At 44.7% G+C, this 144,179-nt stretch overlaps 1 protein-coding gene, 1 long non-coding RNA gene and 1 other non-coding gene across 5 annotated transcripts; 2 read left to right on the forward strand and 1 right to left on the reverse strand.

Moving 5' to 3' along the window:
• Positions 1-8,317: 8,317 nt before the first annotated feature.
• Positions 8,318-74,963, reverse strand: NTF3 (neurotrophin 3). 3 transcript variants are annotated; one of them, XM_074326160.1, is made up of 3 exons: positions 72,954-73,438; positions 27,444-27,556; positions 8,318-9,423 (listed from the first exon to the last, which is right to left on the reverse strand). In XM_074326160.1, exon 3 carries the CDS (start codon positions 9,400-9,402, stop codon positions 8,629-8,631), a length of 774 nt encoding a protein of 257 aa, XP_074182261.1. In that variant the 5' UTR covers positions 9,403-9,423; positions 27,444-27,556; positions 72,954-73,438; the 3' UTR covers positions 8,318-8,628. The 3 variants fall into 3 exon arrangements, with proteins under 3 accessions (XP_074182261.1, XP_074182260.1, XP_019609900.1); XM_074326159.1 differs by lacking the exons at positions 27,444-27,556; positions 72,954-73,438 and adding an exon at positions 74,776-74,963; XM_019754341.2 differs by lacking the exon at positions 27,444-27,556 and having other exon boundaries at positions 72,954-73,425.
• On the forward strand, positions 25,352-41,290 carry LOC141570151 (uncharacterized). The gene is made up of 3 exons (XR_012494063.1): positions 25,352-25,661; positions 28,274-28,402; positions 40,495-41,290. It is a non-coding gene; the product is annotated as an uncharacterized LOC141570151 (long non-coding RNA).
• Positions 74,964-109,314: 34,351 nt separating the features above from the next.
• Positions 109,315-109,417, forward strand: LOC141570342 (U6 spliceosomal RNA). Its single transcript, XR_012494336.1, has one exon. It is a non-coding gene; the product is annotated as a U6 spliceosomal RNA (small nuclear RNA).
• Positions 109,418-144,179: the final 34,762 nt, after the last annotated feature.

Below are 144,179 nucleotides of genomic sequence, written 5' to 3' on the forward strand. Positions count from 1 at the left end.
TAAAATACCAAACGACCGCGGTACCAGTTAGTACGGCCTTTCCCTGGGGTGCACGGGAATTCCTTATTCTCCAACACTCAAAGAAGGCCCAGGGGAGACCCAGGACCCTGCTCCACCCTACTGGTTCACTGTGTCACACTGCCTGTTCCAGCTACAGACATTGCACTATCACCCAAGAGGTAGGTCCTACTCTCATATCCATTTTATAGAAAACTTGAGACAGTGAAATCAGGAACTTGCCCAAGGTCACATGATTATGAATGGCGGGATCGGGGTTCAGCCTAGGTCACTGCACCACCACACCAACCAGAGGGGCAGCCTCTGGAGGGCCTTGTAACTGCAAATTTAAGATCCGATGTGGAAAAATCCAGGTCTCTGAGAAGTCCCTGGGAACAGCAAAGCACTTGCTGGCAGGGAAAATGCTGGAGTGACATCAGCGGCACCATTACAAAAGCCCTCCTGCTGGCCCAGTGAAGTGTCTAAAGCACTCATGTCACCCACTCCTACAGTTTGGTTGAGAAGGTGCTGTTAGGGCAGTGGGATAATGGAGGGTGTTCTGGACTGGATGGCAGAAGACCTAGCTCTCATCCCGTTTCTGCCCTACATATTAGCTGTGTGACCTTGCTGGGTTGCTTAGCCTCTCTGGAGTCTAGCTGGCTTAGGAGGTTGGCTATGGAAGCCATCCTAGTGGTCTTTCTGGGGCTTCTCAGAGACCATCCAGCTTATCTCTCCTGTACCCTCTCAAAGCTCCCACCCCTGCCACTCATTCTTAAGGTAGGCTGGGTTAGCTCTCAGGGTACTTTGTAATCAAATTTGAAATGTTTTTATACCCGCTTTTCAGGAAGGAAATCTGAAGATTGTGGAGTACAAATGACTCAACTGCAGTCCCAAGTAAAGTCACTGTGACGAGGCCCCAGGTGTCGTCTTAGATTATAAGAAACATGCCTTAGATTATAAGTAAATTCCCTTGGGTGTCAGAGCCAGAGATCTAGCTCCCTACCCTCCACCGCCTGCCCTGGTTGGGGAACGACCAGTAGGAGCCAGAGGCACGGGAATTCAGAGGGAGTGGCCCTTCCCACTGGCTGCCCCCCAGCCCAGGCCTTTCTGCAGCTGGAGGGGTCCCCAGGACCCACCCTGACATCAACAGGGAGTGACTGAGTCTTGCTGCTTTGGAATGGAACAGATCTGACAGGATAAAAAGTCCCTTAGAGTGAGGACAGCCTGAAGGAGAGCTTCTGGGGAAAAGCAGCGCTGTGCGTAACGCTGGCCTCTGTCAAAGGGAGAAAGGGGCGCCTACGGTCTCTGATAAAAAGCTTCACTCAGAGCTGAAGAAGGATGAGGTGACTCATGAACTGGGTCCTGTTTACACTTCCATTGCCAAAGCCTGGCTTTTGATTTTTGGTTAAAGATCTTCTGCTTTAATTAGGGCTATTAAATGCTCAGAGTATATGAAAATGGGTTTGACTTCCCTTAGGCACACTGACATTTCATGTCTTGAATTTCATAGCAACAAGGATTTTAATCATGGAAATATATGGTAAATAACACCACCCTCACCCTGCCCTGACAGCTCCCTGTTCATTCTCTATTCTTTATGTTTCAGCTTCCCAACATCTGACTATTCCCTTAACATCTAACTTGAATTGTTTCTGACGGTATCTTCAAGCTGACCACTAAGGCACACCTCCATGGAGTGACGCTGGTCTGAAGGTGCCCTGGGCCTCAGCATATACATTTCCTTCTCCTCGGTCATCTCCAAGCACTTGTCCAGCTTCCAAAGGGGTGAAGCAGTGGGTGGAATTGGCCGTCTGCCATGGAAACCTGACCACAGGCCTCTATAGGGGAGCCCAGATTCCACACCCTGATTTGCTGACAAGCTCCCACCCATTTTTGTTTCCACTGAACTTCAACTAGACTTATTTGTAAACAAAAAAGCTTATTGATGCTGGGTTATTTGTAAATAAAGAGCTGTTCTTTCATAATTTCAAGCATGCATCTATCTTGATCAACCATCTATTGGCTATTTCTACCTTGATGTCCCATGGGCACCTCAAATGCATTATCTATTATTCCCGCCTTCAAACCCACTCGTCTTGCTGTCCTCTCGATTACGATTTAGAATCATGATTCCTCGAGATTGTTGTGCTCCTCTTCCTTAGTGCTTCCCTCTCTCTCATTCCACATCCAATGTGCAAATCTTATTGAGTACATCTCCAAAGTGCTTCTCTAATCTGACGTTCTCCCTACTTTCATGGCCTTCTCCTTAGCCTCAGTCCTCCCCTGTATTAGTGACTGCTGTCTTCCAGCTAGCACGCCATCAATCTGTGTCTAGTCTATCCATCCAATACATTGCCACAAAAATTATCTTCCAAAAAAAAAAAAGAAAAAGCTGGAAAAAAACCGTTGTTGCCTCCTCCTTGCTTAATAAACCAGCAATCCTCAAATTGTGCGTCACCTGGGAACTTTTAGAAATGCAGATCCTCAGGCCCCACTCCAGACCTAAGGAGTCAGAAACTCAGGTGATGGGGCCCAGCAATCAGTTTTAATAAGTCCTCCAGTTGACCCTGATGATGGGGTCCCCAAATAATCGAATACAAACTTCATAGCCTTTCACATATGACCTTGAATTATTTGGTCCCAACTTCTCTCTCCAGTTTCCTAGTCATGAAATTCTTGTTACCCCAAATCTTTTACTTTTCTCTATGTATGTCAGACCCTCTAATCATTACGCATTCTTTTGTAGGCTATTCCTCTGTCTGGCATAGACTTTGCCTCACTCCTCCCTGTCAAATTCCTACTCATCCCTAAGAGCCATCTCAGAGGTCACCACCTCAGGAAGCCTCCCCTGACTGTCCCAAGCAGCATTTAGTTGCTCTTTATCTGGAATTCTTTTTGTTGACACTCTAGTTATGGCTGTTTTATCTGGAGATTTGGTTTCGACATAGGGAATGAATTTCTATCCGATAGTTAGAGTTGTTTTAAAATAGAGCGAGCTCCTTGTGAGGAGGTGCTTATAGAGAGGATGTGGAAATTGTCAAGGCTGCTCTAAGCTGCTCTAAGGTCCTATCCTTTCTATTCACTGCTCTTCCCAGAGAGTTGGCATCTCTTGTGCTGAGTCCATACAGGTGAGCAGAGTGTCTGATGTCTAGTAGGCATTCAGCAAATTAAAAAACAAAATGTGTTGAATGAATAAAAGACAGATATCTGCCTTACAAGGAAGGATAAAGGTTCTGTCCAAATTTGAAACTTTTCTCTTAGAAGAGCCCCAAAGGGCTGAGCAATGCTGATGTTTACTCTTAGCGAGAAACTACAATCACCTTCCCCCAGGATAGTGATTGTAAAATTGAACTGGGAGGTCCACTGCTGTGAGCTGCTCTCCTGATGAGTCTGGCATCCCCTTCACGTGGGACAATTGTTGGGAATCTCAGCTGTATTGACCCTGTAACCTCTCCTGTGTGCCAAGGGCATGTCACCCCGCTCACCCCATTGATATTCGACGTTCAAGGTCCCTGAAGCATTCAGCATGTTCTCCATTACTGTCTTACTCACCTTCCACACTGCACAGACTTCCTGGGCTCCTCTCTGGGCACTGCCCCTTACCAGCTGAACAACCTGGGCAAGTTCCGGAACTTTTCTTTGCCAGATGTCCTCAACTGCACAACAGAGTTAAAACTACCGGATGTACATAGTGCTGTGTACAGAGGAAGCAGCCAGTAAATGATAACGATTACTACTATTATTCATTCTTTGGTCTGACCTTACCTTCCACCCCCTAACCCCACACCAGCTTCTAGTGCTTTCCTACCAAATCAGAAGGTCCACAACTCCACCTCCTTCTGCTTTGGCTGGTGGAGTCAGTCTGATGCCTTTTCTTTCAGCAAATCCTCAACCCTGACCAGCCTGTTCTCTAGCCCCAAGAATGTTCATTTTCCATATGCTCCCCAGCTGGCCACCAGCTCAGTCTCCTAAAGGTTAAACTTGTGTTCCGGAGCATTCTTTTCAAGCATTACCTTCCCTTTAAAAAATGCAACACATTAAGAGTTAGAATATCAAAGCAACCACACACAAACACACACACACATGCCCACGCATGAATACACACATACACGCACATGTACAAACACATACATGCCCACCCACCTCCCTACATCTCCCTGTGAAAAGCCATCTAACTCATTAGGCTGTGCTTCACAATTTCCCAATAAATTTCTATGTTTTCTCGCCACAGAGCCTTCTGTAACTGAACAGTCTAAACCATTACCGAACTCCGCAACAGTTCAACTCAGCCAAACTCACCAGCGGTAGCCAGCTTCTAGGAAAGACTTTTGATATCTTTGGGCCATTGCCTTTTCCACTTCTTTACTCCTCTGTATCCCTGTTCCCCACCGCAGACACATCTGCGCTTTTTCATGGGCCTTCCATACACTGTAACCAAATACAGGCGAGGACTGAAGGCAACAAATCCACACTCATTCAGATCGCTTCAACCTGCTCTGTCATTGTGCTCTCCCAAGCTGGGCCAACCTCCATCTGGAACCAACCAAAAACCCAGGGGTTCCAGTCAACACAGAGGCACTTGCATTTCAGCTCATTGTGAAACACATGTGCCTTTTGAGAAGTCCACTCACCCACTGTAACTTGAGAAGGCATATGTAAGGAGTTTGGGTCTCCTTAGATTTGGGGGTGGGGCCTTTGAGGAAGAGGGTCACAACGAAGAAGGTTGCAATGAGAGAAGCAATCTTCAGTGGCTGCAGCAATTCCTGGGTTTCTGGAATTGACAGGGTCAAGGCCATTTGGCCAGGGTTGTGAGGGGTGTGTGTGGGGGGGGACGGGAAGGGGGTGTTGTAGACGACTGACTGTTCTCCAGGCTCCAGAGTACCCTCCCTGAGGCTGAGCAGAGTTGGAGGTCTGCGAGGTAGAGCCAGGCCTAGCCGAGGACCTGGCACTGGCTTTGCATGTCCTGGGCTATCAGAGCTTGAAGCCTGGGGGATGGGTCTTCCAGGTGAAGCCAGACAAATCTCCAGGTAGCTATAAACTGAATACACAGATTTCATTCTCAAACACATGTTCAAAAGTGATAAAATAAATGCAGATGGTTTCTCCAAGCCTCGGTGGAGGGTTTTTACATGGAGTAAATGAACTAAAAAGCACACATAAACACAGACACGGGAAAGCGACCAACAAAGAAATCCTCAAAAACTCTAAACCCTAAAACACCAACCTGGAGAAAGCATTGTTGGACAGGAGTGAGAGAGCAGGAGGGAGGGAGGGAGGGAGGGAGGGAGGCTGAGGGGAGGAGGGCGAGAATGAGAACAAGAACCAAGCTGTCTCATAAATTCGCAAGAAATAACACACACACATACACACACACACTTGAGAAATCACATTGGTTGCTAGTAGTTTTGCTGGGAAGGGTTAGAAATCTTTCCCTGGAGTGTCACTGAGAAGAATTCAAGGCCTGTCAATAAGACTGGGCCAGTGAAACTGTCCCTGGGAATAGTCCCTGGGGACCGCCTTCCATGCGGTATGATTGATACATGTCCACTGTGACGTTTAGAAATTCCTCCCAGAATTCCCGATGAGGCCTCCTGCAAATCACCTAAAAGCTAGCTGCCGTCGTGGTCATCGTCATCATCATCATCATCATCATCATGTTACAGGGGGTTTCTTATGCGCCAGGAACTAGATGTGTTCATTACACTGTAAAACAGTCTTATGAAATAAGCACTACGCTCATTGTATCAACAAAGAAACAAAGGCTCAGAAAGGTTAAGCAACTTGCTCAAGTTCACACAGCCCATACATCGGGGAACCTTAGAGATGGATGAGAGGGTAGAGAGAAGCTCCTGCCAAGGGCCAGCAGAGCTTCTCAGTGTAGCATTCACAACGGAAGTGATGACTGTCCATTCTGGACAGGCCCCGACCTCTGCAGTAGAATCTCATGATGCTGAAAGCCCCCATTAGGACAGGAGTTATCCAAGGATATCCAAACAATAAGGGGAGGTGAAAGAGACTGGAGTTTTGCAGGAGCCAGACACCAGCCCTCCTTCTATCTCAGAGATGAGTTTAAATTTTAACCGGTCGCAGAAGCAGATATGCACACTACGTAGAAATAGGCCTGCTACGAACCTCGAAAACAGCTCTGTCCAGGACCAATTAGCCTAACATGTTGACTTTGGCAGCACGTGAATACCCTCTTCTGCTAATAAAGTTACTGAAATGGAACTGGCTAATGCTTCATTACTCTGCCACCCAGCATGGGAGAGGCAGAGCGGTCACATGGCCCGAAGCCCAGAGTTCCTTTCAGGAATGTTTTCACTCATCCCCAGGTTCACTTTCCCCTCAAAGCTACATTTACCCTCGAAGCGTGCTGCTCCAGAATCACTCTTGACATGCAGGCAAACTCCTTCCTTTCAAGGCAGGGCCCAGGACGCAGCCCTGCTGTTTAGGGTCTTTGGTTTCCCAGGCTGGGGTGTGGGGCCTCTGTCACCCAAGCCCATCTCCTCAGGCAGCCAGACCCTCTAGACAAGCCCTCTACCCATTTAGAGTAGAAGTTCCAGAAGAGAAACCCAAGTTCCTGCCTGGGAACTAGGCTTGGGTGGATCATAAGGCTTCCATTAGCTTATCAGCGGGTTCACTGTGTTTTTGATGCAGGCTCACGAAGCAAGAGGTACAAAAGGTTGCCACGATGAGAACTACACTTTTTATTTCTCTAGGATCTTAATGTTTATTCTGCAATGCAATGTGACATGCAGATGGGGGAAAGGGAGAACCAGTAAGGAGAAAAGGAAACTGTGTCATCATTCAAACAGAGGTTTCAATCTACACTCTGCCACTTACCTGCTCAGTGATCAGGGGCAAGTCAACTCCTCAAGCCTCAATTTCCTCACCTGTCAACTGGAGATGATCGTAACTACCTCAAAGGATTTGTGACAACTGAAGGTGGCTGTGTTTGAAGGTGCCCCGCACATAACGGGCGTGGGGCAAATTCCTCATTTCCAGCCCTCATATTTTAGGCATCTAGAATTGAGTGCAGACTTAACCAAAGTCAGTGCTACTTGGTGAGCCTGTTTCAAGGGTTCATAATACATAAAGGACACATCTTCTATCAGGCATGTGCTAGAGAAATCTCGGGGTACGAGCTGCTCTAGATAGAGAGAGCACATGTAGGCCTTGAAGGCAAGGTAATCCAGTGGAGGCATGGGACACATTTCAGGCAGTAATGGCAGCCTCCATGGTAGCACAGTGAGCACTTCATGTAGCCCATGAGATGGGAGATAAGAGTCCTTAGGTTCCAATCCCAGGAGGACAAACTGCTTCCCAGTGGGAAAAAGGCTTGAGGGACGCCACTAGTGTCCTCCCCAGGCCTGCTGCGGCAGGACAGTGGCAGCCATCCCCACAATTACCCCTCCACTGCTGTGACTCCTTCTGGGACCTAGTAAGCACTGGGAAGGTTCCTTCCAGTTGAGCTTTTACATTTCCAAGTGATGACTCAACCAAACCAAAAATGATGTAGAGGAACACAATAGCTGAGAAAGGAGAAGAGGGGACGGGACCGGGGACGACCACTCTCGAATGTCTACCCTACGCTACGAAGTCGACAGGGATTATTTGGCCGAATCCGCAGGACAGCCCTGTAAGGTAGGCAGAATCCCTATCTGACGTTCTGACCCTAGGAAACATGGGCTCAGGAGTCTTCAAAACCTTGCCCCAAGTCACAGGGGACGAGCTGGAATTTGAACCCAGGTCTGACTCCAAAGCTTGAGCATTTTCTAATCCCTCATGCAGTCTATGAGGGGCTGCCAGAAGGGGGGAAGGCCGTGCGCCAAAGACTCTCCAATGAGCAAATTCTCTTCTGTGGATAGATTATTCATGATCCATTTCAGTTTGCTTCTGGGTAACCATACAATTATTCTGTTACAAATAGTTAAAAAAATTTTTCCTGTGTGCCTAAAAGGATGAAAACCACTTACAAAAAGCAAAACAGAAACCAAAGCCAAAAAAATCCAACCCTTAAACAACCCCAAACAACAAATGTGCTGAAAAGAAACTTGCAAAACTGAAATTGCCAGGTTCATCGTTATTGTTCCAGGACTATCCCACTGGAGCAGATCGTAATTCCAATGGGCAAAACTGACAGCAGAGAAAGGAGAGCAAGTTCCCGACAGTGAGCTTGCTGGTCAGAATTTAGTGTGGGGCTCCAAGCTACTGGGTGTCGTTTTCAATGGCGGTGATAACAGTGCTTTTAATTAATGAATCAAATATAAAGTATACCAAGAGGGGGTCATTACTGTCTAGACACAACTCTGACATCATCTGATTTTAACAAGTTTACTAAAATGACAGTCATGGCCTTGACAATACTGAATGCAAAATACTGGTGTACACAGATTTTACAGAGCGGCTCCTGAGAGCTGGGTCACAAAATAAGGTTTAACAGATGGGAGAGGCCTGAGGGAAGGCAAGCACACTGATTTTATTGAGAAAAAAGCTTATATACTGTAGGGTTGCTGAAGTTTAATAAATAAAGGTCAACTTATAATATATAAAAACAATATAAACATTTATATGCTACATGCATATCATATAATTTAAAGTAATAATTTATATATGGGGAAAGATGTCAATTTATGTTCTTCCGATTTTTCTCGACAAGGCACACACACAGGAGGTGTCTATCCGTATCCATCGCCAGCCTACAAGTTTATTGTTTTCTGACGTCAGTGCTCGGACATAGGTTTGGGACGTTTTGCACTGTGAGTTCCAGTGTTTATCGTCAATCCCCCTACAACCATTTTTGACAGGCCTGGCTTCTTTACATCTCGTCTCATAAAAATATTGTTTGACAGGAGAGTTGCCGGTTTTGATCTCCCCCAGCACCGTGACCTGGTGTCCCCGAATGTCGATGGCCGACGACTTGTCGGTCACCCACAGGCTCTCGCTGTCACACACGGAGTACTCCCCTCGGTGACTCTTGTGCTCCGCATACCTCTTCCTCCGCGACGTTCTGTTCGCCACCACAGGGTTGCCCACGTAATCCTCCATGAGATACAAGGGTGGGGGCTCCAAGGGGGCGCTGTCACTCAGCAGGACCCTGGGCGAGTTGTAGCGTCTCTGTTGCCGCAGCAGTTCCGGGTCCATTGCAATCATCGGCTGAAATTCCGACTTGGCGGGCTCGCCCTGCTCCCGCTCTTGGGGGGCCTCTGCCTTGGGCAGAGTGCTCTGGTAGTTTTCCTTAACGTCCACCATCTGCTTGGAAAGCTTGTTTTTCAATATATCTGCCTGGATCAGCTTAATAATCAGGGAATTGAGTGAGTCTTCTGGCAAACTCCTTTGATCCATGTTGTTACCTTGGATGCCACGGAGATAAGCGAGAAATATCACATAAAACAAGATGGACATCACCTTGTTCACCTGTAAGATCTGTAAAGGAAACACAGGTGTTAATAGCAGGCTGTGGGAGCTGAGTCCATGTCATTCTGGGGCCAGCTACCTGAGGCCGAGTGTCCCTGTGCAGGTAAGAGAGAGCAGGTGTCACCACCCTAGGTGAGCAAACAAAATTCCTCCCCGATGTCCAGACACAGAGCCCATCTAGCTCTTTCCCCACCCCTGGGAATTGCTGCCCTCATCCAAGTCCCCCGAATCTCTAAAATGCCTTGCTCTCCTAGACTCCAAGGGCTTTACCTCAACAGTCTTTCTTCTAGCATTGTGACTGTGTGTTGGAGAAAGAGATGCACGTGTGTGTCTGTGTGTGGGTGTACGCACGCATGTTGTGTAAACAAGAGAGGGAGGGCCAAATAATTTTTTAAATGAAATAAACCAAAAACACTAGTGGAGTGTCCTACAGTAGAAGCGAGTTAGGTCTCTTCCTAGGACCCCCGTCACAAAGGCAAAGACAGAGTGAGGAATGCATTCCGGGCCTCAGCCTCTGCTCTTTCCTACACAGACAGCACCCATTGCGTTGGCATTGGAGGTCTACTATATCTGCAGCTTTCTGCTGTGTGTGGACGATATCCTGCCACTTCTTTAAACATCACTGGAGCCTGAGAAGACCATAGTCCACTCCACCTTGGCAAACTATGAAGAAACTGAACCTGAAAATGACAACGGGTATTTATAGTCTTGTACGAGCAGCAGCAACCTGGCAAATATCTCAAGAAACAGAGCTCTACTGCCCCTTAACTGCAAACCCTGGGATCTCTCAAAGGAATGCCCTGAGGCTGGGGGTTGGCGTGGCTGCTTCTGTATTGTGGCATCAGAGATGGGCTCACCTCCGGTGGGGCCACGACTGCTGGAGTCATTCTTCTACCTTGAAAATGAACACATGGGGCCGCTACCCACTCTGTGACAAGGCTTGAGTTTTATGGTGCTCTGCCAAACTCTCCAAAGAACATGGTTCCTCTGGACACCCAGCTGCTCCCAGACACCCTCTTTACAAGACAGCAGCAGAAAATGGAGAGAGGCAGCACCATCCAGCTCAAATTAATGAGCTGGACTTGCCCTGAATAGCAAGATTCCTTGCTGATTGATTTTTCTCATTTGGCTTTTTAAAGATACCATTACGAAATGTTTCTTTTAATAGTTAGATTTCTAATTCTGTTATCTCCCTGTTTAAATGACATTTTAACCCATCAACGCTCTCATTCTGTTGCCATTGTAGAACCTCAACACGGGGTTTCCGGTGAGTCTTTGTGGAATTAGTGGGCTGATCTCAAGATACCGTCCTTGCTGGTCTCTCTCAGCAGATCCATGCTCGGATTTTCTGAAGCTTGGAACTGGAAGGAGACTCTCCAGGTGGGGAGGGGTGGCTGCATGAGTGATCCAATTCTGTGCTCTGTGATTCACATCACCTGCCTAGAGGTATCCATTCTTTAATTACCACTGCTACCACCTCCCTGGCCCCCAGGGGTACATTGTTTTCTCTTTACGGTTCTGTGCAACCGTGGAAAATAAAAATCCTTGGGAGGATTTTTTTTCCCTTTCAGGAAGGCTTTATGAAATCCAGGGGGGAACCGGAAGGGAAATAAAACAAAGGTGGCACGAGAAATAGAAAAGCTGTCCTACTTACCATGTACCCATGTCTGAGCCTGCCCATGCTAACTAACTTGCTCCCAGGACTCACAGATGCAGCCACTTTCCCCATCTTGTCTAAAGAACTGCTCTCTTGTCCCCAAAGGCCAGCAATGTTGCAGGCACTTTGCTCCAATTTCCTCCTCCTGGCTCCTGGCCTGTCTCTCTGATAAGGGGACCATCTTTCTTCCATGGGAACGACTTTCTGGACAACTGACTCCTTCAAGGTCAAAGCTGAGTGAAGGATGCTAGCTTTGCTGCCCAACCCTAAAAATTGCCCTAGGATTCATATTATCCTAGGAAAATGGTTCCCACAGGATAACTAATCTCCTTCCCGCTCTGCATGTAAGTGACATTTCCTTTAATCTTGCAGGATCAACAAAATGAAACTTGAAAAACATAAAAAGTATGGCATACATGTCATTAGAATTACACCTCCTGCTCCCAACCCTTACACCCAAATAGAACATAACCGCAGTAAAATAATTTGGGATTGAGAATCTATCAAACTCAATTTATTAAATCCCCCAAAATCTCAGCCACTGCAATCTCAGAGTACACAAGATATCTACTCATAGGGAAGGCGATCAGGTATGGTTTGGGGTTTGGGGGGAGGTCCCAGGTAGAATAAGAGTCGACGTATAGATTAGCAAGGTCCTTACAAGGGTGAGTTGATAAGAAGAATGATGGATGGTACCGATGGACTGCGGAAGCGTCTTTATGGCTGGTGGCCTGCATACAGAACCAAAGGGTACAAGAAAGAGAAGAGCTTGTAGTCCAACTCCTTCATTTTACAGATGAGGAAAACCTAAATTGCAGTTTAAAGAAGGGAGACACACAAGAAAGAGAGAGGGGTCCTTTGCACTCAGGGCCCAGCCTCCCTTTTCTTTATTACGATTGGTCTCACACAGCCTGCGCTCCACTATTCGAAAGCTACTTGAAGAAGCTTTATGACCCATGTGTGTGTGTTGTCCCCTTCACCTTGCACATTTTCATCACTTCTCCTGCTGAAATTTTACCCATTCTTCAGTGCCTGGTTTAAGAAACTGGCTTTTCTGTGACGCTCCCTGGCGGCAGCAGCGGCCACTTCCTCTGCATTCCTGCAGCTTGTGGTCTGAATGGTGATGGTGGCAGGTACAGCGTTGTACATGGTTTACTCACAAGACTCTCTTCTCCAAGGCCAGGAGCCCCTTCCTTCCTGCTTATGTCTGTGCCTCTCCACGGTGTCCACACCCCAGTGCATATAAGGTGGAGGTGGGGGTCTAGGTGCAGTGAGTCAGAGATGGAAGTGAGGGCGGCTGAAAGCAGAACCAGCTACATAATGTGCAGGGCCTCGTGCAAAAGTTATTTTGAGGCAGGGTGGCTGCAGGAGGTGTAGCAGCATTTGAGCCAACATGGCATGTCCCCAGGCGCATGCTCCATTGTCCCATTGCACTTCACATACAAAACACATATTCAGAAATAAAATTCTAAGAATTGCAAGATGGCAACCACAGAGCATTGAACCTTGAGTTCAATGGGGTCCCCTTGCTGAGTGCGGGGCCACAGCACAGGTTGCAGGTTCATGAAGCCAACCCTGGCTGCAGGAACTCAGATGTTCCATCGCGGTGAAATCGTTTGAAGGTAAGAGTAGAAATCCATTTTTGGTCAGGAGGGATGGCCACAGCCCACTGAGTGCTGCGTGGCAGGGTGTCATGTTCAGAGCTGTGGACAGGAGCTATGACTTCAGCTGCGTCTGGCAGAGAGCCTGGGGTTGTGGAAAATGCAAAAGCCCTTGAGACTGCCTGCTTTCTTCCTCCAGGCAGCAGTGGCCAAGGATGGAGGGAACAAAACGGGGCAGTGGGAGAGATCAGGATCATCCAGGAGGAATATTTTTATCACTGACATTGCTATGAATTGCCAAAGCACGGTGAGCATAAAAAGCAGGCTGACTTTTAGTTGATTTAATGACTGTTTTTAAATTCTCTACAGACAATACTGCTGCTTGTACCCTGGTGGACCTTCCTACCATCCCAGCTCAGTGTGCACTGCCTCTGGGAATCCCAAGGCATGTGGTGGGTTAGCATGGAGGTCTCCTGACTCTTTTAGACAGCCCTGCCCCCTTTTTGAGTCCCAACACACAAACGCAGCACAAAGAAATCAGGCAACCGCTGGTGGGGGTAGAGGGGGACAAATGAAAAAACTTAATAATATAAAAAGCTCCCCAAAGTCCCTGCGACTAGGTCCTGCCTTTTCCGGATCTGTACGGTTCCTTACCATCAAATCCCAAACCTTGCCATGATTCTTTCTCATCATCTGCAGCCTGGTAAGTGTTTCTAAACTATCTGCAAGGCCACATGGAATCCAGCAGGCTTCCTGGGCCACCATCTGATAATCTGCTTTCAGCTTTTTCCACAGGGAGCAAGGTCATGAATGTTGGCAAATGTTGGTCGTCGAACTCCCCAAACACAATGTTGGAAGCTGGAAATGTCCCTAGATAACCTCCTTATTTTTACGAATCATGAAAGAAACTGAAGCCAGGAGTGGTGGTGATTGAGTCACCCACGCTCAGACCACTAAGGAAGAGTAGAGAATGATGGGTGATACTTGGTTCTTCAGCTCAACAAAAATCATGCGGCTCGTGCATACTCAAGGTTATCGTGAAGAGTAAATAATGATCTCTCCGTGGAAGCACCTAGCACAGTGTTTGGAACAGAATGACACACTGCACACAAAGCTGAGTTATCCGTGGCAGCGGAGATGCTGCATGCCTGCCGTGCGGGCACACATACACGTTGCCAGAGGACCAGTTCCCTGGAGTGGGGCTATGAAAAAGGGAAGGACCACTAGAGTTCATAAACAATTAACCTATTGTGTCATCACTGTCGTATGTCTCCTCGTTGATGATGAGTCCACGTCGTTTTCATCCACACACGCCTGACGCCCAGCACAGGGCAGGTCTATGGCAGAGCCTCAGTGCCTGTTACAGAATAAGCGCCTACTACGGTCGAGACCTACCCAAGACCCTGCTACTGGCCTGCGATCTGGATGGACCTCTGCCAAGTCTGGTTTGGAAGCCAATCAACTCTGCCTTCTTTTCCCAAAGCAAATACAGGCCCTGGCTCTGAAATAGGCTACAGTCCCTAGGCTCTTCTTGGCTATAATTGGAAAAAGACCTGTTAAAGACCTCAGTAAAACCCTCTTCCTACACTCTCCCCAGTGCCCATTTCCCCTGCTCGGAGTTTTCCAAGATCCTGACCAACTTGCATATGCTATTTTCCTCACTTAGAAATGCTTTCCCACATATGGTGTTTTCTCAGTCCCTGGGGCAACATTCCTACAAGGTTTCACCATCCCTCAAAATACTCAAAAGAGAGCAATTTCTGGTTCCTCCTTTTTGGCTCAGTTTACAATACACACAGAGGGGTGGGGGGTATTCAAGAAGCAGCTGAAGTGGAGAAGGAAGCTGGGATGGCGAGTGGTGCAGGATCTGGGCCCACAGCAAGCACAAGGATCGGTCCTGTCACACGTACAGGGGGCTGTACCCGCTGAGTTCTGATTGACCTCTCCCGACACTAGCTTCCCGACATGGGAGCACCTCTTCCTGAAAGGACCAAAGACCTTGCCTGTTGCGTATGTGTGGAGTAAATATTTAGCCTGGTCAGAGTGCGAGCACCGAGAACAAAAATGCTATGTGCCAGGTACATTAAGTCTTTAATATTGATAACAATTCCTCTGAGGTAGGTACTTACATTTCCCATTTCAGATGGGGAAACTGAGGCCACAAGATGGTTTAATAACTAGCTAATAAGCAGATAATAAGTACAGCCGTGGTCTGATCATAGTCTGGCCCTTGAGTTGATGCTCTTAATGATTATACTGTCTGTCCCTGCTCTCGAACATTCCCAAAAGTTTATTTCCAGAGGAAGCTCAAGTTCCACGCCTGGAGCCAGGACAGCTGCCACCAGCAGGCTGAGCATCTCCGCAATAAGCCTCAGCCCTAAGCAGAGTTTCCAGGGATTGGAGGCCACAGCTCTGGCCTCCTCGCCCCATACTCCCCATGGAAATATTCCCCGTGAGATCAGTGAACAACATTCAGCTTATTCGTCCTGTCCCTCCTGGGCCCGATGCTCTCCGAGGTCAGTCCCTCTGCAGATCACCCATCCCTGCAGAGGCCATGTGGTTGTGGGCAGAGCACTGGCTGTACCTTCGGAAGCCCGGGGCTTGGCATCAGTTCTGCAAATCAGGGTGACTTACAGAGAAGGCATAAAGATGCTAGCTTTCCTCAGGGAGGAGACTTGAGATCAAATGTGGAAGCACTTTTAAATTTGCCAAGTTTTTAATACGCAAATTCAAGCGATCTCATGATTTCTGGTCCAGCCACATCCCCGGGAGGCAAATGCGTCCTCTGGCTGGGGTTAACAGGGACACTGTCCAGCTGTAACCAGAAGGGCCTGATCTTTGGAGAATTTCTGCAGCTACGACATGGTCTCTGACTAATGCTAAGGACTCCAACGACCACATCCTGCCAGATAACCCTAACATCTTGTTCAGGGTGTGGAAAGGGAGAGAGGTGGGAAAGCCATAGATTTCAAGTAGAATGACAAAAAGGAAAGGAATGTGGTGGAAATATTACACTAAGGCCATATAAAAGACCAGCTGAGCTTGTTCCCCATATCTTAATTGCAAAGTTAATTCAAATAGGCTTTGTTCTGAACACAGGTCCTGAGGCCTAAAAATTAACAGTGGAGCCTCACGAAGACGTTCTGACCCAATGACAGAGATCCTGGCGGAGCCTCCGCTGGGGCTTGGTCTGGTTTTGGTTAATCTCTTTATTAATGATCCGGAAGCAGGAGAGAGGGGAAAGTGGCAGATTAATTAAAATGCACAGATGACGCTCAAAGGGAAGGTGCTACAAACACCGGTGAGGACAGACCAATTATTCCCCGGTACCCGTGGGGGTTGGCAACCTGGAAATAGTATGATGAGATTCAAACTGGAAACACGTAGGTTAATTCACTGGAGGCCAGATGAATCCAAAACCAACAAGGGAGAGAAAGGCTTGTAAAAGGATGAAGGGAAAGAGAGACTTGGAATTCACTGCATATGGAGTAAATGAGAAACGAACTCACATGAAGGGGGCCGTGTGCGTTTCCCCCACAGCTCTACGTTCTTTTCCAAGACCCACCTCATTCACTCTCAGCACACTCTCAGCACACCTGTGGCGCGGTGGCAGTTCTCCCCTGACTGTGGAAGCACAAATACATAAATTGAGCTTCTGAGAGGGCACAAAATTGGAGCCAAGATCAGAGAGCAGGTCAATGACTGCCACCGAGAGATGGTTCTAAATTCCCCGAACCAAAAGTGATCAGTGATCTAGAGGAGAAAGGGACACCCTCTCTGTGACGTATTTGGTGAGACCTTGTTTGGGAGCCCCTGACCCCTGGGCAGGTCTGCATCTGCGCAGAGTCAACACAGGACAGAGGAGAGGCAAGGAGATGGATTCCTCTTCGGTTTGTAAAAATCCCTCATGCTGCATAGTTCCTCTGTTACACCTTGGTTTACTCAGGGTTCTGAAACTGACTGACATAGACAACTCTCGGCTCAAGGTCTGTGGAATAGGAGGACGAGGTCCTCCGTTTTCAGGAGATGCTGGCTTCCCAGTAGAAACACGGCACACAGTCCGGCAGGGAAGGCATATTCCAGAATGAAACAAAACAAAACAGAGCACCTCGGAAGGTTGACTCGCCTCCCTCAGAAAGGAATTTCTAAAATGGTCCCTCTTAGAGGCCAGAAAATGCGGACTGAAGACCTCTGGATGGACAAGGAGCCTACATGCAACAAACAAGCTCAGTGCCCCGAGATGGATGCTGAAAGCTGTGAGTTTGCTTTGCACAGCTGTTGGGGAGGAATTTTACATTGTTCAAAGCATACCCTCCTCTGGCCCCGAGGCAGTGAAAGATGGAAGGTATGGCACATGTGAAAACAATGTGCGCCAGCAGCTCTGACAGGAAGGGAGTGCAGTCGCTGCCCGGGCCAAGGAACCCTCTGGCGTGCTCCCATCCTGGCAAAGAGATCTGAAAGGAGCTTGGTATGCCGACACAAGCCCCAGGAAACCCCGATTTACTCTAGCCTTTCCATACTACAAACTCATTTCATCAGCAGAGGGCAGACAAGGAAGGACCTGCAGGGGCAACCGTATCGATCCAGCCACTGGCCAGAAGGGCATTGGTCTAGTAAACTTAGTCTCTGTTCTGGGCACTAATACTCATCCGCCACTGCACATAAAGGTGCATATGCATGGGCTTGTCTACACACACACACACACACACTTTAGCTCCCCAAGATGAGGATGGGTTACAGTCAGGTTATTTCCAAATTATCGTATAATTTAATATTCTGAGGCATTTGGGTTTCAGTTTCATTTTCTGCATCTGGTTAGCTCCACTTTTCAAGCGTGTAAAACACACAAGGGAAGGCTGCTTCAGTTACATAGACAGTTGAGGGTACACCTGGAGTTGAACTCTTCGTATCAGAGAATAACTGCTCCAGGTGAACCTTTTCATTTTAGATTTATGCCCCATGTTTGAGTTGGGTTTATGTGTTAAGCATATGTACAACCCACAAAGTTCCCATATAGCTGTAAGTTAATATTACTACAAGGGATGGGTTGCTGAGTAATTAATCTTTAATAATTAGAATAAATAATGATGATGGTGAAGATGAAGCATCAATCTTGTTTACCTCGCCAAGAAAGTCATCAAATGGCAGAATAAAGAAGTTGGCTTTCTCTTGAGAGCTGGAAGCTAAGGGAAATCCCAAAGCACAACTTCCATTCACACTTTGGGTGCCTCTTCCAAACCAAGACCACAGCTGGCTTGGCAATGCCCAAACCTTTGTGCATCACCCAGAGCAGCAATAGCAAGGCCGGGATCAACCCAACCCATAATGGCTTGGCCCCACGAGGACTTGGCCGCAGTAAGTGTGGTCAGATGAAAGCTTTTCTCCTCCAGGCGTGGCGATCAGACCTGTATCAAATATAGCCTATGTTTCCCCCTCACAGCCAACTTCCTTTCATGAGGATAAGGAATCGGTAAATGGTCCGTGGCTGTCTTTGGTCTGGATTTCCTCTCTAGGAAAATGCCATGTCTGAAGACTCTGAGGACAAGGCTTCGTTCTACTCTGCTAGCATCTCTCCCCTCTGCTCATTCTGGCCACCACCCTTCACATGAACACCTTGATAGACCAGGGAACTGAGGCAAGACAGCTGGCTATGCGGTGACTTCTGAGCCTCTTGTCGCCCACTTGGGAAGTGACGCTGGGATGTGTACCCAGGAAGAAAATCAATCTCCCCCCCAACTGGAGTGTGTGGTAGGCACTTCATAAATGAGCTGACTCCGATCCCACACAGTCTACCGACTCTTTCTGGACAGCTGGGCGAGACTAAAACCAACCCAGAGCTTGTCCTCTGAAAGCAAGTTTGGCACCAACACCCTGAAGCCAAAGCCATCTTTTAGCAGACACAGCCATAATAATCGCTAATAATAACAGCTAGCATTTACTGAGCTGCGCCACATGCTAGGAACTTCGCAGGACACTTCACACGGATTAGCTCAAGTAATCCTCACAGATCTGATTATTATCCCCACTGTTCAGCGGAGGAAACTGAGGCTCAGAGGGATTAAGTCATTTTGTTCGAGATCACACATCAATTGGGAGGCAAAGCCAGGACGCAAACCCGTCTGTGCAGCCCCACAGGACTTTGGACAGATACCGCGTTTAACACCCCCCCCCCCCCCCCCCCGCCCAATTCATTCCAGAAAGTCTAAAGCACCTGCCACAGGCTTGCAGTGAACTAGGCAGTGAACACCACGTTGGTATATTAATGCTTCCATCCTTTTTTAGAGAAAGGGACATCCAAGACAGGACGTCTGAAACACACACGACATTTCACCATCTGAGGCTGGCATCACCAGTGCACAGAGGCTGAAACACATCTCTGCAACATGGAGCTAATAGGCTCATTTATTGATGCTTCAGTTTCCCCAAAGGGAAAACATTCCTCTTTCCTTATTTGATGGTAAAGAAGACCAGTAACTCAGGGATTCTTTCTGAAAATTGCTGGATTTTTGAAGGTGAGAAAGATCTCTGATTCTTTGGTTTTCATCGACCTTAATATATTTGCAGTTGACAAGGAAAAATAAAATAACATGGATTCTTGGCACATCTCCTGCTCTGACTTATGAATGAAAACCAACTCTGCTATTAACCAGCTTTGTGGCTGCAGGAGAACCGTGGCTGATCTTCGGGTCTCAATTCCTAATGGAACTTCTCCACAGGGGTGCTGCTGGTATTTTGGAAAGTTCTTCAATGCTCAGTTTTGTCCCCGACACACGAAGCCCTGGCCCTCTACTAAATATCAATCACTTTTCCAAACAGCATCTGGGAAGGCCTTACCCCTCCTGGCTAAGAATCGTATAACATAATGCTGGTGGCCTAAAGCAGTTGTTCCCTGCTGTTTTTGGATTGTTGACCTTTTTAGAATGTGATAAAAGTTAAAACAAACAAAAAACACTTTCCCCTAAAAAAAATACATGTGCACATAAAGGAAAAATTTTGCAAAGTAATTTCAAGTGAGTTCACAGGCTCCCTAAAGTTTAACCCACAGACCCACAGATCCTAGGTGAAGAATCCTTGAACTACAGAGTTTCGAAGGTTCTCCCTGGCCGCAGTACTCTATGCGTCTCTTACCCTCTGCCAGCCCTGAGTCATTTCTTCACCAGACCACATGATACTCATTACCAGTCTCATTTTCTGGTCCTCCCTGTTTTCTGTGTTCCTTTGAAGCTACAGAGCCAGGTAATGGCATCTTGAACTACTAGGGTTCTCAGATAATAGGAAATTTACAATGGGAGAGTAACTGGCCCAAAATGAAACAATAAATTAGTGGAAGAGCCAGAACTGAGACCCAGCTCTCCAGAAAACCAGCCCTGGGTTGCTCATCTGGAACCAACACAGAATGGTATATTTAAGAACACAAAGAGGGAAATCCATCCACAAGGCTCAACTGCCAGCGGGGCTTTCTCAGGGAGGCATAAGGGTCCCACATGAGCCTGACCAATGCGACATGTTTAACACTACACTCATGTGAGAGGGCTGGGGCCCTGACAGCCTCCCCTCCTCCAGCCTGAGAGGTAGCCCATGGAGGCAGCATCTTTCCCTCCTTCCTCTTACAAATATTTGTGTAGTGTTGGCACCGTAACACCTAGGGACATCCACATTCTGTGAGGGCTTTGGGATTCTGTGCATTTTCCTTTCCATCTCTCATCTACCAACACTGGATGACTTCACTTCCAACCTGATGGCTTTTTCATCCCTTTGGTCTCCCTGTTCTGCAATGTCCTCAAGACCAGTGCTCTCCATTACCTTGGAAACTTGACTGTTTCTGAAGAGCCAACTGCTATTATGATTATAGGAGCACGTTCTCTCAGGAGGAGGAGCTGGAGGTGGGGAGACTGCAGGGCAGTCACAGGACACTGGCCTAGGGAGACACCCCTGAAAGCTCGAGAGAGGAAGCTTCAGTGTAAACAGAGGCTCCTTTGATATATCAGATAGCAAAAGTACGTAAATTCATCACGCTACAAGAGGATCTAGCCAGAAAACACATTGGGGCCAGATACAGTGCATAAGCATGTTGCTGATTTAAAACACAGCCGCCAATTTTTGATGCTCCTCCCATCTAGAGGTGGTGTCCATGTGGCCTCCCCTTGTGTGTGGTGGCTTATGGCCGTTTTGACCAGTATAGTATAGCAGAAGTAACGCTATATGACTTCCCAAGGCTTGGCTGTAAGAGGCCATGCAGCTTCTTCCTGTTCTTGGAGCCCTGAACTGACATGTGAATCATCTGACAGTCCCGAGGACACCATGCTAGCGAGGCTCCTCTCGACAGTGTTCTCGCCAGCCCGCCGAGGCTCTAGTCTTGCACGTGAAGCTGGCCTGGACGGTCTGGACCCGCCCATCAGCCAGCAGAACACCACCAAGTGACAACCTCTGTCCATGCCACATGGCACAGAAGAATCACCGAACCCAGTTCTACCCAATAGAAATCATGAGGAATGATAAAATGGTGGTTGTTTTACACCACTAAGTGTTGGGATGGTTTGTTACACAGCAAAAGATAAGCAAACACTCAGAGCTGGGAAAACTACAGAGGATCAGAGGTGTCACCTTTTAGTGTCAATAATGGCATGTCATTAGATTTGCTTAGAAGGATCTGAGTCAATTCCTGGAGGATGGATCTGAGATGGATCGCTAGGATAATTACTTGTACTACTTGCTACTTGAGGCTGGAACCATGTAGAATAGGAATGACCTTTGGAGCTGCCAATCACCTGAGATGTGCTCCGGCTAAGGTACTGCCATCCAGTGGATCTGATTGCAAATTGGCAACTTGGCAATGCAGAGGTGTGAAGCCACTCTCTACTCTCTGAGACATCTGTGTGTGTCAGGGGGGAGGGGGGCAGGCAGATAAGGCTTTTTTGAACAGGAGGTTTTGGCTGAGTCAAAGGCCCCTGGACACGTGGCTTTTTTTACCGGGCTAGGGAAAAATGGGGGTCATGAGAGAGAATGCCCCCTCCGAGGCCACTACTACAGTAGCTCCAGAGGGTGTCTGCACTTAGAGTCCTGTTAGAAACTGTTCCACCCTGCCACTATTCCCCCGAGCTAGCTAAATCCTTGCACTGGCATACATTTGCTTCCCTCCCACCAGGGAAATGAACAAGCTGGTGCTGCAGACATGGCAGGTAGCCACAGACCAGGTGCCATGAGAAAGCATGAAGACATGAGGACTCAGTTTCAAAAAGAGCTCCCTGGCAGTGATGCAGAGGCCCACGAAACAGGCCATGGTCATGCAGGACATTTGTTGCTTGTCCCAAGAGTGGCTGGGGCAATGCCCAGCAACACTGCCATCACAGGTGGTGGAGAGGGATTCCAACCAATATACGTGCTGCTGGGAAAGAGGCCGGGCAGTGTGTGTGTGAGTGTGTGTACGTCTGTGTGTGTCTAGTATATCTCAGTTGATGTGTCCTTGAGTGTGTGTGTGAGTGTATGTGTGTGTATGTCTGTGTTGTAAGTTGGGAGAGAGATGCTGAGAAGGGAAGAAAATCTAAGGGTTAAGAGGGATCCCAAGACTGGATGCTCCCCACAGCTTTCCCATTAAGTCACTGCAAGACCTTGGACAAGCCTTTTTCTTCCCTCCTCCCAGGCATCAGTTTGCTCTTCTCCAAAGGGAGGGAGTCCGAATAAATCAGCCTAAGATCATTCCAGTGCTAGCTGTGTGTCTGCCCACAGGAGGCCTAAATCAGGCTCCGGGCTTGATGCTGTCCCTCTGGTGCCCTTGGATACAAAGGAGGGAAAGATGGCTCTGGGGGGTCCTACTTACCCCCCTACACACTGTCAGCTCTGCTCATTTGCATAGTAAGGCACATGGCCCAGTGGCCTTCTTGGGTCCCTGTCAATTAGAAACACGTAAGGATAGGCAGGAGAGAAACCCGGGAGATAGAAAGAGAAACTCTAGGTCAAGTTTGCATTTCTCATTATTTCTCCAACCCTTCTCAAATTCCTTTTGTTTGGAAACCTCCTTGAGTTTCTGAAAGCTGCCCCCTCCCCCATCCCACCCCTGAAACACTCTAGGAGCAACTCCAGCCTGTAACCCTTCTGGATAACACGTTCCATATGTCGGTCACTCTGCATGAAACGTTTGCACTCACTTTTCTGGTCACCTCCTCCGTGGTCTCCCCACACTGCCTCTCCAGAGAACAGCCTACCAAGTCCCTCTCGAGCCCTCTCTGTTCGAGAAGGATGAGTTTAGTTCAGGTGGGAGCACACTGTGCTTTCCCCCCAAGGTCAATTCCCATTAAGCATTCCTGCCGGTTTGCCTCCTGAGTGCCCAGAGCGCTTGCTTGCCTTTGCTCCAGCCCACCCGCCGACACGACAGCTGTGAGAGACCCTCCTTTAAGCACTGGGGCTAATTGAGCAGCGCTCTGAAGGAGCTGGCCACATGATTTGCTTAGAGCGTGCTTTTCTAGCAGGGCAACACAGCGTTCTATTGTCTTCCTTCCCCACCCCGGCTCCCCCTCCTCCCCCTCCTCCCGTGGCTACCCACCATGGTGAGTAAATAAAGGCTGAAGAGATTTTTCCAACCTAACTTCCAATGCTCCTTTTGGGGATGCGAACAGACTTTCCATCCCTCCTTGCCTGACCCCTACATCATGCACCTCCCCTATCCCCCTCTGATACATCTTTTGGCCACTGAGCTTGACTCTTGAAAAATACAATGCACAGCTTCACACTAGTTTTTGTGAGTTTCCACAGGTCTGGAGGGGTTGAGATGGGTGGGCTGAAGGTGACCTCAAATTGTCAAAGGAGCCTGAGAACTCCATGCAGCTCCTCTTCCTCAGAAGCATCATTGTATTTAAAGGCTTCAGGCCCCTGTGGGTTCTCTGGAGAGTGAGCAGAAGCCATCTTGAAGCAGGAAGTGAGGCAACCCTTTAACCTAACAAGTGCAGGCAGGAGCAAGCAGGGAAAACATGAGATCCCATGGGCCAGATCATGGGCTCAAGGTTTTCCAAAACAGACACACACGTCTTAGGCAGAGAAACATCCGGGGGCATGGCAGAACCTTCTTAAAGGAAGGAAGGGTGATACGTTGAGCACCAACTATATATGCCAAGGCCTGCATTTTAAGACTTAATCCCACTGTCTCTAGCTTTTTGGGTGCAGATGAAGTTAAGAAAATTATACAGAGAGGGCATTGCTATTTTAAGCTGAGAAATTTAGGGCATAAAGTAGGTGAGTGATAGACTCAAAAGCTGTCACAGCTTGCGGTAAAGCTAAAACCAGAGCCCTGCTTCCCAACTCTTGATCCTACGCGCTTCCTAAAAAATAATCCTCTCTATTATCAACGTCCTGAAGAGTCCGAAAGACAGACCACATGCCTGTGACCACCCAGGAAGTGGAGAGCTGTCACCTATCTGTGAACACGGGGAGACACCCTGCAGTACAAAGAGCAGACTACACTTTTCTCTAGGCTCACCATATCTTTGCTGCAACAGTTTATACAAAGCCAGTCATTTCCAAAGCGAGGCCACCTGTGGCTGCAAGAGCATCCTCCTGTCCAGGGAGATGGATGTGGCTTGTCACTGGCCCAAGCTCTGCACCTATTTCTTTCTAAGCCTCTGCTACTCCCATCCTCCCCCCTCCCCCCAGCCTTCGTTCTAGTTAGTCTGAAGATTTATTGTATTCTGGAGATCAAACAACAGGCTAAGCCAAAGTATGTGTTAAAAACAATCTTTCTCAACAATACCTGTATTAAGAAAATGACAATAATGAAGGAAAACATGTTTGATGATGTGTTTGGATGATGCATGGCAGCTAATGAGACAACTGAACTAATGTAATTGGGGGAATCTGACTTCAGAAGCTCCAATTATGCTGGATAGGCTTGGCAAGGAGCCCTGAAATTTGGTGCTAATGAATGGATTAATATGGAGGATAAGTGGGAACCCAAGAATGTGTATGAATGTGTCCTGACATTGTGCTGGGCACGGAGTAGGGAGGTGAACAAGGACCTGATGAATTGCAGTGGAAAAAGGGGGGTGGACGGGTGGCTCAGTTGGTCAGAGCGCGAGCTTTGGGCAACAGGGCTGCCGGTTCAATTCCCACATGGGCCAGCGAGCTGCACCCTCTGCAACTAGAATGAAGTCAATGAGCTGCGGCTGAGCTCCTGGTTGGCCAGATGGCTCAGTTGGTTGGAGTGCGGGCTCTCAACCACAAGGTTGCTGGTTCGACTCATGCAAGGGATGGTGGGCTGCGCCCCCTGCAATTAAGATTGAACACGGCACCTTGAGCTGAGCGGCCGCTGAGCTCCCCGATGGCTCAGTTGGTTGGAGCGTGGGCTCTCAAACACAAGGTTGCCAGTTCGACTCCCGCAAGGGATGGTGGGCTGTGCCCCCTCCAACTAGCAACGGCAACTGGACCTGGAGCTGAGCTGTGCCCTCCACAACTAAGACTGAAAGGACAACAACTTGAAGCTGAATGGCACCTTCCGCAACTAAGGTTGAAGGGACAACAACTGGACTTGGAAAAGTCCTGGAAGTACACACTGTTCCCCAATAAAGTCCTGTTCCCCTTCCCCAATAAAATCTTAAAAAAAAAAAAAAAAAAAATGGCAAAGGGAACTTAAGTGTGCATAATATATGCTAAAAAAAAAAAAAAAAGAAGTGGAAAAAGGTCGGAGACTTCATAATAGGCAGTCACTTTTGGCCAGCAAACTAGCTCTTCTGCCACTGGACCAACTCATAAAGCATTAACAGCCATCTATTTCAGGGAGTTCTATTTTGGCTTACTAGAAAGAATGCTGTACTGAGATTCCAGGCAAGCAGTCTAGGTGATCAGGTTAATTGGATGTCATAGAGGGGATTGCAAAAATGTCCCTTCCAGACCTGAGGCTCTGTGATTCTATGCTGATGTTGTGAAGGCAAAACCCTTCACCACAGAGAGACCCATGGAGCCACAGAGATCAGTAGTGCTGAGAGACTTCTACCCCAATGTGGGTGAGTGACGTGGTTGAGGGGAGGGGAAAGCTGCTAACTGTGCTCTAAATGAAGGGTCTGGAAATATACTGGTATTGATTCAGAACGTGGAATTTTTGCTCCTATAACATAATACATTTTCATTGCCTTGGTGATGTTAATAATGTAGTTGCCCAATGCCACTTTCACGGAATTTATGAAGCACCGACTCATCCAAGAAAAGGAAGAAGTAATGATCTCAGTTTGTACTCTATGCATGCTTCAGAAAAGGCTGAATTATATTTTAAAATACTACTAGGGTTTGCAATAAACAATCTTAACTGTAGATTCCTATAGAAAGCAGTAAATAATCACTCTTCAATTTTAAAACATTATATATTGGACTACTTTTAGGTTAAAGCAAAGTACATCTTTAAATGTAGACCAACTATGCTGCAAATATATTACAATTCCACAATAAACACAAATGCTTTAAGATTAAAGTCTTCATCAAGGAAATAAGATTTATTCTTTGATTAGCTCTTCAGCTATCTGGGTGCCCTGTTAACAGGCATTATTCTCTATGACTTATTCTTCAAGAAGCTAGAAATCTGGAAGAAAAAAAGAAGCAGGAGATTTCCCTGCTGGAAGTTCCCATTTTTCCACTCCTATGTCCTAAACAATGTCAACCTAAGTTCCCATAATAAATGACACTTCAGTCTTCTAAAAAATCCCAATAAAGAAAGGACTGGAAGGAAGAGAGGGCAAGAAGACGTCACGCGCTCTATACTTAGTGAGGGCTCAAGAATAATTATAATTTTAGTAATGATGATAGCTAACATGACTGAGCATCTACTCCATGCCAGGAACTGTGCTTAGAACTGTACAATCATACTCTGATTTAATGCCATCATAACCCTATGAGGCAAGTCCTACAGTGCACAACCCTCATCGGAAACCCCGTATGACCTAATATCCTCAATGGGTCTGGAGCAGCATCTCATGACTAAATAAGTTCATATTCTGCTGCAAAATTATATTCACTAAGTGAGATAAAGATCATGTCAATTCAGGTCATATTTTGCAGTAAAATGAATCTGCTGTCGTCTTAAGAAATAACTTTGGGTTTTCTGAGCTTTTTAGAATTGGGAACTGTAAGGAAGAGACTGGAGACGTGTATTATTCTATTTCATAAATAAAGAAACCAAGCCCAGGAGAAAATAGCTTGCCTGAGATCACACTGTGGCCATACTGTAGCAAAGATTAGTAGCAGAGCTGAGATTCAAACCCGGATGTGTACGACACCAGAACCATGGTCACGTTCCCCACCCTGAGGACTGAGAGCATAAAAACTCAGTATTGTAGTTTTCTGAGGAGGCCGAATTAAATTGTGAATGCATAGACCCCTTTTTAGGTTTAAAATTTTTTCCTTAAATATTATTTCTAGGGAAATTATTTTCCTTATTATAAAAGGAATAAGTGCATATTGAAGAACATTCTAAAAATACAAAAAAATATATAAAGAAATCTATCAGCTCCCCCAAGTATCACTATGGGATATTGGTGTCCAGCTTTTTGAACACACATGCAAAGTTTTTCTATGCATTACATAGTTGAGATTGTTTAATATATATCATTCTCTGACTTTCTTACTTCATCTTATAACCTAAGCATTCTTCCATCATATTAAAATTCTTCATATGAGGTGTGATCCAAAAATACGGTGAATGTTTAAATTAAAAGAAAAAATTATTACAGTAAAAGACACATTGCCATTAATCTCCCGCAAAATACTCCCCCTCGCTTTGAACACACTTATCCCACCGTTCTTGCCACTTTCTGAAGCAGTTCTGGAAGTCTTCTTTCGTGAGTGTCTTTACTTCATCCTCCATCATGACAACGTTCCGTGTCACACATCGCTTGTGGTACGGCAATTTCTGTCAAATAAAAACATTATAGTGTGTCCTCATCCACCTTATTCACCGGATCTGGCACCGTGCAACTTCTGGCTCTTTCCCAAAGTCAAAATGACCATGAAAGGTAAACGTTTTGAATTCATTCAGGACATCAAGGCAGCCATGACAGTGCAACTAAAGACACTCATGAAAGAGGACTCCAGAACTGCTTCAGAAAGTGGCAAGAACAACGGGATGTGTGTTCGAAGCGAGGGGGAGTATTTTGACGGGATTAATGGCAATGTGTCTTTTACTGTAATACATTTTTCTTTATTTAACTATTCACCGTATTGTTTGATCTCACCTCGTAAACAAAATGTTGATAGCTACATAATATTCCATCATAGAAATGTGCAGTAAGTTACTGAATTACATCCCCTTTGCAGGAAATGCAGTATTTCCAATTCTCCACTCTCATAAGTAATGCTGCAACTAATGTCTTCATATTCAAAGCCAACTATTGGTATGTTATTCCCATGGTCCATTGTTTCAGCCACTCTCTACACTGTGGTCACATCTGCCCTGTACATTCCCGACCTCAGGTCAATTCAAACATTCATTTCTCCCAGCTGACATCCAGGCTGTTGAGAAGGGCAAACCATGCATATGCACTCTGTGGTGCCAAGTAAATTTATGTTCTCGAGATTAGCTCAGCCCTTGCTGTAGCTCAACGATTTGTTGCTTTTATTCTCATGCCAGGTCTTTCTTCCATTCCTCACAACAGCTCTTTGAAAACTGCATTTGTCTCCTGAAGGCTCTGAGAACACAGAAAATCTTGCCTCCAACTTCACAGAAAAAAAGAAGAAAGAAAAGAAAAAAATCCCTCAGGTAGGGACTCTAACCCTACCGCCACCCACAATTCGACTTAAATGTATAAAGTAGACCAGATACTGTATTGAAGTGACCAGATACTTTATCACTCTAATTAGTACACATTTGAAAGTGAAAGGGGGCTTTATTAATTGTTTGGTTGGGATAACAGCTGCACAGCAGGCCTACCCTGGGTCAACCAGGATGTGTGGCCACCCTGAGTAAGCTATAATTTCCTGAGTGGTGGAGTGGTCCTTCCCACACAACCCTGTCTAACAGGACCTATACTGACAGGCTGGTCCCTCCCGCTGTTTCCTCAGAAGCTTCATTTCTCCACGGCTCCCTCCCAGCCATATCTTCAACCTGCCCCTCTCTACAGGTTCTCTAATCAGTGTATAATATTCCTGTGTTGTCAATCTTAAAAATAGAAAAGGAATTAGTTGTCCTCCTTTAAGGACAACTCCCTAATCCCAGCCCAGCTTCTTAGAAGAGCCCCTGTGTCCATTACCTCCACTTCCTCAACCCCCTTGTGACAGGCAGAATTCTCTCTTTCCGTCATCACCACCGGCACCACCACGTCCCTCATGACGCACACCTCCTAGAACACCGAGCTCCTCATTGTAAAATCAGACAGACGCATTGCAGTCCTTCCTTCCTTAACCTCTCACAGCTCCTTCTCTGGTGGCAGAACTGTCTTATGGTTTTTGTCCAAGTGCCACCAGCACTTACCTTTTCACTCTTTCAGTGTTGTTTCCCCAAATCCTGTCTTTCTCCTCTCATCTGCACTGATGATTGCACAGTCTCATGCACCCGGTGTATGCGTGCATGACTTCCACATCCCCACCTCCAGCACAGACCTCAACCCTGAACTCCAAGCCTGCAGGGCTAACTGCGCACTGGACATCTCCACTGGAATGTCTCAGAGGCATCTCAAGGGCAATACATCCAATACGGGGGTCTCCATATTTCCCCAAACCCTGCTCCTTTTCCAGCCTCCTGTGCTTGTTCAGGAAAGGGCACCTATATTCACCACATATCATGCTTGAGTCGTCTCTCTTCCCTGCCCCCAATATCAAATTGATCTTTCATTCTAGTTGACTCTGCCCATATTTCTCAAAATCCACCCCCCTTTTCTCTATAGCCCATGTTCTCTCTCTTGCCTGAATTACTTCAGTGGATTCTTAGGTGGTTTCTGAGACCCCACTTTTGCCCTCTCCCAGCATCCCATCATTTCTTTTCTACACAGCAATGGAAGATCTTTCTAAAATTAAGCCTAATTGAGTCACTCTCCAGCTGGAGAAATTTCTGTTCTTTTCTAAAACCTTCAAGGTAAAGACACAGTTCCTTAGCCTGGCATGAAACCCTTCATGGTCTTGTTCTTGGGTGCCCCTCTCACCAGTTCTCTTCTCACACTGTGTGTGCCAGCCACACGGAGGGACTTCAGTTGTGCAGACACAGTGTGTGCTCTCTCACCTAGGAGAGGACTCCCTTGACTACCTCCTCTGCCAGGAATGTTCCCCACCACTCCCCTTACCTGGCTAACTCCTATCTGTCTGGTCATGCTCGTACATCACCTCCCTGAAGAAGACGCCCCCTTAGCACTTACCACCTTCTTCTATATTCATGCTTTTACTTGCCTATCTCCCCACAGACTGTAAGCTCTCATTCTGTGTTTGACCCCCCTAGTGCCTACCATGGTGCCTGGCTCATAGTAGGTACTCAATAAAAGCTCCTAGAAACAATGACACTGGGTCAAAGGGATGAACCTCTTAAGAAGCGTGACCATTTATGATTTTGTCCTGGTACAATTAGTATTAGTTCTCCCTTTCATGCTCTCTCTTCTCCAAAGGCCCCAGATATGGACTACCTACAACCTTTAAAGAGACTTATTCATTGTCTGTGTCTATGAGTTTTTGTTTCTTCATTTGTTTTTTCATTTGTTGTTGTCAGTTTTGTATACCACGTATCGGTGAAATCATATGGTTCTTGACTTTTTCTGTCTGACTTATTTTGCTTAGCAATAGACACAGACAATAGTTTAGTGGTTACCAGAGGATAAGGGGGGAGGTGGGTGGTACATGAGGGTAAAAGGCATCAAATACATGGTGATGGAAAGAGAACTGACTCTGGGTGGTCAGAACACACAATGTGATCAATAGATGATGTATTACAGAATTGTACACCTGAAACCTATGTAACTTTACTAACCATTGTCACCCCAATAAACTTGAATTAAAGAGAAAAGAGACTTCTTCAGAGTTAAGAGCAATAAAGTAGCCAGGGTGAGTCAGCTGAGGATGCGTATGTGAGTGGTCTCCAGATGTGCTGAGCAATGACGGACGACATGGGTGATCTCTCAGACAAAACTGTGTGTCAGTAACTGCAAAGGAAGAATTCAGATGCCATTGAGGAAAATAAAAATTTCAATTCCAGCAGCCCCAGCCCACTGCCCAGAAGCAGCATGGTAGCCTCTCTTTAGGAAAGAGGGACCAGGAGGAAGGCAGCTCTCTGGCACAGACAAGGGCACCTGCACTAACATGGGAAGGAAGTGGCCCCTCTGCACCTGCGTCTCGTCTCTGTACAGTCCATCACCTGGTAGGCCATGATGCTTCTAACAAGACTTCCTGATCCTACAGCTCTGGTCTAAGGTCAGGATTTGATTGGGAATTCCTAGGGACAGAAGTGAATGCACAAGACCAGAGAACCTGCAAATAAAAGCAAGTGGGAACCAGCACCCAACAGGACTTGTGAAGGAGAGACTAGGGCTGGGCCAAAATGCCCTTTAGCCAATGCTGCGAAGGCCAAGTCCTGGCTGCAACAAGGCTCTGGAAGACCCTCCTATCAGCTCAGGGGGCTCCTGAAGCCCCAGGGAACTACTGGGTTTCATTGCTCCTGAGAGCGGGGCCCACAGAGCATTCTTTGCTGCAGTCCAGTGCCTACCATGGTGCCTGGCACATGAGTTGTATAACTACGTGTCTCGATTGAAAAGAATTTACTACCAGGAGATGTACACTATCTGGGAAGATCTGGGTAGGCAAACGGTAAAGAGAAAGAAAACTTGTCCCCCATGGTGACAAAAAGAAGGTTCAGGGTTACGCTTTTAGCAAGAAGATCACTTAGGAGAGAAGAGGCTGTTTTTGAACTAAAATAAGACAGGAACTCTGCTGGAACCTCCCAAGAATATATATATATATATATATATACACACACTGGGAAATGTATACTCATGACTTGTATTCATCTTTTGTTATCAGCATATATTGAGTATTACAGCTTTAATACAGTTTTTTCCTTTCTTAAAATGTCTATACATTTTTTGGCACCCTTTGTATATCTACCTTGCGAGGGAGCCTCAGACAGGGCACTTTCCTGACCCAAAGAAATAGAAGGCTTGAGAATTTTATCTTTGCACTTAATAATTTCACTGAATAACAACTCTGGGAATAAATCAATACTGGCATCAACTTAGAAATCTGAGGTCACTGATTATCTAGAACAGAAAGTAGAAGGCTAGCTAGCTTCTAACTCCTGGCAGTAGTGGTCCCTCATCCTGCCACTTCCCACTGCCATGACTTTATCCCTTAGCATCGCCCTGCCAGGGGCCCGTGGAAAAGACAGGGGCAAATGGGAGAGCAACCAGTGAGAGCAGTCAAGCCAGCCTTGAGAAGCTGCCCTGTCCCCAGCATCACTGGAAATCAGCAGCCCCCCTCCCTCACCCCAGACAGGTTCAAATTATAGGGACAAAAAAACTGACCAGAAAGAGGAACAGAGTGTAAGTAACCACGGAAGCGGAAAAGCAAGGTTAGTGGTAGTAGTGGGTCCCAAAGGTCATTAATTCTCAACATATCCTCTGTCTGTCAGTTTTCGGATTGATCATTACAATCATGAAAGACCTGAAGGCCAATATTGTCTTCATTTTAAATCTAAGAAAACGGAATCTTAGGAAGGTTAAATGATTTGTCCAATGGCAAACATCCAGCTGGGAGCAGATTCCCCATCCTCTGACTCATTCTTTTTCCTAACGACTCGTGTGCACTACAGGCCTGATCACGCTTGCCTCTCCCACCACACCGTTCCTGAACCCTCTTTTCATCAACATAGTCCTGGTATTCCTAGCAATTCCATGGAGGTCAAGTCTGTGTGTGGAAATTTCAAATTATTCCAATACATACATACATACATACATACATACATACATACATAAATCCGAACCCTCCTTTAGAGCCTAATTATGTACAGAGCACAACCTTGCCATTAGCTAAATAACATTCCTCTAGCCAGGTGATGCTTTCTCGACAGGATCTCAGACATCACATTTAACAAAATGAAACCGGGTGAAAATTGACTGTATGCAGACCAGGTCTCAGGACCCCGGGCTGCTTTCCTGCCTTGTACATCACGCATTCCTGCATCAGACTTGCTGGGGTTATGCAGTGCACTGGGGGGTTTGTATCTCCATCTCTCCCAGTTTTCCTACCACCAACCAAGACAGAAAAACCTCCAGGATGTCTGAAGTCCACTTTCTACCTTCCGCTAGGAAGCAGAGGCTTCCCACCAAGAGATCTGTTCCTCAATTCCATAGAGACCCAGAAATCTATCCCCAGCAAACAAGTTCAAATCTCAGTGCAGAGGCCCTCCCTCTCCGCACTCTCTGGGTGAGCTGCCTCCCACCCAGAACCGCTTCCTGGTCTCCAAGAAGAGCTCCCTAAGAGTATGGCCACAGAGGGGCCGTACATAATAAACAGCCGATACTGCAGCTGACCCTTCTGAAAGGCCTCTGGGAAGGGCCGTGGGTCCCCTCAGCCATCCATGTCCCTGTGCATTGCTGTTTCTCCCACTGTCGACCCCAAATCCTCTCATTGCAACATCAGTCCCTTTCCTTTTTGTATGTTCCTGCTGGGAACAGAGTATGAACATGATTGCGGGTCTGTATTTTAGTGTTACTTTATAATTCTAACATATACTATTGCGTTAGAGGTTCCCAAACGCACACAGTGCTTCTGTGTGACAGATTAGGAAATTGAGCCCCAAAGAGGAAAGTGACATATTCACAGTCATTCCCTGGTTGATGACACAAGAAGTGTGAATCCAGGTGTTCCGACCCTTTCTGAATTGCTGCTTCCAGACGCAGTCTGCTCCATGTTAATAGCCCACGAAACAGTCTATAAAAACCGGAAGTATTTTTAGTGCTAAAAACTACCTTAAAGTCAGTGAGTCCATGTTTTGCAACAGAAACTATAGTGTGAATGAAGAAACTATTTAAAATGTCTATTGCAAGATCTAGCAATAGGAGAGAAGAGAGGAGACCAATAACAGAGGAAAGGAATTGCAACTTCTGTCACCAGAAGGAAGGGTGGGGAAGGCAGGAGCTCAAAGCAGGTGTTGACAACAGACCCAGCTTCCGTGAATACCAGCAACTAAGAGACACACATTTTGTAATTTCAAAATAATGGTCTTTACCAGAAGTCATCAGGGTTGCATACTCATCCTACAATCAGTATTTGATGGCAGAGAGGCCTCAAGCCTCAGTGGCACGGGCAGAGTATGCATTTGGACTTCGTAGGTGAAGGAAACACTAGGTCTTCTGGCCTCATAGCACTGCTGGGCCGGTGTGGATAGGCAGAGACAGGGAAGGCAGGGCAGTGTCGAAAGCCATTTATGCCCCCCTACCCTGCCTTCCCAGGTCCCCCTTCTCCAGCTGTTGCACCTGGGACCCAGGAGAAGGCAGGGGCATGCTCATCCAGAACAAGAAGTAAAGAGGAAGGCAGACAGAGCCCCCTGCCCTACAGTCAGGGGAAGATGGGTGGCGGGGAGATTTATCAACAGGAACTGCACAAATGGTTCACTCAGGTTACAGCAGGCCTCCCAGTGGAATGTCCCAGAGACACGGATGTCCCTGCTTCCACTTTGGCATCCAGGCCATGACACAGGATTCAGGAATTAAACTCAGGGTGAGGGGGTGTTTTCCTGCCGAAAAACTTGGATGTACTAGATACTGCCTCCTGGAGCTTGTAGCAGTTAGTCCAGCTTTCTGTTCTCAGCAGAGATGAGAAAGAGAAGGGTAAGAATCCCGATCGCATGATTTCCCCATGAGAACCTCTACGCCAGCAGTCTCTCTTCAAATGAACTAAGGAACAAGTCACAGTGCAAAAGGGACATGTGGTTCACCTCGTTCTGGTTTTGTTTTTTTAACACAGGGTATCTCACTAAATCAAAGAGATGGGTAATTTAGAAATTTAGACCCAATGGATACCATGGGTCTAAAACTATTTCAAAATTAAAAAAAATAAAAATGCATGGTTCAAAACTATTTTTATATTATTCTGGAATGTGAAAGAGAGATATTCTATAAGATTTGTGACTTTCAAGAAAGGTTTGGCCAGTGTTTTGACATTTTGCCTTACTGGTGAGGGTCAGTTCTAGATTAATTAGAAAATCCCATCTAATTCTAATTCCACAGCCTGTAGTTAAATGACGATGTGTGTTTCCCCATTGTCCTGTGTGCTACATGATGACTGATCTGCTGCTCCGTGGGAAACATCACTGACCCCACCATGGTGACACCTCTCAATATAGTTCCCTCCTTCTCTAGGACGCTACACACTCCAGCCGCTCCCCGTCTCCCTCCATGGAGCCTGTCTGAGCTCTGTGGCTTCTCCTTTAAGCCCTCCCCTCCTGGCCTGTTGTTTGGGAAAGTGGCTCTGATGTCACTATGCTCTGACTCTAGACTGGCTCTGATGTTGTAAAGTTAAATTTGCAGAATTCACAAAAAACTTTTCTCTCTTAAGTGCTTGGCTCTGGACATTAAAGCCATGACTTGCCAAAACTGTCTGTTACAGGATTACAAAATCCATTCAGCAGTTCAGCTGATTTCTCTATTCTAGGTGGTATCCACCCTCCCTGATGAGGTGATGAGTGTTATTGACCCAACAGGTGGGGGGTGGGGAGCTGGTGGGGGGAGCTTCATTATCGCTCAGAATAGTGCTTGCTTCCCTGTATCCTAGCACAGCCAGGGCAGCACAATTATTGGGCTCGCAGAATTCAGTAGGAAGCGGGTAGACTGAGATTCTACCACTGGGTTGCCATTTCCAAGTTCGTGTCTATAATGTCTTCTATGGCCTCCATGTGTCAGAGCTTCCCCAGGGCCACCTCATATCTTTTCGTCCTGTTAAAAGAATGAACTTATAACAGGATGAGGCTGAAGACGGAGGAGAAAACACTATATTGCATTGGTGAGATGTGGAGAAGCAAACTGCCCACCTCACTGCTTCACTAGTCCGTTCTATGGATGAGATTTATGACGGGTGATAAAAGAAGTCTGCCCTCAGCATATAACTAGTTTTTGACCCAGATTTAAATAGCTCTTCCTAAAAAGTAAGAAAAGCCCGTAGGGTTCTCAAATGAATCCAGTTTAAGTTATGTACATTAAGATACTGATTTAGAGAAAGATGAAAAGAAATTACAGGCATGATGAAATACGTATCTCTATTTCAATATATAATATACATACATTACATGTAATATATACACATATATATATGCATTTAAGTGTGTATATATGAAACAGCCCGAGAGGTGGAAGACACAGCGTGAATTACAAGAACAAATCAAGAGAGAGTTGATATCACTGAACAGACTGTGATTATGTTGATTGAAACCAGATTTAAAGAACCAGGGGAATTTGTTTGGGAACAGAGAACAGGACCATAATATTCCCTCAGAGAGGAAATCTCATCAGAGGAAAAGCATGGTGGGGAAGAAGCCATGGGAAGGTGGGGGGTAGAGTTGAAGTTGCTTTACAGGCTGAGTTTGGGAAAATGAAATGAAAAAGATTCACCTCTCCACTTGCAAGTGTGTAAGAGGTAGACAGTGCGATAAATCCAGGGGAGAGGTTGGGACAAAGGGAAATCTAGGCTGGGAGGGAGAAGGAGGACAGAAAAGGCAGTGCGTAAGGACTGGCCTGTTTATCCGTCTGCTGCAGCGAACTGGGAAATAAATCCACTCCGATTTGATAACTGAACAGTGAAACATAGCTCATCTCTAACTGTTGGAATTCAAGGATGGACATACATCATGTAAAGTTTTCAGAAAAGCAAGATTAATGGACAGGTCTAGAGGATGCATCAAAAGAATCTTTTAGACACAACCATTTGAGGAAGGGTGAGAGGTGGGAGACGGAAGAATCTGGCAATTGGCCAAGCCCTTGGAGAAAAAAATGCCAAATTCAGAATTCCACCCTGCTAGCAAGCAAAGCCACTTGCAGCTGCAGTGATCGCCGCCTGACTGAATAACAAAACCTCTCAAATCCAACACAAGGTCACACTCACCTGGGGGAATCCCCCCAAATACATGCTTCAAAATGATGGTAGCATTTTAAAAGCAGTAATCACAGAAGAGCAAGATTTCAGTACTCAGAGGCACTTGGAGATCACCTACCCCTCGACCTTCATTTTACAACGGAAGGAACCAAGGCCCAAGGTGCTCAGGTGAGCTGCCCAAGGTCACACACCCAGGTAATGGTTGAGTGCCAACTGGGTTTTGTGTACCCAATTAGATATAAGTGTCTACCTGTTTTATTTTTATTTTTAAAAATGTTGTGCGTTTATGACAACTTTGTAACCCTCTATAAATTAATTAAATCACAGAAGACACTCAAAGGAACATGGCCTAAGAATAGGTAATTTAAATGTGGAGGAAGAACAAGCACCATGCTGAAGACATCTTCCTCCCAGGCACTAGATGTCCCCCTTTGGAAGAACAAAACTCTTCTCTTTGACTGCAATGAGGGTATGCGAGGGAGAGAAGAAAAAGTCTGATGTAGATCACAGAACTCAAATCACAGGATCAGCTCTTCCTAGTTTCCTTCCCAAACCTCCAGAAAAGGAGCCTGCAAAGTCCCCACTCCTCAAGGGCTTGAAGGAAAACTTCAAGGGGTGGTGCCTCCCTGCTGCTCTCTCTCTCCCTCTCTCTTCCCCCATCCTTTCCATGAACAAAACTAACAAGTACAGAGAGTTCAGATTCCCTGCCAGTCCTGGGAAATCCCAACCTGCAGCATTTCTTGCCTGTTCGTTTTGAGTGGAGGAATTTTCATGTTCAAGTTTGAACAGGAGGCGCTACCCGGGAAGAAAAAAAAAAGCAAATAACATTTCAGTGAGTAGGCAGCAGTTTCTGAATATATTTCTCTACCACAGTGGAACAGATGTAGAGTTCCCATGTCTCTTCTTTCCCCTTTTCTGGATCCCCCTCAAGCATGTATGTGTGCACACACGTCACTTCTGGAATGAATCAGTGCCTAGGAAAGTCTGGATCAAAAGGAGAACTTGTCAGAAGAATTACGAGGGAACAAGCAGTTGTCGTAAAAGACACCCCTGGGGCTGGCAGCACATTCTTCTGGTATTATCTTTGCAGGCTGGTTTTTGACCTCAACTGCACAAAACAGGGCAGGCCCCAGTTCGGTTTAGGCACTGGGGACAGCACTGAAGCAGAATACTGAGAGCTACTCTCACTAAGATGCATTTCACCAGAGGCCACAGCAGAACACAGCTGGGTCAGCCATTCAGGAAGGACATGCAAAGTGTGAACACTAAGAGATAATGGAGCTTGCCTCAGAGATGTGCAGAGCTCTACTATGGACCTGTCCTGGGACAGGCTAAAGGCAGCTCAGCCTCGAGGCCGGAGCATGGGCCCCATGGCACCCATAGGTCTTGTCCAGGCTCTGCTTTTGGTGGCCCTGAGCCTGGTGATGCCTCAGAACACTCAGCACTCTTCAGAGAGGCTGAGCCACGTCGGATAGAAGAATGGGAGTCAGGGGACCTGCCTTTTAGCCTTGGCTCTGCCACTTGCGAGTTGGACGGTCTTGAGCAACTCCCATCATCTCTCTGAGCCTTGATAGGGAGCTAAGAAATTTCTTGTAGAAATGTTCCTTGGGTCGCCACTCCTGGTCCACGGTTCTTATTAGATAAGCATGGAGGCTGCCGGGAGAAAAACGCCAAGCTTCTGCTGGACCTGCTACTGCTGTGGTTCCCTTGATGGAGCAGTGCAGTAGCGCCCCTGGCCTGGGACTCAGGAGACCCAGTTCCATTAGGAAGGCTGGGCAGTAGGGGGCACTGATGTGGGGGGGCCGGGAAGTCAAACAGCCCCACACTCAAAGGCTTGCTCGCCAAACTCCTAGCAGTCTGACTATGGGCAAATCACACAATTTCCGTAAGCCTCAGTTTTCCCAAGTGTAAAATCAGGCTAACGACGCCAACCTCGCAGAGCCGCTCTGGGGATAAAATGAGCACGCCATGCTCAACGTCAGTAGGCACAGCGCGTGGCACACAGTAGGCATCTAATAAACAGTAGTTCCATTCATGTAGGAAAATTCCTACCTTCCACCTCAATTTCCCCACTGATAAATGTCTGTGTACCAAATCCGGCCTTCTTTCTGCCTCATGTGAATCCTGTGCAGATAAAATGACATAAACACAGGTTGTCATGGCGTTACTACCTTAGAACACAGATATAAAAAGAGCTGTCATTCTCAGCAGCACGATTCATTCCAGATCAAAGCTGTGTCAGCTGCCCTGCTCTTGGCAACAGGCTCCAGTCTCAGTTCTCTGCCACCTTGATTCTGGCTCTCCACGCACTGTCCCCAACACCCCCTGCCCACACTGGCCTTTCCCAGTCCACAATCCACCACTCTTGGGTGAAGAGGACACTTCTCACTTAGCATGGAGTAGGGAGTAGCACTGGATTCAGGGCAGGAGTTTTGCTATGAGGCCTGGTCTTGCTACTTCTGTGAGTTTGGACATATCGATTCATCTCTCTGAGCCTCAGTCTCCACATCTGTCAAAAAAAAAGATAATAACACCTGACCTGTCCACCTTAAGGGGTTCTTTCTAGGCTCAGCTGATAAAATGTGAGTCTTAAATAAATACAAAGAGAATGGCGATGACAATGATGACATCATTTCCCATGTGAATGGCTTGCCTTCCTAATGAGGCTCTAACTTGGGAAGAAGCTCAGAAGTGGAGATCTTAGCATATTCTGATTTATACTCTCCATTGCCAACCCCCCACCCCGGGACATAGATGTCTATATCAAGTACATGGGACAAAAGAACAAATGTTCAATAAATTAAAATAAGTCCAAATAAGGTAGAACAGTCATTCGGAGCAGTGACAACTGATAATTTTCCTTAGATCAAAGCCCCCTGAATTTGGCCCAGCAGCACAACCATCTGGGAGCAGTTAATATTGCATATTACAGATTCTCAGGCCCTATCCCAGACTTACTAAATCAACATCACCAAGGGATGGGGCCCAGGAATCTACATTTAAAAATATCCGCCAAAATGACTCTAAAAGTACCAGGTCAGGGAACCACTGCTCCCTCCATGTCTACGTATCAGCCTTGAGACGGGCAGAACTCTCTCCCCCACCCAAACCCCGCACAATGCCAACACAGGAACTGTCAAAAAGCATTTGCTGAAAGCAAAACAGAAACAGAATCGCAGATACAGCAAACCAACTGATTACTGCCAGAGGGGAGAGGGGTGGGGGCATGGGTAAAAAAGGTGAAGGGGAATAAGAGGTACTAACTTCCAGTTATAAAATAAATAAGTCACGGGATATAATGTACAGCACAGGAAATACAGTCAATAATATCGTAATAACTTTGTATGGGGACATATGGTTGCTAGACTTATCATGTGATCACATTGTAAGGTATATAAATGTTGAATCACTAGGTTGTACACCTGAAACTAATATAATATTGCATGTCAACTACACTTTAATAATAAAAAAAGCATTTGCTGAACTCAGCTGAAATTCCAGGTTGGTGGCCCTGCAATGTAGAACCCGTTGGGCCTCCCAGATGGGAAGGAGCCAGCTGTCTACCTGTGCCTGTGCAGCAGACAGACAAAGCACAGCTCACACCAGATTCAGGCCAAGCCCGGAACCGGACCGCTGAATTTACTTGCATGTGGAAACACATACCACTTGGTTCCCGCTTCCATCTTGAAAAGGCATGACAAATACACAGATATCCCTATTACCTTTTCATCATCATCGTGAAATCATAGGTGTCAGACCTAGACTGGGTAACTCAACCTCCTGATTTTACAGGTAGGGACACAGAGGCCCAGAGAGGCGTGGCTGGACAAGTTCTCCCAGCAAGTTGGTACCCCAGTGAGTGGCATAATGGAACGAGGCCCGAGCCAGCTGTGCAGGTACCCAAGCATTTCACAGACCTGCCGAGACCCCACACTGGACTCATGCTCAGACCCATGCATACCGGACTCCTGCCTCTAAAACCCAACCTCAACAAGAGCAAGAATCCCATCTCTTGGGTTATGCCCCTTATATAAATCCATTCTCACAGTAACCTATACCCTTCTTTATCCCCCATCTCACCCCTTCTGTCTGTTGACCCTACTCTACTCTCCCACCCTCAGCCATCCCTGCCTATGCATCTGAGCCCTGCTGTAAGACTCATCTCAAATGCTATCTCAAATGCTTCCTCCTCCACGAAGCCTTTTGGAATCTGCCTCCTTGTAACTCCCAGGCATGTTGATGGTCTCTTTTGTAGATCTTCTATTTTGCCTTGTCCTTTGTGTATTTCTTTATTCTCTCATGACAGTTTTTAAGCTGTGTAAGGGCAGGGACTATATTTTACACCTTTCAATATCCCTTGCATTGTCTGGCACACATTTAGCTGATCAATATGTATTTGTCTAATGAAACTGAATTGGAACTTGGTGCAACTGTCTGGGTCCTGTCCCTTTCATTTCAGAAGAAAGGACGTAATGCCCTTGATGGACCTTTAGTATGAAATGTCCACACCTGAATGGAAGGAATGACAAGGCAAAGTCCAAAGAGAATTTGAAGCCACATGGAAGAGATCTATTCAGCTTGGCCTTTTCGGTGCAGGTCAGTAGAATAGGAAGTAGAATAGTTAAATGCTCTATCTATCATGTATCTATCTGTCATCTGTCTATCTATCTATCTATCTATCTATCTATCTATCTATCTACCTACCTACCTACCTACGTACCTACCTACCTACCTGTCTCTCTTGAGAAAGGCATTTGAAGTCATTGATACTGCAGGATGTATGAATTTATGCTATTAAGGGTTAAATTTGCTCAAAGAATGCTCCCTGAGGTTGCCTCTCTGAAAATAATGCCTTCCCAGTCTGTCTGTTGGCAGATACCACCTTGGGGAAGGCATTCCTGGGGATGCCTCCACCTTCCTCTCCAGTCTTCTCACTTTGGAATGAGGTGAACTATAGTGAAATCACTTCCCTAAAGCCTGTTCTACCACCTCTGTGTCAACCCACTTCTCTGTCATCACACCAGTGGGAACACAATGAAAATATGTTGTACAAAGCCCTCTCCTCAGATCTCTTTCTGGCTTTCTTCAATCACAGTGAAGATGCTCTGGAGAGCCACATACTAAGGGAGGCCTGGTGTTGGCACACGGCTACACACGTAACATGTCAGGTCCTAACACATGGGTGTTAACTCTGTTCTCCCAGGGTAACAAGGAGCACTTCATTAGTCTGTGAAAGAGAGATTTAATAAGAGTATTAAGAATGTGACATTAAAGTGAGGTAGATTTAGAGGGCCCAGCTGTTCTCCATCTGCCTTTGCTGAGGACATTTAAAGAAGCAGCAACAATGAAAGAAGTGCCATCTATGGTTCTATATATTGTGGGGGGCAGGGTACAATGTGCCTGTGCCACTTCAAATTCATATCTGGCTATCACTTGTGAGTGCTTACAATGTGCCAATGTTCTAGGCACCACCACGTATGTTATCTTATATATGTTATCTTACTTAATCCTTACCTCAGACCTCCGTGATAAGCATTATTTTCTTAATATAGAGGAGAAAACTCAGGTTAGATCATCATTATTAATAATTAATTATTAATAAGTAGTAGGTCAGGGATTAGAATTCAGCTATTCTGACTAACCCCAATATTCTTTCTATTAAACTGGAAGTGGCCAATGGGATTCAATCTAAGTTCCAAGTCCAACTGATTGACATATGGCTACTTGGAGACCTGTGTTGAGGATTAAAAGATGTTGTCAAGCTCAGTGGGAATTAGTAACGTCTGCTATGAGCAAAGGAGTGACAGGGAAAGGGTGCTGTGATTGATTAGTGATGTCTGCTATGGGCAAAAATTGAGAATTGTAGCACATGTGCTGAATTTATTGGTCATCCTTGCATTAAAGCATACTTCAGTGAAAGAACAGGTTACCCCATTACAAAGTTTTACCACAAATCCAATTCTCTACCACGTCCTTTTAAAGTTTCCCCATACACAGGTCCCTCAAACATTTTCAACATTCTTTCAACTTTCTTTTATCAACTTTTCCAAGTTCATCAATTTTCTTTTTAAGTAGCTAGCCCAAAAAATAAGTCTTGGATCAGTATGCCATATGGAGGTAGGTTTTTCCTTTCTAAGGGCTTCTTTCTGTCGGCTGCCCCAGTTTGCCCCTCCTCGTTACCCAGAAAGGCCCTTTGGGGATAGAAAATATTCTCAAAACACAGAGGGGGCATGCTTGTCATGACCCTTGACAACTATTCCCTGGAATGACCATTACTGACCAAGGGCTGCAGTGGGTGAAGCATGAAGAATGGAGTCAAGGAGAGTTGGGTGTGTGAGGACGTGGACGGAGGATGGTAAGAAGGCAGGTCCAGGATTGGGAATTAAAAGGCTGAGCATTGGCAGCTGAGAAGTCATGTTCAGAGTTTAGCCAAAACAGCACTGCCTGTTTTGAGCAAGAAACTGAGGAGAGCAAAGAGCAAGTTTAATGGCCAATAGCCCTGCAGCCTAAAAGTGATTTACTGCCGTGTGCAGCCAACCATTAAAAAGAAATAAAAAGGAAAGAGTGGGGGGAAATGTCTCTTCTTCATTTGAACTCCATTGTCTTAATCATCGAAGTCATTTGGATGTCACGCTGCAGGCAGGACTGACAGCAGCTGAAAACCTGGAGAAACCGGATCTTACCCTGGGCCCCCTTTAAAGCGATTAAACTCCTATCAGACCAGGCTGGACCCCCTGACAGCAAAGACGTCATGCTTGGAGCAGCAACCCCGGGAAATGCTCATTGGGCAAATCAGGACCTTAAAAAATAATTACAGTTCACACATCCTGAAGCAATAATGACTTCAAAACTCCCTTCACATGTGATTTATATATAAGCATATTTCCCCCTTGAACCTTCTCCCCCATTCCCATTCTGCTCACTCCACCCAAATCCAAGTGGTTAGAAAGTCAATATTCTTAGGTCCTGTTAAAAAGTCCAGATGGAAAAACCCTGGTCTGTTTCAGGAGGAAAAGAACTGCTAACACCACCTGCCATTAAAATTCTTATACACCCAATTGTGCACGAATGTGAGTATGTGTGTGTATTCCAAGAGATTCAAAGGAAAAAAGAGAAAAATTAATTAAGCCTACACCTCTCTGCCAAGGAATCAAATGCTCTCTGGGGCCTGGTTTTGAGGCAAAGAAATGTACTCCTACAGGGCTGCTGGTTCCGATCCAGTTTTATTATAGAAAAGAGAGAATGACATTCAATCTGGTGTGGGTGCTGGTATTGACCTAGCCCTCTTTTGTTGTCCCTGGGAAGGTGTCCCAGGTCGTGGGAGGCAATGCTCACGAAGTGTACATCCATTATATTGCAAGTACGGGTACAGAAAGGAACATAGGATGATAAAGAAATCCCTCAGATGATTGGCATGGTGGTAACAGAAGAACTAAACGGAGACCAGCTCTGCTTCTGTGAGGTCCCACGGGGGAGCTGACAGGTGGGATCAGGAAAAAGGAAAAAGCAAGAGGATAAGATGGCCCCTTAGGACGAATTACGATTGGAACGAGCATCTGGAAGGGCTAATCAAGTATCGTTTCAACGTCAGACTCGAAGATGTGAACCAAGTACCCAGACTGAGCTGATGGGGCTGAGAAGAAAGAATTAGAGGCCAGAGACCCCCAAAGAGAAGGCAGCAGAAGAAATGCAGCCCCTCGAAGGCCCTGCTGATGAAATCTGCTCTTGGAACACAGCCCCTTCTGGGAAGCGACAGCCAAAGTACCTTGATAACCTACGTCTGGAACATCAACTGAGCTCGGGTCTTTTTTCTCATGTTACAACCACAGGTGTAAAGCAATGGAAATGAAATTTCACAGCCAGGCAGAAGTCCAGCATGTATGTTCCTTCCTGAAGATAATTAAAAATGAAAACAGCACCAAAGAGGATGGAATCACTTATAAGACCTCCAGGAAATAGCCCCCTTGCTGGGGTGAGAAGGGCAGGACCAGTGCTGTGTGTCGCCCTAGCAGGGGAATAACAGCAACATCTTTGAGAGGGAAGCACAGGCATGTCCTTAACTGAGGGACGTGGGGGCAAACACTGGGCCTTGGGCTGCCCAAGGCCTCTTCTCCAGAACTGGCTGCCTCTGGGTAGCTTCCAAGAAACTTTTTCGGGGTCAAGGAGGAAAGGTGTGGTCAGTCTCCATCGTCTGACTTCATTCCATCTGAGAGTCCAGAAGAGGAAGAGAAGATGAACTCCAAGCACAGAAAGGGGAAAGCTGGTTTGGGGGTGGGGAGGGCCTCGTCAGGTGTTAAGTTTGGGAGGAAGGAGAGTGCAGAAGAAATTCTTAGCAAGTAAGCAATGGGGACATAAAGGAAATCAGCAAAGATCAAACTACAAACTTCACTATGACAGTCCAACCTGCTTCCCCAGACCTAAGACTAGTGGGATTTTCCACGGCATGCCAAGAGCCCAGACTGAAATATGAGTTAGCATCTTGTAAAAGAGAAGAAGGCTTTGGGCATGTCCATATGTGTGAGCACATTTGAGTGTGTGTGTGTGTGTGTGTGCACACATGGGGGTGTGTATGCACACACCCTTACTACATCACTGGCCACGGAGAAGGAAGGACCAGTTCATCTACCTGCCAAAATCATTTCAGAGCTTGTTTTCAGAGACTTTCAAAGAAAGAATAAGCTCCTTGTGGGAAGGGATTAAGCCTCATTCAACTTTTTACCTGGCTGTGTGGCATGGAAGAAATGTCTGCCAAAGTGAAGGAGGTTTAGTCACGTCTTCTGGGAATTCATAATGACACCCTGAGGAAGTTTTTGCCTTAATTCCAGCCCTGAGCTTTGATGCGATTCCAAGCTTCTGCTAGGCAAACACCTTTTGTTCACTCATCCATTCATTCAACAGCTATTTATTGACTCTTCATCATAAGCCAGGCACAGTGTTAGGTGTAGTTGGAAACGATGCTATGAACAAGCAGGAAGAGTTCCTGCCCTCGAGAAGTCTATGGTCTAGTGAGAAAGAAGGTGCACCAATAGTTAGAATAAGAGAAGCTGGCTGTGAGGGAAAGTGCAGGGTTCTACGGAAGCATGTGGCAAGGGGCCCCAGCATAAGACAGCAGGCTAGGGACGACCTCCCACAGAAGTGATGCTCGAGCTGACCTGAAAGATGGCATCAGGCCACAGGAATGAGGAGTGGGGTGGGACAGAGAGACATGGCTCCAGGTAGTAGAACCTAAGCACTGAGGTTCAAAGGCAAGAAGATGCATTGTGCCTTCTGGGACACAACAAAATCCAGTATGGCTGAAGAAAGGAGATGGGAGGAGAGAGGAAACCATTACACAATTTCAAGTAGACTAATGACCCAATTAGCTTTGCAAAGTGTGGAGAATGGCAAGAGAGAAGACGGCTTCATTAGGGTCGTGGCAGTGGGGAGGAGGAGATCTGGACAAACTCAAGAGGTATTTAGAGGTTGGGATTATGAGGAATTGGAGGTTGCCTGGTTGTGGGGAACAAATGAGTAGGACGTGCTGAGGATGAGTCCCAGGTTTCTCACTGGACCAAATGCAGTAGCAGGTGGTTCCACTTCCTAAGCTGGGCAACAATGGAGAATATTCGCTGTAGGTAGAACAGGTTTGGGGCCCAGAGGGAGCCCCTGTTCAGTTTGGGACACACTGAGTTTTAGGGACCCATAAGACATTTGGGTGGAATATCTGTTGGGCAGCTAGACATATAGATTGTGGCTTAAAAGAATGTACCTGTATCTTTGGGAGTCAGTCTCACACAAGATATAGGAGACCACTGGAAGGCTTGAAACTAGCTATGGAGAGTGTGTGGAGAGACAAGAGCCTGGGTCAGAGGGAGGAGAAAATGTCAGCTAAGAAAAGTGGGAAGACACTGCCACAAATGTAGGGCCAAAAGCAGGACAGTGTGGCAGATCAAAGGAAGAGAGGATTTTAAGAAAGAAGACGACATGGAAACGTGTGCTCACAAGGCAAGTTGAAGAGGCTGCGTCTCTTCACTGGGCCATGGGCCGTAGAAGACTCTGTGGCTTGTCGATGGTGGAAGCCAGAATGCAGTGGGTTTGAGTATCGGACAGAAATTGCAGAAATGGAGTTTCTACTAAAGAAGTTTGGTCATGAAGAGGAGGAGAGAATCATGGAAAGAGCTGGAATGAAGGCAGGCATCCCAGAGTGGCAAGAGGGACAGTGTGGCCTCTAGTTCAGGAAGCCCCGGAACTTCCCGGCAATGACACTCGTGACTGGATTAGATTCATTTCTAACTTCTGACCCTGCATTCCTCAAATCCTAACATGCCATGAATTTTCACAGTTCCTGTTCTCTCTGGAATTCAAAGCACTTCATAAATATTTCCCCTTTGCTCTCATTTCATACCTTTGTAGCAAAAGTAGCAAGATGATCATTTTCTCCATTTTGCAGGTGAGCAAAACCAGGCAGAAACTGCCCAGGCCCTGCGACCCAGTGGCTGGGTGGTAGAGACAGGAAGGCAGCTCCTCCCACCCCCGTCTCTCCTGGAAGAGCAGCTGCGGGACGCTCCACACACTTGCCTACTAACAGAGCAGTCATTCAGAGACTCTGGTGAACTTGGGCCCAAATCACTTGACCTAAGGGAGCTCGTGCGGTATCCCTGTCTATTCCAGGAAGCCTGGTAAAAATCTTGGCAAATATCAGAGCTCAGAAACTGAATCTGGTCCTCGTCATCCCATCTGCACTGAGCTGCTAAGGGAGAATCTTACACAAACCTCCCCTGCTACAGTGGGACAGTCAGCAGATGAACGCCAGAGCTATGACCGAGTCACACGCCGTGGAGGAGGGGTGCAGGTGGAGGTGGGCTCCCAGAGCTCACAGCCTGACAGAAACAGAATGAGGACCACCTTGACCCACAGAGCTTTCTGAAGAGCGAGCGTCAGCCCTGCCTGAGGTAGTTAGATGCAGGCAGCCCGCAGCAGGGGAATGGATTAAATAACGTTGGCAAGGCTCCACCTGGAGTTGACGAGGCCAAAGCCCCCAGTGTTCAGCCCATTTCTGGAGCGAGAAAAGAGAGCTGCAGTATATTGCAAAATCATAAAGGTAGTTTATCATTCATTGGTTTTTCACTCATTTAGTCAATATTAGGCTAAGTGATTCCCAAAAAGGGCTGGTAGTGGGCCTACTAAAGGGCATTTGGAAATGTGAGGAGGTATTCCTGGTTGTCATGGTGACTGGAAAGGAGTTATTTGATGCGTGTAGTGCATCCTGCACCAATGCAAACTGACTGCAGTATTCCTGTTAAGAAAAACTCAATGCCCCTTGAAGACCTATAGCCCACCCACTGACTAGGGAATTCCTAGGACACTTGAAGGAAGAAGCCATCCATAAGCAAACAGCTTGCTTGCCCTGCAGTGAAATCACACCCCTCCTTCTTCTCTGCCAGCTCACATAGCACTGAAGCTGATCCAGTCTGGGGAGAGTCAGAGTTGGGACTGTTTTCTGAGACTCTGAACGATTTGATGCTAACTACTGACCTTCATTCCTGACCCTTCTCCCTGGTTATTCTTCCTTGTCTCCGTCCATCATAAAGGGGGCGTCAGTAACAGATGGGCAGAGCCAGATTCTGCATGCCAGTGCCTTTGAGTTGGCAGCGTGTTCTCCGTTTAGCGGCTGAGTGCCCTTGAGGAAGGCATTCGCTTCTCTGAGCCACACCTCCCTTCCCCTTCCCCATTATCCCTACAAACAGGGTGCAGGAAGGCTAAATTGAATGGTCTGAGCAGGGCATGGGCTCCTTTGAATACAGGGTGTGTGTGTGTGTGTGTGTGTGTTATTGAGGAGAGGTGAACAGGCGATCAAGGCCTTGTGAACAGCAACAGAAACGGAGCCACGCCAGGGGAACTGCCTTATACATCTTATACCTCAAATCTTGGAATGTTAAAAATAAGGCAAAATCACCTTTGGACTGGGCCTAAGCAGCCTTGTGTCCCAAATAACGACTTGCAAAGAGAACAAGAAAGTAGTTATTATAACTACTGGACTGAAAGTTAAAAACATGGTTTAGCATTAACATCACTGAGTTACATTACCTGCACCAATAGAAATGCCTTCCTTCTACTGATGCAATTGTGCCCCTTCCCCTTCTCATAAACTCCACTGCCTTTGTCTCGTAATCAGAACACTATTTGGGCTTCTGACTGAATCAGTGTGGCCCAAATAGCTGCTCTTATTGATCTCAAACAAACGCGTGTTGCCTCTCACTTCGAAAGGCCTTTATATTTTTAGGTTAACAGCCCAAATATGTATTGAATCTGTTAGAGCAGCACTTCTGGAGTCAAAGCTGGAGGCTTCGGAAATGTGTGGCGGTGTTTCTGTCCCCCACCCTGGCATGCAGGCATCCTTGCTCTCGCCTCCCAGCCACCTTAGTGTAGAGCCCAGGCAGTCATGGGCTGTGTTCAAGAAGCTTGGCAGAGCCTTCCAGAGTTGACAACGATCAGAGACACATGTGCGTAGTCAAAGAGTAATGGGGATCATGAAAAGGAGCAGCAAGCTCACAGGCGGAGAGAAACAAGGGTCAGCATTGGGAGAAGTGGGAGCAGCATAAAGAGGCACAAGCCGGGCAGCAGATGAATGCTGGGTAGGCTTTCCAGGCAGGAACCCACCCCACCCCCCCATTCTCATGAAAATTTTTCGCTTTCCCATTCCCAAATCCTGAGAAAAGTTGGTTGGGAAATTGGGAACATCGGCTCCTTGAACCCAGGTTGTTGGTAGTATCGGTCGTCACTTTGTGGAAACGATTCATCATGAAGAACAGAAAACAGTTTATATCTCGGGATTTGGGAATGGGAAAGTGAAATTCCTGAGAACGGGCAGGAATTCCCACCCGGAAACCCTAATGCTGGGTGACCCTTGGACAGAGCAGCCCTGCTGGGAAGATGCTTCCACAAGAAGAGGGGCTGTGCTCTTCTCAGGGGGCCAGGGCCAACGGCTCCCACTGCTCTAAAATTAGGCTTTAAGAACTCTGTTCTGGCCAGGAAGAGGATATTAGGCAGCAACCATCCACCTTCCAATCTCATGCCTGATTGGAATGGAGGTACAGAGGCGTTAAACGCCTAGGACAAAGCCACACAGCCTAGTGGCAGGGTTGGGACAAGCACACACGGCTGCCAAGCAGCCTTCTGCAGCCTCCCACCAATCTGGTGCTCCACTCAGATTGGTCTCCCCACCTCTTCCACACTTACCTCCACCCTCCATTTCCCAGACCTCCATCACCTCCCTCTGTCCCCTGCCAGGTGGCCTCCCACCGTGTGGCTTTCTCTACTCAGCTCTCAGAAACTCCCACATTGATGAAAGAAAAAGGCAGGAGTCATATTGAAAATAAAAATGGTTGGATTCAGACAAGGATGGCAAGATACCTTCCTCCTTGGCTATCACTACTGCTGAGACTGAGACCCCACTCAAAGGTCTTTCCCCTATTCATCTTAATCCTGAAAAGAACTGACTGCATATTTGTACAAAGCCCGACCTGCACATGGTAGGTATGTGGAGGAGTTACGAATCCTCAGGGTCTTTCCATCCTGTTACGGGTTGAATTGGGTGCCCCAAAAAGATATGCTGAAGTCCTAACCCTCAGAATGTGACCTTATTTGGAAATAGGGTCTTTATAGAGGTAATCAAGTTAAAAGGAGGTCATTAGGGTGGGCCCTGATCCAATCTGACTGCTGTCCTTATAAAATGAGGAAATTTGGACACAGTCAGACCTGCACAGAAGAAAAACAATGTGAAACCACACAGGGAAAATACCGTATGAAGATGGAGTGTTGGAGGGATGCATCTACAAGCCAAGGAACACCTCCAACTACCAGAAGCTAGGAGAAAGGTATGGGACAGTTCCTTCTCTCGCACCTTCATTTACAGCCGGCCCTGCCCACACCTCGATTTAGGACTTTTGGCCTCCTGAATGGTAAGGTAATGAATCCTGTTTTTCTAAGTCACCCAGGCTGTGATTCTGTGTTACAGCAGCCCGAGGAAACCCATACCCTTCCCCACTCTTGAAGTCTTCCTACGTTACCTGCCGTCCCACAGAGCCTCACTCTGTTGTGCACAACGGACAAGACAAGGTTGAGGCTTTGTTAACACGCCACAGAGTACAAGCTGAATCACGCACATTGAGCATCAAGAAAGCTCCTGGAACCTGCCTAAGAAACTCACCCTGTACCCTGCACGGTTCCCAACCTCATCCTCCCCCCGCCCCCTAAGCAGCCACTCCAGAAAGTCTTGGTGGCCGTGCCACTCCTCGCGTTGGTGTTGCTGGGCAGAGGAGATCTTTAAGGAGATCAGATGTCCCTGGTCTGTAGTCAGCTGGAGAAAAGCCCCTAAACAAGTGGGGAGCCTGCAGTAGCAGGAGGCTAGGCAAACGGGAGGAGAAAACCCTGCAACTACCCAATACATCTGTTGGGAGAACAAATACAGTGCGATACGGATGACAGGGATTTAAGTCACAGAGAGAATGCTTTACAATGCAGCACTAATAAAGCCAAGTAGAAAAGCTGCCAGCCAGGCTCCAATTCTTCCTAAATGAAACAAATAAACTGATAAGGAGGGAGAGTCCAAGAGGAATAGGAAAGAGAAGTGTGCACATGTGGGCAGATCGGGAAGCCAGAGAAAAGCCCACACTGCAAAATACTGAGTGTCTTAGGGAAGGAGAGAGAGAAGGATAGGAAAATACTAAAAGGGAGGAGAGAGCTGGTATTGAGGACTCGAGGAAAAGTCTTGTCAGCAAGTCTCATACACACTGTAATGCTAACACACTTGCAAAAGACTTCAGAGGTCAAAACAATATAAATATAGATATTAATAATAATAATCTCTTATTTATTTGTCTATCTTAAAATTCATTTAATAAACTGCCATTTATTAAATGCTTCCTATGGGCCGTGCAGTGTTTTAAGCATTCCATATTAATTCAACCTTTTAGTCCTTGCACAATCCAATGAGGTAGTTAGATTATTGTCCCCATTTTACTGATGAAGAAATTGAGGATGATAAACGTGTAAAGTAACTTAGTCAAGGTCACCCCATTAGTAATGATGCAGCTGGAGTCAAAGCCAAGCTGGCCTGGCTCTGGGACCCAAGTTCTTTTCCACTGCACTATGAAATGTGCACAAGCTGATAGGCTGGAGGTGGGGTGGGGAGAGAAGACAGGAACAGAGCAATCCAAAAATTAGATCAAGGAATCACATAGGCCTGGAGTATCAAGCTAATGGAACAAAGGTGAGGTGACAGTCTTTCTCATAATCCACAGTGTTCTTCACTGGGCCTGCATGCTGGAGGGTGTCAGGAATGTAGGGACCCTGGAGCTGGCCAATGAGCCCTTCTGGTGTCCTGTGATAACTGTCAACTCAGATTCCCCACTCATAGCTGATAAACCTCTCAAAAATCACTGCCTTTCTTCAAAATGTTAACACCTTTAAGCCCAGACAAGTAATGTCTATAAATCTATTCTAAGAAAATAACCAGATATGTGTATAAAAATGCGTATGAAAGGATGGTTATCTGCAGTAGAAAAACAGTGGCCACAGTGAAAATGTGCCACAGTAACGAAACGGTTAAAGTATGCAGATGGAATGAATACACTGTATCCTCTCACACACAAACACTTAAAGACATGGGAAAATACATGCAATGCAATATTAAGAGGAAAACGCCAATTAGAAATTGTTTACAAAGTATAATGAGCTCCCTTATAAAAAAGGAAACACACAGCGACACAGAAACATGCATGTACATGCACACACACACACGCAGAAAAAGCACTTCCAGGGCTATATACTAAAATGTTGATGGAATTCCTGGTAATTGTCTTCCTCTTTAGTTTTTCTAATATTTTCCTAATTCTCTAAAATGAACATGCATTAGAACAGTATTGATTTCATAATCAGAAAACAACGTTGGATGTTACAACCACTTGTGGAAGGAGCCTCAAAGCATTAGCTGTCATCTTTAGCTGTCGGTCTCCTCCACTTTCCACTGAACAGGTAAAAGATCTTTAAGCAGTTCCTGTCCGCTCTATGATACTTCTTTGGCCCTAACGTTAATCGAGGAAAAGCCAAAATTCTTGAATTAAAGAGACAAATGTTTTGTGTTTCTGATGAGATCAAAGAACCATATATATGTGAACTATACCTGCTGATTTAATGGAGAATCAACAAAGGGTCGTGTGCAGGGGCAGATTGGGACGAGGATACCACCTGGAGGGCTCCTGTCATTGCATTTAGTAAATGACAGTTGTGCTATTTATTCAATTACAGTAGAGCATGAAAAGAAGGGTCGAGTGGCAGATGGGAGATTATTTACAAATAAACAAGAAGGTGGTGTGAGGTAGGGGTCCAGAACACCAACTCCGGAATCAAAATAACAGTGATTCCAAGCTTGGTGCCAGCACCCCCTAGGCATTTGACCTTGGGCATGTTGTATGGTCATTCCACAAATATTTACTGAGAGACTACCATATGCCTTGTACTAGTATTCTAGGTCCTGGAGGTACAAAAGTGCAGCAGGAATACAAAAAAAGTCCTGCCCCCATGAAATTTACTAACACTAGAGAGAAACAGATAATACATTTTTAAAAACAAGTCAAATACATAGTTTCTCAAGTGATCTTAGGAGCAATGCAGAAAAGTCTGTCCAAGCCCGAAGCAGTCCATGCCTTTTCCTACCTCTGTGCCTCGGTCTGTGCTATGCCGATCTACTCACTAAAATTCTCTTGCCTCCCCCAAGGGTCGCCTCAATCACCCACCAGAAGTCTTTGGGACTTCACTGCCCTCTGCATGTAACATTCCCATGGCCCTGTCATTTCTATCTCAAGTTTTATTTAGTTGGGATGTCTTATTGCCTTAGATCTAGTCCAAGTTCTCAGAGGTGAGGAACCACGCATTTTGTACTCCCCACCAGCACAGGCACAATACCTTACCATATCAGGCACTCAGGAGCTAGTTGCTGAATGAACAGCTTTTTTAGAACCAGAATTTATGCCCATTAGGTCAGCGTGCAGAGTTCAGTTTTTCAGAATAGCTAAATGAAGCATACTGAACATTCTCTTTCTTTCTTTCTGTGTTCCTGGTAATGACACACACTGTGGTCAGGCATGGAAAGTAAGCTCTCTTGGGGGTGGGGCTTAGGGACCTCACAAGAACAAAGGTGTCTCTTCCTTCTGGGCCTGTGATTGCTCCTTCTTCATCACAGCTTTCTTTCTCTCACACTCTACCGCTTCTCCATCAGCAAGTCCTTCCAGCCTTACTTCCAAAACAGATCCCAAACCTTCTGGCTTCTTCACGTGTCCCTTGTGACCACGTGAGTCCAGGTACCACTCCCCCTGCCCTCTGTATTGGCACCTGATTTGTCTCACTGCCTCCACAGCCTGTGCCCACCCCGCCTCCAAACAGGCAGAGCGACCTTTGAAAAAATGTCAAGCAGCTGACATTATTCCCTGCTCCGAACCCTCCAGTGGCTTTCCATCACACTTGAAGAGGAGGGAACTATGGCTTCCCAAGACATTTGGAGGGAAGCCTGGGGTAACCCTGGCTTCTCATCATATGTAATGCAGTTATGGTGAACCAGGGACGTTTGGGGCTTCAGGGAAGGTTTCCTATATGAGCACCTGTAATAGCCAGGTAAACGAAGTCAGAAAAGAGGTCCTGAGCTTTGGGAACAACATGAATAAAAGTACGACGGCATGAAACCCCATGGAGTCAGGACACTCAAGCATAAAATGTGAGGCAGGCAGATGTGTCACAGAGGGATGAGCAAGTCATGTTCGAGGAGCGTGACTGTACTTGGCATGTGATGGAGTCTTCCACCACGCCTTGTTTCTCCAAATGTGCAAGCGTTAGGTGGTGTTGGGTGTATTCCCTCTTTTCTTCCATAAGCAACAAAATTGTTCATCAACCAAAATCCCGGCTAATGTAGGCAACAAAGAGAAGAATGAAAAGCAAGGTGATGGCTTAAACTTTTTGAGGTTAACCTAAAAATTAATCTAACAATTCGATAAAAGTTTCCAAATAAGAACTTCAGTAACTGCATTGTATATTTCTTACAGAAAGGTATGTAGCTTTATTGAAAGCAGGGAGGAATGGAAGCTGGACAGAAGAGATGAGCGTCTATGGGCAGCAAGTGGGAGATCTAGCCTGTGACCCAGGCTCTGCTGGGCAAGCTGCTTAACTCCTCTGAGCCTCAGTTTCCACATTTGTCATGTAGGGGAAGTTAGTCTGTCTTGCTGAGTTGCTATGGGGACTGGGAATGTACACATAAAGGACCTAGCACAGTGTGACCCCCGGTGTCATGATCACACGTGCAAAGAAATAAGTGAACAAATCCTGAACAAATGGTTTAAAAAAATATCCCATTAAAATCCCTCGTCCTGGTTATCTCATTGCCCAGGATTTAAGGATCTGAATCTCTGCCATTCTGGCTATGTCCAAGGCCTTCCTTGCTGACTGTTGTGTTCAGCTCGATAAATGCAGGGAATTAAGAGGAAAAAGCCCACACAAATCGGGATCTGCATAGGTACACTGAGAATTGGCACTTTTGAAGTGAAGAGGCAGAGCCCAGGGAGAGCTTTGTAGAGAAAAGCCTAAGATTTGTACTTGGGAAATGGAGCTGATAAAAAGACTGACTGCCAGCCGGAAGGCGTGTTCGGCTCCAAGGGCCACCAGCATGTGTGAGGGAGGTAGGAGGGGCCGCCCTACAGACCTCGCCAAGCCTCCCTACACTACAGGCAGAATCTATTCATGTCTGTCTGATTGAATCGTTACCCAAAGATAAAGACCAGGCATGGTCCTAAACGTGAGAACAAGAGTCTTGCAGGGGGACACATCAACCAACCTGTCCTTTCCTAACTGGGGGTGCCACGTGGTCTACTTATTTGTCACCCATATTAGTCTGCATTTTGTTGACTTCTGCTCTCCTCCCTGGTGGGAGAGGCTCTGCCCCACAATTTAGCTCAGGAGAGACTGGCCCCCTTCACACGGCCCCTATCTAAACTCACCTGGGAATGCTCACGTGTTCCCATAGCTTTTCAGTTCTGACGTGATGTAGTGATGTGAGTGGGTAACTGGGGGGAAGTCCTCAGTCCACAGGCCTGCACTCTGAGAACAGTGCACCTTCGTGGAAAGTTTGGGCCTCTGAAGTTATTTGTGTCCCACACGACACGACCCTGCTCTCTGGTCCACAGCTAATGAACTGGTGCCAAGCTCTGACTCAAGCTGGGCCAATCAGAATCTCTCTCTACAGAACTGGGAACTAGGGCCCTGGGACAGTCAGCTTATGGTAGGTCTAGGATGAGAGAGAGGGCGAGTGAGACACCAACGCACGGAGAGCAGAGCCAATGATCCGACACACAGAATGGTCTTCGTAAGTCTCTCATGAAGCCTGGTTGCACTTCCTGCCCTTGGATGCCCTACTATGGCACTGTATTATGTGCAAAATAATAATATCACGATAGCAATGGCTAACATTTATTGAATCTTGACATGTTCCAGACACAGAGAGATACACACTACATCTTATTTAGTCCTAACACTATAATGTCATCCTTTTACACTTCAGGAAACTGTATCTTTGAGATACTGTGACAGTCTCGTGGCCAAGAGGAGGTGGAGATGGGATTTCAAATGAGATCCATACTCTCTTTTTCATCACAATAATATTCAGATAACAAACACAATTTTATCTATCAAAAACAAGCTCCTGCTAAGAGGCAGGCACCGTGCTAAGTAACCTAGCTTTTATCACCATTATCTCCACTGTAGCCATCTGCTTAAACGTTTCACTTGACCAAAGCATTCTTAAGAACTTTGAAGGGATTCCCATTTCAAGATGGCAGACTGAGTACCCCTGCAATCATCCTCCTCCTGTATCAAATCCACATATGTAACAGAAATACATTAAACATAGATTTATAAGTAGTGCCTAGGTTTGAAAGCAAGATGGGAGACTTGCAGAGGCCAGAAACTGTAAGGAATCCTCAAAAGAAAGTAAACATTCAAGAAACCACAGACAATTTAAGAAGCTGAAGCCAAGCACAGAAGCCACATGCCAGAAATCTAGGAGAATCTGCCATAGAAGATAACACGGCAATAAGAATAACCAACTACCCGTATGAGGAAAGCCAACACAATGAAAAGACACGTCAAATTCTACCACTACCAGAAAAACTCAAACACAAGGAAGCAGTTAAAACAGCAAATGGAAAAGGACTCTGAATATTTCATGATCTCAAAGCTATACGGCACTGCATTCACAAAATGCGAATAGGGATGTTTCAAAGGGAATATCAGAATGATAAGAAAATAAACCAAGAAGGCGGGGGCCACTGCGGTAGGGAAGTCATCCATGAGATCTGCAACTAGACCCACGATGGTGATGGAAGGGAAAGTCTGTTTTGCAGATACAAACATATAACTGTGCAGAGCATATACCAAGACTAAGGAGCTGGAGACAAACTCGGTGACCAGCCTTGCAGAAGGGGTGGGTGACACATACTGAAATACACTCAACTTTCCTGGACAACATTTTGACTGCCCCAGGCACGTCCACTCTCAACCCTCTGTCCCACAAGCCGCCCCTCACAAATGCCACTACCCTGAGCTTATACCCCAGATGACATCATCAGAAAGGAATACTTTAATTCTTCCAAGCCACAGCTATAATATTTCTTATGGTGCCACCTGACGGCGGCCACCTCCCAACCTCTCAGTGTGGCCAGAGCAGTGGGGTGCTGCAGTGTCTTGTTCAGGAACGTGTTCCCAGCCTGACTCGGAAGACAGCCACCTTCCAAACAGAACAATGTGCTAGCTATTAGTATTGTTTGAACCAAACTGTTTATACCAGTTTAAAGCAGAACATGTATTTGTAAAATAATTTACAGCTTGTAAAACACTTCCCCATGCATGATCTCATCTGAAACTCCCCCTGAATGATGGTGAGGAGGTGGGGTTATTATCCCAGTTTACAAAAGAGGAACGAAGGCTCCCAGAGGTTGTGACTCTTAGCGATAGACAGCAATAGAAATACAACGTGGGTCCTCTTGCTTAAATGTTAGTTCCCAGTTTCTTTCACGCTAATTAAGTTTACATTCCTTCACCATTAGCTCTAAGGCAGAAATAGCCCGAGGAGCACTTTCTCCTTCAACTTCTGTGCATAATCCTGTAGGGGGGGTTATTGGAGGACCGCTCTTAACTCCTCTTACAGTCAATGTATCTTCAATATTGAAGAATATTTTCTTCAATACTATAGGCGACTTTCTATATGGTCCCTTATGAACAAGTTCTCCATTAGACAAAAAAAATGCCTAGAGTCCAGATGTAAATTCTTTAGCTCATCTCTCTACCTGCCTCCTTAAAACGTTACTGTCTCTTGATTAAAAAAAAAAAAAAAGCCGCGACTGTACTTGGTGTGAGGAAGGGGGAATCGGGGAAGGGGGAGATGGAAGTGGCAGATACATCTGGCCAAGAACGACTTCAGTTCCATCCACGTGCTATACAGACAGAGCAGCGAGAGCCCTGTGGTTTTTTGCTCCCACTGCTCTTTGCAAGGCTGGTCTCTGTCTGTGATGTGCAATCCTCTAGAAGTTCCTGGTGCAGAATGAGGCCTGTCCCCATCTCAATGCCCACTGCTGCAGACCATGTCCTCACATCTGGTCAGTGTGGCTCACTCCACCCTTCTAGTTCCCACACTACACTTCGGCCACTCAGCAGTCTGGAGAATCCCAACTGCTTACAGAAGCACGCACTTAGCAATGGATGTGAGACATCCGGCCCCAGCCTGCCTGACAGCATACACAGTAATATCGTTTTGTAAATGAGAAACCCAGGGATTGCTATGATTCCACATGGTCCACTTTACAATCCAGGAATATGTGGTTGGAAACATAACGTTTTCAGACCTTACTCATGTTTTCAGACCTTGACGTTTAGCTTCCTTCTTTGACCTTCCACTCCCCAGCCCTCCTGCAAGCCCTGATTTCTAGCAGGAAAATAGAGAGGAGGAGAACGACTGCTTTCTCAACCTGGAGGTCCTTTGGTTAAAGCACAGCCTCAGGCTGGGCCTCTTGGAAGCACCCTCCCAAGGCTGGTGCTTGGGTTGGATTCCACAGAACTGAGAGGGAAGGGAGGTGCTCACTCTCCCGCTGAGCCACCGGTGCCAGACAGCAGCAGCCCTGGTCCATAGCTAAACCTAAAGGAGTGGCTCTGACTGGAATGCATGTTCCCAGGGAGAACCAGCGCAGGAAAACTGATCACTCAGAGACCACAAGCATCTTACATCCTGAATGCATTGTGGAAACCGTGCCCTCCAGCCTGGTATAACACCCGCCTCTGCGGGAACCACTGAGATGACATATATAAAAGTACCTGCACAGCCTTAATGCCTCAGAATACTGTCCTATGTCCCTCTCCCTACCCTTCACCCTCAATACCCCTCTAGTAGATGAGGGTCAGCAATCAGAATCTGCTGAGCACCTGTGATCTGTCCTCCTAGAGGAGGCAAATCCTAGATGGGTAGGGACTAGGAGACCTCAGCTCAAATGAGCCAAACACCCTTAACTAAGTGGGGTGTCCTCACAAGCACACCCAGGGTGAGAATGGGGCAGATGTCACAGCAAAGCTGCAGAGGGCAGGGATAGGGCACAACAGTCATACTCGTAAGCTAGTGTTTGCACGTTGGAATCACATGATGAGCTTTAACATTTTTATATTCTTGTGTCCCAGGCCTACGTTAAAATATCTGAAAGCGAAAGGTGAGATTGGAACAGTCAGAACATGGGAGAGTCACTGCTGAGCAAGCCCCTTTGCGATGGCCCTAGAGGTTCTCTTTGGCTCCCTTTGGCTTTACCAAGAGTAGTTCTTATGTTACCACATCCCAAGTTGTTGGATGGCATGTCAGGTGTCTGTCTGGGTCACTGTCACACACACTCTCCTTGTGTATGCTAAGCAATGCAACCTTGCAAGTAACTGTCTATATAGACCCACTTCTGTCAAAAGAAATTCTGTAGGATTTGGCAATTTTTTGGAGATTTTTTCAAACTCACATGTGTGCATGTGTGTGTGTGCATGTGTACACACACATACACCACACACACACACACACACACACACACACACACAGGAATCATCTACAGGTGCCTCTGATGTCCAGGAATCGGGGTCCCCCTCAGGTGTCCCAGAAGCCTTAACATCCGTCCACATCCCATTTTGAGCCTATGAAAAGGTCTGCAGTGCAAGCAGCCCCTCTGATGCAGGTCACTGTCACAGTTTCAGGTTTTCTGGGGGGCAACTCCATGAGTTCTCTTCTTTTTTGATCCTGAATTAAATCCAATTAGGATGGAAATGCATAGGAGAAGGAAAACGGTTGGGAGAGCCCCCCACTACCAGCCACCCTAAATTCTCAGCACTAAGAGCTACTATTCTAGTCCCCGTTTCCGCATATCTAGAGCTAATAATTCACGTGTCGACCTCCCTCCACCCTCCCAGGCTGGTTTAATCGCCCTGGGAGCCAGCACTGGTCAGAGGAACCAGAGGTAAAATCAGGCTTGATACTCCCCTTCTACATTTTATTCATTTGTTCACTCAGTCATTCATTTCCCATCAATCCAACCACCAGTCATTCTTTCATTGATAAACTATTAAGAGCCACCTTCCACACTGCAGCCAGGGCGGTCATTTTTAAAACATAAGCCTGATTGTGCCCTCCCCTGTGCCAATTCTAAGTCTCCAATGGTGCCCCATCACTCAGGGGGTAAAGAGTAAGCCCCTGTTTGCTCCTGTCTACTACCCCCCTCACCGCACAATGGCCCCTGTGCACCACCCACCTGGACTTCTTTCAGGTCTGTTGGCATCTGTTTTTCTCACCTCACGGCCTCTTTCCACCTGTTTCCCCACCTGGAGCATTCTTCTCCCCATCGCTTCCTATTTTCGCAAATCACCTGACAGGCCCTCAGCAAACCTCCCAAGTATTTCCTAAGGGTGTGTGGCTTCGTGGACATTGCTCAGAACTGGTGTTCTCCCTCCATGCTGGTTTTCTTGGAAGAACCTCCCTTTCTGTCTCTATCCCAGCCCTTGCTCACTGCATCTCTTTGAACAAGAGTCACAGATATCATTATGCCACAGGAAAGCACGTTAAAAAAACCCACTGGAATCCTTCTCCAACCCCCTAACATTTTCTTTTCTCTCTTTGTCTAAAATTGGGCCTTCCCTAATGGCTCTCTCCTTGACTGTGCCTCTGTCAAGTGGTCCCTTAAAGAATTCAGGAGACTTGTGGCAGACAGACAGTAATTTTATACAGCAACCCTACAAGGAGATGTAAACAGTGAATGCGGGACTGGAAAGACATAGTGCTGATGCGTAAAGAGCCAAAAGTACAAGGGAATTAGAGTGACAAGCTGAGGTCTCTCCACCAGTAACCCAAACCAAGTTCAACTTGATTTCCTAGACTTGCTAATAGACCACAATCTAAAATATCTTTCTCTCTTGTTCTCCCAACCTCTCTCTCTCTCCCTCCCTCCCCCTCCTCCCCTCTCCCTACACACAGACACACACACACAGACACACAGACAAGAACATCAAATAAACACACTGAAGATTTCCTTGGTGATAATTTAAATACCGAGAGAGAGAGAGAGAGAGAGATAAAAGTATGAGAATGAGTGATGAAAACTTTATTCCCATTTTCATCCACAACCATCAAAAAATCTCACATAGTTGTAAACAAACAAACAAACAAACAAACTCCATAAAGCAATGGTAAAATGTATTCTAACAAGAAAGAATCTTACACTTGAGCTATGACCAGCTAAAATACTACTGCAATTTCTTGTTGGGGTGCCATCTTTGACTGAAGTACTATGCAGACAGTTTTTGGAAGGAAGGGCCAGGTGATGCACAGAGAGAAGCAGCATGGCCGACGTCTCCCGAAGCCGTTCACCCCCTGGTATTTGTATAGCACCTGAGATTCCTCTGGGGAAAGCCTCTCTCTCTCCCACTGTGTGTGCAGTTGTCAGGACAGGACCACACCTTGAGGTGCCCCTCCCTGCATGGGACCCTAGTGGGACTCTGGCTCTATTGCTCTTTGACAAGCTGGAACCAGGAGCCACCTCCTACTGCGTGTAAGTGGGGTACCCAATGCAGCATCAGGAATGGAGGACCCTCAGACAGCAAGACCCACAGCCTTGGGTCACAGGACGGGGGTGGGGGTGGGGGGAGGAAGGGGTTGGTAGACCTCAGGCCTCCTAGGTCTCGGAACTCCCAGTGGAGCCCGTTCTACGACGTCATACGGCTCTCTCAGGAGGCTCTCACGGAACCCTGGGCTTGCTAACAGCAGACCTGAGTCAAGCTGCCCACACTTATCTTTCCCAACCACCCAACCTGCAAGGACTCCCCCTTCCTCCAAACTCCCAGAGCCTCTGTGGTCCCTGCCACTCGTGTGCCACTTACCGGACACATCCTGCCGCACCCTATCGTCTATTTCTCCACCAGTCTGTCCTGAATTCCCAACTAGAGTGCGAGGCTCACGGGAGTAGGGCCATGCCTTTCACCTCGTGGTATTCCACGTGGTACTTAGCACAGCAGCTCAGGAGGGTCAGGAAAGACATGAGGCCCCCTTAAAATGACACTTTTGTTAAGCAGATAAGAAAAACATCTAACAGATGTGTTGTTTTTGAAAGGCTCCCTCCTAAATTCCAAAGAAATTACTAAATAAGGACCTGATGTCTATTCTATTTTTCCTGGTATCTGAACCAATTAAAAACAGGATGTGAAAAAAAAAAAAACCCATGGAGCTCACTAAGCAGGAAGGACTCAGACGACAGAAGTGGACAGTAGATGGCAGTCTGTCTCTGTGTCAGAAGTGGTCACAGAGACAATACACTGTGCACTGAGGCAGCAGTGAGAGCAGACGTGCCTGTCTCCGCAGACAGCAGCCATGAGCAGGAGACTTCTGACAAGCATACCTGCGAGCCCACACACCTACACATCCAAGCCCCAGCACCTTCCCCAAGCTCTCCCCACGAGGAATCAAGGGCACACATCACAATGGATTCTGAGATGCTCAGAGACTTGGTCTGGCATTGGGAATGCAGGGACCAGAACACCACTGTCCTGCTGAAGTGAACACTAGACACAGACCCTTCAGCTTGCTGTTGACCAGAGGATCCTCCATCATCATTCACACTAAAAAACAATACTCACTTCAGTTGGGACCCCTGCATTTGACCTTCCATGCTCACACTGGCCCTCCAGGAGCGCAATGATGTAACCCAGCTGGTCTTCCTCACCAGCTCCTAGATCTTCCAAATCAGAGCTGCAGCATTCACCTCACCTCTTCTCCAACATCTAGCAGAGGGCCTGAGACTTAGCAGGTTTCAACAGGATGCTTACTGAATAATCTTCAAACATGTGCTTTCCGAGTGCCTAGACATAAATTGCCCTATTTCACGTGCAATGACACCCAATTTCCCTGTGACCAAAAGCCCAAATTTGCAGAAGAGCTAAGCAGACTAAGACAATGGGGTAGAGGGGTCTCTAAAGAGACAAAGAGCAGCTTTCCGGGAGAGCAGGCAGTGAGCTTCATGACCTCAGGCCTGGGACAGAGAGCATGGCTCTGGACCCTCAGCAAGTGCATCACCTCTCTGAGCCCGGACTCTTACCCCTGCACAGTCTGGACTCACTATGGCCTGTTACGCATTCATTCACCCAACACATTTCTGTAGCAGACACTGGTCAAGGTGCTGAGGGACACAAAGATGAAAAGACGAGATCCCCTTTCTCCGCAGAGCTCATGTTCTATTGAGAAGATAGAAATGCAAATAAAACTGTCCTTGCTAAGTGGCATCACACAGGGAAGCTGGGGAAGGAGCCCCAGGCTCTCTGGGGAAGGCAGGGGGGCTTCCCAGCCAAGGTAATGGTGAAGCAAAGATGTGAAGGATGACGCCCATACCCTTGGTGGAGATGGAAGGGAAAGCATTCTAAACACAATGTGCACACAGAACATATCCTCCAAGGCCGTCTCAAATTCAAGAACAGATGTATATTCCTGTCACTCATATCATTCTGCAAGGCACATTTCCCTCTACATTGAAGTCATATCCTCTTATGGAGCCATCCATCTAGGTTTTTCTACTAATCCCAAATTCACACTGTAAAAATGATGAGGCAGGAAAGACTTTAGGGATGACCAAAGCCAGTAGCCCATCACTCTCTCACTTAACACACAAGGAAAGTGAAACCTGGTGTAGTTCAGGGACTCCCCTAAATTCACAGTCTCTGGTAGAGTTAGCAGTAGAATCTGGACTCCTTGCTCTTAGTTTGGGATCTTTCTGATTTAGCTTACTGAATTCAGCTACCCACAGACAATTTTATCTCACACAAATCTCTCCCTATGCTCCTAACTTCCAATCGGAGATATGCCACAAATCTGGCAAGCTTGCTTCTTCAGCACGTTGTAAACACGCACTCATCCATATGCTCAATAAGTCAGCTGGCACCACATAACTTAATTTCTTCCTCCTCCTCCCCTCCACATTTGTGCCTGTAAGTTCTCCAGACCAGCGGGGCTACCTGGAAGCCCCAGGCCTGGGCCACAGCAAGGCTTAGGGACCAGCAGGATCACAGAATGTGGGCTGTCACAACTGGCAGGATCCATTTGACCTTCTAGTGAATCTAAGCCCCTCCTTTTCCAGAAGAAGAAACAGAGGCCCGTGAAGCAGGAGTGATTTGCTGCAGTCCACACAGCTAGTTTGAGCCCTTTGCAAAGAGAAGTGTGGCAGGCTGTTTGAGGTAGCAAGCTGGGTGTCAGGGGAGCTGGGCTCCTTCCCCATCATGGACCACACTTATTGGGAACCAGGTGATTTCCAGAGCTGCATTTTCCTCTTGAGCTCAGTGGAAGCAGGGGACGTGCCCTGTGAACCATCAAGAGTAGATCTGCTAGACACAGGATAGAAATAATCCCAGACTGAGAAAGTGAAACATATTCCCTAAGGGATCATTTGGAACCAGAGGGGCAGATATTTTTAAATGCTGGGGGCTTAGACCTAGAAACAGGGCGGGCATAGGGGAGTAAATTGCAAGGAGCTGGCTATCGTCAAAAAATAGTCATAGAAGGGCTATGTTATCTTATAAAGAAGAAAAGCAACATGTTACACATGAAAAGTTGTTCTAAACAAAGTATAAACACATATTTTTGGAGCACCTTCAACCTCATGAGCATTAGGTTAGTGTTGTGCATTTATTTGCACACCGCGATACCTTTAGCAACAAAACATCTTTCTCATGAATTGCCTTGAAGATGAGTGTGCATAATGGTGGTGGGGAAATCAGTGGAAGGAGAAAGAAGAACAAGAACTTTCAGTCACAGCCTTCACAGATAGCAACATGCACCCCCAAGCACCCTTCTGGCTTCCTTACCTCTGATACTGCCAAGAGAGAAGGGCATGCAGCAGGCATGTGCCAGGGCTGGAGGGCACTACAGCTGCTCTGCTCTGCATCAAACAGAGCCTGGGGGCCCCAGTTCTTAGCAGCAGCAACCCCTGCCTCCAGCCTCTCAGCACAAATATCTATGTTCACGTTGGCCCTGGTATAAATGGAGGGAATTCCTTAGCCTACCAAGGAAAGCCACTTTCCAAATTCTGAAAAGCCCTCATGGTCTCCATTCAGATTCTCTTTAACTTGGTTCTGTGCAACCCTTATCACAGGGCTCAACAATGCTGGGACCGACCACCTCCCGTAGGTGTGTGGTTCAAAACCAGATGTCCAGCTTCAATCTTTTCAGGGTTTAAATCAAACCTAGGCCATTGTGGCTTAAATCAATATCCCCATTCTGAAGGGCAGATGCCCTTGTCAACAGAATGGGAAGTAAAGTGGGGGATGCAAATGGGAGCTAAGACTGATCTGACACACGCTTGCCAGCAGGTGGCTAGAAAGCCTCAATGTTTGTCTTTCAAGTAAAAATGAATCTTCCAGTGGAGCAGGTTACCCTGTGGGGTGACAGACTTTGCAGAGGACTATCGAACAATCTTCCATCTGGATGACACCATACAATGCAGAAAACAGAATCTGACTGGCAGGTGATGGACTTAGGATGGACACCGGCTTCAGGACAGAAAGCCAGCACACCACCTAGTTGTATAAGTATAAGCATATTCCTTAACCTCATGTAACCTCAGTATCCTCATCTGTAAATGAGATTGTTTGGGGCATTGATGCCATGCAATATTTCTAATCCTACCCAGTAAGTAGGCAAGTATTAACTATCATCATTATCATCATCACCATCATCATCATCAATCATCTTAAAGGTGGGTACTTAGTCAGAAGCACTGACACTAAAAGGCATTCATGTGGAAACTGGATGACTAATTAGCATCAGGCCGACCAGAAAGCCAAACCCAACCCCTTTCAACTCTGTATACACTGTGCAGGCTAAGCCAACTTTGCGAACATGCTTGGCCAAAACAAAACACTATGGCAAATTCTTTGCATGCCTTTTTGCCTTTGACTCAGCCATTCCCCAAAGATACAAAAACGGGAGCTCATTTAGGGTGTGCCAAGATGCACTTCAAGCAAGGCATACTAGGACTGATTGAGTGGGATGGTGGGGCTACTGTAGAATCCTAGGATGGTAGGCTTGGAATGGGACTTGGAGATATTCTAGTTTAAGCCCTTCATTTACAGATGGGTAAATCAAGGCCTGGAGAGAACATCCAGGGTCTCACAACAGCTGATTAGTGACAGAGCTCAGTCTCAAGTTAGGTCCCCCACCTCCAATTGGCAGGCTTTCTGCTGCCCCATGCAGCTGAAGACTTTCTGTTGCCCTATGCTGCTTAAGACCACCTTGGCCTGGAATCTTTTGAGATCAGTAAGCTACCATTTACTCCTACAGCTCTGGCCTTGAGTGAGCAAGAACCTCAATCCTTTCCAATTCTTTCTGACTGACCAAATCTATAAAAGATCTGGGGCTCAACAAATGTCTTCTCTGAGATACTGCTAAAAGGTGAGCAACCACAACAGACCCCACCCAATCTCACTTCAAAATCTGTCCTTCTCCAGCTAAACCACAGTTACAGTCAGAGGTGTGTCCTGTGGGGATGCCAGAGGCACAGACAGCCTCTGGTGGTTCCTAGTGAAGATTGCTTGATAAGGACCACAGCACAGAGGAGGACATGACACAGCCGATGCATTCTGACCACCCAGGGGTGCATGCACTCTCCAGCCCTTGGTATTTTTAGGTAGAGTGAAAGGCTGAGCTGTGGAAAATGATCAACCACAGAAAAAATACTTTAAAGATCTTGGGCCATCTACATGTGCTTTCACAGGTTTTAAAGTGCGTCCTCTGAAAGGTTTCCTTTGCCCAGCCTTGGTATTAATAGAAATCTGCCCAGGCAAGAGTGGAGGTCCTATCCACAATGGCCTCATACTTAAAAGCTCACACATCCTCCACCTCCACATAAAAATTATCTGAAAGAAGCTGCTCCCAACTTTTCCACAAGCTGGCCCTTTTGCAAGAAGCACTATGATGACAGCCCAATCTGAGACAGATCCCCATTTACCTGTCACCCAAAGCATAAACTCTACAAATGCATCCTGCCCACCCAGAGCCACTCTGTGCTCACGCATCATCCCCCCGCACACACACACACACATCCCGTGCTCTCCTCTCACTCTGCACATGCCTGTCCACGCACAAAGTACATCCACAGACCTTATCAGCAGCGCCACATGGGGCTTAGGCTTGTCTCCAGTAGAAGACTTGGTCCTTCTCCAGCAAACTCAATTTTAAATAAAACTAAATCTAAAACCCTAGCAACGGTCATTAGTTCAACCCACCGCCAGAAACTGCCTGCCTCATTAAAGAGTAAAAGAGCAGCTGGTGAGGTCTTGAAGCAGGGTGGTGGGTTTTAAAGACCTTCTGTGTCGGCCTGACTCCCCTCTCTCACTTCAGCCAACACGTGGATTTACATTCCCTCCTGTCGGAGTGGGACTAACTGCTCAGGAAAAGGTTTGGAGAAGCCCGGAGCAGAAGCTGCCTGCTCAATTAATCGTCCTGAATGGAGGGGAAGAGGAGAGGCCTGAATATGTGATCCATCTGGGAGTGGAATTGCAGAGATGGGAAATGTTATGTAATTAAACTCTGCTGGCCTGTCCTGCCTGGGGAATGTGAGACCCATCAGCAGTGACCTCTTCCAATCAACTTAATTGGCCCAATCTCGCCAAGAAAAGCAACAGAATTGGTTTAGTGCCTCATGGAAATAGCTTAGCTCCTGACTATTTATGGCCACTGAACTCAAGGATGGGAGTCTGACTGTGAGCCAGGAGTTGACAGCATGTACTGACTTCTGGGAGGACTCGGAGGCTTCAGTGGGTTTCCTCGCCCTTCTGTGCCTCCATGTCTGTCTCTGGGGAAAGTCGCTATACCAACTTGCGGCACTGCATGCAGCCTGTTCACATATCTAAAGGCTGTTGCCTGCCAGGGACCCATAGTTTAGAGAAAAACAGGTCTTCATAGTAACCCAGGATGGCTGGGCTTTGCTCCTCTTTTATTCAAATATGCCAAGGATAATTACTATTTTCTGTGTTCTCAAAGTCACATTCATTCTGGAGTCGTGGTCTGCACAGCTGTTAAAGAATAGGACAATGCTGTCTCTGATAATTAATAACATTGAGTTTGGACCACTTTTCTTATGAATAGTTCAAAGACCTTTTATGAACACAGATTTCCATCAAGCATAATCTAGGTTTGGCTACCTCCATTTTATGGATGAGTAAACTGAGGCAGTTATATAAAGTTCTACTTGCACAGTGGCTAAGCAGCAGACATGCAGAGGGCATTAAGACGATTTCACCAACTTGCCCCATCATGGGGAAGAGGTATAGATCCCATTTTTATAATGGTTCACATACATACTAGCACCTGCATTCGATTAGACTTCATCTCAGTGTAAAGCTTTGTACTCCAATGTCAGCTCACCAAGCTTTGGTTGGGGGGAAGCAGCGTGAACTTTGCTCCTCACTGAGGCATCACAGACATTGCCATTTTATTATATAAAAGGTGAAATGAAACAGAGGATCAGGAAAAAAAAAAAAGAAAAGAAACAGAGGATCAGAGAGATGAGAACTTTCCCAAAGTCACACTGCTCGACAGGGGTAGAGTGGGACTAGAATAAGGCATTCTCACTGGGGAGTCTCCCCCCTCCACCACACACCCTCAGAAATATCTACCACCAGATCTTCTGACGAATGGTCAAACCCTGGATCAGTTCTCTCTTACATAAATGAATTTCCCCTTAAAATAAGGCTGAACGTCAAAATGGTACAGCTATAATTTCATGAATTCAAGAATGTCACAAGTCAGAAAAAGTCCCCCCAAGTATGTGCCCTCATATGATTAGAGCCTAATAAATGAGGTTCCCTGTCACCTGGTTCAGACAAGCAAGTACGTACAGCCAAAGCACACCCCTCTCGCTGCTCTGATCTAGTTACCTCACTAGCTCTGTCAGGGTATGAACCCAACCAACATCATGCTCCTCTCACTTCCTGAAGGCTCCCGAAGCCTACAGACCTCCTTTTATCTGTACCTTTTTAACTTAAGATGCATATCCGAGCATCCAAGACAATTTTCATCCTTCCTCAGACACACAGAATTCCTGCAAAAACATACATCCAACCCCTCACAGGAGCCAGAATATATACCCTTTCTATTCTCCTAGCTAGGTTTCTCCTAGTCACTTAACTCCAGCCCCATTGTTGTGTGTGTGTGCGTGTGTGTGTGTGTGTGTGATACACACACACACACGTGCACACACTCCAGGTTAGTTTTATACTCATGGCCCAGAAAACATCAAAGACTAACAAACACTCCCAACCCTCATCTTCCCTGATCACTGCTTCACCCTTCTCCAGGTCCACACAGCAAGTCTTATTTCTGCTAATAAGTAGGCACTACACACACTCAAACTCACTCTTCATTGGGGACCTGCATTCTGACCTAGACTGTGGCACGCCACCCATCCCTGTTCCCAGCCCACACCCCCTACAAAAAACAGTGATTCTCTTTAGCTCACTCCCCGACACACAAAACTATACGCCATCCCTATCTTTACACCCTCTTTTTACAAAACCACAGATATATTTCAAGACAGCTTCCCTTTGGCCCCCAAGATCCATAAACATCTCGAGAAACTGAATTATAGTTTTTGAAGAAACCTCAACTAGCATCGAGCTGGCTTCATTCCTCCTGACAAAAATCGCAACAGTGAGCTGTGCCCCAAGAAAGAATTTTTTCCAGGGCACAGCTCCACGGCTCAGTACTCGGCAATGGGCTGAGCATCCGGCAGTCATCCCACAAATTTTAATTGATAACCAATATTAATTGACAGTGAATTCCTCTATTAAATAAGAAACCCATCATACAGCATAATATAGGATGCATTTCTGCCACTAGGTATGCAAAACATTTCCTCCAGCACTCCACCCCCATGCACACATCTTCTCTGATCCCACTGGGTGTGAACACACACGACTTCTCCCCTTAAATGTATATCCCTCATTCTAAGCCTTTTCCAATTCCTTGCTCTCTGGGGAACTGGGGAGAGAGAGAGAGAGAGAGAAGGCAAAAGCTAACCCAGCATCCTTCCTGACCAGTCTTTCCACAATGAGAATCCGAGCCCACACTTTTCTATCCCCCGTGTACTCCAACGTCATCCCAGCCAAACTTCCCAGAGAATACTCATCAAGTTCGCACCCTGCTCTCCTCAGATAATCTTTCCCCGCCTCCACACATATCCCTGGTAATCCTGAGCCGCCCCCCCCCTCCATACTCGTCCACCTTTCACTCCCACACACAGCCCAGCAGCCCTCCCACACCACACCCACTGCATGTGTCTGTGCAGGCATGCACAAGCCATCTGTCTTCAACACACTGCACCTCTCCTCCTGCTCTAACACCCTTCGCAGGCACAGATTTCTCATTAGCTACACCTATGTTCCCACATGCTCTCCTCTCCTGCCAGTCACACACATGCCCATCACACACACTCCTCAGAAACACCTCCACGGCACACGGGGCACAGGGGAGCTCCTGCTCTCTAGCCACACACACCCACCCCGCCTCCATGCACACCCTCAGGCAGAGACTTTTCATCATGAACCTCCTTCCCTGAGGGAACGGGGCATCCAAGGGTCCGGAGCTAACCTCCATAGGCCCACAGACCCCGTCCTCACGGAAGCGGTCTTCCACTTCTAGCTACAATGCAGTCCTCACCGACACGCGCCCTACTGCACCCCTCTCTCCCCGGCTTCCTACTTTCCTCCAACACTGTTCACAGAGCCTTTCTTTTCATCTCTCCCCACTTCCAAAGTCGTACCCAGGACTCAGTGTTTGAGCCCAAGGCAGAGGCTGCTGGATTTTATCCCCTGAGTTCTACCGCTCAACTTTCTTTGTGCAACATGTCAGGAAGGAATTGGGGGGCGGGGGGGGGGGGGCAGCCTGAGTCTGACGGAGACGAAGGATTTCTGAGCGCGGTGAAAACAGTACCCTCGGAAAAGTTCCCTCTCTGTTACCCCTGTCTCCCATCCTGACGTTTAGGGCAGAGGGCTGAGCTGTTTTTCTTGCTCTCTGTTCTGTCGGCTGGGAGAGGGTATTTCTTTCTTTAAAAGCAGGTAGCCCAGCACCTTCTCTAATCGGCTGAGTTGCAAACATCAGACTCCAGGAGTGACACCCACCCCCTTTTAGTTCCGTCCCCCACCCGGTCCCCCAGCTCCCGCCCCCTGCTCTTCACACACATAAACAAGTCCACGGGGCGCAGTCTCCGAGCTCTCCAGCTGAGCCCAGCGCTCAGGCTGCTTCTAGGCAGCTGGCTCAGCTCAGACTCTGAACCTGCCGCCCGCCGCCAGAGGTCGAGACCAGGCGATCCGGTTCCGTGTTTTTCTCCACCTGGAATCTCCCCGAGCCACGGATCCAATGAGAGGGATCCTCACTAGTCGGCGCAGGGGTCTCAGTTCCGTGCGTTCGAAGCGCAGATGAGGAACGCAGCAGACAAACTCCCCCAAAGAAGCAGCTCCTCCTCGCCGCGCACCCACTCGCGCCCGAAAGTAACAAGCAGAGTCCCCTTCCCCACCCCAGGCCCTCTTTTCCCGAACTTTAAACTCCCAAGCTCCCCAAATTTCATTAGGAGTATGGGTAGAGCTCTGGGACAATGGAGCAAGTTGAACCTTTGTGGGCCCTTGTAACTCCGACCTAGCTCCGCGGGTTCCCGGGTCTCCCAGCCTTCCCACACCTCCGCCTCAAATTCCTAGAGCCGGCTGGGAGAAACCTCAAGGAATTCCCCAGAGATGGCCCGGCCCCGGTGCCCGACGCTCCTCGGCGGGGTCGCAGATGCTCCGGCCGCGCACGGAGCTCCATCTGCGCAGAGACGAAGGGTAGGGGGTAGCTGTGGGGTGGGCGCTGGCCAAGACCTGCCCGGGGTGTGGGGTAGTTTCCGAGAAAAGCTTTCCGCGGAGGGAGGGGGCTCCAAAGCAGGTACTCCGCTCCGGGCAAGCAGTCTCAACTCCCCAAACTGGGAAGCGAACCTCTAGGTCCTGAGCTCCGAGTCCCCTCCCCCAGCCCACGCCCCGGCCGGGGCACCGGGAGGCATGCGGAGAACTCCTAGCGGCCGGGAGCCCGGTGCGGGGCGCGTGCCGGGGAGTGGCGGCGGCACCTCGCCTCTTCCTTGCCCCGGATCTGTCTGCCACCCCCTTTTGTTACAGGATGCGCGGGGAGCCTTCTCTACAGGAGCACACGCGTGTGTTGGGGAGTTGGGGCGGGGGGGGTTGGCGGTTCTGCTGAATCCTTTCCCTGCCCTTCCACCGTCCCCATTTCCCCTCGCCTCCGCCCCCCGTTTCCAACCCAGGTCCCTTAAACCTGATCACTTTCCCAGATATTGGGTGGTTTCTCGGGCAGCCGAGGGATGAGAGAGAGGAGGTGGGGAGGAGTGTGAGTGTGTGTGTGTGTGTGTGTGTGTGTGTGTGTGTGCATTTGTGTGTGTGTGGGGGGGGAGGTGTGGTTGCGCTCGGCCGGGGCTGATTCCCAGCACAAACTTCGGGGAAGGCACAAGCCCGGGAAAGTAGTGCAGCGCGATGGGGGTGGGGCGAGGTGCGGAGTGGGAGCCCCTGTGTTACTCCACTGGAAAAAAAAAGCCCACGAGGCCCCCCAGCCCCGAACCTGCCTACCCAACGCGCCCGCCTCCCCTTACCGTGGCAGAAGTAACCATGGCATCCGTGTGACTGTTTCCAGGGACGTCGACATGAAGAGAAAGGTAGACGAAAGCTCGGTCATTCAAAGTCGCCCCCACCCCGCCGCCGCCACTACCCAGCAGGGGGAAAAACAGAAGGAGAAAGGAAAACAACGGAGAAAACTAGTTGTGCCGGGCTCTCTCGCGGGGCCGCGCGCGGAGCTGTTCGGTAGGGAGAGAACCCTTCAACTCTGAGTCCCGCGAACATAATCTGCGCGGTTATAACCAGCCAACCCAGCAGATGGCTCCCTGCTCAGCGCCTTAACCCCTTACGCGCCGCGCCGCCCGCCCCCGCGCCCGGCCCGCGGTGACTCGCCGGCCTGCTCCCCAGCGCCCCTCAGCCTGGGTTCTGGGGGCCGGCGAGGGGACGGGGTCATGTCTCCTAGCCCTTCTTAAAGAAAAACACAAAACACATCCAAACGAGTCGTCTGCTTCAGTCTCCCCCTTGATTTCCCTTTTAGAGACCCAGGAAAAAAACGAAATAGTCAACTTTTGACTATATTTTACATGTTCACATCTTCAGCTTGTCTTATTTGTTGTTTTTCTTTAAATTTTCTTTTTCTTTTTAATAAAGATTTTCTTCACTAGGCAGAAAGGCCTTTCTTGCCCCCTTTCTCTGGGCAGCTTGGGTGTAATGTGTAAACTCCTCCAAACCTTAGACCCTTTCAGTTCCAGATCTCTCCCCACCCCCTATCAAGCCCACCCGTCACTCCTTCCCCCACCCCCCAACACGAACACGCCCAAGGACACTCGCTCCCCAGCGAACTCGCTGCTGCTCGTGGGGACCAGTACCCTGGGCGCTGTGCAGACGGTCGAGGGAGATCAAGTCAGAGAGGTATTGGGGGAGGGAGGGTCTGGGGTCGGGGGACCAAGGGAGGGTGTGCGTGTGCGTGTGTGTGTTTGCGTGAGCTTGAGCGTGAAGGGAGAGGAGGACGGATCCGAGCCTCCCACTTCACCCAGCCTTCCAACCTCTAAGCCCCTTCGTTCCAAACTAGGATCCGGCCGTGCAACCGAGCACCGGCCCAGCACCCACCAGTCTGCACGCGGGGACTGCGCAGGAAGCAGAAAAGGCAGGAAACAGACAGACCTCTTCGTAGACCCCGGAAAGGGGTGACGCTCACTTCCCCACCCGTAGATTTTTTTCGAAGAACGGAGTCGTGAGGTGGGGGTGGGGGTGGGGGCAAAATCTCTTATTTTGAGACAATTTTAACTTCCCATTAGACTTCACTTGTTCTGAGATCGTTCACTCTAAATTTACCGAGTTAAGTCATCTTGCTTTCGTCCATTTGCCTTGGAGAGAAGTGTGTGTGGAGGGGGGGAGTCACTGAAGGGACAACGAGAAATCCAGAGAACCTCAGCAGAATTTTGCGCTCCTGCTCCCCTCCTACTCGGCTCCCCAGGTCGTGGCGTGGCGTGGCAGACCTCATCTCCAAGCCCCCACCGCCTCCTCCCTGCCATCTCAGCCACTCCTCACCCCATCTCTTGCCAGGACCTTTTGACTCACGTGGGGTTGGAGGGAAGTGGGGACATACCTTGTCTCCTCCCTGCCCTATCATTCCAGGTGTCTAATAAGCAGCCCACTCTATGTTCCGGCTAGGGTCCAGGTTTAAAAAAAAAATCCAAATTCCTTTGACTTGTTTGAAAATTTGGTTAAACCCTCGAGAAGCACCGGCACTGTGCCTACTAGATCAGGCCGAACTCCACGTAGAGAGAGGCTGCGGGGGTCCGAGGGAAGGTAGGAAGGGATGGGGCATCTTGGGGCTGCATACTAAATAGATTGTACCTGCCTCATCATTATCCCGCTGACGGAGGCTGCCACATCGAAAACCGCCAGAAGCGCCCACCGAGGTCCACGGGCGGCACCGCCCGCGCTCCCTGGGAAGAACAGGATTGTCCTTCAGTGCCTCCCTCACCGAGGTCCTCTTCCCGGCCAGATTAGGCTGCTGAGTTGTTCCCTCCACCCGGTACACAGCACCAGGAAGGTTGGATTGGGCGTGCTCTGTTAGGTTCTGGTTTTCTCCCTCGGCTCTGGCCCGCCTCTTTGCCCTCCCTCACTTCCCGATCTTGCCTCCTCACCCCCCCCCACCCCCCTTTCAAAAGGGGAGATCCAGGCCCCAGTTTCATCTCCATGGGCCAAGTTCTAGGTCTCTTTTCTCGAGCTGCAGGTCCTGCGGTAACCCGAGGATGGCAGGGAAAGAGGTGGTTGGCTTCTGTTGCAGTGAGGAATGGGTTAAAAACATGTGCGGGCTGATCGGCCTGCAGCTCCTCGGTCACTGGCAGTCTGGAGGGAGGAGGGGCAGGGAAGGGGCAAACCTAATTTTGAAAAATCCGAAGTATAAAAAGAAGAGAAGGCAGCAGTGAGTTTCAGACCGGAATTTGTTCTGCAGATGGCGGTCACTGACTGGCCACCTCACTTTGCCAGGACCTTGGTGATCACAGGAAGCGTTTGTATTGTTTCCCAACTGCAGGGGTTTTGTCCTGAGCTGGTGGGTCTGTCTTTGCGTGCAATCAACACGCCTTGTAATATGAGAGGTGACACCTTAATCTTGCCAAATATGTGTGGTGCCTTGGGGGGGGGCGAAGTGGGGGAGAAAGAGGGCGGGGCTGAGGGAAGGAGAGAGCAAGAGTGAGAGAACCAGGCAGAAGCAGAGTGAAAGATCCACTTTTCTCACTTTTTCCCAAATGGACAGCCACCGGCCCTTTCCTCCCTGTGAGAAATTCTTCAGGCGAGCTCCCTGGGACAGCCGCAGTGCCTTACTGTTTGCCCTTCTACTTCAGTGGTAAAGGTTCTCTTCTTCCCTCTAAGGAAGACTAGGACAGCTGCCCAGGTCTTCCTTTTGGTTTCCAAGAGGGTGGCAAGGTGAGAGAAAGGGGCGGCCAAAAAAAGGAGGAGAAAGGTGTATTTTTTTTTAAAAAAAAAAGATAGAATAAAAGAGTATTGTATGTAGTAGAGAGTCATTTTGGAATTGCTGAACGTTGTGACTTCCTAAACAGAGAAAAACATTAGTGATATAGACAGCTAAAGCAAAGAAGAGAACTGGGAAGTCCGCTGGTGAGTTCATGCCCTACAGACACTGCTGCCTGTGGACCATGGACGTCTGTCATCCAGAACTGGTTCTTTTATTTTATTAGCTAGGTAATCGCCTCTCTCCACGTTGATTCTGTGGTTAAGGCCTTGGCTGTCCATCTGTTGACTGTATTTTTAGGTTGCTGAACTTTCTCTTTCTCCCTGCTGCTTCTGAGTGTAAGGCCCTGACTCCTGAAAGTGGTTCATGACCGTAGAAACCAGATCTAGTGGTTGAAAGCCCCTTTAAAACTCTCTCCTAAAGCAAATTTCTAGAGGTCGCCTTCTGCCCACCCTTATCTTTTGCAATAGCACCACTCTGTGGTTGAAACACTGAATCGAAACAACATGGAAATGCTGGAAAGAATTATGCCCTTACCTTCTGAGAAGCAGCATTTATCTACTTGATGTTTCAGTTAAGTGGCCTGTGTGTCGGGGCAGTAGCAGCATATGGTTAATTCACTGTGACATGTTGACCCAGGAAATGAGAGAATTGGCCTCCAGCGACCCTTTCCTCTGTGACCATATCGGCAAAAACAAGCCTGGTTATCTCCTCCATGATCATATAGCTAGCCTGGAATGTTTGTCCTCTCTCATTGTGTTCTTTTTCCTGTCTTTGAGGTGGCTAAACTGTACTCCACACCTTAGCTGAGCCTAAAATCTTTGCAAGTTGCCTCTTCTGCTGCTGGAGGGCACTGTGGAGAAGTCTGCCAGAAGGGCTGCAGCTACTTTTCTTGCCCTACCTCATCCATCCCTGCCCTCAATCACTCAGTCAGCGGCTTGAGCTGAAGGAGCCCGAGAGTCTGTTTCTGAAACAATTAAATGGAATGTGAAAGGGGTTTGCACGGGGACTGGGAACTTAAGAATCAGGAAAGGCTGCATGCTACCATGGCTCCTGGCACTCAAAAGATTCCTGGCTGCCCACCCATTACTACATACACGCATACTAACTGCATACACGCATGAACCAACAATCACGCCAGCTTTCGTGCCAATTAGCAGCTCCGCCCAAATGCCCTTAAGAGTCCACTGTGAGGCATTATTCTTTTTTTTCAAAGTGGGTGCAGTGTCCACAGAACCTGTGACTAGTCTATGTTCATTCAGCAAGCCCCGTCGTCCCTAAAATTTGTATCATCTCGAGAAAGCACAGCTCTGCTGTTATCAGCACTGATCTCTAAGCAGAGCGGGGATACTAGAGATCAAATTCTACCAGCTTCTGTGTGCCCACCCTGCATGTAATAGCTGAGAACACTGAAGCTCCTGCCTCTCAGTGACTTTCCCCAGGGAAAGAGAAAAAAAAAAAGTAGTAACAGATCAGGAACTAGAACTCACTCAAAAAGTGGATTTTGGAGTCATACAAAGCTGGGTTCCATGCTGCCTTCTTCACCTAGTAGCTGTGTGTCTTTGGACAGGTTCCTGAACTTCTCAGAAGCCATCTGTAATTGTCAGAAACAATGCCAACCTCATAGGATTATGACGACTGAATGAACTAATTTATTTCAAACACTCAGCACACTGCCTGACACAATGTAAGCATTAACTCCCAACCTAATGGTCCTTAAACTGGAAACACTGCCTCCCCACTGGTGGGGGATCTCATTCTTTAGAAAGAAGCTGGACTCTGGAATGTCCTGTTTGTTATTTGTAAGCCATTAAACACTGCATTTCCTTAATGTAAATTCATGGGTATGTATTTTCCCCTATGGACACAGACAGAAAGAAATTAGCAGAATGCAGTACTGGACATATTTAGAATTTATATAGGTTCTGAATGTGGACCTCAAAGAGCATGAAAAACACAATTGAAGGATTTCAAAATTTTATCTTATTCATTCTCTGCCTCTAAGGCAGAACCACCTCATCACTTAAAAGGAAATTCCACCATGTCCTTCAACTCTTAACAGATTGCCTAGTATATTCTTGGTTTGTTGTTATTGCTAATTATGTTCTAGGGCTTACATTGAACAATAAAACGAATTACATTGAACAACAGTGGATCAACTCATTTTGTGAAATAGCATACATATTCATAATTATGGTTCAAGAAATTACCCATAATGACAGAAGGAAGGTATGTATTCTTACCACACAGGTAGATATAGAAATCATAATAAAGCCTCCTATTTCACTAGTCATGACATGAATTCCTAACCACCCTATAAATTAACTTTATGCTGCACCAAACTCCACTCATAAAAAAAAAAAAAAAATGGCATTAAGGTTTCCTAGGTAACTAATGCATTTCCAAAGGGAATAGGCCTCAGAAGACAAAGAGGGCAGGGAAAAGGGTGGAGGTGGGGACATGAAGAAAAAGAAAAAAACATCAGATTAGACCCATGTGACATAAACAAAATATTTCATGGAGAAGAACGTATAAAGTTTTATTATCTGGGCTTGACATAGATATGGCACTGCCATTAATTCCATCTTCAGACAATGAAATGCTCAATAGGCTAGCCCCCCTCATCATGTCTCCCAGCATTTCATATTTCAGGTTCAGACTTACACATGTTGAGAGTAATCTCCCTTCCATGCATCAGATGAACTGTGTCCACTCACCAGCCAGCTGTTTCCCGAGCCTTCCACAGTTGCATTTAGACATAACCAAATGCTGAAATACAAGGTCGATTTGGATATTTCAAAATATGTAGATGCGTTTGATCTTAGAGACTCTGAGAACCTTGGAACAGGTCTGTTAGTCTGAGAAGAAGGCTGGGGCCCGAGGGCTGAACTAACAGGTTCCAGGTCCAGTTTCCAAACCCCCAGCATTGTAGTCTTTTCACTGTGGCTTCCTTCATTTGGGGAAGGGTCTGGATGCTAAACATTGAATGCTGAGGAGGAAATGGATGGTGGTAGGTGGAGCTTAGGCTCCAATTTCTGCTGTAAGAACACTGAGTAATCGTGAAAGGCAATGGTATCCGAAGAATCATTAGGGAGCTGGAGACTGGGAGGACCAGAATGGAGAGCTGGCTGGGTCACTGCTTTGAGAGCTAGGGAAATCGCTCAGCTTTTCAGTTCCTTGTTTTTAGCGTGTATTCAAAAGGGGCTTGCCTTCATTTTCTTGTATAACTGGGAATATAATTAAGAAAACAAAGAAACACACTAATTTGAATACAGTTGGGAGTTTTATATTATCTGCTCTCCTCCACCTTCAGGAGCCTGAGTGACATCTCTGAGTGAGAGCTACAGCTGATTATAAGCTACAGCCAGATGACTTCCCTATGTAAAGCATGATGGCAACTCTGAGTTTCCCTGCTGATTCCACAGCAACAGTGTTCCTACCCATTACTACTGGGGCAGTCAGTGAGAGCAAGGTCTGTCTTTTGCACTTGCAGTGGCCTGCTGGAAAAAACGACACAAGATGCAAGTTCGTGGCTAAAAAAGCCAACTGGAAAACTAGGGCTGTTTCAGTCACACAATTCCTACCATTGGGTATTGCAGTCTATGCGGATTTACCTCCGGTTGGGGACTTGAAGTGGGATTAAGGATTAGAAAAATCTTCCAGCCATACCCTCCATTTACAATCCGTACTGGGTAGTAAGGGGTGGGGAAAGTCTGGGAAGCAAATGTGTAGCAATACAAACGTGCAGTTTCCCAAGGATTGAAGGCTAAGTAGAGGTCTCCTTACCCCTAATCAGGAGCCCCATTCGATGTAGCCACGTGAATGACAGTGACAGATAATAAGATATCCTATGAATACTCATCTCCTACACATCTCTCCTCAGAATTTGAGGCTGGGGGCACATAGCAAAGGTCACTTCATCCATCCTCCTGCCCCCAAGACCAACCCTCACTTACCACGGACAAGACAGGTGTGAAGTATGTGGGGTGGGCTGGAAGGCAAAGAAGGCTCATCCTAGTAGCCATGTCTTCTTGAAAACACAGCCCTGCAGCCACTTCTTGTAACATTGTTCTCTCCACTCTGGTGGTCTAGGAAAACGAAGGAAAGAATGCTTCATTAATCACTGAGTCTTTTACTTCAAAGCCCTTGTGCCTAGAGTTCGCACAAAACACTGAACAGAGCTTTTAACAGTTCTTGGGGGCCAAGGAAAGTTGAATTCAAGTTAAAATAAGCTCACATACCTCTGCTATCCCCAACACACACCAACACAACACACACACACAGACACACCCCTGCAGCCACTTCATCTGATGGTTTGCTATATTTACCAGGCACAATTCACTGATGGTTCTGTCCCTGCTCCCACCCTGAGAGCAGGCTGTCCTCAGGCCCCCACTCAGAATGCAAATAATGCTCAAACAACAAAGAGTACCCAAGCCGGGTCTCCTAGAACCATAAGCTCCCAGCACAGGAAGGAATGTCAGCAGGTGGGAACTTTCTTTAAAGATCATCATCGTCATCATCATCACAGGTAACATTTATCGAGTCTTACTGAGTGCCAGGTACTGTTAATACTATTAGCATTATATGCATTATATGTTTTAAGCACTGTGTGTTTGTATACATGTATACACATGTGTGTGCATGTGTGTGTACATATATCATCACACGTGTGTATGTATATAGACAGATATCTCTCTATGTGTGTATATTAAATATATGTGCATATATATATAATGTACACACACACACACACACACACACACACTGGCCTTAGTGCTAGACTAGGAGACAGAATTCACGTCTGAGCTCCTGTGTGATCTTAGGCCAGTTACCTTTTTAGACCTCAATTTTTCAAATCTGTAAAGTGGAGATAACAATAGTGCAGCTTTTGCAAATTGAGGCATAAAAAGTTTACATGACCTGCCCAAGGATACATGGGTGTGAATGAGTGGCAAAACAGAGGTCTGAACCTCAACTGCCAATCCCTGCTACACCGTCCAACCGTGAGAGGGTGGTGTTTTTCCAGATGAGGAAACCGAGGCCTAGGAGGGGATCGGCAGCTTGCCGAAGATCACTCAGAGGAGCTCAGACATGAGCCAGGTTTCCTGTCTCTAGTCCAGGGCTAAGACCCGCAGTAGCAATGCTGCAATATCCTCAGAGTCAATTCTTCTGAGCTCAAGGTTGTCCTAGGTAGTGAGAGATAGAGGGAAAAGGAGGATGGAGCAGAGTAGAGCCGGGTCCATCTCTGGGCCCTTTGTGTGCCATTCTAGGAGAATGTAACTCACACCAGAATGGGGACTTGGTACATAGAAGAAGGACTGCATTCAGCACCTACCCATCCCCTCAGCAGGTTTCTTGGTCAGAACTCACCTGTATGACTCCATGACAGCTCTGGGTAAGAGAGCTCCCACAAGCAGCAGGGCAAAGCCACACAGTGCCAAGTTACTAAGAGATTCTTCCAACGGGGCAGGCCATTGGCTTCATTCCAAAGATTAAAAGGCTTCTTATCAAATCTACTAGTGTTTGCAGCAGCAAGATATACAGGGGAAAAGTTAAGCCTTGAGTCCAATAAGTCTGGAAATGTTCACTCAGAAACTATAGAACCCCGAATTAGAACAGTATGGGCAATTGATGTTTTGTTACATATGTTTCATTTGAATCCTATCCAGTCGCAAATGTACATTCATGCAAATGTCTCTTCCTCTAGCACAGACATAGACTTAAATGCCACTTAGAGCTCAGACTCAGCAGGCAAGCCAGCATTCAAAACCTGCCTGTGAATGAGCTTTAAAATCAGGAGCTGCTGCCAAGATAGTAACCATGAGGCATCAGATTTGTTATTTCATTGCTCCACCACGTCCAGCTCTCTGCCTCCAAACTATGATAACAGAATTCCACTGCTCCTTCTCCCACTGCTTAAAAGGTCCTTTGCCACAAGTTTTCAACCATGAGTCCAAAGACAGAAATTACCTCCTTTGGAGAAAATAGAAAGACTAACACAACAAATGATGACAGTAAGTATCTTTCCACTTGTATCGATCTCCCCAACTGACTTTATGGACATTTTAAAAGTAAGGTAAATAAAAGAGGTACACAATGAAGTTGGAAATGGCCTTCTATATATAGAAATTAATAAGCCGAAAACTGAGTCTTTCCCCCATGGTGAAGATGAGAATGGAATTATAATGGGCAGGGGATTCACAGTATGAATCACTGGTCCACACTCCACATCTCAGATCGGAAAACAGAGACTGGCTACAATGTAAAATTAATGAATGAATGACTTACATTGTTTCAGAGTTAGAAGGTGCCTGAGATTCTCCTAGTCAAATCCCTCAGTTTACAGTAGAAGTTGTTAAAACCCAGGAAAATGAACGGACTAGCCAGAGATCACACAGATAATGAGACTCACCAGTGAGAGTGTGGAACCCAAACTTCTGACTCCCAGGATGCTGTTTTTTGTCTACTTTCTCCACACAACCCCAGGAAAGAGACACATCTTCTGCTTTCCCTCTGGAAATGCTACTCCACGTTCCCTTGATTCCTTCCCTATCTTTTCTTCTTTCCTCTATTTTGCTATTTACTTTAACTGATTTTGACCTTTCATTTCCTTTATTTTGTTCCCATTGTGCACTACTGGCAAAACAGAGAAAATGAACTTAACATGCAGAAGGCAAGGTTTCAGTAGGAACTGGAAAAGAGTTTGAATCACAGCAGAGGTCAAAGGACAGCTTTAAAAGTGAAATTGATACTTTTTAATTTTCGATGACATAGGGTTGGTCCTCTCTGAAGAGAAAGGAGTAATTAGACCCTATTTTTCAATAACATTATAGATAACCTTTTAGATTCCCACCTGAATGAATTTCCCCCTATATTGTTCTTGCTTTTTCATCTTCTTTCCTTTGTATTAATATTTTGACCTCTATGATAATGAAAATGCAAAAGGATCTATTTTGCTAAGGGAATGCTTCTTTGGTAGAATTATTTATTTTGCCTTGCAATAAAGCAAAAAAAATAAAATAAAAATAAAACCTAGGGTCAAATTTTTACTCTCCTATTTACCTCCTAATTCCTCCCTTGTGAAAGAACTGACACCAATATATGTTGTTGACATTATGGCTCTCAGGAGCCTAGGAACATCCAATAAATAGGAACTGAAGAGACCCTAGATACCGAGAGGGTCATGATGTGAATGAAAATGTGACTGTTTTACAGGACTCTAGGGGGTAAAACGAGGATTGATGTGTAGAATATACATGGGTGCAAATTTCAACTCAAGACAAGGGTGATGGTTCTGACACAGAGAATTTCCAAAAACAGAATCAATTGCCTCCATAACTAATATATTGTTCTCTGCCACTGGCATAGGACCGCCTTGAAACAGTGTTATGGACGGGTTTCAGATTTGGATGGGGGGTTGAACAGTTCAGATCCCTTTCAAACTTGAGCTACCACATATCAGTGATGTGGTCACTTTAGCAAATAGGTACTTTCCCAAAGCATAATGTTTGTCCCACTGATATATTAAGATTATTTTTGATGGCACATGGATAAACATTTTCAATTTTAATAGTTATATTTAATTTGCTTTAATGTAGCCATTCTATTTATGGTGATACAAAACTTCCTTTAAAAACACATTTCTTGGAGACTCACTTCCTGTTCTGGCAGACCAAATTGTAATATACCAACCCTTCCACCACAAATACCTAGAAAATCTGGAAAAAATATTTTTAAAAACCATCTGAAGTTTCCACTTTATGGTATGGCTGTGTGAGCCCTTTCAGGCCAACCCTCCTGTAGATAACAGCTACTATATACTGGGGACCAGAGAATGAATAAAAGTAGGCATATTTTGGAAGGGGGTTGATATTTAAAAAGGAGAAAAAGATGGGGTAAGTTTGCTGTGTTTTTTTGTTTGTTTGGTTGGTTGGTTTTGTTGTTTTTTTACAGTTTTTAGCTGGAGGGAAGGCCATAGGCTATATGAGGTAGTAGAAACTTACAGATATAGAGGGAAAAATAGACAATTCCCAGTGATAGCTTGAGATTTTAACACCCCTGTCCAGGCAATTAGTAGAAGAAATATCCAAAATACCAGTACAGACAAAGATGACGCTATCAACCACCTTGACTTAATTACTATTTATAGATCTACATCTGCCCGATGAATGCAGAATACACATTCTTAAGTACACATGGTATGTTTACAAAGATAGACCGTATGCTGGCTCATAAAACAAGTCCCGTTACATTTAAAGAATGAAATCACAGAGAATATGTTCTCTGACCACAATGGATTAATACTAGAAACCCATAACAATAAGAGGTCTATAAACCCCTAAAGAATTAGAAATTAAACAACACACTTTTAGCTATTCCACAGGTCAAAGAAGGAATCACATGGGAAAGTAGAAAATATTTTGACCTCTATGATAATGAAAATGCAACATGTCATAATCTCTGGGATGCAGATAAAACAGTCTTAGAGAAAAAGTTGTAGCTTAAATGCTCATACTAAAAAAAATAAAGGTCTAAAAATCAATGACCTCAAGTTCTACCTTCAAAATCCACAAAGAGAAGAGCAAAAGAAACCAAAAGTAAGTAGGAAGCAGAAAATAAAAATGATAAAAGAAGAAATCAAAGAAATAGAAATTAATAGAGCCAAAATTTATTTTTTGGAAGATCAACAAAATTGTCTAGTAAAAAATGTACAAATCTTTTGATGTACAACACTTCTACATAGAACAGTTAGTTACCTCTTAGCTAGATTTGTCTAGAAGAATGAAAGAGAAAAAAATTACCAATATCAGGAACAGAAGAGATATTACCATTCAGGTCCTACTGATGTTAAAAGGAAAACTGGGGACAGTCATGCAAGGAATTTCATACAATGAATTTAACAACTTAGATAAAATGGACAAATTATTTGAGCTAACAAATGGTCAAATAGAATATAGCCCTTCATCTATTAGAAAAATAGAATCTGTTATCATAAACCTTCCCACAAATAAAACAATAGGAAAAGGTGGCTTCACTGATAAATTCTATCAAAATTTAAGGAAGAAATATCATCAAGCTTAAAACACTTTGTAAGTTGTTATATGCGGCCAGTATAATGCTAATTCAAAAGTCTGACAAAGACATTATTTAAAAAAAAAAAAAAGAAAGAAAAAAGAAAAAAATGAAACAAATAAAGAAAAGAGAAAGAAAATTACAGACTAATGTCTCTTATGAACATAAATGCAAAAATTTTTAACAAGATATTAAAAAATAGAATCCAGGAATGTATACTATAAACTAAGTATGTTTATCCCAGTAATTCCAGGTCAGTTAACATTTTTGAAAACAAATCAATAAATTCACTCTATTGATAGAATATAGAAGAAAAATCATAAGATTTTTTTTCATGTATTTTTATTATTATTATTATTATTTTAGTTTCAGGTGCACAAGACAAAGTAATACTTAGACATTTATCATTTATATCCCTCATACTGTGTCAACCTTCCTCCCCCCAATCCACTATCTCTCTGACATCGCACACAGCCATTACATTTCCACTGTCTCTATTCCTAATGCTGTACTCCGCTTCTTGTATATATATATATATATATATATATATATATATATATATATATATACATATACATACATATATATATAAACTTGTAGTTGACATTCATTATGGCAGCACTATACACAATAGCCAAGACATGGAAACAACCAAAATGCCCATTGGTAGATGACTGGATTAAGAAATTGTACATTTATACAATGGAGTATTACGCAGCCATAAAGAAGAAAGAAATCTTACCATTTGCAACAACATGGATGGACCTAGAGAACATTATGCTAAGTGAAATAAGTCAGAGAGGAATGTGGAATCTAAAGAAAAGAATAAGTGAATGAACTAATCAGAAACAGTTTCGGAGACATAGAGGAAAAACTGAGGGTTGCTAGGTGGGAGGGGTGGGGATAAAGGGGAAGGTGAGGGGATTAGAAAATAGTCAGTAACCACAAGATTGCCATGGGGTTACGAAAATTTTGGGGGAATGTAATTAATAATGTTGTAAAGATTCTGTAGGGTATCTGATGGACACTTGTCTCATTAGGGAGAGCACCTCAGGGATGATGTAGATGCCTGATCACTGCACTGTACACCTTAAGCTGAAGCTGAATAGTAATGAATGTCAATAATAAGATATTTTTAATAGATGAAGGAAAAACATTTGACATTATATTTAATACTTATTCATGATACACACACACACACACACACACACACACACACACACACACAGAAAAATAAGAATAAAAGGGAAATTCCTCAATTTGATAAAGGGAATATACAAAATACCTACAACTGACATAATACTTAACGGTAAACTTTGGCTGCATTTTCCCTAAGTCAGGAATAAGACAAAGGATACAAATATCCCAGGTATCTCTCAATAGGAAAATGGATAAACAAGCTGTTGCATATTCAAAGAAGAACAAATTATGGGTACACAATATGGATGAAGTTCAAAAACATTAGATTGAATTAAAGAAGCCTCACACAAAATCATGTGTCTTATGTGAGTCCATACCCATGAAGTTTTACAACAGGCAAAATAACCTACTGTGTAAAAATATTTAACAGCTATTGCCTGGGGTGGTGGGAGTAGGAAGTGACTGAAAAGAGGCATGAGTGATACAGGTTTGGATTATACAGTGATATCCTGTCACTGAACAGAGTATAGTGTGATAGAGGTTTGGGTTATACAGTGATGCATGGAGTTATAGAGGTTTCTGGAGTGACAGAGGTTTGGATTATACAGTATATACATTTGTCAAAATGCCATCTATGTTCCCTTTAAATATATGCAATTCATTTTATATAAATTTTGTGTCTAAAGGAAAAATATCTGTAAAATAATACTGAACTCTAGTTAATGAATGCATGTTGACATATTTAAAGGGAAGTGTCCTAAGGGCCTTAATATATTTTGAAATACATCAAAAAATAAGATGGATTGATGGATGGACAGAGTGACAGATAGATGGAGAGACATAAAACAAGCCCATCATGAAAAAATGTAAATTATAGAATCTCATCTGTGGATACATGGCTGTTCTCTGTTAAATAGTGTAACCACTTCTTTGTGTCTGAAAATTCCTACAATAAAATGATGAGAAAAAAAGGAAAACAATATGTTTGAAGTAACTGGAGAACTACCAACATAGCATGAACATGAGCAGACAAGATCTCAGAGAAAACGGAAGCACAGAGAAGTAAAACTGATCTTCAGCTCCATTTTCTTCTTGAGACATATGCTGATTTGTAAGTGTCAGCTGAAAGAATGAAAAACATTTCTATTTAAGAATAAGTCTAGTAAAAGAGGTACACCACCACTACATAGAAAAGTACAAAACATTATTGAGAGAAATTAAAGAAGATTTACATAAAGACATATACCATTTTCATGGATTGGATGACTCAATACTATAAAGATGTAACTTCTTTCCAAACTGACTTAATCATTTGATATAATCCTAAGTCACAGGAAAGTCTGTCTGTCTGTCTGTCTGTCTGTCTGTCTGTCTGTCTGTCTCTCTCTCTCTCTCTCTCTCTCTCTGTCTCAATTGATGAACTGATTCTCAAATTTATTCTGAAAACCACCAAGTTGAGCCAAGTCAGTCTTGAAGAACAGCAAAGTTAGATGACTTATACTATCTAATATCCTGAGTCATTATGAAGGTACATTAATTAAGACAGTGTAGTTTTTGCACAAGAACAGACTAATAGATTAATGGACCAGCATGAAGAATCCAGAAGCAGAACCATAGTGTATGGTCACCTATGACACTGAACAGCAGGGGAAAAGAATCATTTTCAAAAATAAATTGTGTTGGGTCAATTAGATATTCACATGGAGAAAAGTGAATCTTGCCTCTACTTCACACTATGTACAAAAATCAAGTACAGATGAATTGGAAATCTAAATACAAAAGGTAAAATAATAAAGTGTATAAATATATCATGAGAATTTCTTCATGACCCTAAGATAGGAAAGATTTCTTAAGATATAAGGAAAGTACTAATCATAAAGGAAAAGACTGACAAATTGCACTATATTAAACTTAAGAATGTTTATCTAAAAGAACAATTAAAAAATGAAAGGGCAAGTCACAGAGAGAGAGAACAGATTTGCAATACATATTACCAACAAAGGACTTGTGTCCGGAGCATACAAATAACTATACAAATTAGAAAAAGACAATTCAACAGAAAAATGAGTGAAAATCTTGAACTTGAAAGCACTTTGTTAAACAGAATGTCTAAATGTAAAGCTGTTCAACCTCATTAGTTAAAATGGGCATGCAAATTACTGCATCCAAACCAGAACAGCTAAAAATAAAAAGACCGACAATAGCAAGTGCTGGTAAAGATGCAGAGCAACCAGAACTGTCATATTGCTGGTGTGACTACAAATTGGTAAATTATTTCAGCCAACTGTTTTATCAGTAGTTATTAAAGGGGAACGTACACTTATTTGGCCCATCAGTTTCACTCCAAAATGCGTACTCAACAGAAACATGTTATACTTCTGCACCAAAAAACTTGCAAAAATGTTTGTGGTAGCAATATTTTTGAACCAACCTAAATGCCCCTCAACTACCAAATGAATGCATAAATTATAGTGTATTCACACCATGGAATACCCTACAGCAAATGAAAATCAATGAATTATCGCTGCTTGCAACAAACATAGATAAATCTATCAATATGTTGAACAAAAAAAAGCAGACACAAAAGATTACTTAATATCATGATTTAATTTTTAGTAAGTTTCTAAAAGAAGCCAGGCATATTGGTGGTTTTTAAAGTTAGGATAGTAATTACCTTTGAAGAGAAGAAAAGTTGTTGTTCTTAGAAAGAGGCAGAATGAGGGTTTCTGGAACACTGGTGATCATTTCTTGATTTGGATGACAGTTACATAGGAGTGCTTACTTTTTGAAAATTGATCAAGTCATGTATTTATGACTGGAGCATTTCTCTGCATGAATATTTAATTATCTACTTCTCTACTTTAGTATTTTGTTGTAAAATAAAGAAAGCATCTCTTTAGTTAAGTCAAATAATTTTAAAGAAAAATATTAAGTTTATAATAGTTTTAGTGATATGCATATATGGGAAAATCATTACGTGGTTTGCAAAAGACAGAAGTTTGGGAAACATTGAGTTTGTAGGAACTTACATTCTGCATTTCTCATCTTTTTTCTGTATCTTCTTGGTGTCTAATTAGACTGGGGACAAAGCGGCAGTCTGCCCTGCCTCTCTGGTATTTCCTACCACTCACTCTTCTGCTGCCCGTATGGCCACTCTGAGAGCATCTTATCTGATCCTTCTAACTTTAGAACATAGGTACTAAGCAATAAGGGAAGTTTCAAATAATGTCACACGTCTCCAGTCTCTAAGTCTAGGTTTCATTCCACTCAAATTCCAATAAAATTTGGTGAATTTAACATATATCTCCATCCTACTTCTGTGAAATACCGTTAGCAGTCCATCTTGGATAACCTCCATCCTAAAATGGGCTAATAGATGTTAGAGAGTATAGGATAATTAGGAAGGAAGGAAAGAAGGAAGGAAGGGAGGGAGGGAGGGAGAAAAGAAGGCAGGTAGAGAGGAAGGGAGGGAAGGCGGGAAGGGAGGGGGAAAATGCAAAGAAAAAGAAAGGAAAATGAGGGCTGTAGAACCAAAAAACACTTGTTTTGAATCCCAATTTTTTCAGCCACTTTCTAGCTGGAGACCTTGGGCAAGATCATTAACATGTAATTGCTTCTCTGAGCCAGTGTTTCCTCATCTGTAAAATGAATTGCTGTGACCATTAACTAGGATAACATATGTGAGGCCCTTGGTACAGTGCCTAGACTAGAGGCACCGCAAAGCGATGGGTTCCACATCGGCCCAGCACGCCAGTTGCTTCAGTAGACAGATTAAAGGGAAGAAGTGACCTCAAGGTATCGTGCATCTCAGCACAGGGGGTTATTATTTATCACACACCAGGCAGATGGCTTTATCATGTGAGAGGAAGGGCAACGTTGACTCTCCTGAGGATATCTTTGATGGATCCCTCACAGGGCCTGTGCTTAAAAAATGTTTGCTGAATGAAAATCACACAAAGACATTGTCTCCAGGAGGCTTCTGTTAAAAAGCGAAATTGTGAGGTGTAGCTCATTTAGGCTCATTAGCATATATCAGTTTATCAGATCAGCTGGATCAGGTAAGGAAGTTACTCTCTGTTGGAAAGAGGCAGTTATCCCTATTAGGGGGCCAGACTGGTGGGTGAACCCCTTAGAAGCCATACGTGAGCAAGAGAGAGTTTTGCCTGATGGTTAAAAATGCTTTCTGGAGTCACTCTGTTTGGATTCAAATCCCTTAGCAGTTCTGCAAATTTAGAAAAATGGCAGCCTTTTCCCTGTGCCTCAGCTTCCACATCTATAAAATGGGGATGGTGGGGGATGGGTGGGGACGACAGGGAGTAGAGTAGAGGACCATTCTAAGGAAACTTTACAACAGTGTCCTTTCATACATTTCTTAGTTTTGTTACTGTTTTGCCAAAATCAGTTACACTATTGGTAACCGTTTCCTGTGATATGCTAGCTAAGGTTTAGGAAAGTAGTCCGGTGCAATGGAAAGAGCACTGCCTTAGGAGTCAGGAGACAGAGGTTTTAAACTCGTCTACATCATGGACACACCATGTAATACTCATTAACCCACTTTCCCCTTGTGAGATTCACTTTTTATGTGCAAGATGAAGGGCTGTAGTAATCTCTTAATCCCCTTCCTTCCCCCTTCCCCCCCCCCCACCGAGTTCTAAAGTTCTGCAATCCTTTTTCATTTGCCAATCGGTGTCAGCTTCTGAGTTGATGAATGTGTTTGGGACATGCCACGCCTACACGATGTTGACAGCTGACCTCGTGAGACAGACATCTTTCCCATTCCTCATGCTGTGCTCCTGGGTGAATAACTAGAGTTTTTGTTCTCGATACATAGATAGTAATGGGGGAGGTTTTCCTGTGTGTGTGTGTGTGTGTGTGTGTGTGTGTGTGTGTGCGTGTGCGTGCATGTGTGTGTGTGTGTGTGTGTGTGTGTGTGTGTGTGTGTGTGTATGGGGCAATAAATAAATTCCAAATCTATTTTCAGCCTCAATGGAGAATGGACAGAGACAGAAAGAGGATTACCAGTCACTTTTTAAATTCAAATCTTCCGGCTCCACTTAATTACATATTAACATATCAAGTGAATTAGCTTTTATGATCTTAGACAATTGTTTATAATATTTGAGATATCATGAAAAATGGGCGTATGCTTTTATTTTCAAAACAGGTGAGAAAGAGGACTGCAGGTCACTATAGATTAAATTGAACATTCTAGAATAGATTACAGCGGTACCTCGGTTTTTGAACATAAACCGTTCCAGAAGTCCGCTTGAGTTCTGAAATGTTCAAAAACCGAGGCACGGTTTCCCCATAGAAAGTAATGCAAAATGGAATAATCCGTTCCAGACCTTTAAAATCAACCCCTAAAACTGCAAAAGCGTGTATCTTACTATCTAATGATACCATAGATTCATAAAATTTACGGTGTTTGTAAACTGAAATGTTCGTCAATGGAGACATTCGAAAACCGAGGTACCAATGTGTTAAATAGATGGTGTTGAATTCTTAGACTGCAAGGTGACAGTTATTAGGATAGAGGACGGGTTCACTGAAAACACACCACACAAGCTGGACTGGTCACCGAGGAGTTAGGCTGTCTCAGTGGATTGCGGTCAACCTGCAGTCAGGTCCCAAGAGACATAAACAGAGGAACTGTGTCCATGTCCCATACCTTTTATCAATGACGTGGAAGAAGATAAGAGTTCAAGCTTTCCAAATCTGTGGACTACTCCAACCTTGGAAATATTTTTTAATACGATGAATGACAGAAATAACATTCAAAAGATTTTTGAGACTTGTGACAGCTGGGTAAAAACGAGCGATATCAAATTTAAAATGAAAGAAAATGACAAAAGTCAAGGCCTGCATTTTGATGTGAAAGGCAATTCTGCCAGGATAAGAATGTGGTGATAAGATTCGACAGTGAGTAGTTTATGTGGAAGAGAGTACAGTAGAGTGCAGCCTACAGTTGCATCAAATGAACTTGAGATTCCATTTCAAGGGGGCTAATCCCAGGGAAACTGGTCAGACACGTTGGAGGTGTACGGGAGACAGGCTCGGCAGAGGGCCTCGGGGTCAAAGGCCCTCACAACCGATTAGCAGAAGTGTCTGAGTGCAGGTTTATCTTGGTGTCCTCTGGCTCTGAGTGCAAGGAACTTCCTTTCCTCTCCACTGCATAGTTTCTCTTGTACGTGATTATGTCTGGAGCACGAGCCCATTAGGATGACAAAAAAAAAAAAAAACTCCACTAAAATTTCCCCAATTTATTGAACAGTTATTTTTCAAAGCATTCTAGCAGCAGCTCCAAAGAGCTTTTGGAGGCAAGGTGCTTTATCCCTCAGAGAATATGCTTGAGGTTGTTTCCAGGCTCACAGGCTGAAGCCAGGCTCTGGCAGGAAGGCATAGTCTGGAGTCTGAGATGCCATCAAGAAAGAAGGCAGAATCACAGCTTCTCAAATAGGTGAGAGGGGCTAGTGGTTAAGACCTGGGCTCTGCTGGCCAAATCCAGAGATGGGTCAAATCCCAGTTCAAGGGTTTACCAGCTGTGTGACCTTGGGCAAGTCACTGAGATTTTCCATACCTCTGTTTTCTCATCTGTAAAGTGGAGAGGATGATGACAAGAATAGTACATACCTCACAGGGGTATTATGAGTATTCAATGAACTAATATGTGTAAGTGTGTAGAAACAGCTGCGTGACCTTAGGTCAGTCACTTGATGTTTCTGAGCTCTGGTTTTCTCATTTGTTAAACAGAGATGGTAATATTTCTTACTTACAGAGCTGCTGTGAAGGGAAAGTATGACAATGTACAACGTTCTCACTATAGTGTCTGACACCTTGTATGAGCTGTGATTTTGATAGATATTAACCAGAGGGAAGCATACAATTTCTCTAGTCCTTTGACACATAACCTGTTCCCAAATGAGGACCCTGGTTGGATGCCCGGAAACAAAAATGGCATTATATACTACACAGAACAGTGACTGCCCTACTAGTATCCCTTAGCTGTATGTGTATTCATGATGAAAACAAAAAGATACAAATTGAATAATTCTTTTAAACAGGGATTGATTTTGATAGTCCTAACATATACATCCACCTGAAACATAGTAGCACATACATATACAACACACATGTATCGAAAGCAGCCCTTAATGCTGACCCAGTGAGACCACAAATGCAACAGTGTGTGGACGTGCTCCACGTGTGTGCAGGTACAGCAGAGGGGTGCTCTGCCTCCACCCTGTGGAAAAATCAGGCCGTGGTCGGCTCTGCAATGGGTGTCCCCTCCCACTCGGATGCCCAAGCTCTTGTTAGGCTTTTCCCGCTCCCCTTCCTTTCCTTATAAAACATACCCCAGCACTTCTGCCAGAGTGCCAAGGAGTGATACATTGGACACGGGCTTCGGAATGGCAATGACCTGCCCCTTTCTGTCTGTGTGAACTTGATCAACTCACGTCACTTCAATTTCTTAACCTGTATAAAGAGATAATAACACCTTCCTTTCAAAAGCAAATAATGTAACATATGTCAAATACCAACATATTGCCTGACTGTCAACAGATGCTAACTCCCTTACCTGGGCCCCTCTCTCCTCGTTATGTACCCTTCTATCCAGGCCCTGTAGATAAAAGATAGTTCATGAATGTTTGGGTGATTAATGGATTATCTGTCAGTTCTATGTCTTTTCATATCATTTAGGTGAATGGTTATTTTGAGGGATTGAGCTGAAATATTAGCATATGATTACAATAAGACATTCTCAGATTTAAATGGGCTTTAATCCAAGGAATGATTAATGTAGAAATTTCCGGTTCCCATACAGGCCGGTGAACCATATATTTGACCCTAGCATCTGGATAAATCACGCCACCATATACGTCATGGTGTGCTCTCCCTGAGCATGGCACACACTCAGGTGTGGCTCTCCCTCTGTGTCCCCCTGGGTTCATGGTTCCAAGAAGGTATGTACTATGTGGTATTTTAATTCATGCACGTATCTCTGCCTGGTCTCTGTCAGACAGCAAGAGACTTCTCTCAACTGAGTCATAGACATCTTTGTGCCACCAGGTTAGGTTGTCACATACAAGGTGCTTGGCAAATGCTGAGTGAAGGAATGAAAAGCAATAGGGAAAAAATCAAGTCATATGACCCTCTCAAAACAGGAAAATGTTCCACTCTTGCATCTTCACCAGGCTGGTTTTTGTTCCCAGTGGTGGAGAAGCCTCATCTGATCCAGCGGGTGGGACCCGTCTTGACCCACCTCTCAGATAAAAGGTCTCCAGTGATATGTTCAGGACTTGGCCCTGACATGTAGCCTTGGGCAGACCAGGCAGCCGGCAAAAGGCACACGTTCTTCTCTGAAGAATACGATAATGGGAAAGAGGAACTCCATCTCGCTCGTCCAAGAAGTAATTTCATTATCTGACAGCTAACATGACGATAGAAACTCCACAGGTAGCTTCTGGGGGCCTCTGATCTCATTTCCTTTTCTCTCAGCATGGCTTTAGTTCAAGTACAAGGGAAACCAATGGCATTGTGCCTGTGGGCCAATAACCTCCCCCCAAATCTGACTTTGCTGGCATGTGTCTGTTCTGAGAGATTCAAAGACCATTCACTGTCCAGTCTTTTGGGGAGATCCCACCCATACCTTTGCAATGATGACAACCTTGACCCCTACCTCTGTGGCTTCTGCTGTCACTTCCCAAAGTGGGGTTCCTATCTGTGTGTCACCCCACTCTAGTCCATCTCCTCAATGCTTCACTAATATGTCTGAAAAACAAAGATCTTCAAGTCAAAATATTCTCCCTTCTCCAAGCGCCAACCCTGTTGCTGAACCTTCCAGATGAAATTGGGATCCTTAATACACGTGCTGGGACCTTTGCCCTGGGGGCCCAACTTACCTTTTCTGTCCTACCTCTTGACCTTCTCCAATACAACTCCACCCTCTACACCCAAGGTTTTCACTAGGACTTCACCATGATTGTGCTTTTGCACCATCTGTTCCCTCTGCCTGGAACTACCTTTGTGTATTCCCTCTCTACTGGAATGAGGCATAGAGCCTGGAGTTGTGGGGTACCCCACAACCTTAGAGGAGCTCAATTCGGCAAACTTGTAGGAAAGAGCTAGTTTGGCCAGAAGGTCCATTCAACTTGTTAATCCATTACAAAAAATTGTGTTGGTTTTTTTTTAATGTGAGTTGGCTTAAGATATCTATTTTATTGTGAGCATAGGGAGCTGCCCAGCTGTTGTGGGCTGAATTGTGTCCTCCTCAAATTCATACGTGGAAGTCTAACACTCAGCACCACTGAATGGGATTAGCATTTGGAGACAGGGCCTTTAAAGAGGTGATGAAGTTACAATGGGGTGTCGGGGTGGCCCTAACCCAATCTGACTGGTGTCCTTGTAAGAAAAGGAGACGAGGATGCACGGACGCGAGGGACGTGCACAAACACGGAGCCCATGGGAGGACACAGTGAGAGGCAGCCACCTGCAAGCCACAGAGAGCGGCCTCCGAAGAAACCAACCCTGTGGTCACTTGGGTCTCAGACTTCCCGCCTCCAGGAAGAACCATGAGAAAATACATTTCTGTTGTTTAATCCTCTCCATCTGTGGTGCTTTGTTATGGCAGCCCTAATAGATTTGTAACACGAAAAAATGTTGTATTCATCTTTGAAGTCTTTAAATGCTTAGTACTTAGAGCTTGTTGGAATGTAGAAGATAATCAATAAATGTATATGAAATAACAGAAGACAGCTGGGATTGGCATCACCCAGGGGCAAGTAGCTGCAAGCACCACCCTATGGGGACACGGGCACATCCACCACAGAGGAGACGTGGGGGTTCCCAGGAGTCTAGGGCATTAATCAAAGCAGTAGGGGGTTCAGGGCACTGCTGTTCACGCCCACATCACCATCCAGGCAGGTGCTGAGCTAACTTCTGAAGACATCTCTCCTCACCCAAACACTTTCACGTCACTTTGGGATGATAGTGCGTTTCAAGATTCTCGGCTTTGTTTTTCTGCATTATAAGGAAATAAGAGAAGGTCTCCTTTTTTCCATGTCAAAATGTATTAGTATAACCTCCACCCCACATACTGCCTTCTACCTCTTAAAAATAGGACATTCCTCTTTAGTGAAATAACATGCCAGCCACAAAGACAAATGGAGAGCAGCAAGAAAAAGAACTGGGAGGCTGTGAATCGCTTTCTTTCTTTCCCATGTAAATATAGTAAGAGAATGTTCGAATGTATAATAGTGCTTTGCAGAAAGGGCTCAACTCGTTTATAGGGAAATAGTGAGGACTCTGCGTTTTGCAGAGCCAACTTCAACTTGAGGGAAAATTCATGTTGGAGCCAAGTTATATCCGGAGTGACCTTTTCTCTCTCTTCCTCCTCAAACCACAACGTTTCTAGACTGTCTTCTGGAATTAACATTCCCCTTTCACCCTACCTAGTGTAATGTTCCTTTACCTGTGTTCACTGGCATAATCTGTGAGTTCCTCCAATTTATACTTTTAGCACATATTTTTAACAAGTTTACAAAGCTTTTGTTTCAAGGTCTGGCTGCCTGGCTTAGTGTCTGATGCCCAGTAGATGCTACACAAATGTTTGTTTACTGTATGAATGAATGGATGAGATTCAGCTTGTCTTCCTTACCTCCACTCTGTACACACACACACACACACACACACACACACACACACACACACGCACACACACACGTGCACACACACAGATTGTGTTGGTTGACTGGTTGACTGGCTGTTGCCTGAAGCTGAAGAGAGCTGACCAGGTTGAACGTGTAACTCCAAGACACAGGGAAACGACAATACACTGAGATGCTCCTAAGGAACTGAGACAATCAGTTCAAACGCTGAATGGCAGAGCCCCAGGGACACTAAAGCCATTCATCTAGTATAGGCAGAGCCAGAAAGGAAACAATGTCCCTTGACTTTCAGTTCCATTCTAGGCCCAGTCATCATTTGTAGCTGCCTGGTCTGGAAGATTAGTTCACCAGCTTGCCCAGCGACTCTGAAAGCCATCTCAGACGCTTTCCAGAAATTCCACATACGGTTCGGGCGACGGAGAACGTAGAGATGGAATTGACTAGAGGGAAGACAGCAACAGTAATCCGTCCTCCTGCAAGTGCTGTGGGGCAGCTTGGCTGGGAAATTTCTCTTAGACAGCCCCGTTCCCTGCACACACACAACCACACACCTGCACACGCCTGCACACACATGCACACACACGTGCACATCCACACAAATGATTCTCCATTCTACACCCTTTTCTTGATAGCCCAGCTCTCTCCATGAGCTGTCAAACTTTCACCTGCCTGACAGCGAGTCTTTATCCAAATTTGCCTTCCAACAGTCTCCTGCTCTGGACAGCTCATTCCTCAGCAGTCCCATCAGAACTGCCCAATCCCAGCTCTCATCTTCTCGATTGCCCTTATTCCAGAAAAAAAAAAAAAAAATTAGCCTGAAGAAATGAATGGTGGCATGACAAGTATTGCCAGATGGCCAATGGGGAAGAGATTATTTAAAGGGAAGGGGTTTCCTTAGATTACTCCCCAGTGTTGCCGCATGTTATGCTGCCTCTGCTTCATACATTGGGGCTACAGACAGCCTGCTGCAGAATTTCTACCTTGATACAGAGCTTTGAGAGAGGCCTGATTGGACTCAAGTCTTTAATATGGTAAAGGGAACATCTCATCTATGTTGGAAAACATTCTCTTACAGTTTTATGAACTCTCACATTTAAATACGCATGAATCTGATCATTTCATATTCAGTCAATAACTCATTTCAATGCCGGTTCTGCTTCTCAGGGTACAATTCTGCACGAGAGTATGACTGTGTCTCCACTTCTCTTCCAGGGTGTGGAGACAGATGAGCTCAGCCAGGTGTCAGCCCTCCAGAGCTGAAGACAGCTAAAGTAAATTGGACAATGCAGCTGATGAATGAGGCAACACTAACTAATGAACCTAGAATGAATGGTTTATGGTAATTCATTCATTCAGCATATATTTACTCTCAAAGCAGCTTTGCTTTGGTTTTCTCAAGGAAACTGTGACACCTCCTTGGACGTATAGGAAAGTGAGAAATCCATTATTCTCAGAAATAAGGTGCTAGAGAAGAACGAATAAAATTTAGGCTCCCAATTTGAAGTCTCAGGTCAGAACACTCCACATGTGATAAAACACAGGTATGGTTATCTCCACTTCCACTTCCTGTCGCTTTCTCAGGTGAGCCCACGAAGCTGTTACTGTTTTGCATGCCTAACGCAGTGATCCTTAGAGTTCCTTCAAACTCACAGGTGTCCCAAGAATTAGTTGTAGAACAGATTTTTAAAACTTACCATTATAGAAAAGTACAGAGAATATAGTCCGTGGTGCTCCTACTTTGGCAGTTTGGGAACCACTGGTTTTGTGAAAAAGCTCAGGCTTCAGAATTAGTTAAGACCTGGGTTTCAATTTTCTAGTTTGATCAAATTGACTTAAGTCACCTTGCTAAGTCCTGTTTTCTTCTTCATCTATGAAATGGGGATAATTATACCTACCTCAGAGTTGTGAGGTGTGTTTAGATTAAAAAAAGAAAATCCCTATGAGGTGCTTATTACATTATGTGGAACACAGTAGGTTTTCAATAACTGTTAACCCCTATGTTTTCCCAGTTTTTATCCTGAGAATGGAATTAAGTCATATTCACCTCTCCTTTGCATCATGCCTGCCCTTTTGGCTCTGAAGATTCTTCCCTGCACATGGACCTGAGGTGGGTAACGCAGAATTAGGGGGGGTCCCCATCCCCAGTGCCTGTCCTATGGCCCACTGGCATTCTTCTCACCTCAGAGGGCTTCGTAGGAGGGGATTCCTGTCTCAAACCCTGTCTCTCTACACATGCACTACACACACACACACACACACACACCACACACACACACACACACCCTGGGATGGGTCCTCAAAGGCCATTGCCAAATACTCCTATGCCATCTCTGGTACACTGAATAACTGAACAATGTCAGCTGAACCTCAAGATGTTTTTCAGATTTGCCTCTATATCCTTATGTAATTAAAAACTGGTTGTGGAGATACAAAAATGAGTCGAAGGATAAATGCACCTCCTTGCATCAAATGGTAAAAGATCCCTTAGTGCAGAAGCATTTTCTGTGACGGAAAGGCTCAGACCTGTTCTCTACATAGAGGAACTTCTCTACTTCATGCTTAATTACAACTCAAAGCAAACTGGGAGACTGTGTAATGCAGCCAAGGGCAAGTGTGCACTAACCATAGAAATCTTCTCAGCAACCAGCTATTTCCCAGGCTCTCCAGTGAGGGCCTGCTTGGTTTCCACTAATTTAATCAACCATAAAGGACTCAGAGGGGTTACACTTGGCTCTGGGGTATTTTCAGTGTGTGGTACTATTACAAGGGAATACCACCTTACGGAATAATATCAGGGAGAGACTCATGTAACATCAGACCTAGAAGAATCCTTGGAGACAATCCAGTTCAACCCCAGGCTTTAAACTAAGGAAACTAAGGCTCAGAGAGGGACAGCATCTTGCTCAACATGACACAGATCCTGTAGCTGGTGACAGATCTCGGGCAACAGCCCAGATTTCTAGCTCACGTTGCTGCCTTATCTTTTTGGTTCTGGCACAGCAGTTCTGTGGTCTTTGGAATCCAATATGCTGAGGGTTGCGTTCATCGTTTATTTTTAAACATTGGTGATTTTCCTTATTGCTCTTATTTCATCTACCACTGTTTGAAGGTCACATTGAAAATTAGGGATGAGTGAATGGAGTCAGTGACTCCTGCTCTCAGCCTGCTGTCTGGCTACCTGGATTCACTACACAGTGGATAATTATTGGCTTCATTTGATGCCAGACAGCGAGTGGTCCCTCCCCCTCAGTATTTAGGACGACAGGCAGTCCTTTTTTTCCTATCCTCACAGGGCCTCCCATACAGTCAAGGCTTGGTGACATCTTGTAAAAGAAAGAATGAATAAATGGGCAAATGAATGAGCAGATTCCCGTCTGTTGGAGTCCTACTCTAGTCCCTTTACCCTTACCCCTTGGTTTCCTTGTCCTTTTTCCCCAAAGTGTCTACAATCGCAGATTTTTAGTACTAGAAAGGAAACTTCTAGATTACCAGATCAAACCCCGTCACTTTCCAGAATGGGATTTGGTGAGAGCAAGCGCCTGGTCCAGGTCATGGAGTAACTCAGTGTCAGGGCTAGGATAGGATCCAGCCTCTGTGATTCCCCGTCCAGGAGCTGACTTTTTCCTCACTCCATTCCTTCTATTCTGGCGTCCTCCCCAAGAACATCTCACACCTTGGCTCTTAACCTGGAAAATGTGTTCCAGGAGCTGCTTTACAAGCTCATGAGATGACGTGCTCCCGAGCGGCATCCTTATTAAGAAAGAGCCCAAACCACTGGAACAATGGCAAGCGTGCCAAGTGTGGCTGACCCCCTGTACGGAAGGATAAACATCCCTAACCTGAAGGACCAGGCAGCCCACGGATGCTCACCTGTGAAAGTGCTGCTCCCTCGGTCTCTGGGGACTGGGACCAAGGAGCGGGTGACAAGCATCGTCGTCACTCTCATGTAGGTACATTCTCGCAGATGATGAGCTAACATCTGTGAGGCTGGTAGGGGTAAGAGTGACCATTTTTCAAGATGTGGACATCAAGTCTCACGTCCGAGTGCCATGGCCAAGGTTTGCAGTTACTGTGACAGCGTGAGGTCTCAGGTGCCTGCTGACGGACTTAGGATGAGAGATTAAGGTAGGTGGGTATCCTTTCATCTCCAGAGCTGACCTCCACAACAACAACTGCGCCTGTCCACATCACATTACTTGGCACCACAGTTTGAGAGAATCAGGCCACGTGAACTGGGAGTCTCAACACTGACGTTCTTCTTTCTAAGACTCCCGACAGGAAGCTGTGTAAGTAGCACATTTGCTATAACAAGGTAACCTGGAAATACAGTCTTGTAAATAAGGTAGGTGTGTTTTCTCAGTTTCATAATAATCCCAGGTGAGTAGCTGGGACTAGCAGGGCAGCTTTTCTGCTTGAGGTCATACAGGGACCTAGGTTCCCTTCACACTGTGACTCTGCTCGTCCCTCAGGGCCATCCTCCTCTGCAAGACAGAAACTGGGACTTAACCGAGTCTCTCTTCCAGAGGAGGGGAAGGCAAAAGAAAAGTGAGGCCAGGCAATCGTCTGTAAGCAAGTGATATGGAATTTGCCCTTGTCACTTTTTCTTATTGGCAGGGACTTAAGTCATAAGGCTACTTTTATCTGCAAAATCCTGAGAAATAGTTTATAACTGAGTTGTCCAGCTAACGTGTGTGTGTGTGTGTGTGTGTGTGTGTGTGTGTGTGTGTGTGTTTGGGGGTTAAGTCAGTTCACCAGATCAGTCCAGGGAAACTGTGGACAGAGCTTCTTAAACTGCGTGTCAAGGGCCATCCGTACATCAGGGGAGAGTGGCAGTGTCTTCCTGGGAACCGTGCTATAGGGAAATCACTTTGTCTTCTGTTTTACCATGGAAGCTAATGTAAACATTTGTTTCTATTCCATAATTTATGTATGTGTACAGAATATAAAATAATGAGATTGTTACTAATATTAAATTGTCTCAAATTACTCAGAATCCAGTGAGACTGACCATCCAAGGAAAAGTCTCATTCATTCTGGGGTTTCATGTACCTCCTGGCATAAAGCCAGGCATTCTCCGAGGTATGTGTCCCCCTTCCTGAGAAATACGATTGTCAGTGAATAAAAATTAGAATAGGAATTAGTAGATCTGGCTCCATCATCATCTCCAGTCACGGACAGAATGGTTTCTCCATCTCTGAAATGATGGTAATCCTGTCCGTCCACCAGCCTCCAGTGACCGACTCCAGGACCACATACACATGGCCCGTCCTTCACTGATCAGCGAGCAGGCATTGTGTCCCCTGACAAGAGGCGCTGTGCCTGTCGGCTCCTAAGCTGTCATGGTGTGTGAGGACCAAATTAAGCTGAGCAATGACAGCAAAACTCTGATAATACAGTGCTGCTGGAACTGACCCAGCGTCACAGCACAGACAAATCCACACACACAGGCTTCTTGCCTGAAGAGGAAGCTGCCTCCCAGTCCTGGGTTCATTTCACAGAAGTGGGAGTGGGGGGCCTGGCTGGGAGGTGACCTCCATTAGCTCTGAACTGGTGCTTCCTCCTCTTTCTTTCCCCACTTAGAGATTTATTTATTCGTTTGCCTTGGCGGAGTTAATGGGGACTCAGGCTGGGAATGGCGGGTGGCCAGTAGACTGCTGTGGATGGGGGGTGTTATATATTGCTTCCTGAAGGGTGACTTCTGGGGGTGGGCAGAGTGGGAAGCAGAGGGGGGGGAGGGAGGAGCTGGGCTGCTGAGGTCCACTCTAATTGAACAGCTAGTGCACAAGATGGATGATCTCCCCCAGGGAGCAATTAGACCTGGAAGTAGCTGGAAGAAAGAGGAGGGAAAAGGCAGGGTGGGAAAGAGAAAAGGAGTCAGAGAGAGACAAGACCCAATGGCAGACAAATGTCAGAATAAGGCAGATAAGCCAGGCAGCAGAGAGCGAGATGGGGTGGGAAGGTGGTGGAAGTCAGTGCCTCACATTCCTAACCGCAGGCACACTCGGGGGCAGAGGCAGCTGGGTGTGATTTAAGAAAGACTGTTGTGTCTCTGCTCTGCGCTTGGCCTCTCCATGTTTGATAATGCATGCGGTTCATTATTTAGGTTTCGGGCTTTGAGTCCCCTCTTAGAAGGTGATGTTTTGAGCTGTTGTCACTGTTTTACACCACAGTGTAAATGATCTGTGTGGTGGTGCCAGTGGGGAGGGTGGGGGATGTTAGGAGTAAGTTAGTACCAAGAAAAAAGCAAGTAAGGGAAATAAGAAGAGGCAGGAGGAGTGAATGAGATCGAGGACCCATGAAACACATCATTTTTGTCTTCCCTATCTGTCTACTCTTAGGCCTCCATGGCTGAATCGGGACGGTTCAGTTCCCCGCATCAACACTGAGAAAGTGATGCAGGAAGGATGCTGAGGGAGGTGGGGGATGGGGTGGAGCCGTTGGGGGGAAGGCATGAGTGGACAGCATGTGTAAAGGTTTGGAGAGGTTGGTAGAAGACTGGTCCAGGGACAAGTAAGTGCCAAAAGCAGATATTTTTAGGGAAAAGTCTATGGAAATGAGGTTTGAAAGGAGGGGAGGTGGTTGGCAGGCAAAATGTGAAGTACCACAAACATACACTGCGGAGCTTGGACTTGAGTTTATAGATCACCAGGGAGAGAGCTGTTGGAGCTTTCTGAGGAGCGATCACCATGCGCTTACACTTCTGTCCTTCATACCAGCTCCCCACCCTGCCTGCCATGCCTTGCTCACCTGGCAAATTCCTACTTCTCTTTCCTCTCCCATGCTTATGATGCTGTGCACTATAGAAATCAGAGGCATTCAGACCATTGCATCTTAGCTGTCTGCAGGTTTGTAGGTTTGCATGAAAGACTAAGCTCCTGCCATCTTATCATTGTCTTCACACCCCTGCCCAAGTCCCATGCCACAAAGTAGCTGTTTAATATGTGTTTGCTGAATGGATGAACTTTCTGTAGATGAGGAACTTGTCCGAGAACATTCAGTCAAAAAGCATCAGAGCTGAGATTCAAATCCAGGTCTATCTGACTTCCACAGCTGTGCCTTTCTGGGGCAATGTGTTGGGGTGTTTCAGTAAGACTGAAAATTTCTACCCGCATGCCACGTCCTCTCAGTGAGTATATTAGTTTCCTAGGGCTGCCACAATGAAAGACCACAGACTCTGTGGCATAAGGCAGCAGAAATTTATTCTCTTCCAGTTCTGGAGGCCAGCACTCTGAAACCGAGTTTCTTTCCGTAGGCTCTAAGTAGAATCCTTCAGTGCCTCTTCCAGCTTCTGTGGCTCTGGGCATTCCTTGGCTTGTGGCAGCATCACTCCGCTCTCTGCCTGCATCGTCACAGGGCTGTATCTCTGTGTCTCTGTCCCTCCTCATCTCTTAGGGAGACACTTGTCATTGGAATTAGGACCCATCCTAATCCAGGATGATCTTGCCCTCAGATCTTCATCCTTATTACATCTGTAAAGATCCCTTTTCCACAAAGGTCACAGTCACAAGTTCTGGGTGGACACACCGTCTGGGGGCCATGGCTCAACGTACTCCACTGAGCTGGTGAAGAGTATGGAGACCAGAGGCTCGGAGATACGCTCCCTCTCCTTTCACCTGCAGAGTCAATAGCTGTGCGACTATGGCATTCTCTAGTGTTTTACCATCATTGGTCTTATTTTCTTCTCACAACAGCCTGGCTAAAGAATGAGAAAGAAGGGATGCTGCTTGTCGTCTACAGAGATGGGGAAACAAGGCCCAAACTCTGAAAAGTTCTCATGTGGGTACCGCAGTCAGGCTGGAACTAGACTTCAGCTGGCTGTGGGTTGAGGGAGGAAGGGGCCCTTTTCTTTACCAACTGAAACAGCTCCTGGTTCCAGACTATCTGGCACAGTAGTGGCTTCTCCTCTCCTGACTGTCAAGATCGATTTCTTATTACTGCAATTTGACCCTGTGCCCTGTGCTAAGAGACTCTTAGCTAAAAAGATCTTTAGCAGATGGCTATAGTCACATGTCTGCAAGTGAACAAAAAAATTTAATAACCTGGGCCTGTAAGAAAACAGGTTACCAGTTTTCAGGGAGCTAAGGGGGCTCTTCTCTCCCATTTCAGGTGTTTCTGGCTGGTGGGTTCAATGGCTGTGGATATCTGGGCTCCTCCTTGCTGGCCGGCCACCTTCTGGGCTCCCCACCAATCTCTGAGTGCAGTGATGTCTTACATTGGTGAGTGACCCCTGGAAGCCGTGAGCCTCTGGCTCTGGTGCAGCCCTCCACAGGGCCACTGGGTAGGACGTGTTCTGAGAGCCCTGCGCCGTGGTGACTGAGTGGGCCTGGGCACACACAAGGAAGTGTATTTTAGTGTCGGGAGAGGGATTTGGGGAGTATTTCAGAGCCCCTCTGTATCCAAGTGAGGTGTCGAGCCAGCCCTGCCCCTCATAACCTAGAGGAGCTGCTTCTCTGTGCTGGGACCCAGATGTCTGACATGTGTTTGCTGGGAAGTGGGGGGAGAAGGAGGGAGAGTGGAGCAGAGAAGGGTAAGTGGGAGGAGGAGAGGAAGAGAGGAAAAGAAAGAGGATGAAAGCGATATTGGTGGGGGAGTAAGGACTGAAGAAAGGAGAGAAAGATAAATAAAAGGAAGGAAAGAAGAATTAAAGGAGAGGAAAAAATGGTTCTTGTGTGATGGGAAACTGAGGTAACTCTTTACTGATTTATTGAGAAAAACGACAGCCTTTGATCACCACACCCCACTGATGGGATGCTCTTTGAAGCCTTGAGCACTGAAAAATGTCAGCTGTTCCCAGCCATGTCGTCGTCATCGTCATCATCATCATATTCATCTAAGTTCTTATTTTCTTTGTGATGATATTTTGAAATAACAAATATTACCTTCCTCCAGAAACTATATTTTTTGACACCCCTCCTTTGCTAATGCTGCAAGCACAGGCTTATCAGGTAGAACACACCAAACAGATAAGCATCTGTGAAACGAGAGGGACATCATTGGTGAGAGTCTGTAGATTTGTTTGGTAGTTCAAAATGTACAAAGCTAGTTCACATATACTACATGACTGATCCTATGGAAAAAGATAAAGCAGGTTTTTATTTTTAATTGGAAAAACATACAGCTAAAGGAAAACAAATCCTTTAGTTTCACCATCCAACTACTTACAATTCTCCAGGGTGTCTAATAAATATGCATATGGGAGACGTATGCAGTGTGATAAAAAAACTATGGTGAATGTTTAAATTTAAAAAAAAATTATTACAGTAAAAGACACATTGCCATTAATCTCCCTCAAAATACTCCCCCTCATTTCAAACACATTCATCCCATTGTCCTTGCCACTTTCTGAGACAGTTCTGGAAGTCCTCTTTCGTGAGTGTCTTTAGTTGCACTGTTGTGCCTGCCTCAATGTCCTGAATCATTTTGACTTTGGGGAGAAGCCAGAAGTCGCACGGTGCCAGATCCGGTGAATACAGTGGATGAGGACACACCATAATGTTTTTATTTGACAGAAATTACCGTATACCAGAAGCGATGTGTGACACAGAGTATTGTCACGATGGAGGATGAAGTAAAGTCACTCACGAAAGAGGACTTCCAGAACTGCTTCAGAAAGTGGTAAGAATGCTGGGATAAGCATGTTTAAAGTGAGGGGGCGTATTTTGAGGGCTGTTGCAGATCTCATTATTCTTGCAACTATCTTTCTTTTGATAGCCTGTGACAGTGGTTCTCAACCAGGGGTGATGTTGTCCTTCTAGAGACATTCGACAATGTCTGGAGACTTTAATTGTCACACGTTTTGGGGAGAGTTGCTACTGGCATTTAGTGGGTAGAGGCCAGGGATGCTTCTAATCACCATGCAATACACAGGACATCTTTCCACAACAAATACTTTCCAGTGCAAAATGTGAGTAGTGATGAGATTGAGAAAACATGACTTAGGATAAAATCTTGGGAGTGGAATCAATAGGTCCTTGTGTTTGACTCTTGCTATGAGTTGAAGGAGTATAATAAGCACCTTGGTCAGAGCAGAAGTTCAGAGAGAAAGACAGACCTGGCCCAATGGTCGTGTGGCTGGTGAATGGCAGAGGCAGGGCCACAACTTTGGCACAGACTTCGGTCCAGTGCTGCCATGATCCTGGCTCTGCTGCCTCTCCCCCATGATCAAAAGCCAGGAAAGCATCCAACAACATGTCTCAGGACCAAGAGCTGATGAAAGATAAATACACCTGAGACTTCCATGCTGATGAATTTGGGGAAATGAAGTTTATTCATCCTCTAAATAGAAAACCAGTTCCCACTGTGTTAGAAGACCTCCCTAAACACTGCAGCCCACACTTCCCTGTTGCAGCATGAACACCTCTTGTGGCTTACACTGCTCACGAAAGCACTTTCATATGTTCTGGCACGTGGTGGGGCCACCATAGATGCTTGTCTGAATATTATCAGGTTAATAGCTTTCTGGGAACCATCCTGGGTATGCAATTACTGTCTGCAAAGGTGACTGTAGGAAAACACATGCTTATTACAAGTTGGAATGGTGGCAGAGCCTCCACGCTCTCCTCCAAGGGCTGTTCCCCTTGGATGGTGGAGAAGCCCATTCCATTAGTACTCTCAGAGCGCAATCCAGGGGTGGCCCACCTCCACGGCATCTAGGGAGCTCCTTAACAATACAGATGACTACTTTATAGGCTTGAAATCCATCATCTCCCTGAAGCCCAGAGCCATGTTTCTACACGGGTAGTTGAGGAGAGTCACCCCTTCCCCCATCCCTACCAGGGTTGGAGCTTGCGTGTTCAAGAAAATTGATTTGGGCAAGGGACTCTTTCTTGTCAGCGAATGTGATGAAACTGTGCAATAAAGTACAGGGCAGGGAAGGGGCAGATACTCCTTTAGCATAATAAGGTGAGGGTTATTACCTTGCAAGAAATAAAATTAAAGTAAAAGGAATACAAATTTCTCATGAAGACCAGACAAGAGTCTTCAGAATGACATTAATCCTCATGATGGTATAATGTGCGGGTCTCAGATCCTTTATGGGGAAAAACAGGCACTGTCCAGAGGAGAACCCCTTTGGCCCTCATTTCTCTTCCTCTGCCCCACGCTTGCCCAGAACTCCCTCTCCTCACTACCGCTTCTCACCCCTCGGGAACCAAAGCACGCTCCTCCTTTTTTTACCAAAGTGATAGACGTGGAGTATTAGAAAACGTCATTGGGATTAAGTAGATGTATCAGGCATAAGGAGGCTGAAGAAATGGGGTTTCATGACCCCACTGGGAAGATGGCACCTCCTGCGCAAGGGGAGCATGACCGGATCCCCTCAGTAGGAGCTGCTTCACTGGGACGCAGAGTGTATTCAGGTGGAGGAAGGCAAGAGAGAGAAAAAGGGGGAAATCCCCACCCCCACCCCATCTCAGTGGTCATCTCTCAGGTATAAACCACACTCTTTTTATGGACGATTGGCTGGCAAGAAATTATTTCCCTCATACTGTGGACCAGCTGGAAAAAAGGTTAAAAAATTCCTCTTAATTAGTGTCACTCTCTGTGGAACAGTGAACAAGGGTCCTCTATGCAGTTTATATTCAGATAAGAAAACTGAGAACAAAAGGGGTCTATTAAGAGCATCATGGTAAAATAGCATGATGCGGGGCCAGGACACAAAGCACTGTACTCTTCCCCACATCTGACTGTCCCTGTGACCCTGTGAGGAGAGAGGGGACCCACGTGTATGGTCTCTGGGGACCAAGCAGGGGACACACCTGTCGACACAGCCAAGGGGTTGGGTGCGATGTCCCACTCTGTGCACCACATGGGGGTTAATGAATCCCAACGTGTGATTCATAGCACTTAACTTCTCCCCTCCAAGTTGCAGTAAAACTGAGAGGGTTTTTGTTCTCAAAACAGCCTCAGGAGAGTCTTCGAAAGGCACTGATCAGCATTGGGAATAGAGTCAATGGAATTGAAACAGCTATATACAATGTCAGAGGGGGAGTAAGTTGGAGAAGAGGGTAATCACTTTGTGAGGGGTGTAAATGTCTAACTATTACATTGTTTTGTACACCTGAAACGAATTTAAAAAACAAAAAAGGCATTGATCATTGCAGCAGGGCACATTACCTCCCTGGAGGACAGTTTGGTTGCAACGAGCAGTGTAAGTGTGTCAAGTGCCGCAAAGGATAAGCCCCTAATGTCCGATACGCAGTGGATCAAGTATACTGAACTCCTTTCTGAGAGATCCTTCATAGTTTTTAAAGAAGCAAAAGTACCTTTCCTGCAGCAAAAAAAAAGTTGATAATCCTCTCCTCATTTATCACAGCTCAAATGAAGGCTTCACCTCTTTCTTTCTGTTTCATTTGTTTTTCAAGAAGGGAGCATATTAGCATAGCACTTACATTCCTTTCCTCCTTCTTTTCTCACTTCTCTTTGACAATTTTGTCCAAAGTAGTGGAGGCTGGAAGGTGGATGTGAAGGAGGCAATGACCATGGTGACGAAAGGACAGACTGTAAGTAATAGTCAAACACTTAACACGTATGTATGGCTCGCTTCAGCAGCACATATACTAAAGTTGGAACGATACAGAGAAGATTAGCATGGCACCTGCGCAAGGATGACACACAAATTCGTGAAGCGTTCCATATTTTTAGTGCAAGTCAAATATAAAGAACACATATTACAAAAGATAACCGAGCAAGAACTAAGAACGCTAGGGGATCTACCTAATACATCAAAGCAAACACAGAGAGTCAGCCAGAATGGGGAAACAAAGAAACATGTCCTAAATAAAAGAACAGAAGAAACCTCCAGAAATGGAACCAAATGAAACAGAAGTAACCAACCCATCAGAGACAGAGTTCAGAACACTGATGATAAGAATGTTTAAGGAGCTTAGAAACGACAACACATATGTATTTATTCATGCACTCAAAGACTAAAAATACTGTTTATTCACTCAACCTATTTACTGAGTGCCTATCACGTTGGCACTGAAGGACAAGAAAGATGAACATGACAGGTCTAGTTAACAAGAGAAAGCATGTATCTTCATTACCACAATACAAAGAGAAAAGTCAGGGCCTTAGGATAAGCATATGAATTAATACAGGATTTGAGAGAGAACTTTCAGTTCAAGAGGTCATTGTAGGTTTTGTGGAGTCTCCAGATGGCATTTTTGTTGGGACCAAAGAATAGATTGGATTCAGGGATGATAAAATAGGAAGTAGTAGGGAACACGGGCAAATGAACCTGCACGAACACAAGACAGCAACAGGGAAAGGCAGCTCAAACACTGAAGATGGTCATCGTAGGGATTGGATGAAGTTTAGATAAAGCATAGGATGGGAAACAGTAGAAATTATGTTTGGAAAGATATGTTGGTGTCAGATGGTGGATCATATTTGGTGGGTTACAGTGGCTGCGCAGGAGTGGAATATGATGAGGGTTGCACTTCACCCACACTCACAGACAGGTGAATGGAAGTGAAGCGGGAAGACAGTTATGAGGCTACTGCGGTGGCCCAGAAGAAAGATGGTGAGACCCCCACCTGTAACAATGACTTGGGACGGACAGGAGAGTTCGGCTGGATGTTAAATTACAGACATTGAATGGATGGGATGTATAATTTTATCAAGCCCAGGCAGAAGGTGAAGTTCAAGATGACTTGAAGGTTTATAGGTTATGAAGTGGAACTCAGGGTGACCAATTAAGAGAAATGGGCAACCAAAGGAAAGTATCTGGTTATGGAGGGAAGATCAGAAATTCATTTTTGGACACACTGAATGTGTCCGTCCATTGGGCTATCTAGGTGGAGATGTGTAGCAGCTCTTTTTCTACAAACGCAAGGTTGTAGTTTCAAAATTAAGAGTCTTCAGGATAGAGGTTACGATTATAGGAATGAAACTGGCTGAGACCGTCAAAAACAAGTCTAGAGACAGAAGGGAAGAATGGAGTAGAGAAGACAGGATAGGTGAGGTCAGATCTTTGGATAAGCTGTGGTTTAAAAGGCAGGAAAAAGAAGAAAAGTTAAAAAGAAAAGAAATTGGAGAAGAAGGAAGAGGAGGAACACGAATAAGGATGAGGAGTAGTGACCAAGAGGAGTAATTTGAGACAAAGCAAGAAAACAAAAAGAGCACTACAGTGCATTGGAAGCTGAATTAGATAAGATTAGGTTTGCTATGTAAATAGAAAAGTGAAAGTAACAGTGGTTTAAAATTTTAGGGATTTGTTTTTCTCTCACATAGAAGAAATCTGAGATAATCAATGAGTTTGCATGGCTATACCATGTTGTCATCAAGGACTCTGGCTCATTCTATGTTTCTGCTCCATGATCTTTTGTATAAGGCTTCTTTGTTTGTCTCATGGTCCAAGATGGCTGCTGGAGCTCTAGCCATCATATCCACATGACACTTAATGGAAGAAGGGGAAAAGGCAAAGTACTTGTGTCATTTTTGCACTACTTTTAGGATACTCTTTTATAAGTCTTATCAGACAACTTCTGTTTCCATATTATTGGCTGCATTTAACAACAGTGAGGCTGGGAAATGTACTATTTGCATTACTACCCAGAATAAAATCAGAGGCTACTAGTAAGTAAAAGGGGAAACAGATATCGAATGAGCAGTCAGTGAGAGTCTTTACCACAGAAGCCAAAGGTGGAGAGTGTTTCATATAGGAAAGAAGAGTCAACAGCAGTGATTTTAAAAGTATGGTCATCAAGTGATGTCATCAAAATGGTGGCGTGAAGTGAGCCTCTGGAAATCTCCCCTGGAATTTACAACAAATTGAAGAACTGTAACTCCACAAAGGACTCCCTGCACAGCAGACATTCAAGACGAAGAGGCCCACTACTGAATTCACCTAAAGGTGGGCAAATCGCGCGAGCAGGGGAGGAGGGAAGGGAGAAGTACGGAGACGGAGACGAGCGGGCGCAGGACGCAGACCTAGCTCAGTGCTCGGAGCTCGCTGCATCCCGGAACTGCTGCAGCTGCAGGAGAGGGAAGAACTCGGACTGCTAGGGTGCCCCTTATGGCCCACAGGGCTGAGGGGGCAGCATATAACACGGCTGAACCCAATGCTCACGGCAGAGACCTCGGAGAAAAGACTGAGGGAAGAAGGCTGAAAATGGTGGTTTAAGCCCTCACTGCCGAGCAGAGAATAGAAGCCTTAGGCACTGAGACTAGCCACCCCCTCCCTACCTTCCCAGAGCTCGCCCCTCCGCTACCTGCCCAGTGCTAGAAGAGGAACAGTAGCAATGTCAGATCAAAAGAACAGAATATTTGCAGTTCTGAGAACTGTGGTCCGCAGACACAGATTCGCAGCCCAACTAGTTCCAGCAAAGGGGAGGGAGCTGTGGAAGGAGGACTGGCTGTGGTGGTGGTTGCCAGCATTGCTCTGGGCCACCTCTCACAACTCACCCCGCCCCTGTCCCCACCTAACTGGACAGATCCCTGCAGGAGTAAACAGAACTGCTGAAACACATGGGCTCTGAATCTGGTGCAGGAAGAGGTTTGGAACTTCAAAAGCTCTCTGCATCCCCACACGTACACGGCAACCTATAACCCAGGCGAACTGTTCACAGAGGAGAAGACTGCCTTCCAGGGAATCCCCCCATTGTGTGAGAAGCTGGAATAGTGCAGAGAAAACATAACACTACAGTGTGAGAGAGAAAAAAAGGCTGCAGTTGGAGAGAAAATAAAACATTCTACCAACGCGTACTGGAAAACAAAAGAAAGACCACTTCCTATCAACTTGTTGCAGAACCCACTCCTGTAGATGTCTAGGAAGAGAAATAACAAATCATTAATTGCCATGAATAGCCAAGGCAACAAGACAGCTCAGATAGAAAATGAAAAATCTCCAGAAAATGAACTTAAAGATATGGAAATATGTGACTTAAATGACAGAGAATTCAAGATTGCAGTTCTGAAAAAACTCAACAAGATGCAAGAAACACAGAAAGGCAGTTTAATGAACTCAGAAACACAATCAAAGAACAACATGAACATTTTACCAAAGAGACTTAAATTTGAAAAAAGAACCAAATATAATTTCTGGAGATTAAGAACTCAGTAGGAGAAATGAAGAATGAAATAGCCAGCTTAGGTAGTAGAGTTGACCAGATGGAGGAAAGAATCAGTGACATCGAAGCTAGAAACCTGGAAATTACACGGATGGAAGAAGAAAGAGACTTGAGCCTTAAAAGAAATGAAAGAACTCTACAAGAACTTTATGACTCCATTAGAAAGAGCAATATAAAAATAATGGGCATACCAGAAGGAGAAGAAAGAGAGTATATTCAAACAAATAGTCGATGAGAACTTCCTGAACTTCTGGAAAGAACTGGATCCTCGAATCCAAGAAGTAAGTAGAACACCTAATTACCTCAACCCCAACAGGCCTTCTCCTGGCACATTGTATTGAAGCTGTCAAAAATCAACAACAAGGAAAGAATCCTCAAGGCAGCCAGGGAAAAGAAGACGGTAACCGACAAAGGAAAGCCCATTAGATTATCATCAGATTTCTCAGCAGAAAGTCTACAAGCCAGGAGGGAGTGGAACCAAATATTCAAACTATTGAAAGAGAGAGAGCCAAAAATAATACCCAGCAAAGATATCCTTTAGATATGAAGAAGGAATAAAGACCTTTCCAGACATACAAAAGCTGAGGGAATTTTCTAATACACGACCTGCACTACAAGAAATACTAAAGGAGGTTATTCGACAACCATCAACAGAGACAATTTGTGGCAACCAAAACATAAAAAGGGGGAGAGTAAAGGCCTGAACCGGAATATGGGAATGGAGAAAGTATGCATGCTGAAGAAAACGGACTACTCTAAATATCAAACTTTCTTTTACATAAACTTAAGGGTAACCAGTCAAAAAAAAAAAAAATCCAGAACTGAAATATATACTGTAATAAAAGAAGAAACAGAAGGAAACATCATAGAATACCACCACACAGAAATAATAGACAACAACAAAAGGCAAAGAAACAATGGAGACACAGTCTTACCAGAAAACTAAAGATAGAATGATAGGAAATCCTCACATATCAATAATCACCCTAAATGTAAATGGACTGAACTCACCAATAAAAAGTCACAGAGTAACAGATTGGACAAAAAACTAAACCCAGGGGAGGACGGGTGGCTCAGTTGGTTAGAGTGTGCGCTCCAGGCAATGAAGCTGCCAGTTTGGTTACCACATGGGCTGGCGGGCTATGCCCTCTGTAACTAGAATGAAGTCAATGAGCTGCCGCTCAGCTCCCGGGTAGCCAGATGGCTCAGTTGGTTGGAGCGTGTGTTCTCAACCACAAGGTTGCTGGTTCAACTCCCACAAGGGATGGTGGGCTGCGCCCCCTGCAACTAACAACGGCCCTGGAGCTGAGCTGCACCCTCCACAACTAAGATTGAAAGGACAACTTGACTTGGATGGAGCTGATGAGTCCTGGGAAAAACACACTATTGTTCCCCAATAAAAAGTCTTGGAAATACACACTGTTCCCCCAATAAAGTCCTGTTCCCCTTCCCCCCAAAAAAATCTTTAAAAAATCTTTATAAAAAAAGTAAGGTACATTAAAAAAACAAACTAAACCTAACCATATGCTGCCTCCAAGAGACACATCTAGCTACAAGGACAAACATAAACTCAAAGTGAAAGGATAGAAATTGACACTCCAAGCAAATGGTATCCAGAGACAATCAGGTGTATCCATACTTATATCAGATGAAACAAAATTCAAGATAAAAAAGATAACAAGAGACAAAGATGGACATTTCATAATGATAAAGGGGACTATACAACAAGAAGACATAACAGTCATCAATATTTATACCCTCAATCAGGGAGCACCGAAATATACCAAGCAACTGCTAATAGACTAAAGGGAGAAATTGACCAAACACAATTATAGTAGGGGACCTAAATACATCATTGAAAGCTATGGATAGATCATCCAAACAGAAAATAAATACAGGAATAGCAGCCTTAAGTGACACATTAGATGAAATGGACATAACTGACATTTATAGAGCACTTCATCCTAAAACATCAGAGTATATATTTTTTTCTAGTATACATGAAGTATTTTCAAGGATAGACCATATATTTGGTCATAAAACTAGCATCAGCAAATTTAAGAAGATTGAAATCATACCAAGTATATTCTAAGATCAGGCTTTGAAATTGGCTGTCAACTGTAAAAAGAAAGCAGGAAAAACCACAAATACATGGAGATTAAACAACATACTTTTAAAGAACGACCAGGTCAAAGAAGAAATAAGAGGAGAGATCAAAAGATACATAGAAACAAATGAGAATGAAAATACATCCTACCAAAATTTTTGGGATGCAGCGAAAGCAGTTTTAAGAGGAAAATTTATATCATTACAGGCCTATCTCAAGAAACAAGAAAACTCCCAAATAAATAACCTCATGTTACACCTTAAAGAACTAGAAAAAGAAGAACAAGTGAAACCCAAGGTCAACAGAAGAAAGGAAATAAGAAAAATCAGAGCAGAACTAAATGAAATAGAGAACAAAAAGACAATAGAAAAAATTAATGTGACAAATAGCTGGTTCTTTGAAAGATTAACAAAATTGATAAACCCTTGGCTAGACTCACTACGATAAAAAGAGAGAAGACACTAATTAACAAAATCAGAAATGAAAAAAGGGAAGTTATCACAGACATCACAGAAATACAAAGGATCATCCAAGAATACTATGAAGGACTATATGCCACCAAATTCAATAACCTAGAAGAAACGGACAAGTTCTTAGAAACATATAGCCTTCTAGGCTGAACCATGAAGAACTGGAAAATCTAAACAGACCAATCACCAGTAAGGAAATTGAGTCAGTCATTTGAAACCTTCCCAAAAGCAAAAGTCGGGGACCAGATGGCTTCACTAGTGAAGTCTACCAAACCTTCAAAGAAGTTCTAATACCAATCCTGCTCAAACTCTTCCAAAAAATTGAAGAGACAGTACTCCCTAACTCATTTTATGAGGCCAACATTACCCTGATACCAAAACCTGGTAAGGACAGCACAAAAAAAGAAAACTACAGACCAATATCTCTGATGAATACCGATGGAAAAATCCTAAACAAAATTCTAGCAAATCGAATGCAACAATGCATTAAAAAGATTATTCATCATGACCAAGTGGGGTTCATCCCAGGGGCACAAGGATGGTTCAACATACGAAAATCCATCAATGTGATGCATCGCATAAACAAAATAAAGGACAAAAATCATATGATTATATCAATTGATGCAGAAAAAGCATTTGACAAGATACAACATCCATTTATGATTAAAACACTTAATAAAATAGGTATAGAAGGAAAATACCTTAACATAATAAAGGCCATATATGACAAAGCCTCAGCTAATCTCATAATTAACGGTGAAAAACTGAAGCCCTTTGCTCTACATTCAGGAACATGACAGGGCTGTCCCCTATCACCTCTGATTTCCAACATAGTGTTGGAAGTCCTCGCCAGAGCAATCAGGCAAGGAAAAAAATAAAGGGCATCCAAATTGGGAATGAAGAAGTTAAATTGTCACTCTTTGCAGATGACATGATGCTATATATAGAAAACCCTAAAGACCCCACCAAAAAGCTATTAGAAACAATAAACAAATACAGTGAAGTTGCTGGCTACAAAATCAACATACATTGCATTCCATTATACTAACAATGAAATCTCAGAAAAAGAAATAAAAAGAAATTCCTTTTGCAATTGCAACAAAAAAGAATAAAATACCTTTTTGGAATAAATTTAACCAAGGATGTGCAACACCTATGTGCTGAAAACTGTAAGACATTTTTAAAAGAAATTGAAGACACAAAGAAATGGAAAGACATTCCGTGCTCATGGATTGGAAGAATCAACATAGTTAAAATGGTCATATTACCCAAAGCAATATACAGATTTAATGCAATCCCCATCAAAATTCCAATGGCATTTTTTAAAGAAATAGAACAAAAAAATAATCAGATTTGTTTAGAACCACAAAAGACCCCAAATAGCCAAAGCAATATTAAGAAAAAAGAACAATGCTGGAGGTATCACATTCCCTGACTTTAGCTTGTACTACAGGGCAACAATAATCAAAACAGCATGGTATTGGCAGAAAAACAGACACATAGACCAATGGAATAGAATTGAGAATCCAAAAATAAACCCACATAAATATGGACAGATAACTTTTGACAAAGAAGCAAAAAACATACAATGGAGGAAAGACACCCTCTTCAATAAATGGTGCTGGCAGAACTGGAAAGCCACGTGCAAAAGAATGAAACTGGACTGCTATCTGTCACCATGTACCAAGATTAATTCAAAATGGATCAAAGGTTTAAGCATAAGACCTGAAACAATAAACTGCATAGAAGAAAACATAGGTACTAAACTTATGGACCTTGGGTTCAAAGAGCATTTTATGAATTTGACTCCAAAGGCAAGGGAAGTAAAAACTAAAAGAAATGAATGGGACTATATCAAATTTAAAACTTTTGCCAAGCAAAAGAAACCATCGACAAAATAAAGAGGCCACCAACTGAATGGGAGAAGATTTTTGCAAACAGTGCCTCCAATAAGGGGCTAATATCCAAAATATACAAGGCACTCATGAAACTCAACAACAACAAAACAACTCAATTAAAAAATGGGCAGAGAATCTGAAGAGACATTTCTCCAATAGGACATACAAATGGCAAATAGACATATGAAAAAATGCTCAACATCACTAATCATCAGAGAAATGCAAATAAAAACCACAATGAGATATCACCTCACCCCAGTTAGAATGGCTATCATCAACAAGACAAATAGTAACAAGTGTTGGAGAGGCTGTGGAGAAAAAGGAACCCTCATACACTGTTGGTGGGAATGCAGACTGGTGCAGCCGTTATGGAAGGCAGTGTGGAGGTTCCTCAAAAAATTACCAATAGAATTACCATATGACCCAGCAATCCCTCTCCTGGGTATCTACCAAAAAAATCTGAAAACATTTATCCATGAACACAAGTGTGCTCCAATGTTCATTGCAGTTTTGTTTATGTTGGCCAAGACATGGAAACAACCAAAATGTCCTTCGATAGATGAATGTATAAAGAAGTTGTGGTATGTATTCACAATGGAATACTATGCGGCGGTAAGAAAAGATGAAATAGGACCATTTGTGACAACATGGATGGATCTTGAGATTACAATGCTAAGCGAAATAAGTCAGAAAGAAATAAGTAGAGAACCATATAATTTCACTGATATGTGGTATGTAAAGCTGAAAACAACAAAAGAACAAGACAAAGAACTCATAGACATAGACAATAGTTTAGGGGTTACCAGAGGGTAAGGGAGGAGGGGAGAGTGGGGCTCTAGAAGAGGGTAAACGGAGTCCAATATATGGTGATGGAAACAGAACTGACCCTAGGTGGTGAACACACAATGTGAGGTATAGATAACGTAATACAGAATTGTACACTTGAAATCTATGTAACTTTACTAACAATTGTCACCCCAATAAACTTTAATTTAAAGAAGAAAAGAAAAAGTATGGTCATCAAACCAGCAGCTTCAGCATCACCTGGGAAGTTGTTAAAGTTTCTACTACATTAGACATGGTGTGCCAGAAGCACGAGATACAAAGACAAGTAAGACAAGTGTCTGCTCTCGAGACGTGCACGTGTACTCTGAGGTGAGATGGGTGGGAGAAGTACATGCAGTTGAGAGTTACAGGGGTCGACAGGGTGCCAGCACAAAGGTCAATTCTTCCTGGGAGGGCAGGATCCAGGATTTCACTCTGTTGGCTTCTGTTCTAGATTTGAAGTTTTTCAAGGATGGGGTACATTTGCCTCTGTATTACAGAAAGTCTTGTTTCTCTCCTATTGACAACTGATAGGTCTGCAGATCTCGAGAGATAACAGTTGTGGCTGCTGCTGGAGCCAGTGAGGTCAGAGAGAGCAAGGTCTTGAATACTCAGAACTTCATGCTGCTGCGTGATTTGCTGACCCATGTTAGTGTCCAAAGGTCAACACCGCCCCACCCACAACTATTGCTTTGGTAAGGTGTGTGTGTGTGTGTGTGTGTGTGTGTAACATCTGGAGAACATTAAGAAAGTAAAAACCCCAACACCATCATGCTGAAACACAGCACTGTTATTAAACCCAGGTACCCCATAAAAAGTTTTCTTTGACTCAGATAGGAACTATTTGTTCCAACACCTGTTGTTGGCTGTTACCAAGTGCCTTCCTTACAGTCTTTGGTCAGTTGCATATTTTTTCCATGCTTTTGACATTTTTTTCCCCCTCAGGTCATTCTGAATTCCTCCCAGGCACTTTTCATTCATAAAACGTGGTGAGACATTTCCATGTACTTCAGGGCAATTCATCATCCTATAAGGGGATGAAAGATAGAAGACTTACAGGACGACAGCATTGTGTTGTGTGTGGGACAGTAAAGAGCATAGCCTGACTGGAAAACAGAGTTACACTCAGATGGATAAGGATGTTGTGTCGTAGGCTAGAGTCTAGACTTCATTTGTCCTAACCAGCCACGTGATCTTGGACAAATCATGCCCCTTCTCTGGACCTCAGTTTCTTCTTCCGTAAAATGGATGAGGTTGGTTTAGAAGCCTCTCGTGACAGGTGACAAGGAAGAGGCACTTAAAGCTGTTCAGTGCTGTGTTGGAAAGGATCCTAGAAAAGATGAACTGGACCGTAGAAGGGATGGTGCTGACAAAGTATTGGATCCAGGGAATTCACCTCAGCAATAACTGAGGCCAGGCTGCTTTCTGCTTGACACCTCAACCCCTGGCCACTGGCCCCTGGACCTGAAACAAGAGACGACGTCTCTGTCCCCATCACTGTTGTCCCCTCCCTCCACTGCCCAGAATTCCAAGTCAGGTATCTGGAAATATGCTTTACATCCTTTACTAGTTCAAAATTGCCGTAATTATCAGACCTGCCTGTAGATCATGTTATTTCATGTGTTGTGGAAAAAGCACATCTATCGTTGCATCACAGATGTGTGTTTTTTATTATTTTGAGAACTCTGTCTCAGTAAAATGGGTATCCTTTTTAATCCCATGTCTTGTATTTTATGCACTTAATTTTCTTTTCTGAGCCCACAGACTTCATCAGACTGCGAAAGGGGTCCGTGGCACACACAAAGGTTCAGGAACCCCCACTCTCATGGCCATGGCAGGACTCCTAGAGCAGGGATCTGGGGGAGTCCTGGGAAGACTGCCATTCTGTTGAGAAAAACTCTAATGCATCTTTGGTTACAAAAAAGATAAAGCTTAAATCCTATTCTGGAATAGAAAAATAGTGACAATGAGGAGCCGAACTGTTCAGCATGCATTGTCCAGAGAAGCAGGAATTATATTGTTAAGGGCTTTTGCCTCCCCTGGGGGTTTGGGCCCAAGGATGGAGAGTGAGGGCAGGGAAAGGGGTGGTGTACCATGTGGGAAGTCACAGCCGTAAGAGGCTCCCTGGCAGGGGCACGGCTGATGTGCTTGAGCAACTGTGGTAACAGCTACCAATGTTAGGTTTCCCTTTTCAGCACTTTAATTCTCTCACATTCTCCTCCACCCTCAGACATGTTTGTTACAGCCCAGAATTAGTTCTCACTTGAGGACTTCAGGGCTCAGCATTGAAAGGAAGGGGTAGCAGCCTGGAGAAGTGATACAGAGCTGCTGATGGATGGCCAGAGGTGACCAGCAGGAGACGCTGGCCTTACCATTCCAGAGAGGTTCCAGAAACCCTCAGTAAGAAGACCTGATAAAGACTGGGTTCCTGCAGACACAGTGACGTGGGGCATGGCTGTGACCATACTACACTGAATCTAAATGCTGAGTGACTGTGGGATGCACCATGGCTTTACACACCACCGAGATAGGAAAAACGCTGCCAATTATAGTTGGGAGACACCATCAATTGTAAGAAGGATCCTGATTTCAGACATGTTAAGATGTGTGTAATGTGTCCCTTACAACTGAAGAAATATGGTAGTTAAATATTTAATTGAAGGGTGACTCCCGCCTCCACCAACGTTGGCAGGCTCCTGTTTCCTTTAATAATCATTGGTGGCCTCGTTTCTCACCTCCTTGTTTGAGCCCATGAGAAGAAGGCTATGTCCTAGCCATTTCTGCTTCCCCAGCATCAAGCACGTCTCTCTCATAGTAGATGCTCCAAAAATGTCTGATGTAGCAATAGGCAACTGGCTGAACGTCCTGGAAAGAGTGAGTTGACGAAAGGTGTGGTTCTGTGGCATATCCAGGTGAGGCAGGGAGTGAAGGAAGACATCCGATGCAGTGGGGAGGATTCTCCCATCGCTAACATTGGTAGACTGTTTAGCTCACTGTGATAATGAAAAGCAGATCAACTTTTCCACCATTTTATTGTTGTTTTTAAGTCCTCTGCCCACAAAGCGCCCCTTTACTGCTTGTGCCCAGGGTAGAACACTCCCTGCAGCCCTCTGTGTGCCTCATGCAATGAATGAAGGGGGGGGCTCCAATTCACTTCACAATGAATCAAACCAGAATAAACATGACCAAACGTCTCTGACTGCCGTGTAAGGAGCCATGCCCTCCCTTTCTTTGAGAGCTTGCCCTGAAACCCTGCAGATGCTGAGAAGCACCCAGCAGGTGGACTGAAGGCAGAACTGAAACACTGAATCAATACACAGGTCTTCAGGAGCTCCATCCTGCTCCAGAGGCTGTCCCCTCCTTGGCTCACTGTCCCTGAACCAGCATGGCTGTTTCCATAAGGAATGATGCCCCGAGGAAGCCATTTGCTTAATGACTTTTGAGATAAGCTACACATTGGGCAAGGAGAGCGTCCTGATGGGGCTGGTATTGTACACTCTGCCTCCCAGCTGTGCAGCGTGGGGACTGGCCCAGCAAGCTTGGCGCAGGGGTGATGGGGACAGGGACACAGGGAGGTACTGGCTGCAGCCAGGTGGCTTGTTGGGATGACTCGTGAGACCTGGGGCAGCCCTGTGTTCATGAGTCACGACAGCTAAGTTTAGTGCTGGCTTCAGTAGCAGAACAGATGGGCAGCGAGAGCAAAGACATTCTGCTGGCTTCTAGCCTGGCAAGGCCCTGTCCAACTGGTCAGCCTCAGGGCTGATCCGAAGCAGCCGGGTCTGAGCCGACACAGACACACACACGGAGTGGTGCTCCCAGGTCCCGGGAATGGCAGGCAGAGGATAGGAATCCCTGAGTGCCCATCCTGTCTTTTCCACTCATTTATTCTGAAACTTGTACTGAGCGCCAGTTATATGAAAGTCAGTACAACAAGCCCCTCCCTCAAAGACCTTACAATCTAAATGGAAGACAGACCATAACGACATAGTTACATCAACAAGATGCAAATAGATGGGAAATGGACAGGAGGTAGCAATGGCTGAAACTTGGACCCTGTTTTCCAATTAATAAGGGATTCTCTCCAATCTATCATTTTATTAATATTTGCTTCAAACAGTAATTATATGAAGTTGTATTATTATCCCCAAGTTACAGATCAACACACTGAGAAGCAAAGTAAGTTGCCCAACATCCCAGAGGAAATAGACTGAGTGAGCTGGGAGTGGAGGAAAACTCCTCCCTGGACTGCCAATTCAGAATCTTTTTCATACCACTTTGCCACCTTTTGTGTTTTTTTTTTTTTTTTTTGGGGGGGGGGAGGCATGAAGGACATGAACCCCATTTCCTCGGTTAGGAGTGAGTGTGGTTTAAGAGTCTTAGTTCATTCACACCAGTATTGGTAGTTTCATGACCCTGGCATCTCCTGGCTTCATTCTTTCAGCTTCTGTCACCCATTTAAACTTTCTTTTGCTCCCTCTTGTATTTTTTCCTTCCTGGGCATGAATGTCCTTTATCCTCTTTACAGTGTTTCCTGCTTCTTCAGGAATCATATTTCTCTCCATCCCTGGACATGACCTTGGCATAAAATACCAGGGTCTGTGTCCTAGACAAGGGAAACAGGCAAGGCTCTGGACAAGGGGGGTGGGCCAGTTGGAAGGAAAAGGCTGATGCGATTGCTATGGAGGTGCTGGGAGAACACTGCGATACATGCCTCGAAGCCTCCGCTGAGCCTTTCAGTTCCTTCCCTGTATCTCTCAGAGTTCTGGTTAGAAGTCGGCATAATGACATCCATTTCACCCCGCATACCAGAAACTCAGGCCCACATGCAATTTCTTCAGGGAAACCTACTCTTCCCGCAGGTAGGGAAAGCCCAGGATGAATCACCTGGGCTGGAATCCAGAGGGCAGGCCTCTTTCAAATTCATTTGATGTTTTTGCAGGCAACAACTGGGATCTTGTTGTTCCAGGATCTGTTATGATCCTGTGATGGCCACTTCCTGGATTTTCTAGCCTGAATCCAAACATGGTCCCTGCTTTCCCTTTAGACACACACGGCTCTTGCTCATTTCCAAACTCTAGCTTTAAACACAAAACATACAAGTGTCTGTAAGACAAGCTCTGGCCACTCTTCTGATTGGGAGCAATGAATCCTGGCAGGTGTCACTTCCTAATGAGATGATTTGGATATCTTCGGGATGTGGCCGAAAGCGGCTGGAGGGGAGGGGGATTGTGTGGTTGGGGTGGTGTTGGGGTGGGGTGGGAACGCCGTTGTGGTTTATTGATAGTCGACAGGATGACATTCTTGTTTCATCACATGATGAGTGTTTTCAAGGCACTGAGCCAAGACCAGCCATAAACCTGTCTTGGGGAACATCTCCATGAAATATTCCCGAGCTCACAAAGCAGATGTCCACAGAGGCAGCCTGCTAACCTGATTCACTCCTCAGGGCGGCCATAAAGCATGTGATCTGGGGAAGGTGGAGGCGGTGGGCTTCTTACAGCCAGTTGGTGACCGAGCCAGGATTGGAACCCTGGTCTATTGAACCCCATGTTCACGTTCTTTTCACAGAACGTAGACATGCAGGGGACAGTCGTTCTGGTTCTAGCTCCACCACTAATGAGTCTTGTGACCTAGGTTATGTTTCGTGTCTTCTCTGGGCTTCCATTCTCTTCTCTGTAAGGTATGCTTTTGGCAAAGCTGACCTCTAGCTCCCTGGTGGCAGGGACATGGGGTGCTGCCTGGGCACGGTATCCCTGGGCATGGGGTGCTGCCTGGTGGTAGGTGCAACATGAATACCTGCAGAGTGAACCCACCAGTGTTCTATGATTCTAGAATGCCCGCTCTCGTGTTAGCTCCATGTCTTTAAATCTGCTCTCCACTTGTTTGCATACGATCTTCCATATCCTGCCTATTTTATAGGGTGAGCCTTTACAAGAAACTGTTTCTTGCTCATTCTGTCAGCGTGGTGCCTATTCCAACACCCCTGTGACAAAAGAGGCTTCACTTGTCCTACAGCAGAGATGCCAATGGTGGTGGTAAACATGTGGAAACTGGGCGTAAGAATCCTTTTCACTTGAACAATGGTCCTTTTTAACCATTTTTCTTAAACGTGGGGTCATTGGTTTGTATCATGTTAATGTGCACTTCTTTACATGTTATTGTTTTAAGTGCATAAGAAGGTTTATATCCATGAGTGTGTGTGTGTGTGTGTGTGTGTGTGTGTGTGTGTCCTATTCTTCAGTGCAGTGGACCTACATTATGTTTGCTTTGCCAACATATGTTTCCCTCCTTCTTTTAATACCCCCATTTTGTTCAGGTGACAGCCCTCCCCCACTCTCCCATTACATACCATGAGCACAGCTGACTCTACCTGTTCCTGGACTGTGACTCAGCCCTGGGTAATTAGAGCATTCGGCGCTCCGAGCCACAGGGCTTTGTTCAATGATGAGCATGTGATCCCATCAGATCTAAAGAGGCTCAGTTCTAGGACTTTCATGGAACCACTGGAAATAAAGCCTTTCTCTTTCTTCTGGACTTAGAACTATGTAGATATAAGCCTGTACTACCAACAGACAATCTTTTTACTTCTGCCATGAGGGGAGGCTTTGCCTAAGAATGGAACCTACACAGAAGAAAGCAGAGCTGAGAGGTAGAGAAAGACAGTTTGAGCACCTGGAGCCAATGGGGCCTGAAGTCAAACCTCCCCCAGGGGTTTTCTTTGTATGAACCAGTAAGTTTATCCTTTTAGTTAAGCCAGTTTGGGTTGGGTTTATTGTCACTTGCAACTCAAAGCGATAAAATTCCATTAAACTGTGAAGCTTTGAAGAGTCAGAACTAGAGTTTTTCCTCTTTCCTCTGCATCTCCTCTCATCGTCAAGTCCAAGTTCTGTGAACGGAATCCTGGTTTTGTGCCTTCTCCAGCCTGGGTGTCCAAGCACAACCGTACACAAGCCTCAGATGAGGAAGGCTTGAGGGGCTTGGGGATGCTGGGTGCAACCTGGGCTGAAACTATCTGATACCACAACTGACTCTTATAATCTTCACTTAGTTTTATGACTTTGCTAAGTTCCACAGAAGATTCAAATAAATCAGATATTTAATTCTTTCATTTTAGGGAAATTTTCTCCTATTATATATGTCATCTTTTTATGGCCTCTTTGTTGAGTTGTCTACTTCAGGGAAATTGATTACACGTTATCCATATGTTCAATTGTGTTTCCTATCCTCCATGTCTATTATATTCCAATTGACTTTCTCACATTATATTTTTCTTCTGCATTTAATAAGATTATCTTGAGCTTTTTCTCTATGTTAATACTTTGGTTTTCCACTAAAATTATCCCTTTCCTCACTGTCTTTTGTCATTGTTGTTCTGTATTGCCATTGCTTTTACCTCAAAAAATCTTCCTTAGATCTGCAGACATCTTATTTCGTTGTTTTAGCATCCGGCATCCGGCCCGTAAGCTATTTTGTAAAATTTAGTTCAAGTTCTTATTAAGTTTTTCTAGAGTATGAAGCACAAGCACTTTGATTCTCTTCCTTGGATTATGTCTCTTCCAGGCTGAGATGGGTTTGGGTTTTTTTCTGAATGTTGCATTGTTCCGGTTGTAGTTTGCACGTGAAGCTTGATGTGAGTGGTCTGTCCGGACCTTCTAATTGTTCTGCTACCTGAAGGTGATTCTGGTTGTGCTTCCTTCCCTTCTGTGTATGAGAATTGTGTGGCTTCCCTGTTTTTATCGAAGTCTGGGAGGATGAGCACTGCATTCATCCATTTCTCTGTATGAGGGTCCGACGGTAGCTTAGAGGGAGAGTCAGCTGGGCTATACCTATTTGTTTAATGTCTGATATCAGAATTGACTCCCCCAGTAGGGTGTGTACCCTTCTGTCCTGGGGAATACCCCATATTCAGAGCAGGTCCCAGGAGCATAGCTTCCAACAGAGAGGGCCAGCCTGGTTCACCCCTTTCTCTTTAAGAGCCCTATCTATTCCCACCCAGCCAGAGGAGCAGAAAGATAAAGATACCCACTTCATCCACTCGCCTAAATTCAAGAATTCTAATAAGCGTTTTCAGTATGTTGTCAGCTCACTAGTTCTCTTTCAGTGGTGAGGGGGTGCTGAGAATCCCATTTCTCTCCTTGGGTTCTAGTTTCTCTCCTTGGGTTCTACCTTTTGAAGATTTTAGCTTAAGTTGTGTCTCTTTCCTTGTGTGGCTGCTGATAGTCAATTTTTGTTGAATTTTAGTACTTTTATTTTATTTAAAATTTTTGATGAATTTTAATTTATTTGTTCCCTGGGTCTAAGTGAGGAGACATCCACAGAGGCAGCATGGCGTCATCAAAAAACAAAGGCTCTGCAAGCCCTCAGACCAGCCATGGGACCTTGGGTGTGTGAGATTCATCTATTCTCTGAGAGCAGGCACACTCACTTTGCAGAACTGTGGTGTGGATCAGGCTGCTGTGTGCAAAATGCTTAGCGCATGGTACGTGTTTCTAATGGTGACCATTACTGGTTAGACAGGAGCCAGATTACGCAGGCTGCTGTTTTTTTTTGATGACACCATGCTGCCTCTGTGGATGTCTCCTCACTTAGACCCAGGGAACAAAATCCCGCAGCGAGGTTGTGCCGAGCATGAGGGATGATCATGTCAGGGCCATGGGTTACTATGTGCACTTTCCTGTGCTGTTTATAAAACTCCTTGGCAAAATATGGAGCTGGTAACTATTTGGGGACAGGATGCCATCTTTGCTTTCACAGCAGCCTGACCCTGTAATTTACTTGTTCTCTCTGAGTGTCTGCCTAAGGCCTACATGGCGTTATTAGGGAGTTCTCTTGGTTTGCCACATTTTCTTTAATATTTTTTTTCTACAAATCCTTCTATGAAGGTCACCTATAGCCATAGGCAGAACTGTGAGCTAAGATGGAGGGGACAGTATCTTACCATTCTGGGTATAACTAGGATAATGGCTCCTGGAGGTAAGAAACCCACTGGTTTTTCTACCCACACTTCTCTCTACCATATTTTGTGGTAGACAGTGAGGCTTTCAGGTAATGAGCTATCCGTAATGCCCAACAGGCCTGGCCATGGGTGGGGCTGGCACTGATGCATCTGCAGGCTGTCCCTAGGTACTCCTCTCAACTAATGAGAAGTGTTTCTAGGATGGCGGGAACATGAAGGCCCCTCTGGCACATGTGGTATGACACTCAAAGGCCTACAAGAAGGGCATGTGTGACCTCTTAAATAGTAGATATGAAAAAAAAAAAAAATCACATCTTTCAAAATTGTGGGGCTGCCAGAACCACTGCAGAAAAATACAGGATAAAAGCCCAGAGGCAGAACAGAATGCAAGAGCTCAGTGAGTCTAAACGGACACATATCTGTCTCTGTGAGCTCTCTAAGACCGATTTCCTCATCTGTAAGACGGGACAATGACAGTACCTACTGCACAGTCTTGTTGCTAGGATTAATGTTTGTAGAGTGCTTGGAATATTGCTGGGTCAAAAGCCAGGACTTGGCACATGAAATCTGTTGATGTTATTTTCTTCTAGTTATATTCATTTACTAGCTAATAGAGCTCATGTGTTCCATGCACACACACACATAGATGCCCACACAACTAAGGAGTTGTGTAATCATCCTCTTCAAGCTGAGATCGTGATGCTTACATAGAGGGAAATGAGGGACTGTATCTCCTCTTCATTTTGTCTCTAGTGCCTGGGTACCAGTAGGGCTTAATCCATTTTGTTGAATTACATCATTATGGTGCCTGGAGAGGTATGCAGAACAGGGTTGGCACAGAGTTGTCCTCTTTTAAATTTTTGTTGAGTAAATGCAAATGAATTTGAATAAGTCTCCTTTTAAAAATAGCTTATAAGAAAATGAGCTTTCTCTATTATAAACAAAATATAGAGGAGCCACAGGGATGACGTCTCAACACTGAACAATGACAGACTATAAAAGAGAGCTGAGAGAGACTGTAGACTCTGAAAAAATAATACCGTAGAATGGATCTGGAGGCCGGGGGGAGAAATAAATTAACTTTCTGGCCTCATATAGTCCTTGGACTCTAAAAATTCATTGATGAGAATCTTTGATATTAAAGAACTACAGAAAGATGGGTGTTTTCAAAAACTCTGTGTCACAAATTGAAATAGGAATAGGACTTTTTGAGAGTAAATTAAGCAAACCAACACTTAACCCAAAGCAAGACAACCCAACCAAAATCCTGTGCTTTAGTTTTAGGACTTTATCGGAGGTCAGGGTTCTGTATACTCAGCTTGTTCATTTGGTCAGAGTAGAGGCACAACCCTAATACATGGAACTGTGAATATGGAAACCAAGAATGGCTTGTATTCTGTTACTTGTGAAATACAACCCTACTATCTTTGTTCCCATCCTAATGTTGAACCTTAATTAACACCCACTTCAGGAAATCCTAGTATGGGCCAAGGAGTGAACTGGATCACTGTTGTGAAAGACACTGGGGGGCTGTGAAAGCATCTGGGGGGCTGTGTGCTGCAGGGGACAGAGAGGGGACAGAAAGAGCCCACATTGCTGTCTCCTAATCTAGCGCTTGTTGACAATACTGCACTGTCTCCTCTAGTCAGTGCCACTCAAATTAGCACCGAATTATTCTTGAATGGCTTTCCACCTCAGTTTCTTTCACTTTGAAAGCAGGAAGCACACGTTATATTCTTCGACCCTCTCAAGTTCCTAGTTCAGTGCAAAGAAGAAGGGCTTACTGATTGCCATGGATTGACAGATTTTCATTTACGAGGTGTGGGCACCAGCATTGCCTTCGAGCTAACATGAGACTGAGCATCAGATGCCAGACAGAGTCCAGTATACAAATCAGCCATGAGAAGGAGCTGACTTAGCCCCTAGAAATTTCTGGTATTTATGACTTTTTATTTTTGTCCTTAGTAGGGAGAAAAATTAGGGAGCCAAGCCCATTTGAGTTGTCAACAGGGAGCTAGCAGGAATGGGGCAGGAAAGCAGCAGTTTGCTGAGCAAGTGCTGAGGAATTTCAGTAGACATGTTTGTAGGTTGGGATTGTGAAAGCGGGATAGAAATACCGTGTGTGCACGGGCACGTGCAGAAGCTTGCACACAAGAATATATTCAAGGGCCTACACTGGTAACTCCTAGAAACACAAGAAAATGTGGAAAGAAAACAAAAAACCTGGGGCATATTTTTATATTTTTTTTTTGCAATGGATCATATTTTTAAAGAAAAAAAAATGAGGCATATCACTCACTTTGGATATTTTTCTTTTATCAGTTAGAGAGTCTTTTCTGCATTTGTCCAACCACGTCCCTGGGTAAACAGGGGCAGATCAATTGAGACAGGAGACCATCAAGTCAAGGAGCCATCTGTGCCTCTCAACACCACCACCACCACGCCAACCTCCTGACCCAAAGACCATTAAATCATGCTTGGCCCAAAATGGTGCCATGCTGGGGCCATAGAATTATTAGCCAGACATTGTTCTCACCTCAGATGGCATGATGGATGGGATTGGACCGTTTCAACAAGCAGAGCAAATACGATTCCTGCTGAGGACCATGAATTAGGTGCCACACAGTGGCCCTAAAAGCAACCAGCATCCTTAAAAATGGTAAATGGCAGACATTTGATTTTTTTTGCTTGATCACTCCTTTTTGAGCATTTCTCTTTCTCAGTACTTCAGGCGAATAAGAATGGCAAAGCTATAGACAGCCAACTGACATACTGCTAAACACTGGGAGTCTGGGTGGGTGTGTGAGTGTGTGTATGTATGTGAGGGCAGGACACACAAAGACGGAGAATGAATAGAGCAGAAATCTCTTATAATTGATTTTGAAGAACATTCTTAATGCTGATTTAGCTAGTTACTTCTGCGCTCTTCTACCTACAGAGTCAAATTCTCTCATTCTTAGGATTTTTGATCAACACTAATCCCTTTCTCAGAGAAAGAAGAGATGCAGGCTTAGGCTCAGGTCAAATTTTATTATTTCATAATTGATCTAGACAAAAAGAAGTTTTTAAACTACGCTTCACATAATGAGGCAGAATTTATGAAATGCCCCTTGGATCTATCACCAGATACTTTTAAGAGAGAATTAATCACAGAACCCAGAGGAAAGGGCTACAAGAGGGGAAGCTCGAGTAAGGGGGGCGTGGCTGAGCTTGGCAGAGGGAAAGCAAGAGAAAAAGTGGATAGAGGACAGAGGCAAAGGGCTGCATTACCTCATCCTTCAGTCCTGAATTCCTCTGCAGTCTCTGTTCTGCTTTCTGGAAGGATCGGGCTAGTCTCTCCCTCTTCCAATCTATCCTGAACAGTGTGGCCCCATTAATCCTCCTAAATCACTGCTCACTTCTCATCACTCCACTTCTAAAGAGTCAGAGGTGGCTCCCTATTGCCTGCTAAATCAAATCAGGGCTTCTCTGCCTCACTTGCATTGACTTCCGGAACTCGGCCCTTCCCAGCCTGTCCAGCTTGATCTCCCACAGTTCCCAATCACCGCCTCTCTTCCAACAGCCAAGACTCTTCAGTGTTTCCTGCACAGATGGAGCCTCTCCTACCTCTGTGCTTTGCTCATGCTGTTCTTCCTGGTGGGATATTGTGCCACTACCCTCTCCCTCTCTGACCCTTAGGGCCTATGTGCAGCCCCACCTTCTCTACAGATGGAGCAGTTAGCCCCCTCTGACTACTCCAGTCCTCTCTGATGTCTGTCTTCTCTGAATCCAGTGATGTGTTGTTAGATGTTTAACAACAAGCTCTCCCAGGGGGAGTAGGGGGGAGGACTAAGTACATTCATATACATACATGAGTTTATTATAAATTTTAGTGGTATAAAGATGTGGTAAATATGAACTATTATTTAGAAATAGAATGAACTTTGCCATTTGCGACAGCATGGATGGACCTAGAGGGTACTATGCTAAGTGAAATAAGTCAGGCAGAGAAAGACAAATATTGTATGGTTTCACTTATATGTGGAATCTAAAATAAAAAAGGAATAAATAAAAACAAAATAGAAACAGACACACAGACATAGAGAACAAGCTGACAGTTGCCAAAGAGGAGGGGATGGGAATTAAAAAAAAATGGTGGAGGGACAAAACAAAAAAGATGTAATTTATTCCCGTGCAAATTAATGAACCCTAGAGATTAAGAAATCCTTCAATAAATTCTAGTATTACCTGACAAACCAAGTGACAAATTTAACTCAAACATTTTATAATAAAAAGAATGTGTAGTACAATTTACAAATAATAATATAATATACAATACTCTTTATTGTCCGTTCTGTGTAGCCAATTGATTTTCACAAAACGCTTTCATTGATATTTGTTAAACTCCTGTATCTGCAGCCAACTTATGATTGCAATTGACAAACAAGGGTTGTTCTGACATGAATGCTAGTTGACATTTTAATGAACAAAATAAAAGTGAAACAACAAAGACATATGTCACAATTTCACTTGCTTTTCAGTGACATGAGCGTCTTCTTTGCTGAAATGGATAATAGTTTCCAAATACTCAGGGATTGTGTGTGTGTGTGTGTGTGTGTGTGTGTGTGTGTATGTATGTGTTTGTGTGTGTTATTCACAATGCAATGATTATAGACATTTCTAATTTAGTTTGTATTATTAATAGTTTCTCCATGATTTTGTTAAGTCTAGACAATCAACAAAACAATAAATCAAGCCCTAATTTATAGCAATTGCCCATTTCTGTGGTGTAAATAGTCCTGCCATGGCCAATTTCAAGTTATGGATGCAATGTTAGAAGTTGGGCGATGTGCAACAGCCACTCTTACACAGTATTTCCATCATACAGGCACAACAGACATAAATAACCTCAAGTGCACAGATAATAGGAAAATGGAACGTAATTAAGAAGTGGTGAATTTTGAGTATAACTCTTGTTTTGAATATATTTAATTGTAAGTTTATATAATGTAATTTTTAATATTGGCTGACAAAATTCCTGAACATTTAATAATCAGGTCTCGGAAGCCGGTTTAAGTTGTCAGTACAAGCTGACTCTGTCACACCAGTGTCTGACTCCAATATTTAGAAAGTTACTAAGTGCCAAACATCATGTGAGGCATTGAGGATGAAGACATTGGTAACCCTATCCTTGTCCTCAAGGATCTCATGATCCAGTGGGTATGACAGATGTGGTACCAGATAGTAACAACAGATCTGTACTGTAATAGCGCATGAGTGGAGAACTGAGGATTCTGGAGGCCCAGGGAGAGGCAGCCATCAACGCATGGTGTTCATCAGGAAGGCTACACGAAAGAGATGATCTTCACAGAATCCAGAAAGGTGATGAGGAATGGGTCAGGTGGAGTGGCTGGACTGGACATTCCAAACATAGAAGGGGAAGCACATGTGGCGAAGATGCATGTTTTTGCAACATCAGGTTATTAGGCATGTCTGAGATGGGGTCTGTGGTGGGGAACAGCCAGAGGTGAGACTATTTGGGAAAGCTGGAAGAACATAACAAAGTATTCACAATCATTACCATGCACTTCAATGCTTAATTACTCTCTATTTTTTCCTGGGTGTATATATTCAAAATATTTGCTTCTTATGAAGATAAGTCTTAATTTTCACCCATGTAATACTGACCCAAGTATCTGCCCTACTGGCCGGGCAGAGAGCCAGAGGAACTTTTCAGATTACTGGTACATGGGACCTTTGTAGGACATTTTTTTCTTCTTGAATGCTTAACTCCTGTGATCACTTTTATTCCAGATAACGGGACACAAGACTTTTGTTCCCCGTTATTTAGGCAGGACAACAGAGATAGACCAGAGTGGCGAAAACTTAAAAGAATATTGAAAATCAGGTATCTTTCAGAATCACACAACTAAACAGTAGAGGGGCTCGATGAAAGATGTAGTCTTTCTGTCCAGGTATCTGGCCACTATACCTGTGATTTCACCTTAATTTCCAATCTTAGCCATGGCATTCACCCTCTTGGGTGATTCTATAGTTTCCTGTGACATGGTCCTATGAAAACACTTGAAATGTAAAAAAGGACATTATGTGAATCAGGTTGGTTGGCCTAAAAAGTTGAGTCAGCTTGAGCAGGGAGCACATAAAATATCTGAAAAACTGTCAAAACCTTGTCAGAAACATTTGGAAACCAAAATCCTTGAATTCATAATTGTGAAAGGACGATCTTTAAAAATTGCTTTGCTTTGTGTGTTCAGTGTATTCAATTAAAATGAGAGTTTGATTTCCAAACATACACATGAGCTTTTCATAAAAAGCAAGATTTTTTACTGTCTCAAATTTCTAGTTGTTGTCTGTTATTTGATATAAAATATCTAATTTTCAAGACTTTTTTAAAGCCTACTGGAAAAGTAGATAAAATTGCTTTCTCTTCCAAAATGAGATGGAGGTATGTTTGTGGGGGCTGATGTAGCACAGTCTCCTTGGTGACAATGTGACAAGTCAATAAGGGCTGAGAAGACAAGACACACTAAATGACAGGAGCACACCCACTTTCCTGGCAGGAAAGCCTGAAAAATCCTATGGGGAAGGGATTCTTGTCTCTGTGGGGAACTGTGGAAGGAATATAGAAAGCGAGTTGCGGAAACACAGGAGAGAAACCACCTGAAAAGCTATGTGGCTACAACTATCAGGAGGGACAAGTGACAGGATATGTTATTATGTGCTGTGTGCAAATGCCCTGTCAGCATCAGCTTGATAAGTAGAAAACCCACTTCTGGTCGTCCTTCCCATTTACCTTCACAACTCTCAAATGATCCAGTTTGGTTTCTCAACCAACCACCCATGATCATGCCTACAAATCTCTTCATGGTCAGAGGAAGAGTGAAAGGAAAATGGAGTAGTGTGGATTCCAGCTTTGACTCCACCCGCAATTTGGACCTGGAGGATTGAGACCACGTCTAACCCTGATCTGCTCTCCTGGCATTGTGACTCTGTTACAGTAATTACTACAGGGCCTTGTAACTTTCTGATTACTGAGCTCTTGCTCTACCGGACTTCAAGCACCTTGAAATTGGTCATCATCTCTCATCCGTCGATTTCCAACCCTAAACACAAGCTTATACATGAAAGGATTTGATAAATGTAGGATAAATGAATTTTTAAAAATGTTAGGTGACACTGGGGAAGTCATTTTTCTCTCTGGGATTCAGTGTCTCTACTTTTAAGATGGAGCATTGGTATAAAGTCTCTTCCAATTGTCATTTTCTATGCTTCTTTCCGCATGACTCCTCTCTCTTCCACTAATATAGCTTCACAGGGTCAGAAATCATGTCTTAAACTTCTGAAGAAAGTCTATTTAAATGCCGACAGCTACTATTGACCGGAAGGCTAAATCCTGCATATATGCCTTCTGCCTTCATTTATTCAGGCAAGGATAGAAAAAAGTGTATGTAAAAGAGGACAGAAATCAAAAACTTTTTTTGAGTTTTTAAAATTTTGATAGACTTATTTACTTATGTTTGAGCAGTTTTAGGTCTATAGAAAAACTGAGCTGTAAGTACAGAGTTCTCTCACGTATCTCCCCCCAACACACCAACACCCCTACAGGCTCCCTGCTATTACCATCTTGCACTACCTACTATGACAACATCTATTACAGTGATGAGCCATTCTTGATACGTTATTATTAACTAAAGTCAGTAGTTTGTGTTAACTCTCTGTATTATACATTTTATGGGTTTTGATAAATGTATAATGACAGGTAGCCACCATCACAGTGTCACACAGAATACTATGACTGCCCTGAATTTCCCTGTGCTCCGCCTATTCATCGCTCCCTGCTTCTCTCTTCCTTCTAGAAATCACTGATCTTTTTACTCTCTACAGTTTTGCCTCTTGCAGAATGTCCGTCATACAGTTGGAATCATAGAGTATGTATCCTTTTCAGATTGGCTTCTTTCACTTAGCAATAAATGCATTTAAGTTTCCTCCATGTCTTCCCATGGCTTGATAGCTCATTTCTTTTTATCGTTGAATAATATTCCATTGTCTGGATGTATCACAGTTTCATTATCTATTCACCTACTGAAGGACATCATGGTTGCTTCCAAGTTTTGGCAATTATGAATAAAGCTGCTATAAACATTTACGTGTAGATTTTTGTGTGAACAGAAGTTCTCAACTCATTTGGGAAATAAATACCAAGGAGCATGATTGCTGAATCACATGGTAAGAGTATGTTTAATTGTGTAAGAAACTGCCAAACTGTCTTACAAGTGGTCATACCATTTTACATTCCCAGCAGCAATGAAAAAGAGTTACTGTTGCTTCACATCCTCATAAACATTTTATCTCCCTCTTCAAATCTCCTATGTTCATTATCTCACTGAACGAAACCACCATCCATCCAGGCACCCAAGCCTGACATACCCAATGTCCTGTCTCCTTCACCGCTCAAATGCATCAATCCCTACGTTCTGCTGATTCTCATTCTTGTATTTCTCTGAGAGTCATTCCTTTTCTCTATCCTTTCTGCCTCTATCCATGAAACAGCCTTCCTATGGTTTGTCCCTGCTCCACACTGCAGGAAGGTAGCTTCCAAAATGCCGTTGCATCATCATTAAAAAAAAAACAAAAAACAAAAAAACAACAACTTTTGAAGTTCTCCCATTACCTTCAGGTGAAAGCCCCAACTGCTCTGGATGGCCTGCAAGGTCTTTAGGAATTTTGCTCTGCTAACAACCCCTTACCTCATGAGCTGTTCTGCTACCACCACTCCCAACTCCCTAAAAGCTAGCTATAGTATTTGTAGTATTTGCAGTTCCCCAAACTTGCAAAGCAGTTGTAAACCACTGCACATACTGTTCCACTCCCCTGGATGTCTTCCAGGGATTTTCTCCCTGGAGGATTCCTACTCAATTTCAAGGCTCAACTGAAACCTCACCTCCCTTGACCCCTAGGAGACTAAGGAGACCTTCTTTGGGTCCCCACTGAGTCCCAGGGTCTAGCTGAATTAACCCTCATCTCATCGACTCGTATTTATTTGTGCATGAATCTATCTTCCCCTCCCACCCTCATGTCTGTGAATTTCATTATCCTTTAAATCTATCCCACTTATAGAAGTTCATTGAATTAAATTTTTAGAAGGGCAGCTTGAGCTAACTGTGCCTAAAATAGGCCCCAAACACTTTAGAGAATGTACAACCTCTCAGCCACTGCTGGCTGATTTTACCACATGAGCCTGGAAAACAACAGGAGAACAGGATAAGAGGTGAAGGTTCTGCAGAGCCGCCAGCCATGCATATTTTCCCCTTCTAACAATTTTGAATAGGTTCAGAGATAGACGAGAGCAAGGTCACTGCTAACTACTACTCTTTTACTGATGGGGAAGGGAAAATTATAAAATGTGAGACGTGCAATTAGTTAGATGGCTGCAGAAGGACCATAAAAATTACTCATTGTCACGGAAGGATTTATTCTGGCACATGAAAATTATCCTGCTTCAGAGAACAGGTTTGCAAGTAATTGCAACAATTCTGCCTGAATCTCCGTGGGCTCTCAGCCTGGCCCTCTAGGTAATCTCTTGCAGGTGCCTTTGTGTGCAGATGGGCAGGGAGGGGGATGAGCAAGTAGCAGAATAGCCATCCCTGTTCTGGGTCTTAACTATTTTTCCTGCTCATCAGTAAAGCTTCTCATGTTTAGCCAGTTATTTTTTTGTATCGTTCACAGAAAGCGTTTTGATAATATTGGATATTGTGTCCCATTTCCCACTGGATTACCTAAGAAAAGTGCTCTGAATGTGGCTGTGCCTTGGCTGTGGCCACTCAGCCTGTCAGGACAGGCCTCAAATTCAGAGGCTCTCCTCCCACGCGTAAGGTTGGTCCTTTCTTACAGCCTTCTCCCAGCTCTTGAAACTACCCCGGAAGGATCCTTAGCCACCTGTTTCCTATGCTTCCTTGTTATGTGTTTTTTTCAGCTGCTGGAAAGACATCTTATTAAGTCCGAGGAACCTGAGTTGCAATCCCAGCTCTACCACTTTCTGACACATGACCCCTGAAACCCTTGAGATGATTCTGGGGAACATATCCAGAAAGGTCCTTCTGTGGTTTCCCTTCAGCAGTGATGGGTTGAGATAACATGGTGGTGTTGCCTTGTGACTAACTACGAGGGTTTCCTCTCATGGAATCCACAAGTTTGACTCCAGAGCAGGAATCAGCTACAAGTGAGAGTCCCAGAGTGAGAGAGGGCCAGGGACAAAGTCTTCCTAATCTCTCTCAGAAGAACCCAAAGCTTTGGTCTGCCCTTTCCCTTGCCTCTGATCTGGGGCTACCAGAATCTTGCTCTGCAGAGATATCACACTTTGGTCCTCCCGTGACTTCTAAAAATGCTAGGTGTGTGAGAAATGGTGGCCAACTGGGAATGTGGATAGTTGGCACCCAGGATGAGAAGGAGAGGGGTAGTGGAGGCAGCTGGGTTCTAAGGCTGTGCTAGGAGCTAAGTCACTGCATTCCTTTCTCCGTTTTGAGTCAGACTTGTTTCTCTGAGAGTTTGGTGTGAAAATGAAAAAAAAAAAAGAAAAGAAGAAGAACATGAGTGAATTAAGATCATCATAAAGTATTCTGATTAAACTTCCTTAAGAAAAATACAGAATCAAGTATCCTACTATTTTTAGAAAAATTTAACATAGTTGCTTACCAAATGCCAAGCACTGCAATAGGACTTTACGAATATTCACTCAGTCCTTGAAACAACCCTAGGACGGTGGTACATTATTATCCCCACTTTACAAAAGAAACAAAGGAGGTATAAATATGTTAAGTAGCTTGCCCAAGATCACACAGCTCTTAAGTGGCAGAGCAAGGATTCAAACACTGAACGGCTGGCTTTTAGTTTGTGCCCTTAAACCTATTCTATGAAAAACGATGCTATACTGCCTCCAAATCCTAGAAATGCCTGGATCCTTCTAACACTCAATTTTATTCTCCACTCTTCAACTTGGCACGTCCAGACCTCAGCCTGTGTCTACTCATTACTTAGAACCACTCTATCTCATTTTTGTGTCTTTTTTAAATTAGTTTCAGGTGCACAAAACAAAGTAATACTTAGACGTTTATCATTTATATCCCTCACACAGTGACAACCCCTCTCCCCACATCCACTACCCCTCTGACATCACACAGAGCCATTACATTTCCACTGTCTCTATTCCTAATGCTGTACTCCGCTTCTTGTAAGTATATACATATATATATAAACTTGTAGTTGACGTTCATTATTGTTCAGCTTCAGCTTCAGGTGTCCAGTGCAGTGATCAGGCATCTACGTCATCCCTGAGGTGGTCTCCCTAATGAGACAAGTGTCCATCGGACACCCTACAAAATCTTTACTACATTATTGATTACATTCCCCAAATTAACTTTCGTAACCCCGTGGCAATCTTGTGGTTACTGACTGCTTTCATTTTTGTGTCTTTAATGGAGAGTTGGGGTTTTTTTGTAAGAGAAAATAATTATTCTGAAGCTTTCATATATAGTATTCTTTTAACTCTAAAATGCTATGCTTTTATGATCTATGATATGCAAGTGTAACTGGAATGGGGTAGTCAGAAAAAAAAAAAAAAGTCACCCAAAGGACATTTAATCCAAATCAGCTGCTCTATCCCAAAAATCTTAAAATAAGAATCGGCAAGACTATTGTTTTTAGTTTAATGTTTACCCTTTAGTTTAAATCTCAACAGCAACAGCCATGCTGACCACCGTTTCTTTAGTTTTAAAGACAAGGTCTCCATCTTTTCACTCAAAATGCACGTGCCTCCCCACACCAGTCACGTCCCCTCCAGCCTCCTGACAGAGCTGCCTGCATCAGTCACCGTCTGTGCTGTAACCGCAATCCCTCGCTAATGGTTCATTCCCTTTAATTAAGTTAAGCATGCTTGGTTCTCTCCCATTCTAAAACTAAATATAAACTGAAATCTCTTTTTCACTATTAGTACCCCCACACCTACAGAACTGGCTCCTTCTCTTCTCACACAAACTTCTTGAAAGATTAGTGTTATGCTTTCCTTCTTTAATTTCTCATTAATCCAAGTTTGGGAGGTTTCTTCTCCTACTCTTTTATTTACTCTTTTGCTTTTTTTGCTTCATTCTGTTTTAGAGACAAGAAAAGATTCCAAAGAATAAAGAAACAAGATTTTTAATCTACCTGCTGTGGTAGAACTGACATGAGATCTGACTTAAAACATTCTTGTGGTCTACTTAAATGTTTGGAAAGTTAACATTTCTGAAACAGATCTAACTCTTTCCAAATCTACTGTCTGTATCAGAGTGAGTTCGTTTCCAAGGGCTGCCATAACAAGTTACCCATAAACTTGATGTCTTAAAAAAACAGAAATTTATTCTGTCATGGTTCCGGAGAGCAGAAGACTGAAATCAAGGTGCCAGCAGTGCTGTTCTCCCACTGGAGGCTCGTGGGTAGAATCTGTTCCTTACTTCTTTCTATTTCTGGTGGTGGTGGGCATTCATGGTGGGTTCCATTACTTTAGTCTCTGCCTCACTGTTCACCCAGCATTCTCCTCTATGCTTTCTCCTCTTCTGTCTTTTATAAGGACATTTACGATTGGGTTTAGGACCCACCTGGGTAATAATCCTGGACCCTTAACTTAGTTGTATCTACAAAGACATTTTTTTCACGTAAAGTAAAATTCACAGGATCCAGGTCTTAGTATGTGGATATATTTTGAGGGCCACCACTATACAGAGGCTGGGCTAATAAAATGTGGTAGTGGAAGACAAACTTTTATATTTTCCAAAGTAAATATAAGCACTGAATGTAAATTATAACTCAAACTGGGTTTGGATTCAAAGGATAAGAGCTAAAATTGAGTGGATGCTATGCATTTTGTAATACTTACTACACCAAGATTATAAACTGCCCCTGGATTGATTTCCTATTTTGGCAATTTTTTTCTAACTGTTCATAGATTTTTGCTGTTGTATCGCTCCTCAGAACCCATTTCATCTGTTTTCTTCCATTTAGAAACAATATTGGGAATTTCTTAACTCAATCACTAAACTTCTGGTGAGGCTTCTCCCTGCTACAAGGGTGAATGAAACACATTGCACAGACCTGACCAATCATATATTTCCTTGGCCAAAGTGACTGGTTGGGGGGATGAACATATGATCCAATCACAGTCAATGAGATTTTTGCTAGGGTTTTTTGGTTCTTTCGTTTTGTTTTGTTTTTAGAGAAGCAGGTAAATTTCCCCTAGAGACTTGACCCTGAGATAGATGATCTAAGGCTGGTGCCGCCAAGGCTTAAGAACAAAGCAGAACAATGGGAGCAGAAGAAGGCCTGCCAAAACCACTTGAGCCCACAGGATAAGTCACTCTTGAAGCACTATCCCTTTTTTATATGAGCCTATAAATTCCCTTTTATTGTTTAAGCAAGTTGATGTTGGCTTTTCTGTTACTTGCAAACAAAAGAGTACTACTTGATACAACATTCCTTCAAAATAAAATAAAGGTATGCTAAACATTCAGGTGTTTTAAGAGTAAATTTGTACAATTAAGTGGTTTTTAGTATATTCACAGAGCTGTGCAACCATCACCACTAATTCCAGTACATTTTCATCACCCCAGAACAAAGCGCTATACTCATTAGCAGTTACTCTCCACTTTCTTCTCCCCGCAGACCTTGGCCACCAGTAATCCACTTTCTGTTTCTATGGATTTGCTATTCTAGGTACTTCATACATATAGAATCATACAATGTGTGGCCGTTGGGTCTGGTTCTTTCACTTAGCATAGTGCTTTAAAGGTTTCTCTACATAGTACTGGTATCATTTCTACATTCCTACTTAGTGCTGAACAATATCCAACTACACCGACACATCACATTTTGTTTACCCACTCCTCATTTCATGGAGGTTGGGTTGTTTCCATTCTTGCTTTTTGGTTATTATGAATCATATAGCTATGAACATTTGTATACCAGTTTTTGTGTGGACATATGTTTTCATTTTTCTTGGGTATATATCAAAGGAGATTTCTGGGTCATATCATAGTTCCGCATTTATCTTTTTGAGGAGCTGCCAAACATTTTTCAAAACTAGCTGCAGCGTTTCACAATCCTGCCGGAAACGTATGAGGTTTCTAGTTTCTCTACATCCTCACCAACACTTTTTCTTGTACATCTTTTTTGTTACAGCCGTACTAGCGGGTCTATAATGGTACATCATTCTGTTTGCGATGAGCGTTTCCCATTTCTGTATATTCTTTTTCACCACGTCTATATACTTTTTGAGAAATATTTATTAAAATCCTTTGCCTATTTAATAATGGGTTATTTATTCTTTTATAGTTGATTTGCAAAAGTTCTTTACATATTCCAGCTACAAGCTCCTCACCAGATATGTGATTGGCAAATATTTTCTCTCAATTTGTAGGTTGTCTTTTCATCTTTTTGACGATGTCCTTTGAAAAATAAAGATTTTAATTTTGATGAAGGCCACTTTGTTTTTATATTACAGCACCACTTGTTGAGAAGTCTATTATTTCCACATTAAATTATCTTGGCACTTTTGTTGAATATCAGTTGACCATAGATATATGAGTTTATTTCTGAGCATTCAAGCTATTCCACTGAACTACATATAATTATGCTAGTACTATACTGTCTTGATCACTGCTGCTTTGAGGTAAATATTGAAATTGGGTAGTGTACGTCCACCAATTTCGTTCTTTTTAAAGGTTGTGTTGGCTATTCAAGGTCATATGAATTTTCACAAGAATTTTACAATCTGCTTGTCAATTCTGCAAAAAATTGGATTATTTTTGGGATTTTGATTGGGATTGTGTTGAATCTGTAGATCACCTTGGCGAATAGTGCCATCTTAACAATATTGAGTTTTCTGATCCACAAACAGGATGGCTTCCTATTTATCTGGATAATTTTTCATTTTTTTATCAATGTTTTTGTACTTTTCTTGTGCGCATGTTTTGTTAGATTGATTCGTAGGTATTTAATTCTTTTTGATGCTATTATAAAAGGAATTGTTTTCTCAATTTCATTTTTTGATTTTTCTTTACTGATATATATATATATATATATATATATATATATATATATATATATATAAATCCAATTGGTTTTTGTATATTGATCTTGTATCCTGAAACCTTGCTTAACTCATTTTCTTGTGGATTCCTTATGATATTCCAATTTATAAGATTATGTGATATGAAAAATAGAGGTAGTTTTACCTCTTCGAACCTGAATGCCTTTTATTTACTTTGATTACCTAACTTTTTTGACCAGACCCTCAAGTACAATGTTGAATAGAAGTGGTCAGAATAAGAATCCTTGTCTTGCTCCTGATCTTAGGGAAAAATATATCATCTTTTACATCTTTTACATTAGTTGTGGGATATTCATAGATTTTTTTTATCAAGTTGAGGAAGTTCCCTTCTATTCTTAATTTGTTTCATGTTTTATCATGAAAGAATGTTGGATTTTGTCAAATTCTTTTTATGCATCTTTTGAGATGATCACGTGTTTTTTCATCCTTTAATCTATTATTATATTGATTGATTTTCATGTTAAACCAACCTTCCATTCCTGAGATAAATGGTATTTGGTTGTCACATAGAATCCTTTTTATATATTTCCTGGTTTTGTTTGCTAGTATTTTGTTGAAGTGTTCTTCACCTATATTCATAAAGGACATTGGTCTTTACTTTTTCTGTGATGTCTTTGGTTTTGGTATAAGGATAACATTGGCTTCACAGGAACTGTTTTGATTGCTAATTCAATCTCTTTATTTGTTATACATCTATTCATATTTTCTATTTCTTCTTGAGTTAATTTTAGTAGTTTGTGTTTTTTAAGAATTTGCTCATTTCATCTAAGTTATCATTTTCTGGATACTGTTGATAACATACTACTTTTTATTTCTGTAAGGTTGGTAGTGATGTTCACTCATTTCTAATTCCTAATTTTGATAATTTGAATGTTCTCTCTCTCCCCCCAACCCAATCTCTCTCCCTACTCTTGTTCTCTTATTTTACTTTTTAAAAAATTTTTTTGTAAGTCTAGCTAAAAGATTGTCAATTTAAAAAAAAAAAAAACTTTTTTGTTAAAAAACATTTGATTTTGTTTATTTTCTCTATGGGTCATACTTCCCTGTTTCTATGTGTGTCTCATAGTTTTTGTTGAAAGCTGGACATCTTAAACGACCAAATGTGGTTACTCTGGAAATCTGACTCCCCTTCTGTCCAAGTTTGTCATACTTGCTGTTTGTTGTTGTTTTGTTTGTTTAGTGTCTCCCTTGAACTATTTCCATAAAGTTTGTATCTTTGTTGTTTGTGTGTGGTCATTGAAGCCTCTACTGGTTAGTTTAGTGGTCAGCTAGTCTTTAGACAGAGATATCCTTAAATTTTTTTAACCAATATGTCTCCAAGTTTTTGTGTGTGTACTGGGGCATGGGTTGCGGGCTCTAGCTGTTTACAACTCTGCCTTAGCCTTCACTTCTGCTTGTACAGAGTCTCTGTGTCAGCCAGAGGTGAGAAATTAGGGCCTTCTCAAGTCTTTCCTGGGTATGTGTGCAGCCCTGCACATGTGTATGGGCCTTCTAAATTCCTACAAATATGTCAGAGCTTTTCAATGCCCCCATGAACATTTCATTTCCCAGATTTTCCTTTTATGTTTTTTGGTAAACCTCATATTTCTCTTATCTGATATTGCTACCTCAACCAGCTGTTATATTAAACAATTGCCACTGGGTTTTTTGTGTGTTTTTTTCTTTTTGCTGTGTTGTTTTGTTTTGTTTTGTTTTTAATAAACACTCTGGGGATAAGGCTGTTAGCTCTAGGTCAGGTAAAATAAAGACAAGTTCTATGAATGGGGTTTTCTAGGAGGCTGCCAGACAGATCAAATAGTGACATTTTTTCTGGGGATGGGACGTTGAGGGAAGCTCCAAACTCACTATGTCTTCTAGCAGTGGCTACTAGATTGCTGATTTTCATAGCTACCATGGTTGGGAAATCATTGGTTTTCAAGGTTACCATGGAGCTGGGA

Source organism: Rhinolophus sinicus, linkage group LG02 (assembly GCF_036562045.2).
Source record: "Rhinolophus sinicus isolate RSC01 linkage group LG02, ASM3656204v1, whole genome shotgun sequence".
Classification (NCBI taxonomy): Eukaryota; Metazoa; Chordata; class Mammalia; order Chiroptera; family Rhinolophidae; genus Rhinolophus; species Rhinolophus sinicus.